Raw genomic sequence first — 105646 nt, 5'->3', positions numbered from 1 at the left:
GGATGCGACATACCAATACTCGGTACTCCCGTTCGGGCTGGCGCTGGCCCCCCGCACGTTCTCGAAATGTGTAGATGCGGCGCTTTCCCCCCTCAGATCGAGCGGAATACGCATCCTAAACTACCTGGACGACTGGTTGATTCTCGCCCACTCGAAAGAGACGTTAATCGACCACGTGGAAGTTTTGCTTTGCCACTTGAAGACGCTTGGAATGCGGGTAAACGTACAGAAAAGTGTGTTCACTCCGAGTCAGACCGCCACATTTCTGGGGGTGTGTTTGGACTCGGTAAAGATGCGAGCCCGTCTTTCCGCGGAGCGGGTAGAGGCTCTAAGATCATCTCTGGATCTCTTCAGGCCAGGCAAGCCCGTCCCGCTGAAGGTTTTTCAGAGGCTATTGGGACGGATGGCGGCGGCTTCCTCAGTGTGTCACCTGGGTCTGCTGCATATGAGACCGCTTCAACTCTGGCTAAAAGCTTGAGCGTGGTCCTCCGGCCACAAGCGCATCATGGTTACCCACAGCTGCATTCGTGCTCTGGTGCCATGGAGAAACCCGGGGTTATTCAGCTCAGGAGTCCCCTTGGGCGTTGTGACTCGACGCATAGAGGTTTTGACGGATGCGTCGACCTCAGGTTGGGGAGCGGTCTGCTTGGGCGAGCCCGCTTCGGGGCGGTGGCTGGAACCGGAGAGGGGATGGCATATAAACCACCTGGAGCTAAAGGCGGTCTCCCTAGCCCTCGAAGCCTTCAAACCCCTGTTGTTACAACGGCATGTGCTGATTCGGACCGACAACACATCCGTGGTTTCATACATAAATCGTCAGGGGGGTGTTCATTCCAGAGCCCTTTTCAAGCAGGCGGAGTCCCTCCTGCTATGGGCGGACAAACACTTTCTCTCCGTGAGAGCAGCGCACATCCCCGGTGTTCTGAACCGCGGGGCGGATATGCTGTCGAGGAACGGGATTCCCCAAGGAGAGTGGAGGCTTCACCCAGGGACGGTTCAGCTGATCTGGAACCGTTTTGGCAGAGCGGATATAGACCTCTTTGCCACGGACGAGAACACGTACTGTCAGGCGTTCTTCTCGCTGACTCGCTCCCCGCTGGGAGGGGACGCGCTGTCTTCGCGCTGGCCGAAAGCCAGACTCTATGCCTTTCCTCCGGTGAAAACTCTGGCCACAGTTTTGTGCAAAATCAGGGAGGAGAAGGCGTCAGTGATCCTCGTAGCTCCCAACTGGCCGAACCAGCCGTGGTTAGCGGACATCAGGGAGCTGCTGGTGGGACAGCCTTGGGAGATTCCTCTCAGGAGGGATCTGTTGTCTCAGGCGAGCGGCACGATCTGGCATCCCAACCCCGCGTTGTGGAACCTCCATGTGTGGCCGCTACAGGGTCGCTGAGCGGGCAAGTCGCGCTGCATTCGCGAGCTCTAAACACCATTACAGAGGCGCGAGCCCCGTCTACCAGACGTTTGTATGCCTTGAAATGGGGAGTTTTCTCTAAATGGTGCAGGGATATTGACATCGACCCGGGGAGCAGTTCGGATGTTTTGCGCTTCCTTCAGCACAGGATGGATAACGGGAGTTTGCCGTCCACTCTGAAGGTTTATGTGGCCGCCATCGCCGCGTTTCATTCCCTGGTCGACGGACAGTCTATTGGTAGACATGCGTCAGTGATCGGCTTCCTCAGGGGAGCTAGGAGATTATGCCCAGCGCGACCGCCGTCGGTGCTGCCGTGGGATTTGGCTCTGGTTTTGAAGGCTTTGTCTCTACCACCATTTGAGCCCCTAGCTTCGATCGCTATAAAGGAGCTTTCCATCAAGACAGCTCTACTTCTCGCTCTCGCGTCCGCGAAGCGGGTCGGGGATCTGCATGCATTCTCGGTAAGCGTAGACTGCATTCGCTTTGGACCGGGAGACTGTAATGTTACTCTCAGACCGAGACCAGGCTATGTCCCTAAGTCGCTCAATACTCCCTTTAGGGCGCAGATTGTTACCTTGCCTGCCTTATCTACTGAGTCGTCAGCCTCGCGGGATTCTGACGCTCAAAGTTCCGTTTGCCCAGTCAGAGCGCTGCGGGAATACATTAATCGCTCGGCCGCTTTTAGACAATCGGACCAGCTGTTTGTGTGCTTTGGCGGGTGCAACAGGGGACGGGGGGTCTCGAAGCAGAGGCTCGCTCACTGGATTGTGGACGCTATCGTTTTGGCTTATGATAGCTTAGGGCAGGAATGCCCTCTTAATATCAGAGCTCATTCGACGAGGGCGGTTGCCTCTTCGTGGGCCTGGACTAAGGGTATGTCTATTCAGGATTTATGTCTTACTGCTGGCTGGTCGTCTCAGAACACGTTTGCCAGATTTTACAGGTTGGATATACCCTCTGTAGCGTCTCAAGTACTTTCGGTGAGTTAAGTCCCTCTGCACTATAACAGTTATCTACTCTGCGCTTTAGCTCATGAGTTGTTCTGTTTGCATGAATGTGTTTGCTTAGTGCACTGTCACCGCTTGCGTTGGCTTGTTCTTACTGTTGTTGTTGCCCTGTCTGTCTTCAGTGCAACTTTCCCCCGGTTATACTGTTTGGTATATGCAAATTTGCGCAGGGTTGGAAAGTCGGGTGATTGGTTCAGCTCGGCCTATCAGGATGAGAGGCTCGCTATTGGCCAGCCTCGGCCTATCGGGCGCGTGTATTCCGGGGGGGCGGAGTTTGTCGTGGGTTCTGTCAGTATGGATGTTTGCGGCGGGATTCTATACAGTTCCCATATATGACATCCGTAATGTCGAAGTTCCGCCTTGAAAGGGAACGTCTCCGGTTACTTTCGTAACCTCGGTTCCCTGAAAGGCAGGAACAAGAGATTACGCTCGCCGCCATGTTCGCTGCTCGATTCGAGCGTTTCGTTTGATTCTGACGAAATTGACGCGACACCTGCATTTATACTGCCAGCGGGCTTGTCAGTATTTGCATATTCGCGTCAATTGGCCAGCTTCAGCTGGCGTTAGCCATAAGATTTCAGCAGAAGTGGAGTAGGGGAGGAGTTCCCATATACGACATCCGTAATGTCTCGTTCCTGCCTTTCAGGGAACCGAGGTTACGAAAGTAACCGGAGACGTTTTCTTCCCACCGGAGCCTCGCTTTTGATTTCAAAATAACGGCTGCGTGAAATCAGCGTATTACACTCAAACTTTTACGTTTTCAAATTTCTTGAACCGTCATTGAGTCGAATGGTCCTCCTTCTTTTTTTGACTCCTCCTCCACATCATCATAATCTGTTATTAAAAACTAAATCTTAATTCATGTTGTAATTAGATTAGTATTTTAAATGAAGTCTATGAATCTGGAAAACAAACAGTAACTTAATAACTTACCTAACAGGTTTCTCACATCTTCACTCACACTCATCACATCATCATAGTCCTCCTGAACTCCCTCTGATCAAGAATGACATAAAAAACATCAGAATATAAAACACTTAAACTGCGTCCCAATTCAGAGGCTGTATCATAAGAAGGCCGATTGCGTCACCGTAGCGCGACGAAGTCTGTCCCAATTCAAAGCCTCCTTCAAATGCGGCCTCCAAATGTGCCTTTGTTTCCCGTGAAATGAAACAGACGGATCCTCCTTGCCTACCCCAGAATTCATTGCGCTCCGGTGACGACAGGATTATTTTATAGAAAATTGCCGAATTACACTTTAAAAATGCAAGTATTGGGTTTCAGCTTACTCAAATATCTAACGATACAAATGTAAAAATAAAAAACTTTAAAGCGGTTCAAATGTTGACTTAGTATATCTTACTAAGATGTGATTATAAATAGTTTATACTCTTTATTATATATAGAAATAGACCATGGTGAACATATTTAGACAGTTTGTGAACCCTGTTTTGGTTTCGGACAGTTTAATAACTTTCAAAAAAGTCCAGTACAAACGTTACTGCCGCTCATCATCGCTGTCACAGTTGCTAGGCGACAAGAACAATCCCCCGTAGACAGTCCCATTTAACAACACTCGTTTTAACCTTCGACCTTCAAAGGATGCAGCCTCTGAATTAGGACACATCTTTATCTTATTTGAATCCCTGAATCCCTTTTCCCTTTAAGTGTATTGATTACACAAAGCTCATGTCTAATACTCATGTAAACATGTAAGGCTGATAATAAAATGTAGTTCTGTTCAACCCACCTATTTGCGAGCTCTGTCCATTTATGATGACATCATCATAATTCTCTAGCGTGTTAACTACATGTGCAAATATAAGCCCAAAATGTTAAATATAAGCCAAAAAAACATTAAGACAGTAATTTTAAAATATTATCAGTTATGAGGTTTATTTTAAAGGAATATTTTTTTTTTTAAAATCAATTAAAAAACACCTTTTTTGATATAAGAGTTCTGTCCACTGGTGATGACGTCATCATAGCTCTCAGGAGTGTCTTCTACAAAATCACACATTCATCAAAAACATTAATGACATTCAAAACTTTTTTTATCCGTTAATATACAGAAATAACTTTAATATACTTAAGTATTTCAATATGCTATTATAGAATAACAGAACGACACCTGTCTCACGATCTGGTTTCAGTCCATCAGTGATGACATCATCATAGTATCCCGGTGTGATTTCCTTCATCTCTTCTGCATCAACACAGAATATGTTTGGATACAAAAGCCAAAATATGTTCTTTTTGCAGGTCATGAGACTATTAAGTTATTAATCATCTGGTAATAAATCATGTGATCAATTAAAAAGGTCACTGACCTTTCAGGACACTGTTGTTGGTGACATCATCATAATATACAGTCTTGAAATCTTTTGCTAAAAAGGAGAACAGAATGTTAATATAGACAAGCAGCAGAATTTAAAATGTATTGTGTCATTAGTCAAATATTTACTAGAATTTGTTAATTACATTTATTTATTTAGGAAATGAAAAATTATTTTGAGTGGAATGAATATGCGGATCTGCTGTCTAACCTGAGAGAAGCTCATCAGCATCTTCATACCCAGAATGCAGTTCTTCAGAGACGAGACTTCCTGTTAAAGGAGAGAAAACAGTCAGGAACATGTTCATCATCACAAACTGAATCCTCATTTCCATTGTATCAAAAAACATTAGAGGCAGAAATCCCATGTTTTTTTTTCTGTTTGTTTTCTGTTAGGCCTATTAGCAAACACACATGTTTCCTCACATGAACCCATTCCTCACTGCCTTCCAGAAATACACACAGGAAGAAACAAACACACACACGTACAAACATATGAACCGCTCCTTATTACCCTCTAAAAATACATACAGGAAGAAACACACACTCACTCACTCACTCACTCACTCACACACACACACACACACACACACACACACACACACACACACACACACACACGTAAACATGCACCTGCAGCTCTGTGGTTTTCTGTGAGGAGGTTTAACAGGAGCCGGAGGTTTAACAGGACTAATAATAGATGAACATCAAGTGTCTGACAGACTCTCTTATTAATCATATTAAATAAGATTCATGTGTCATGTCTCACCTCTCTGAGTGAAGTGATTGTGTCTGTGATGAATCTCCTCATAAACAGCCTCAGTCGTCGTCCTGTGTCTCCTCTTAGAGAGAGCTGTGAGTGTAGACAGACAAACCTGCTGTCAGTTCACAACACATGACTGATCACACACTGAATAACACACAATATGACAGTCTCTGGATCTCTCCTACCTCTCCTCATCACTCTGTTCTGCTGAATCAGTATAAGCAGTGGCACTAAGAGCAGTAAAAGCAAAACTCCCAGTACAACCACAAGCACAGAGAGAGACACTGGAGGAGTTTGTGGAGGAGTGACTGATGTTGAGCGCACTGTCTGAGAAACTGGAGGAGAAGCTGATGTTGTTGTGGCAGGAGTAGTGGACACTGACAAATCTGTCAAAACAGACACAGACAGATTAAAAATCATGCAAATACACAGTTAGTAGCACTAAAATGATGTGAAAATCACTATTATCGGTCAGTGTTTTGCTCTGACTTGCACAGGTGAGTCCAGCGTGCTCTTTGTGGGAGCAGTCAGTGTGCTTCTTCAGGGAGAGAGGACAGTCCCACAGGTGAATCTCATTCCCTCTGCACTCGACTCTGTTCAGCCACACAACACCTTCACCAGCACCAAAGACTGAATTCCCATCAGCCCTCAGTGCTGCTCCACAACCCAGCTGCCTGCAGACCACCTGAGCATCGCTGATGTCCCACAGATCAGCACAGACTGAACCCCACACAGCGTTATGATACACCTCCAGCCTCCCAGAGCACCGGCCCAAACCTCCACTCAGTCTGAGAGGAACACGATCTAAAACACACACAGCAACATCACTGACCAGCTTCAGGACAACATTTACAACAAAACACAGAAACTTAACTAAGATGGCTTTAAATGTATGATTAGTGGATTACATTTATGAATTTGATTATGGTTTTTAAATGCACATTTTAATGGAAAACAGTCTTAAATTAAAAATCTTACTTGAACACTGTCTCTGGTGAGGAGATGGAGAGGTAGAACATGTCAGACGACTCCGAGGAGATTCAGGATTCTCCTCCTCTGAGATTAAATATTAAGAGAACTGAACATTAGGACACAAAAATCATAACTTCTCTCAGTGAAACATGTCAATGTGAAAACATAATTTAAGCCTCATAAATCATTTTATGCTCTGTTCATCAAATTAGTTTAGTGTTTCAGAAACAGTTTATTCACCACATTATATACAAAACATTGTGTTTAAAGAAACATAACTACTGAGACCATCTTACATTATTTAAACATAATCTCACTTGAGCAGGTGATTTTGGCCACTTCATCATTATTGCAGTCGTTCTGTCCCCAGGGTGAAGATGGACACTGCCACAGATTTGAATCATGTGGTCGACATTTCACTTTATCCAGCCAGTTACGAGCTGATTCCAGTCTTGGTGTAGAATCAGACAAAACACCAGATCTTCCACAGTTCAGCTCTTGACAGATCAGACTCACTGTGTCTAATTCCATCTGGTTCCAGCACACATTACCCCAGGATCCATTGTAGAAAACCTCCACATTCCCTTCACAGCCCTCAGTTAACCTGATCTCTTTAAACTCTAGATGGAAAAAGGCAAGAGCAATTCTGGTTGTGCTAAATCTAAAACTGAACCAAAATAACTGGTTAATACAAGGCCAATGCTGCAGGCACTAATAACGTCTATTGAGGCAAAAGGCATTATATATATAGTGTACCTGAGCACACGACTCCTACATCCTCCTTGTGTTGACAGTCATGTTTCCCCCAGCCTGGAGAAGAGCAGTTCCACAGGGACGTCTCATTCCCCTCACACTCCACCTCATCCAGCCATATGGGTCCAGAACCAGGACCAAACCAGGCTGGTACCTGCTGGTTACTGAGGGCCACTCCACACTGCAGCTGTCTGCACACCACATGGGCATCTTTAATATCCCAGGAGTCATCACACACTGTCCCCCATGAGCCGCTGTGAAAAACCTCCAGCCTCCCTGCACAGTCTCCCCCAGAACCCACCAGCCTGATGGACCCGCGACCTGATATTCAGAGAGAGAAAAACACATTATTGATCACTAACAACTGAAGAATCTGCCCAGATGTTGTTGTTCTCACCAAGGCAGGTGATTGACAGCTGTTGTGTGGAGCTGCAGTTGAGAGTTTGTGGAGAGCTGCAGTTCCCCAGATGAGCTTCACTCCCAGAGCACTGGAAGCCCGTCACACACTCATGACTGTGTTCAGGACTGGATGAAGAGGAGCCGGAGAAGTTCAGCACAGAGCCACAGCCCAGCTGTCTGCAGACCACAGAGGATTCAGTGAGACTCCAGGAGTCCAGCAGAACTCTCCTCCAGACCTGATGGATGGAAACTTGCAGCTCCCCCTCACACTGTCTCTCTCCAGACAACCGCACCAGACCATCATGAACAGCCAGAGAAGAACCTAGAGAGGAGAGCTCATGTTTTATTTGCAAGTTTGGTAATATGCTTTACATTAATACATTTTAAGAAAGAAAACTGAAATATTGCATTTATAGGCCTACTAGTTAGTCTTTCAGGAGCATGAAATTAATGAAGTCAGTAAAATGGACTCACCAGAGCAGACGACTCCAACATCTCGTCTATGAGAACATTCAGCTCGACTCCATGAAGAGACGGAACATTCTGAGAGTTTTGTTTCATTCCCGTCACAATCAAACACATCAGCCCAGATTTCACCACTTCCCTCTCCAAACCAGTCTGATCCCACAACAGACACAGCAATCCCACAATTCAGCTGTCTACACAGGACACTGGCAGCTCTCATATCCCAGCATGCATCACACACTGTGCCCCATTTACTGAAGTACTGACGTTCAACTCTTCCAGAACAGGAATCTGAACCATTCATCAGTTTGGCCTCTGTGTAACCTGAATAAAGAACAGAAGTTAAAATAGTGTATAATGCAGCTGACCGAGAAAAATGAGACAGAATATTGATAATTTACCAGAACAGATCAGGCCCACATTATTGCCACTGGTGCAGTTGTGTTGGTGTGATGGTGATGTTGGACAGAAGTGAATCTGAGACTCATCTCCTTTGCACTGAATCTCTTGTGTCCACATCTGAGCGTCTCCTTTTCCAAAAGCATCTTCTCCCAGCACCTGTACAGGAGCCCCACAGTCCAGCTCTCTACACACAACCTCTGCATCCTGCTGGTCAAAGGCAGCGTCACACACTGTGTACCAGGTGTCCCCATGATTCACCTCTAATCTCCCAGAACACAGGTGAAGCCCCTCGGAAAGTCTGGGATGATCTGTTTATATTAAATAAAATCATACAAAATAGATTTATTCAGAGTGGTAGGTTTAAGAGTGTGTTTAATAATAACAACGTTTAGTTTTAAATAAATAATATTTATATGTATAATCTCCCAGAGCACAGGTGAGGTCCATCATCAATTCTTGTAAACCGTCCATAGTTTATGGTTTCTGATTATATTGAGAAGAACACTTTAACTGGATGTGTTATGTCCTGATGAGACATCTGACACTATCATTTTTATACAGACATAAAGCAACAGCAAGTCACTGTCCTTTAATTAATTAAATATTTTTTAGAATGGATGAAAATTAATTAATTCTTAGTTTAGACAATAACACATGTTAATTATTCCACAAATTGTTTATGAATTGCTCTGAAAACAAATTACAAGAAGTTATTTTAATATTTGTGGATGAACATTCAAAAAAAATTATATAGTGCTTTTCACAATAGGCTACATATCGTTTCAGAGCAGCTTTACAGAAAATGTATGAGTCCACATTACAATTTAGAGTGATCTGTTATCAGAGATGAGTGACTGTGTCCAAGTTATGTATTTCAGAAATGTACATATACAAATCACACAGTTAGCTAATAATGTATTAATTTAAGGCAGAAACAGTGAGCTCTTGATGTAATGAATACATGTTGTTAACAAATGATTAGTATATAAAAAGTTGAGTATTGGTGCATGTTGAACCATGATCAGTGATGTATTAACAAGAGTGATGTATGGAGCCGCTCACCTGAGCATCTGACTCCAGCATCTTCATCATGACGACAGCTATGAAAACCAGAACCCCATTTGTTTGCGCTACAGTTCTCCAGTGTTGACTCTGATCCACTACAGCCCACATAACTCATCCAGATTGGTCCTGATCCTTGTCCAAAGCGAGCATTACTCACAGCCTCTAGAGCCTCTCCACATCTTATCTCTCTACACACCACTGCAGCATCAGGCATATCCCAGCTCCTACGACACACTGTTCCCCACTGACCATCATGAAGAACCTCCACTCTACCAGCACAGGGACTGTTACCACCAACTAACCTCACAGTCTCAAAATCTGTACATGAAAGAGAGAAAGGGATCGAATCATGCAAAGTCAAGAAACATAAGATGTAATAAGTTGGTAAATAGAAATATATACATATAAATATAACTGGACAACTAAAGCTGGGCATGAGTGTATAACAAATTGATTTCCTGTAAAAGCTCAAATAATTTATAAAATGTAATTGATAATTAATGATCTAGTGTCACAAGATATTGGTTTCTAGATATTACAAAGGCTTATATTTCTATAAAGGTAATATAATGCCATCATAAACATTTTACATCTTTAAAATGTATTTTGCACTTACCAGATGTGGTTATAGTGACTATAGAGGAGAGTAAAACGAGTGTCAGAAATCCCTCCATCTTCTTCTGCTCGTCACACTGTTTGTTTGACTCTGTTTCTCCTCTGCTCCCTCAAACACACTGAAGAAACTGGCTCCTGTCAGTCCCCTAAAGAGAGAGAGACTCTCACAGCTGCCAATGACACTCACTGTTACCTTATTAGACACAACAGAGGAAATCATCAAACACAATCACTGACAAATCACACAGCAGCATTTTTATTTTCTCCATATATATCAATAAAGTGTGAGCGCTGATGAGCGGGACTCCTCATCCAGTGTGAAGAGACACTTCACTGAGGACAGACTCGTGTCAGTCATATGTCAGCGTGGAGAGAAAGTCACACTAAACTTAAAGGAGATTGATAGAGAAACACTGCAGTTTATATTCAGCATCAAAGCCTGTATCTACACACACAACAAGAGACTGACTGATGACAGACTGCTCACTTACTTTTTTTTTCACACACAAATATGGTTTTGCTATAAATATAGAAGTTAAAAAATTTTGGAGGAAATGTGCATAATATTTAGTGGAATTTATTACATCATGTTCTAACCAGAAAACAATAAACAGTAAATTAATAATATATAAAATGAAATGGACTGATTTGTGTACAACAAACAGAGGCTATTCAGATAATATTTGTAAATAAACATTAGTTTCTGTTCCAAAGTTATTAATTTGGCATCATATCAAGCATTTGTAGCTGTAATGTGTGTTTGATACCGCAATGCTTGATTTATCCACCAGATGGCGACAAAGAACTTGTTATTGTATAGAGGAGCAGACAGGAGACAAATTGTGAACAAATTGACTTTTTTTTTTTTTTTACTGCACATTAATTTTAGTGGAATTTGTATTTTCTTATAATAATCATTAACCTATAAAACTATATATGAAGAGTTCAGATGCAAAAAGCCTCTAAGTGCACTGTTAGACTTTTCTGTAATTTCTACAGTTATTTACTGTAAATCCCCTAGTATTATACTGCTATTTCTCTTTACAGTAAATAACTGTGATTCCCATTGCATCATGGGAATTTTCTGTGACGTCTAACACCACATACAGAGACTTACTGTATTTTTTAAATTTGCTGTATACTACTGTATTTGTCTAACACCACATACAGAGACTTACTGTATTTTTTTAAATGTGCAGTATACTACTGTATTTGAGGTAACAGCCTCTCTGGCTGGCACCATTCCATCGTGCTTTTTATTTCCTAATTGTTGCCTTACACCGCGTGTCTACAACGCTATAATAGCCAGAGGCTGTCTATATTGGACACATTGAAGCGGCAGGACCATTAATACAAAACGCAAACCTGTTTGTCCCTTGTCAGAAATAGCGCGAGCGCTTGGACTCGGAGTAGGCTACCGTACGTCAGAAATATAACGGCCGCGGCGCATAACTGCACTGTCTGGGATTTGTCGTGTCGCGCGGTGCATCCAGTGCAATATCACTGGGTTCAACTTCTGACTGTCTTGACCGTTCGTGTCTGGCCCGGGGAAGAGACGGAATTCACTTCACCGAGAGAGAGAGAGAGAGAGAGACCAGCAAGCAAGGTAAAAAACATTCTGTGTGTGTTGACAGTTTAACCTATGTTATAACGTTACTCGTCGTCATGGCGGTAACGAACTTTACCACGGTAAACTGCGCTAACGTTTCATTTTACAGACTTTATTAGATTATTGAATTGTCCAGTTAAAATATGCCAACGAGCAACGCTTAGTTTACATCAACAATACATTAACAAATGTGAATTTCTGTTTTGGTTGTAGATAATGTTGGCCTACTGACGAGAACCTTTATAGTTTTTGCATTTGTTTGCAAACTATAACATAGGCTATTATAGTTTTTTTAATGAAATGTATTATTTACTTCCATTTTTATATGTGTTTAAAGGCAACTGCAACAAAGCGCCAATTCGCGCCAGTGACTTGTAGCAAGATTCCGGAGGTAACGTTAGGCCATTTGTAATATATATTGTGATAAGTTTGCTGAAATGATTAGCAATATGTTAGCTTTATTAGCTTTGGAGCCACTGGTGCAGTACAATATCTTATAAAATCGCTATAAAATTGGCTAACTTTATATCAAATAAGTGACCTGCATCAGTCTCACCAGATTAAATGTATCCAGGTAAGCACTGCACTAAAACTCTCACTAATTCATTCATACCAAATCTATAATTTTAAACAACTTAAATTAATATTTTTGCATTATTTTGATATTTTATTAGGCAAAAGACTCTCTACCATTGCAGTCCCACCTGACCAGGAAGGTCCTAACATCAGCGCACTGTAGGAAGGAGAGCGATCTTCACACAGTGATTTCTTGCATGTGTCTTACTGTGTATTTGTCTCAAACAGGAATGGGCTAAAATCATCGATTTCAGTCTTTCTCTCTGGATCTCAGCATTTTTGGAGAGAATTTAGGATTTGTAAGTATTAAAATTTAATCTGGCATAATTTAATTTAGTTCTTTTGTATGCTATTTATTGACAAAAGCTGTTTACAAATATATATTCTTAAGTTTTTGTAAAAAAAAGAAAAGAAAAAAAAGGAGGTTAAAAATAATTTGACACTAATATTCTCTCTCTCTCTCTCTCTCTCTCTCTCTCTCTCTCTCTCTCTCTCATATATATAGTGTTGGACCCGGGATCTCCTCTGAAGGACAGAGTACGTTTGTGTTTGTGGACACGCATACAGATCAGGGAACATTCTGATGTTGTCAGTCAAGTTCTGAAAAGAAACCAATCTTTGGAGAAGTTCATTTATTCAAAGGTGGACAAAACCATTGTGTTGGCTTTTTAAAGATTATTTTGATGATGATTTTTTACTCCTATGCTGTAGAAAAGATGGAGGAGTAGACAGTCAGACATTGATAATAAAAAGAAATGTTTCTTGAGCATCAAAGAGACTTCTTTCAAAAACATTAAGGCAGTTGAATACTTCTTTTGGCCACTAGTGTACATGAATCCAACACATTTTTGTAAATAAGTGAAATTATTTTTGAGGTGGGGTTATGTGTCATGTATTGTGAAAAGAACTGTGTTTTGCCCTGTGTTGGACATTTCCTTTTTGACTGCTTAAAAATGTATTTATATTCTGCAATTTTATGAATGTAATGGTTGATATTTCATTATAATAATTGTATAAGCTAAACAACCAATGACTCTATATTCATTTTGTCAAATGCTAATGTTTTGTTTATGATTTTATGTATGTTTTTAACAATGTGTGCAGTGAAGGACAGCACATAATGTGTTAATTTAACACGTTTACACATCTTTGTGCTAACCTTTCTGACATATTTACTTTGTTAAAATCATTAACACAATGAATGAGTTAAAATTAACACAAAAAACGTTATCCCTAAACTCACCCATTAATGTGTAAACATTTCACACATCATTTCCAGCATTGGCATACTGTTTATTTTGTGATATATATGAAATGTTTTAAATAAAAAAAATGTATTGTGTTATAACTGTGTCTAATTGATTTGTATGTCAGTATACTTATGTAGGATAAAAATAAAATTAATCATATATCAAAATTATGAAATTAATTTATATTTAGTACAAATAAAAATAATTACAGTAGTGTACTGATTAGCTTCATTTTTACAGTAATGTACTGTAGTACACAATTACAGTACCATGCTGTAAAACTGAAATACGGTTTGGTACTGTAACTCTTAATTACAGTAACTTACTGGCAACAGTGTTGCCAGTAAGTTACTGTAAAAAACCCTGGAAAAGACAGTGTGCCATCTGAAATTTTCTTCTACACTAAAAAAAATGATTAAATGATAAATGATAAAAATGATTAAAAAAATTATCATAAGTGGTTGCACACAACTTGATTTTAGCTACATTTAAACAAATGCATTAAGTTGAACAATACATTTTTGTTCAACTTAATGCATTTGTTAAAATGTTCAAATCAATTGTGTGCAACCACTTACTATAAAATAATTTAGTAAATTCAACAAATCTTTTTTTTCAGTGTGGAATGATCATTTTTATAAAGCTTGTATATTTAAGTTCAATAATTTCACTTAAATGGTAATGCAAATTACCTATTAATTGTCATTTAAGTGAAATTACTTAACTTAAATATACAAGCTTTATAAAAATGATCATTCTAGAAGAAAATTTCAGATGGCACTTAAGAGGCTTTTGCATCTGATCTCTTCATAACCTTATTGACTTTGTTTTGAAGTGTTTTACCTTCCCCAGGATCAGTGGTTCTTAACCAGGGGGTCAGGGCCCAGTATAGGGGGCCTCAGCAAACTTCCATAGGGGTCCACAGGATGACTTAAAATATTACAATTAACATTTTATTATTATTTACAATTTATTTTATATTAATAATATTAATAACATAAATTATTATTATTAAATGCTTGTTTTTATTTTACGAGAAGTATTATTGCAATAGTAATATATTTATTTGTTGAATTTATAGTTCAAACAATAATAAAATAAATTGTAAATAATAATCATTATTGTAGTTGTTATTGCAGTTATATTGAATATATTTTTTTCCTTAGCTGATCACATGCCTAAATTATAATCCATTTTCCACATGTTCATCTATATATGATCTTAAATAAGTTGAAGGTGCAGTGAACTGTTAAATACTGAGTTGTTCTGTTTTATAGTGATGTTCTGAACTGGTAAGAGGTTCAGTCACAGTCCTGTTGAATCATCATTTTTTACCAATGAGCAAAGTACATAATTTCTCACAAGCCTCTGAAAGATTGTCCAATAATATCACTTTGAATTACAAATAATATAGCAAAATGAATTACAAAGAATATAGCAAATAGAAAGAAAAAGCACACAGATGAAGTTAATAAGCAACAACATGAAAGCAAAGGATATTTTCTTTCCGTTTAAATGTAGAAATTCAGCTAAATGTAATTGATCTGGTACATTTCAAAACTAAGTGTAACATAAAATACTGATGGATTGCAGCTAAAACGTAATAATATGCAGCAATTAAACTCCCCAAATCATAGTCTGCTGTTAAAAAACAATAAATATTAATGTATTAATCAATTTATGTTTATAAAGTAACACATTGAGCTATTTAATGTTTTAAATTATTAGAATATTTAGTTATGAAAATTAAACAGGACCTATTCAGTGAGAGATAAAGCAGCACACAATAACATCTTCACTCACATTATTATACTCCCTCTGATACAAATGTGTCAATCATTATTTTCATAAACAAAACTCACACTGCGCTTTAAGTACACTATTAAATATAATATATCAATTATAATGTAATGATGATTAATTGCTAAAGTTATTTTATATAGCATTAATGTGAAAAGAAAAATACTTTATCATGCTACATCCAAAACATTTTTATTTTAAACACACACCTGCTTTATGTTTCTGATATGTCATCTGCAACAAAATATTACAAAATAAAATGCATGCATGTTTTGGATGGATGTTGAAAATTAAACATATTTAATGAAATCACATAAAATAAACATGCATTTTCAAATAATATTAATAATTATAGAAATAAAACTATAAATAAAACTATAGTGTTGGGCTTTTAATGGTGGTGGTGTCATTATAATAATCAGGCGTGATTCCTACAGCAGATTCTAATAATTAAATTAATAAATAATATGCAACATAAAATTTACATACATTATATTTCTGTCCTCTAAACTGACAGAAACGTATCAGCATCTTCATACCCAGAATGCTGTTCTTCAGAAAGGACACTTCCTGTTTTGAAGGGACGGCGGAACCAGAAACATGTTCACAAAACAGCCAAAATGTATTAAGTCTGAGAGGAACATGATCTAAATCACACACAGCAACATCACTGACCAGCTTCAGGACACCATTCACAACAAAAATACCTAAACAATTTCACAGAAAATTCTGTCATCATAATCTAATCCTCGGTCGTTGTCGTTCTATAAGACATTTCATCTTTGAAACACAAAATAAGATATTTTTAGTGAAATTATCTTTGCAATGTTTTTGTCCCTCTATTGAAAGTCCAAGCCAACTAAATTTAAAAGATCCAAAAAGGTTAAGAAGGTAAGAAGGCATCATAAAATTAATCCATATGATTTGAGAAAGTCTTTTACAGAGATATAGGATTGCTTTATATGATGAACAGATTTAACTTAGCCTTTCATTTTTATCTAAACAATGATCGACACACATACACATTTGGTAAACGCGCTCAAACATTCATGTGTGTTGCACAAGAACAAATGAGGGGCGATAAAGATTTACAAGGGGTCGCCAAGCTCACTTTCTATTGATGTTTTTTATTTATTTATTACATTTTAATATTGTAATCATCATTAAAATGGTTTCATTGCCAGGATTTGAAAAACTCACATTAAATACTGTCCAGTTTTAAGCAAAAGTCTCACACAGACACAGCAGCGAAGGTTTCGTTTTGTTTAAAAAACAAATTTGCAGAATGAGACATTTTACAACCGAGTGCTGAGGGAAATTAAATGAATGAATTCTATGCATGTATCTCTGAAGGAAACTGACTGCCTTGAGAAAAGGCCATTTTCTTTTCATTTTCCCTCCGTGTAATGCGTAGGCTATTGTTTTAAGCTCAGCACTGCTTTGGTTACCGGGAAAACCAATATGGAACCAATATGGTGCTTATGGAACAGAAAGCTTCTGTTCCATAAGCACCTCCTTCTGACAGAGAGTGGATTTACATTTTCATTCGTTTTTTGTTTGTGAAACTCAGACCACATTTTTATGCGCTTTTGTAAATTTAACCATTCACATATTCTAATAGGAGTCACTTATTTGGTTTAAAAAGTCTTTTAAAATGTCAATGACGTCAGAATGCTGACGTCATTAGCAGAATGCTAGCGTGTTATGGGCAACAACAACTCAACCTGTAATGCTGCGTTCACACCAAACGCGAATATGCGTCAAAATAACATAAAATATTGATGGATTGCAACTAAAACTTAATAATATGCAGCAACTAAAGCTGCATATAAAACGTCTCGGGTTACGACTGTAACCCTTGTTCCCCGAGAAGGGAACGAGACACTGCGTCGTCGTCGTGAAGACACTTTGGGGAATGCCCCCAGCGTAGCGCATCTGAAGTATGAATGAAATCTGTCCAATCCTGATTGGTGCTGCGTCATGACGTAGTAGATGACGGCATAACCGGAAGATACAAAGGGACGCCGGCACAAACACACGTTAGCTCCTTTGCGATGAAGCAAGCGCTCTGCCCGTGATAGGTGTGGCGACGAGACGCAGTGTCTCGTTCCCTTCTCGGGGAACAAGGGTTACAGTCGTAACCCGAGACGTTCCCCTTCGAGGGAACTCGCACTGCGTCGTCGTCGTGACGACACTTTGGGGAACATAATGGCCACTATGCCACACCGTAATCACGCCCGCCGTAGTATGAAGCTGGAAGACCAAGCACACTTAGGACGCAAGCACTCTGGCGCCAGGCGTCACAGGGAGTTGCAGACTGTAGAAACGTATGAAGGTGTGCGGGGTGGCCCACCCGGCCGCCTCGCAGATCTCCTGAAGCGAGACGCCAGAAAGGAGGGCCACCGAGGAGGCCATGTCCCTGGTGGAATGTGCCCTCACGGCCATAGGTGAAGGCAAGTTGCGCACCTGATAAGCCGTGGCTATAGCCTGGACAATCCAATTGCTGATTGTCTGTTTAGATGCAGGCAGCCCCTTCTTGGGTGAACCAAAGCACACCAACAACTGGTCTGACTTCCTCCATTGAGAAGACTTCTCCAAATAAACCCTCAGGGCTCTGACTGGGCAGAGCAGGTGAAGTCTCCCCTCTTCCGCCGTCACGTGAGGTGGAGGATGGAAGGCCTGAAAAACCACTGACCGTGGCCACACTAGATGGCACCTTGGGCACATAGCCCGGTCTGGAATGTAAGATGGCCTTAACTCCGCCAGGGGCAAACTCCAGGCAAGTTGGCGATATCGCCAAGGCCTGGAGATCCCCCACTCTCCTCAGAGAAGTGATAGCAAGGAGAAAGGCCACCTTAAGGGTCAAGTTCTTTGCCTCAGCTGACTCCAGTGGCTCGAAGGGGGCCTCAGCCAACCCTTCAAGTACCACTGCCAGGTCCCAAGTTGGGACTCTGGAGCGAGCCGCAGGCCTCATCCTCCGAGCCCCACGGAGGAAACGTACAACCAGATGGTGCTTTCCCAAAGGCCCATCACCTATAGGCGAGTGGAAAGCCGCAATGGCAGCCACATACACCTTAAGTGTGGACGGGGTAAGAGCGGCGGAGAAACGATCTTGGAGGAACTCCAGCACTGAAGCCACTGGGCAGTTAACTGGGTCCACCTCACGCTCTCTACACCAAGTGGAAAACACATTCCACTTCAGGCTGTACAGTCTCCTGGTAGAAGGAGCCCTGGAGCTGAGTAGGGTCTCGACAACATCTGCTGACAGGCCAGCCTCTAGGTACCGAGCCCCCTCAGGGGCCAGACCCAGAGGTTCCACAGCTCTGGCCGGGGGTGAAATATTGTGCCCCCTGCCTGCGACAGCAGATCCCTCCTCAGAGGGACCTGCCACGAAAGGCCGTCCAGCAGTGCTATAATGTCGGAGAACCATACTCGGGTCGGCCAGCGGGGTGCTACTAAAAGTAGGCTGATCCCCTCTCGGCGGACCCGCTCCAAGACTCCCGGGAGCAGAGCGATCGGGGGAAATGCGTACAGACGCAGCCTCGGCCACGTCTGCATCATGGCGTCCAGCCCCAGCGGAGCTGGATGCCTGAAAGAGAACCACAGTGGACAGTGGGACGTCTCTTGAGACGCGAAAAGATCCACTTCCACTGGGCCGAATCTCACGCACATGGCTTCCACCACCTCTGGGTGGAGTCACCACTCCCCGGGCCTCAGCCCCTGCCTCGACAGGACGTCTGCTCCCTGATTTTGGTCCCCGGGGACGTACATCGCTCTGAGAGACGACAGTTTCCTCTGGGACCACAGAAGGATCTGGTGTGCCAGTCTGCATAGAGGGCGCGACCTCAGACCCCCCTGATGATTCAGATACGCGACCACAGAAGTGTTGTCCGAGCGTATCAGGACATGGTGGCCGCGGAGGTCCGGGAAAAAGCTCCTCAGAGCTTTGTAAACCGGCAGCATTTCCAGGCAGTTGATGTGCCAGGAAGAATGCCGGGTCTCCCACAGACCTCTCGCAAAGTGGCCGTCCATGACCGCGCCCCAACCAGTGAGGGAGGCATCTGTTGAACGGTTTTCCGGCAACATGATGCTCCCAGCACCGGTCCCTGGGACAGGAACCAAGGTTTCCTCCATATGATGAAAGAACGAAGGCATTTGCGCGTTACCCTGATCATACAGAACGGATTTCCCCTCGGGGAAAACCCCTTGGCTCTCAACCACCACTGTAGGGGTCTCATGTGTAGCAGGCCAAAAGGTATGACGTTGGACGCTGCTGCCATGAGCCCCAGCAGTCTCTGAAACTGCTTCACAGTGAGGTTGTGGCCTAGCTTTGCTCTGGAGACCATCGCCCGTATGAATTCCACGCGCGCGGGAGACATTTGTGCCCGCATCGTCATGGAGTCCCATACAACTCCCAGGAACGTAGTCCTCTGGGAGGGCGTCAACACACTCTTTTTGTGTTGAGTCTCAACCCCAGGCACCTGATATGGGCCAGAACAACCTCTCGATGTCGAACTGCCATCTCGCGCGACCTGGCTAATATTGGCCAGTCATCGATATAATTGAGTACACGGATGCCCTGGAGTCTCAGCGGAGCCAGTGCTGCATCCATGCACTTGGTGAAGGTGCGAGGGGAGAGAGCTAGGCCAAAGGGAAGAACCCGATATTGGTACGCTTCGCCCCCGAAAGCGAACCTCAGGAACTTCCTGTGACATGGAAGGATGGATATATGGAAGTATGCGTCCTTCAGATCTATCATGACGAACCAGTCCTCAAACTGGATCTGACTCACGATGGATGGAATTGTGAGCATCTTGAACCTGAATCTCCTCAGAGAACGATTCAAGTGCCTGAGATCTATTATTGGACGCAACCCCCCATCCTTCTTGGGAACTATGAAGTACCGGCTGTAGAACCTGGACTCCCTGTCTGGCAGAGGAACACGTTCTATGGCCTCCTTGACCAACAGGGATTGAACTTCCTGTTCCATAACCCGAACCTGCTCTGGGCCGACCACAGTCCAGACCACCCCGTTGAACTTCGGGGGAGGGGAGCTGAACTGCAGTCTGTAACACAGCTCTACAGTACGCAGGGCCCACGCAGATATATTCGGAAGGCATGACCATGCGCCGAGATAATCTACTAAGGGAACCAGCCTCTTGAGGCTGGCCTCGGGTGTCAACCGAGCCTCGTTCCCGATCCCCTGAAGCGGCTGACCGGCAGGGAGCAGTCGAGAATGATTTTCGGTGTGCGAACGCGTTCGCTGCCCAGCCGCAGGTCTTTCTAAAAGGCGGCTGGAGCGGCGTGCGTACGCAGGAAATCAGTGTGGCCTGAAGCGTACTGGACGGCGGGAACACAGCACTGATTTCCCAAGAGCTCCGGTGGGGAGGCGACCTCAATCGCTCCACCCCGGGGGGGACAGCTCTGAGGCGTCGCCTTGGCGGAAGCCTTCTTTGCCTGAAGGACGGTCTTCTTTAGATTGACCTTAGGCTCAGAAGGCTTGCCGCGAGAGCGCTGCCTCCTTTGCCAAGCTTCCTTCGGGATGGGCACAGGAGGCGACACTCTCTTTTTGCACCTGTCGGTGCGAGGCTCAACATTTTAATTACTCAAAATTAAATGCAGCCAAAAACACTGGATAAGTGTAACATGGTCTGGATGGTAGGCTGAATTAAAATATCTTCTCAAAATACTTCTCAAAGTCAGATAATATTCCATCATTTTAATTCCATAGAATTAAATGCAGCCATAATCACCAGACAATACTGTTTAATATTTATTTATACGGTTTCGTAATTTACGCGCTGCCTCGGCAAACGCGAGATTCGAGCCGTCATATATCGGCTTTCATCCCTCGAGAAGAAAGTCAACAGGTGCGAGGTTGAAACATCCGACAGCGCACGGCTTTTTTTTCTATGCACGCGCGCCGAGATATTTCCCAATGAACTCTGCCAGCACCCTCAGGAGCTGACTGTGAATGCCTCGCACCCAAACAGTATTATTTCACAGATCGCGTGTGTCCCTTTTATAGCAGACTCGTAATCTACGCGCTGCCTCGGCAAACGCGAGATTCGAGTCGTTCACAATATATTTGGCTTTCATCTCTTGAGAAGATAAGTCAAATATATGTATAGATATATGTTGCAGGCATATATTGTGTTCTCAGATAAGTCAAATATATGTAGAGATATATGTTGCAGGCATATATTGTGTTCTCAGATATATGTTGCAGGCATATATTGTGTTCTCAGATAAGTCAAATATATGTTTATTAGAGATTCGAGTCGTTCACAATATATTTGGCTTTCATCTCTTGAGAAGATAAGTCAAATATATGTATAGATATATGTTGCAGACATATATTGTGTTCTCAGATAAGTCAAATATATGTATAGATATATGTTGCAGGGATATATTGTGTTCTCAGATAAGTCAAATATATGTATAGATATATGTTGCAGGCATATATTGTGTTCTCAGATAAGTCAAATATATGTATAGATATATGTTGCAGTCATATATTGTGTTCTCAGATAAGTCAAATATATGTAGAGATATACACTCACCTAAAGGATTATTAGGAACACCATACTAATACTGTGTTTGACCCCCTTTCGCCTTCAGAACTGCCTTAATTCTACGTGGCATTGATTCAACAAGGTGCTGAAAGCATTCTTTAGAAATGTTGGCCCATATTGATAGGATAGCATCTTGCAGTTGATAGAGATTTGTGGGATGCACATCCAGGGCACGAAGCTCCCATTCCACCACATCCCAAAGATGCTCTATTGGGTTGAGATCTGGTGACTGTGGGGGCCATTTTAGTACAGTGAACTCATTGTCATGTTCAAGAAACCAATTTGAAATGATTCGAGCTTTGTGACATGGTGCATTATCCTGCTGGAAGTAGCCATCAGAGGATGGGTACATGGTGGTCATAAAGGGATGGACATGGTCAGAAACAATTCTCAGGTAGGCCGTGGCATTTAAACGATGCCCAATTGGCACTAAGGGGCCTAAAGTGTGCCAAGAAAACATCCCCCACACCATTACACCACCACCATCAGCCTGCACAGTGGTAACAAGGCATGATGGATCCATGTTCTCATTCTGTTTACGCCAAATTCTGACTCTCCCATCTGAATGTCTCAACAGAAATCGAGACTCATCAGACCAGGCAACATTTTTCCAGTCTTCAACTGTCCAATTTTGGTGAGCTCGTGCAAATTGTAGCCTCTTTTTCCTATTTGTAGTGGAGATGAGTGGTACCCGTAGGGTCTTCTGCTGTTGTAGCCCATCTGCCTCAAGGTTGTGCGTGTTGTGGCTTCACAAATGCTTTGCTGCATACCTCGGTTGTAACGAGTGGTTATTTCAGTCAAAGTTGCTCTTCTATCAGCTTAAATCAGTCGGCCCATTCTCCTCTGACCTCTAGCATCAACAAGGCATTTCCGCCCACAGGACTGCCGCATACTGGCAAAAGGGATGTTTTTCCCTTTTCACACCATTCTTTGTAAACCCTAGAAATGGTTGTGCGTGAAAATCCCAGTAACTGAGCAGATTGTGAAATACTCAGACCGGCCCGTCTGGCACCAACAACCATGCCATGCTCAAAATTGCTTAAATCACCTTTCTTTCCCATTCTGACATTCAGTTTGGAGTTCAGGAGATTGTCTTGACCAGGACCACACCCCTAAATGCATTGAAGCAACTGCCATGTGATTGGTTGATTAGATAATTGCATTAATGAGAAATTGAACAGGTGTTCCTAATAATCCTTTAGGTGAGTGTATGTTGCAGGCATATATTGTGTTCTCAGATAAGTCAAATATATGTAGAGATATATGTCATGCTATTTAAAATATAAGTACATATATGGCCATATATTACATTTTTGTATGGGCAGTCACAGAATCTTTATTGCAGAGTAGACCCGCAACCTACGCGCTGCCTCGGCAAACGCGAGATCCGAGCCACTAGATTCTATATTGTAATGCAGATGTTATATGGGACAATTCTTATGGGACAAACAACACCAAATAAGACAAACAGTTTCACACAGAGCGCTTGCTGAAGAGCAAAAAGCTAACGTGTGTTTGTGCCGGCGTCCCTTTGTATCTTCCGGTTATGCCGTTATCTACTACGTCATGACGCAGCACCAATCAGGATTGGACAGATTTCATTCATACTTCAGATGCGCTACGCTGGGGGCGTTCCCCAAAGTGTCGTCATGACGACGACGCAGTGCGAGTTCCCTCGAAGGGGAACAATGTGAACTTAAACAGCTCCTCCCTGTTTTCTTGGCTCCTCCCCCAAAATAATCATAGTCTGTTGTTAAAAAACAAGAAAATATTAATGTATCAATTTATGTTTATAAAGTAACACATTGAGCTCATTAATGTTTAATGTTTATTAGAATATTTAGTTATGAAAATTTAACAGGACCTATTCAGTGACAGATAAAGCAGGGCACAATAACTGATACAGGACAGGACAGATAACAAACAGGTCTGTCACATCTTCACTCACATCATTATACTCCCTCTGATACAAATGTGTCGATCATTATTTTCATAAACAAAACTCACACTGCGCTTTAAAGTACACTATTATATATAATATATCAATTATAATGTAATAATGATTAATTGCTAAATTTATTTTATCTCTTAATACTCTGCTCATATAAAAGCTGCATATAAAACAATGTGAACAACTCCTCTCTGTTTTTTGGCTCCTCCCCCAAAAATCATAGTCTTCTGTTAAAAAGAAGAAAATATTAATGTATCAATTTATGTTTACAAAGTAACACATAAGCTCAGCTCTGCTTTGGTTACCGGGAAAACCAATATTATATTTCTTCTGTTCCATAAGCAGCACCTTCTGACAGAGAGTGGATTTACATTTTTATTCAGTCTGTCTGCGTTTTTTTTTTTTTTTTTTTTGTGAAACTCAGACCACATTTTTATACTGTTGTAAATTTAACCATTCATAGAAGAAAAGCTAATGTGCATTTTCAAAATCTAAACAACTAAACGACTTATTCACTGATCTCATAAAATACCTATAATAATTTTGACTCATCCCGTGTCTATGTGGTGTTTTATTTTATTTTAATTGTTTGCCCACAGTTGAAAACTAATATTAACAGTATCATAATAAAGTTCTCTTCATGTTACAGGGTGTACAAAACCTAAAAATAATAATAATAAAACAACAACAACCACAGATAAACAATGCCGTTAATTTAGAGCATCCTTTAAATAGGAAATCAAAGGAAATTAGCAGTGTCACCAGTAGGCTTCTTTGGACTTTCAGTTTGTTTTGATTTTCCACGTGTGTTCCCCTGTCTGAGTTTCCCGCCACCAATCTGTAACCATGGACACTGATCACCTTCCTCACAGCTGCCTGTCATTTGAGTTCATTATCTTTGTGTATTTAGTTCCTGCCTGTATTCAGTTCAGTGTCCGGTATTGTTTGTGTGTTACACTTTGTTTCGTGTTCACACGCTGTCTGCCTGTCTTATATTAAAGTACGTTTGGATTCTACCTTCATCTTCCCTGAACCACCCCGTGACACAGAGATTAAAAGCGGTCTGATATGTTGAGGGAGTTCCTTTATATATTCCCAAAGGGGAGATCATATCGACCAGAATTTTAGATTTTTGATGTTTGTCGTAGGTGAGCTTTTTAAGTGGTAACCATGTAGCGATCTGTGATGTCCACATTTTAAGGGATGGAGCCTGTGATGCAGACCAAAGTAACTAAATGCATTTTTTAGCTGAGTATACCAGGACAACAAATAGCTGTATTGCATCTTTTTTAAACAGAGTGTTCACATTAAGATTCAATTAATACAAAGCTGGGGTCATATCGAAGTGTAGTCTAAGAAGATCTTCCATTACACTGTACTTTCTTCCAGTATGACAACATTTTGTCACAGTACCAAAAACAATACATGAATGTACCTTTATCTTTATTGCACTTGAAGCACAGGCCTGTAGCATTGATAAACATCTTCCTAATACGCATTGGTGTAAGATATATCCTATTCAAGAATTTGAAATTCCCAAGGGAGGTACATTTAGGTTACATGTTATCACGTACAACATCCCAGTCATTCTCTTCAATGGTTTGACCAATGTCCTTCTCCCAGACACCCTTCAGTCCTGGCAAGGCAGAGGCAATTGCTAGACAAGATGTCATATGTCCTTAATATTGATCCCTTTAAGCAGATTGGATTGAGTAAAAGGTATTCAATCTCTGTTATTTCCATTCTTAACTCTCCTTTGTCTATCTTTAGTTTTTTTTAAAAATCGCAACTGAAGATATTTGTAAAATTTTGATTTTGGAACTTTATTTTGCTTCCACAATCTGTTGGAAAGGCTTAGAGTATCCTCTGAAGCTCTAATATCCCAGCATGCATCACACACTGTGCCCCATTTACTGAAGTACTGACGTTCAACTCGACCAGAACAGACGTCAGGACCGTTGACCAGTCTGAGGTCAGTGTAACCTGGACAAAGAACAGAGAGTTTAGTTAAACAGTAAATTAAAATAAATGTTTAAAAATCCTTCTTTGTGATTATCTCAATAAGTTGAAATCTTTTGCTTCATTAGCAAAACATAACATTGTCCAATGTCATTCTCATGGGTACAGCTGTTTTTGAGAGAACATTATGTTGAACAGAAAGAAGACTCATTTCCTCTGCACTGAATCTCTTGTGTCCACATCTGAGTGTCTCCTTTGCCAAAAGCATCTTCTCCCAGCACCTGTACAGGAGCCCCACAGTCCAGCTCTCTACACACAACCTCTGCATCCTGCTGGTCAAAGGCAGCGTCACACACTGTGTGCCAGGTGTTTCCATGAGGCAACTCTAGTCTTCCAGAACAGCGAGAACAACCAGCCTGACTCCTAAAATACAGAAATGTGTTGATTAACCATTTAAAATATCATAACATTTATTCCCCAAAATAAAAAAGCATGAGTATATTTCATTATATGGTAGAGGAGAGCATGGCATGTTGGATATTTCCTTTAATGTTTTTAAGTCAGCTTTCCTTTTTCTTTCCAATATTTGATGCAAAATGTGTCTGCCACAGATTTACAGTTAAAGTTTTGAAATCTGCTACTTATCCCAAAACAGTTTACAATAATGTCAAGTACAAAGAGTTACAGACTTTAGAGGTGTTGCAACTAATATAACAGCAGTTTGTAATATTTGTATTACTTTTTTTTTTTTACTTTTCAGTGAATGTTGAGTTTCACCAATTCTAATTGGTTAAACTGATCTGTCAGTTCAATTCATAGCACATTCATTTTATTCTTTGTCTGCCTTTATAATGTAGGCTATTGTGATACACAGTACACCGAATAACAATGATGTAAACATAAGCTACTGTAGCAGTGAGAGTGATAAGCTTATTTTATTTTCAGCAGGTTATTTTATCATAAGAAGAACCTGATAAGAAGAATCATTTCTAAAGGTAAGTGTTTATTAATGAAACTGTCAAATGAAGCCATAAAAGAAAGGGGGAAATTATAAAACGTCTTGTTTTTTTAAATGGGAAAAATAAAATACTTTTTAACAGTTAATATCTCCCCCTAGACCAACAGAACATCAAATTATTCGTGTGTCAGTGATTTTATTGTAAATACATTTCTAGAACAGCAACATCCATTATTGAACTCAATTTATCGTGCCTGCTCCATTACCGTCTGAACTTCTCGAGATTCCTGCTACATTACTGAGCTGATTTAGCATATCAACAATTCCAACTCAATCCATGTCCACGACTGAAATACAATGTATCCATTCATTACACCGAAACTCACCATGTTTTATAGCGACCTTGGCGTCACATCCATCTATCTTGATGCTGTTCATGTTTGAAGGGTTCAATCCCTTCAGGTGTTCTTGCTTTATTATTGAGAGGTGCTCGATCTCTGCTTCCAGTCTCTCTGAGTTTGGTCAATACTCCTGTTGGCAAATTGTGTTTTGCTTCACCCAATAAAAATAGTAATAGATCAGTCCGTAGCGTAGGCCTACAGGACATAACCACCAGTGACCGCTTACTGGAACAAGTTATAAGGCCTATATCTGTTGAAATAAAAGTGTGGATGCTTAAATCTCTTCCCTTTTTAACAATCACGAAAATGTTTAGGCAAGATGTTTCAGGATTTATTTGGAATGAAATTTATGAATGTCTGTTGTATTGGAAGGATGTGGTATAGGCTTTGTTGATTATGATCAATCTAAAAAAATGCCAATTATATGTAATTAATCTGATTTTGTTACTCGCTAAATTCCACATTCATAAATCTAAATGCTAAACCTCTCTTTCTTGTTTTTATGAAAGAACTTTAAAAAATACCTCTTTTCAATTATACATTGGCTGAGAACAAAAAAGTCTTAAAAAACATTATCTGTTTGCAATTATTTTCCTTTTTTCAGTGTCATGTAATTCTCATTATTTGTAATCGTTTTTTGTATTCTGTTGTTATTTATTACTTTGTTTTGAGAATCAATACAAAAATGTTGTTCGTGTTTCTTTATTTGCATGTCTTGAAGTAATATAGGTATAATAAATAATATTAAAAATTATAATAAATAAAATAATTCAGTATTATCAGTATTTCATGTTGAGGTAACTGGATTATTTTTTTTTTAATACGATTAGATGAGAAGAAACGAAAAGATGGAATATATTTATACGTTTACCTTGTCTTAGTGAATGTACTGTATTTAATATCATGTAAACATATTCAGCACCCTGTCAATTCTTTGACAAATGATTGATGCATGTCTTATGTCTGTCTGTATGAATTTTTGAAAGATGAAATTTTGAAATTATGAAATTAAGATTTTTTTTAAAAGTTGTTGAAAAGAAAAAAACAAGAATGGACAGTACAACATCAACCTGCAGATGAGATAATGCAAAATATTCAGTATCAATCACAAAATAAAACTAAAAAACTTAAAATTATTTAACACATTTTAAATGTAAAATGGATCATCACACAATAAACTGCAGTTGAGATCGGTCTTTATTTAATAACAATAATAGTTTATTTGTTCATAAGTAGTTGTAGTTGCAGTAGTAATTTATTGATGACCAAAATTATTCGTACAATTATCTTTGCATACCTTTTTGTTGTTATCACTAAAATGTATTAAATAAAATTGCACTTGGAATTTTTATGCTCTAAATTGATTTGAAATTTTGTCATTGGATAGTGCTGTCAACTGCCTAATAGGCCTACTGTAACTAAAAATTATTTCCCTACATTTTCTTTTGTCCACTATCCTGTTCTTAAAAAAAACATGTCTTTTGAGTATCCGTTGATATCAATAGAAAAATAACAGTCCAAATACTGAAACAAATTTTGCGGCGCATGTAGCATTTCATACAAAAATATTTGAAATAGCATAAAAACATAAGGCACTGATGCATTAGAAACAACATAAGAATCTCCCAGTAGCTCCAGGAACTGTAATATGATTTGATGAAGAGGCAGTGGGTGTGGTCAATGAGTCATATGGCTCCTCCCTCTTTATTTGACTCCTCCCCTACATCATCATAATCTGTTTTTAAAAACAAAAGCAAACTCATATTTTCATTGTTGTATAATATCAAGAAAATGCAATTACCTGCCTCCTTGTTTATTGTAGATGCCTTTATTGTTACAGCCAATACAGCCAATGTTTAGCCAATATAATGCATATTGCATTGCATTCAATGTTGTTATTTATTTTGTTTGTAAAAGATGGCTTATATTGTTTGGGCATAGATGTACAGTAATTGGTTATGTATGTATATGTGACTGTGCCAACCCATGTTGAGAGGAGCAGAAAAGTGCGATTATGTGTGTGCGCTAGAGGACTCCTAGAACTTTAAATGAACTCAGCCATCTTAGTTGAGTTTACTGGAGTTCAGGGACATGAAGAGGTGGACCGCTTGCACCTGCCTGGAGAAGGATCTGGGAAACTTTGGAGGAGTGTCAACCTAACGCCTGTTGTAAACAACAGAAGTATAAAAGACTGAAGAACTGAGTGCCCCTGGGGATACTGATACGCCAGTGCCCCTGACGCCTAGAAGCCCAGAGCTGAGGACAAGAAACCCCAAGCAGAAGATAAGAAGCCCAGAGCTTACTACACCTTTGATTCAAAACGTGATTATTGTATTGTATACTTAAACGATGAAGTTCTATTTGCCTTTATATTTTTGTTTATTATAAAAAGAAAATTAACCAATTAAAAGAAATTTAATTGATTACAAAATCTGCCTACTGAGATTTATGATGCTGAAAGACTTTTAATGCGAACATACCACAGGGGAGTCTTCTGACCAAATTGTAAGTACCTTTTGAATGCTTATGGTTTAGGTCAGATTTGACTTTCTTTACCTTACCTGAGAATAATAAAAATATAATAAAAAATAAACAGAGCAATTCCAAGAGGGTCCTCACACCATCGGTGCTCGGGCCCTAATAATAAATAGGTAAAAGGTGTTAAGAGTAAAGTACACACCGTAAAACAGTACACATACATTATTTGATCCTCAGAGAATATCATATGAAATTAATTCATAACATTCGCAATGAAAAAAAAAGATTTATCATGATCCAAATGCTTCAAAAAGTATGAAAAACCACAGCTAGTTTTTAGGTTACTAAAATACAAATGCAGCTATATAAGACTCAAAAAGACAAATTCCTTATTTAATAATAATAACAGTTTACTTGTTCATAAGTAGTTGTAGTTGCAGTAGTAATAATTACAATGATAATATAGTTAAATTTTATTTAAATTGACAAATCTACTAAATCAATTATTTACTTAACTAATAATTTATTAATAATAATAATAACAAAACTTATTAAATAATGAAGGAAATAATTAATTTAATAAATGAACAACAATAATTGATCATTCATTATAAAATAATACATTTCATTAATAATAATAATAACTATTATTATTAAATATTGAATTAAATAAACGATTGAATAAGTTTTACAATTGGTAAAACTATAGATTTAATAAATGTAAAAAGTGAATACATTTAATAAATGTAATAATTGTTTAATTTTATTAATATTATTAATTATTATTATACATTTTGTTTTATTTTTAAATGAATAATACATTATTATCATTATTATTGTTGTTGATGTTGTTATTTTATATATTTTTTTTAATTCTCCCTTGGTTGAAACCCCTTTATTAATTCTAAAATCTATTATTATTAGTAGTAGTATTATAGTATAGTGAATTATAAATTATTATTATTATTACACTATTTTTCTCCCTTGGTGGAAACCTAATGATTAACCTAATAAAAAAACCTAATAACCCTTAATAATTCTAAAATGTATAATTCATTATTTTATAGTGAATGATTATTATTACACTATTTTTCTCCCCTGGTTCGTTGAAAGCGTGTGTGTTCTGACATCCACTCACCTCCAGCTCTGTGATCAGCGTCTTGAGTTCAGTTTCTGCAGTGACGTATGAGGTCAGAGGGGAAAACAGGCTGCTGTCGCTGTCGTTCCTCCTCCCTTCTCGAGCTTTCCTCTCCAGATTGTCCCTCTTCCTCCTCTCTCGTTCCTCCAGGCTCAGCTGGCTGGGGTGGACACGAGGAGAAGCGTCCTCTATGACGTCTAGAGACAGCGTGCCGAGGAAGCTGCTTCCTGCATCCCAATCACTGGGCTCTAATGTGGCATTATCTGAAGCGGAGAAATCACTGGAGACTTGTTTTGATAAATCACTGGTTTCCTCTTGAGCCACAAACCTTCCTTTTTCCTTTTTAATAAAGTTTGTGTTGCCATCACTGTTCTCACAGTTTCTGCTGTGTTGTTTACTCCCATCCTCACTGTCCAAAGCTTGATTCCCAGTGGCTCTGTTCTGTTTCTGATAGGCTTTGGAGAACTTCTTCAGTTTCCTGTTCCTCTCCTGAGCTCCATGTGTGTTGGTGCTGGAAGAGTCGATACCGAAAACTTGTAGGTTAAACCGCATGGATAGATAGGAGCACAGGTAGCCTTTCCCAGAACCCACGTCTATCACCTGAGATGAAGAAACTGATGATGAAAAAGATGCAATTCAGAACAAAAAAAATTAACTAAACTACATTTGAAATGCTCTTACCTGTTTGACCCGGCAGCATTCAGCCAAACTAGCCACAACCTCAGACATTGCCTGCACCTCATGGGCTTTCTTACAGTTCATAAACTCATCTGGAACAGGAACTTTGCCTGATGACTCTCCTATGGAAATTACAGACAATGCATGAGATATAACCTTGTAATAACCTGAATGTGACGTGCATAATAATCACAATAAAGATCCAGAGTGGAATTTAAATGTGCTTTTCAGAGCTTCTGATCTGACTGCAGTTACCCGCTATAGTGTCTCCATATATCAGTGTCAGATTCTCCATCAGCTCTTCCAGCTGCATACAGACCCCCAGACCCGGGAAACTGTGGGCTTTCGCTGCCCTTAGCAGGGCTGATATGTCCACCAGCTTCTCTGAGGTATTACAGAAACCAAAGGTGATGTTTTCCTTTTCTAAAAGCAAAAACACTATTACTATGAAATACAGCTGATTAAATAGAGTCCAATGCACTTTAGTTCAATACATATAATATAATATATATATATATATATATATATATATATATATATATATATATATATATATATATATTGTATCATACAAATACAACATACTGGTAGGCTAGATCAGTGGTTCTCAACTCCAGTCCTCGGGACCCACTGCTCTGCACATTTTGTATGTCTCCCTTATTTAACACACCTGAATCAGATCATCAGCTCTTTAAGAGAGACTCCATGAACTGAACTGAGTGTGTCAGATAAGAGAGACATACAAAATGTGCAGAGCAGTGGGTCCCGAGGACTGGAGTTTAGAACCACTGGGCTAGATCAAATTAATAATTTTAAATATTGATGAAATTAAATGATACTGCCGCAGACCATTTTGTAATTTTACTACATACAAAATAATGTACAGTGTTCTGAGTAAATGTTAAAGAAAATTATATTAAAACATATATTAGTCATTATAATTCTGAGCAGTTTCTTATGTTGCGTAGTGTCATAATTAAACCACAACTTATAAATGATATAATTTTTATTTTTTTAAATGTTTTGCATAACAATAAAACGATTTTTTTCTTTTTCCAGATTGAGTCCTTCTTACCTTCAGTGGAACTGATAGACTGCAACACTTCTTCTGGACTCGCACACATGAACGTGCTCCAAACATCAGGCGTGTAAAAGTCCACTGTGTGCGCATTCGAGATGCTTAGCGATATGGAGAGAAAGCGCTTTACTTCATCTATTTTCCTTTTTAAAGTTTTAATAGGCAGGTCATTAAATGCCATTATTCACGGATCGAGAACAGTGAGAATTACATGAGAGCTGCAGCTGTTGACACATTTTCTGTGTGTAAGACATAAGTAGTCAAATAAGGAGATGATTCCTCTGAGCGACCAAATGTGCGGCCATGTTGGGTGTACTCGCCAGCGTTTTGTTCTATGAGCGAATAGAACATATTGCCCTCACACAAATGGCGCTTATTTTGATTAGTAATGCCTTGCGACCATACGCACGTCATTATTGTGCGTCTCTGCACGAGAACCATCCGTGTATTCCACATACTAGCGTCAAACATGGCACCGGTAAAACAAAACTCAAAAAGTCAAGGTCCGTTTAGAGGAAAACACTTCAATAACAAATTTTCACATGGTGGTTTATCACACAACGCCAAAAGAAAAAGAAAATGGGTTCCGGAGAACAAAGTTTTTGATGGTAGTTTAAAAGAGGGTGAGTAGTTGACTTTAAATCCATCAACGTAACGTAAATGCTTAACATTTAAGTAAATGTATTTCGATGTAGAAAACACTCATTAATTGAACACATTTTCAATAAAAATAAAGATTGTCTGATATTAACGTTAACGTTACATCCTTTAAAAATCTAGTGAACTATTCACACCTAGTTCTTTGATATGTAATCTTTGCATTAATGATAAAAAATGTTTATACCATTTTCTAAAGAAAATATATTTAATTTTTGAATTAACTGCAATAATGTATATTTGAATAGCGTAATAGATCCGTAATAATCCATGATAAAGGACTCAAATGTGAATGTATTCTGTTTGAATCTCATCTCTGTCTCATGCTTCATCAGGTCAGGGGTTTGCCTTCAACAGGAAGGAGAAAGTAAGGCATGAATACAACAAACTTCTTTGAAAGGAGAGGAAGAAAAATCAAGCATCAAAAGTTGAGTTAGAGGAGAAATATCCCGAGCATCTGAGGCATCTGTACCTGGCTGAAAAAGAACGAGATGAAGAAGAACAGGAGAAAAAGAAGAAAAGATGTGAAGGAAGAGCACTGGATAAAGAGACAGAGTCAGATGATGAACTAAACATGGGGTCGGATTCTTTAGATTCTCCTGAGAAACACGTCTTAAACACAACGACTGACCAAACTACCGATCCTGATCCTGATTCATCTAATAAACCAGCACAGTCTGACAGGTACAGTAACAGATGAGTGTATATACATACACAGTGCATGTGTGTGTGTATTATATTCAAATAATAGTCCATTTGAATCAGCAAAGCCACATTCCTGTTTGTGTCATCAGCTCCCACAAGGCCCCGTTCATTCAAAGGAAGCATAAAATGTCTTCGTATCAAAAGACAAAGCAAGAATATGAGAGGATGAAGGAGGAACGTGCACGAAAAAGAGAGGTGAGTCAATAGAAACTGGCCAATATAAAATGATTACATCTAACAAATGTATACTCAGTGCTAGAGTCTACAAATGCAGTTCTTTTACTCAGGATGATGGAATTGTGGAAAGCTTCAAAAAGGTCATAAAGAGATTGTAAAACTTTAGTTTGAATTTTCTGAAGAGAAAATTATATGATGAATGGATTTAATTTATTTTATTCACATATAAACATTCAGCAACTCACACATCAGTTGTGGTAAACAGAAGCTCAAGCATGCGAGAAATAAATAATGAGGTTCATTCTCGTGTTATGCAGCACGTTTGAGCTTCAGCAAGAACCAGTGAGGTTTGTTCTCGCGCGTCAAGCAGGATCTGTTGAGCTTCTGTTTATGTTCGATGATCAATGTTTATATGTGACCCTGGACCACAAAACCAGTCACATGGGTTTGTTTTTTTAATTTATACATCATATGAAAGCTGAATAAATAAGCTCTCCATTGATGTATGGTTTGTTATGATATGACAATATTTGGCAGAGAAAATCTGAGGGAGCAAAAAAATCTAAACATTGAGAAAATCGTCTTTAAAGTTGTCCATTTATTTTCGTGATTTTGCTGCATTCACTCACTCAAATGTTTTATATATTTACAGTAGAACATTTTCAGAATATCTTCATGGAACATGATCTTTACTTAATATCCTAATAATTTTTGGCATAAAAGAAAAATCGATAATTTTAACCCATACAATGTATTGTTGGCTTTTGCCACAAATACACTCGTACTACTTGTGACTGGTTTTGTGATCCAGGGTCACATATGTAAATAAAAGCCTAAATTCAATGTGTTCATCATATAAAATGATCGTGTCTCTTGGTAGTTGCGTGGACTGTCAATGGAAGGACAAAAATCTCTAAGATATTTTTAAAAAATATCTTCATTTATATTTCGAAGATTACAGGTTTGGAACGACATGAGGGTAAATAATTGATGACATTTTTTTACATTTTTGGGTGAACTAAGCCTTTAAGGAAGATCCATTATGTCATGTACATATACACATTTTCACCACCCTTACATTCTTTACCTAAATGATTGACACATGTTTAATTATGTGTGTCTCTGTAGGAATTCTTGAAAGACAAATCTCAGTGTGAGGAGGCTCTGAAGAAATACAAGGAAAAGAAAATAGCAACATATCAGCTGTTGAAGAGAAAAACCAAGAAGGGTCAGCCCAACCTCAGCCTGCAGATGGAGCTATTGCTGCAAAAGATTCAAGCGCAGCGCAAATAACTCACATCAGACTTAAAAACTGTTTCAACTTGTTTAAAGCATTTTAAAGTAAAAATGCACCATCACACAATAAAATGTGCAGTTTGGGTGAGTGTTTTTTTCACATAATGTGTATAACTGTGTCTTTACAGTAATCATTTTTTTTAAATAAAAGGTTAAATTATGCTCTACTTAAGTTAATTCAAGCTGACAGTACACAAGAAATACTATTACTAAATACTATGGCAGTAAATGTATGGAAAAATGTGATGCCTAATAATAATCTATTAAGTGGTAAATCCATTTTGATAAATCAAATCCAGCTGAACTGCCTAACCGTTTTTTTTCAACTTCTTTAAACGTTTATAGTGATTTGCATCATTTTCTCATTTCCTCTAACTGCTTTAAAAAAAAAAAAAAAAAAAAAAATATATATATATATATATATATATATATATATATATATATATATATATAATTTGTGACAAAGGTAATGAATAAATGGTATCTTTTGTTTATTAGGCAAAATATTGATATCAAAATAAAAAAATAATAGGCCAAATATTAAAATACAAGCAGCAAAATACAAATTTGTTGCAATACATGTAACCTGTTATACAAAAAAATATTTCAGATAACAAAAACATGAATCTTTAACAGCAGTTTAAGAAACACCCATATCTCCAGTAACTGTAATATGATTTGATGATGAGGCAGTGGGTGTGGTCAATGAGTCATATGGCACCTCCTCCTTTATTTGACTCCTCCACATCATCATAATCTGTTTTTAAAAACAAAAGCAAACTCATATTTTCATTGTTATAAATGCATCAAGATGTAGTTTAAATGAGAAACATAACAAATAAAAGCAGATATAGGTTATAGAAATGTTCAATAACCTACCCAACAGGTTCCTCTCATCTTCACTGCTGTTCTTCACATCATCATACTCCTCCTGATCTCCCTCTGATTCACATGTGAAATAAAAACCTCACATTGTAGTTTGTAAATCAGCTTGTGTCATTAATGATGTCATTGATCTCTTTCCCTCATGACTGTCTGAGATTATTAGATTTACTCCTGATAAAGTCATGATGATTCATTAATGGTAGAAATGTTCAATATTAGTGTGTGAAGGTGATCATGAACTGCAGTTCTGTGTGACTCACCTTTTACTTCTCGAAAGATCTGTCCATTAATGATGACATCATCATAATGCTCTGGTGTGTCCACTACACATGAACATATAGACAGAACAAGCATTGCATTATATCTTACAATGTAATGGGATTAATACATAATATAAATCACTATAAAAGGATTATGAAAAATACACCAATAACAATAAAAAGTAAACACCATTTTTGATAGAGTTCTGTCCAGTTGTCATTACATCATCATAGCTCTCAGGTGTGTATTCTGTAAATTTAACATGAGACAATATATAATATATATATATATATATATATATATATATATACATTTCTATATATACATATATACAGATTTTAATATATTTTAAATATTTCTTCCTATTATAGAATAACCGAACGACACCTGTCTCACGATCTGGTTTCAGTCCATCAGTGATGACATCATCATAGTATCCCGGTGTGATTTCCTTCTTCATCTCTTCTGCAGCAAAACGTATGGTTTGGGCATTTTTTATTATTTTGGGAAACAAAATGAATGTAAAATAGCCTATACTGTTGCAGGTTTTGGGTAATGAATGTTAGCTGTGTCCTCTGGTCGTCGCGTTTGAAGGCTGTATACCTCATCAAGGATGACTTATTTAAGAGAAGTAACCGTAATAAAATTGACTGTTATTCCTCATGAGGTGTAAAATACTGAAATTTCGTTCTTACTTTGCAATCTAACGGTTATTTTTCTTAAATGAGACCGCCTCAGTGACGTATGCAGTCTTCAGATGCGACCTCCGGAGGACACAGCCTCTGATTGGGACACAGCCTCTGATTGGGACACAGCGGGATCACTGACCTTTCAGGACACTGCCATTGGTGACATCATCATAATATGCAGTCTTGAACTCTTTTTCTAATAAGATAAAAGTTTTAGTATTGTGAACAGTTGAATTAGTGTTAAAATGTGTAAATTTAATTTTTTATATATTTGTAAATTAAATTATTGATTTGGATCTACTTCAGCTCTCTAACCTGAGAGAAACTCATCAGCATCTTCATACCCAGAATGCAGTTCTTCAGAGACGAGACTTCCTGTTAAAGGACAGCAGAACAGTCAGAAACATGTTCATAATTCCATACAGACTGAATCCTCATTTCTCCTTTGGAATAAAGCATAAAGCATTGTGTTACAACATAACACACATATTAATTACTTATTTTAAAAGCATTAGAGGCAGAAATCCCATATTTCTATTAGCAAACACACATGTATCCATCCTAACATGAACCCATTCCTCACTGCCTTCCAGAAATATACATAGGAAGACACAAACACATCTGCACCTAGACTTGCAAACATATGAACCCCTCCTTATTACCATCAAAATACACACAGGAAGACACTCTCACACACACACACACACACACACATAAAGATGCACCTGCAGCTCTGTGGTTTTCTGTGAGGAATTCTCTGGTTTAAAGCCGGAGGTTTAACAGGACTAATAATAGATGAACATCAAGTGTCTGACAGACTCTCTTATTAAATACTCATATTAAATAAGTTTCATGTGTCATGTCTCACCTCTCTGAGTGAAGTGATTGTGTCTGTGATGAATCTCCTCATAAACGGCCTCAGTCGTCGTCCTGTGTCTCCTCTTAGAGAGAGCTGTGAGTGTAGACAGACAAACCTGCTGTCAATTCACAACACATGACTGATCACACACTGAATAACACACAATATGACAGTCTCTGGATCTCTCCTACCTCTCCTCATCACTCTGTTCTGCTGAATCAGTATAAGCAGTGGCACTAAGAGCAGTAAGAGCAAAACTCCCAGTACAACCACAAGCACAAGCACAGAGTGAGACACTGGAGGAGTTTGTGGAGGAGTGACTGATGTTGAGCGCACTGTCTGAGAAACTGGAGGAGAAGCTGATGTTGTTGTGGCAGGAGTAGTGGACACTGACAAATCTGGCAAAACAGACACAGACAGATTAAAAATCATGCAAATACAGTTAGTAGCACTAAAATGATGTAAAATTTACTAATATAGCTCAGTGTTTTGCTCTGACTTGCACAGGTGAGTCCAGCGTGCTCTTTGTGGGAGCAGTCAGTGTGGTTCTTCAGGGAGAGAGGACAGTCCCACAGGTGAATCTCATTCCCTCTGCACTCGACTCTGTTCAGCCACACAACACCTTCACCAGCACCAAAGACTGAATTCCCATCAGCCCTCAGTGCTGCTCCACAACCCAGCTGCCTGCAGACCACCTGAGCATCGCTGATGTCCTACAGATCAGCACAGACTGAACCCCACACAGCGTTATGATACACCTCCAGCCTCCCAGAGCACCGGCCCAAACCTCCAATCAATCTGAGAGGAACATGATCTAAATCACACACAGCAACATCACTGACCAGCTTCAGGACACCATTTACAACAAAACACAGAAACTTAAAAAAGTCTTAAATTAAAAAAGTCTTAAATTAAAAATCTTACTTGAACACTGTCTCTGGTGAGGAGATGGAGAGGTAGAACATGTCAGACGACTCCGAGGAGATTCAGGATTCTCCTCCTCTGAGATTAAATATTAAGAAAACTGAACATTAGAACTCAAAAATCATAACTTCTCTCAGTGAAACATATCAATGTGAAAACATAATTTATGCTTCATAAATAATTTTAGGCTCTGTCCATCAAATTAGTTTAGTGTTTCAGAAACAGTTTATTCACCACATTATATACAAACATTGTGTTTAAAGAAACATAACTACTGAGACCATCTTACATTATTTAAACATAATCTCACTTGAGCAGGTGATTTTGGCCACTTCATCTCTATTGCAGTCGTTCTGTCCCCAGGGTGAATCATGTGGTCGACATTTCACTTCATCCAGCCAGTTACGAGCTGATTCCAGTCTTGATGTAGAATCAGACAAAACACCAGATCTTCCACAGTTCAGCTCTTGACAGATCAGACTCACTGTGTCTGGTTCCATCTGGTTCCAGCACACATTACCCCAGGATCCATTGTAGAAAACCTCCACATTCCCTTCACAGCCCTCAGTTAACCTGATCTCTTTAAACTCTATACAGGCAAAAGGATGAGAATCAACTTCAACTATATATAATAAATGCCTTAATTAATTCATCAAATAAAGTGACCATGTCTCTTCATAAAATTTGAACTAAACCGCTCAATTCATATGGATTAGTTTTACGATCTCTTTTATGAACTTTTTGAAGCATCAGTGTTAGATTATTAGTGTTAAGATTATTAAAATGTTTAAAATATTGTCAAGTTGTTATCTTAATTATTGTTTACTGTTCACCTGAGCACACGACTCCTACATCCTCCTTGTGTTGACAGTCATGTTTCCCCCAGCCTGGAGAAGAGCAGTTCCACAGGGACGTCTCATTCCCCTCACACTCCACCTCATCCAGCCATATGGGTCCAGAACCAGGACCAAACCAGGCTGGTACCTGCTGGTTACTGAGGGCCACTCCACACTGCAGCTGTCTGCACACCACATGGGCATCTTTAATATCCCAGGAGTCATCACACACTGTCCCCCATGAGCCGCTGTGAAAAACCTCCAGCCTCCCTGCACAGTCTCCCCCAGAACCCACCAGCCTGATGGACCCGCGACCTGATATTCAGAGAGAGAAAAACACATTATTGATCACTAACAACTGAAGAATCTGCCCAGATGTTGTTGTTCTCACCAAAGTTTTTGATTGACAGCTGTTGTGTGGAGCTGCAGTTGAGAGTTTGTGGAGAGCTGCAGTTCCTCAGATGAGCTTCACTCTCTGGAGAGAGTATTTATTTGTCATTCAGTATTTATCTAAAATATGCTTCATTTATTAAAATTACATTACGGTGTAAATTTGCTCACCAGAGCAGACGACTCCAACATCTCGTCTATGAGAACATTCAGCTCGACTCCATGAAGAGACGGAACATTCTGAGAGTTTTGTTTCATTCCCGACACAATCAAACACATCAGCCCAGATTTCACCACTTCCCTCTCCAAACCAGTCTGATCCCACAACAGACACAGCAATCCCACAATTCAGCTGTCTACAGAGGACACTGGCAGCTCTCATATCCCAGCATGCATCACACACTGTGCCCCATTTACTGAGGAACTGAAGCTCCACTCTTCCAGAACAGGAGTCTGAACCGTTTACCAGTCTGAGATCTGTGTAACCTGGAAGAACAATTGACAGCTTATTTAAACAGTATGAATAATTTATAAATGAGCAATACAACAGAAGTCTATAATGTATGTGATGTATCTAAAGAGAAGCCAAATGTTTATACTCAACCAGAACAAATCACTCCCACATCATTGTCATGTGAACAGTTGTTTTCATCTAACGGTGATGTTGGACAGAGGTGAATCTGAGACTCATTTCCTCTGCACTGAATCTCTTGTGTCCACATCTGAGCGTCTCCTTTGCCAAAAGCATCTTCTCCCAGCACCTGTACAGGAGCCCCACAGTCCAGCTGTCGACACACAACCTCTGCATCCTGCTGGTCAAAGGCAGCGTCACACACTGAAACCCATCGTCCTTCTGTACGAAGCATCTCCACTCTTCCAGAGCACAGGTGAGACCCGTCCACAAATCGAAGTCCTTGCTCCGCGTCTTTTAATTATATGGGCAGCAACAGAATGATACATCAATCTTTTAAAATAATAATTAGTAATAAAATTAACAATTTCTGAGAGTGATAGACCCATCCTGTTTTCATTTGTTCAAAAAATATAAATTTGTTAAAAATAATTAACAACTGTTATTTTTATTTGTCCACACAGTTTATTATTCCAGCACACACCAATCTGGGGTTTCTATTTAAATAGATAGTAAAAACAGTGCACTTATAACAAATATAATTAATAATAGTTTATCATATTTTTTATGCAGTGACTTATGAAGCAGCTCACCTAAGCAAATGACTCCAGCATCTTCTTCATGTTCACAGTTGTGTTTTCCCCATCCATCTGATTTACAATCCTTCAGTGTAGACTCTGATCCAGTACACTTCACTTCATCCATCAAAATTTCGCCTGATCCTTGTCCAAAGTGAGCAAGAATAACTGCACGGAATGCTTCTCCACAGTCCAGCTCTCTACACACCACTGAAGCATCAGCCAAATCCCAACCATCATCACACACTGTTCCCCACTGACCATCATGAAGAACCTCCACTCTACCAGCACAGTTATTCTTGCCATTCACCAACCTTACATTCATTGTGTCTATCCATGCAAGAGAGACCAGACATATTCATTATAACAATTAAAAATCAAAATACAGAGCATTCTTTTTTTTATTTTATTTTTTAAAAAGTATTTTAATTCTAAGTGTATACTTACCAGCTGTAATGAGTGATATCAATGAGGATAGAAAAATACACATTGTATAGCTCTCCATCTTCCTATATTCTACAAATACAGTTAAGAATGTAGCAAACATTTCTCCTCTGCTCCCTCAAACACACTGAAGAAACTGGCTCCTGTCAGTCCCCTAAAGAGAGAGAGACTCTCACAGCTGCCAATGACACTCACTGTTACCTTATTAGACACAACAGAGGAAATCATCAAACACAATCACTGACAAATCACACAGCAGCATTTTTATTTTCTCCATATATATCAATAAAGTGTGAGCGCTGATGAGCGGGACTCCTCCTCCAGTGTGAAGAGACACTTCACTGAGGACAAACTCGTGTCAGTCATATGTCAACGTGGAGAGAAAGTCACACTAAACTTAAAGGAGATTGATAGAGAAACACTGCAGGTTATATTCAGCATCAAAGCCTGTCACTGCACACACAACATACAAGACTGACTGATGACTGACTGCTCACTACTGAAGCTATACTTCACACACAAAATACTTGATCTTTAAATATAGAAATTATAATAAACTGAACATTTTTTAGTTATTTTTGGAACAAACGTGTTGTATAATATTAAATGTATTCTACACTGTATGATGTTTAAACCAAGAGCACAATTAACAGAATGTTGTTAATAAACTAGATGTACCGCATGGCGGTACAAAATATGACCGCCGCTCAGGCCTGCACTGGCTTTCCACAAAAATAAATGACGTGGAGCAATTTGGCTGTATTGCGTGTTTATGTATATAGCCTACCTAAAAAAAGTAGTAGTATGTGCATGTCTGTCTCTGTGTGTGTGTATGTGTGTGTTTGTGTATGTCTGTCTGTGTGTGTGTGTGTCTGTGCGTGTATGTATGCGTGTGTACATGTGTGTGCGCGTGTGTGTTTGTGTGTGTGTGTCTGTGCATGTGGATTTGTATGTGTGTGTATGGGTGTGTGTCTGTGCGTGTGGATGTCAGTGTGTCTGCATGCTTGCGTTTGTTTGTATTCCTGCATGTGTGTGTGTGACAGTTAGGGTTGCCAACTTCAGAAAAGGAAAATGCGGGACAATCGTGGTTATTTATAGGAAAATGAGGGACACTCAAAATATTTGTACTGTATCACACAGTGTACGTCATTTCAGTGTCTGCAGTTAACTTGTGTTTAAAAGGTTATCAGACATAAACACATTTGTATTGCTTAACCCATTTATGTATTTAATTTTAAAAATAATTTTAATGTCATACATGAAAAAAGTCACATTACAAACAAACCATAGTTCAAAATAACAGCATTTATCTAAAATAGAAAGCTTTTTTAACATTATACACTAGGCTTACAGTTCAAAAGTTTGGGGTTGGTAAGATTATTTTTTGGGAAAAAAAATAAAGAAAGTAATTGCCTACTTTTGGATGCATTACATTAATCAAAAGTGACAGTTAAGATAATGTTACAAAAGCTTTCTATGTACTTTCTAAAAGCTTTAAAACATTAATAATAATCAGAAATGTTTTTTGAGCATATTATTCCCTCAGGTAGATTACATGTTTTCTTGCGTGGCTGGATGTTAGACTCATAAATAATAATCACGTTGTTTGCATTCGCCAAAATTGATTAGCCGAAATCAAAACGTGGACAGTGAAAGTAAATTACTGTTAGCGCGAGACGAGTCCGGCTTGAAGCGGAAGCGACCAGACGGCAGAGGATGTTCGCAAATCAAACAATGATTTGTCTCAAAACATTGATTAAAAAAAGCTGTGATTGGATGATGACAGGTGTCGGTGATCATTCTCAAGTGTCGTGGTCAGCACTGCTGCTGTTGCTGTTGTATCAGTCAGCAATCAGCTTGTCAAAAAACGGGACACGGGAGGTCACGCACGGGACAAATAAATTAGGCCCAAAATACGGGTCCCGCCTAATTCGGGACAGTTGGCAACCTTAGTGACAGTATCATCCAGCAACCCTTCGCTCAACACCACCATCTACGGGCCGATGAGTGTACAGTCATTAAATGTGCACATAAATGAATTTATTTTATACCCCCCCCCCATGGATGAAGATCTACGAAACTTAGCATACCCCCAGAGGATGTCAAATTAATCATACACATGAAATATGGTGCAGTTCTGAACATCTCAACTGAAGATAGGGGCGATTAAAGCATAATAATATTGCATTTTCATTTTTTATAGGAGGGGCGCAAATCACAAATGAGTGATTATGGGCTAGGTTGATGTGGGCCAATGTGATACATCTGATCGAGCACTCGGTGCTCGACTGTTTATGACTGCAGCACATCATGTGCGCAGCCTCGGATTAGCCTTCCCTGTGTTATGGTTGTTAACATAGATATCATGTAAAAAAGTCTCCGGCCATTAAAGAACACGAGTCGCCACAGTCCTGTCTCCGTGTGTATCATTCAGTAGCTTAATGTAGAGACCCACAGTCCGAACCAGGGGCCCGTTCTTCGTACGTCGCTAACTCAGTTAGCTGGATTTGATTGTTGGGGATTTGGCATGATCTTGGATTGTTTGGTTCTTCGACGCTCATCCTGGACTTGCTGTCATAGCAACAGGTGCGCAATCTTAAACCTGCTCGGGAGCAGGCTTATTTCATGTAAACAGGATTAGACTGCGGCTTTATAAGCGGAGCTGATACGGGAAGTCCAGCGCAGCGCGATAGTGCACTTTCTGAGATATATATTTTTTTCTCGTGACTCGTGAGATTGTCGTTTACATTATTAATTTGTTGGAAACGCACATTTATTTTCGACTTGTCGGAGTCGGGCTTTAACTAGGCTACAGCACAAACTGTTTGCATTGCCCTAAGATTATTTGCGAGTGGCTCTTTCCTTTACACTATTGGAGATGCGGAGAACTTGATGGAAAGTGCTGTCTGTCGTGTCATTCGGAATTTACCTGGCGCTTTTAGGTTTAAAAAACAGTTTTAGGTTGTTGTTGTTTTTTTGGCATTTCCAAGCCACTTAAGACCCAATGTTGTAAAGCATTTTTTTAAAGCGTTTTTTCTTTTTTTTCTTCTTTTTTTTAGGCTATCATAATGTTTTATGAAGATCATGCAATCATGACCATGCCGATTACACTATATGTCACTCAGGCTTCACTAACGTGATTGGTAGACTATAGGCTATAGACTGCCATCAAGGCCTCAATGAAGGGGATTATGTGAACAGAAAGAGGGTTCACAATGTAAATGTGCAGCCCAGTTACTACTGTGATTCTTAATATTCCAGATTAGTAATAGGCCTATTATATATATATATATAAAAAAAAAAAGGCAATTGACTAAAATCTTCCATATCACAAATGTGAAAGCAAAATGGCCAGGATCTGTGCATGACTTAAGCATTTTCAGAGATTCACATTTATCCACATTATTTGAAAGTGGTGGAAAGTTCCACAATTAAATATCAAGCTCACTGTATTACATACACTTATGCTGATCCTAACAGAACTGCATTTTTTCATAGGTGATTATGACATGTTCCTGCAGACAGGTGTTTTATGACCCCATTCCCTGACCCAAACCAGTTGCAATGCAGCTCTAGCCAGGACAAGGGCACACAATGAAACTAACTTTGGCTAACTAAAGGGAAGATGTCAGTGTCTTAAAACTCTTGAGGGTTGCACACCTGACAGGGCCTGTGACATTGTTGCATGTGCCATATTACACAACATTGCCAAAAAAACACACTTTTCATTAAATGTTTAATAAAATACAAATATGCTTAGTTCCTTGAGTTTTATTTCAGTTGTTCTTTGTAAAGACAAGCCAGTGGTCAAGTGCCTGCAACAAGAGATATTAGACACATGCCTCATGCAACAAATAAAAAGGAAAAGTTGGCTATACACTGGCCACCTGTAGGCCTATGTCTCCTCTGTCTGTGCAGACTCTTCTGTAGGCTTTTCTGTAGATGTGGAATCCTGCAACTTATATTGCAGCCATAAAGCATACAAGTATAAATTAAGTAAAGTTATTTATGCACTTGCAGGTAGGCTAGTTCCTCCATATGACAGTTATCTGAGAGGGTTTATTCACTGTCCAGTGCAATGGAAACAAATGGACATTACAAAGTCTTATACTTTATTTATTTTGGAAAGTTAGAAAATGTCCACTTACTGCACATATTTCAGCCACCACTTTCTTGGGAACAGATACAAGTGTTAATATTTTTACATCAACATAAGTTTATCAGTTTTCACTTTCACAAGTCAAAGCAATTCATCACTCAAGATTTAACAGTTGAAATGACTATACGGCCTTAATTTAATGCAGCAAAAATTATTTTACAGTGTAGGCTACTAAGATCTTTTCTTTTCTTTTCTCAGCCTTTTTCTTGGTTGCTTTTATAATCAGACAACCATTTATTTAACAGTGCCTTTTATAAAAGAGACTATATAACAAAAAAATACCATTATGTAGAATATTTTTGTACTTCACTTTTATTTGTTCCCATGTTCTAGTGTGGTGACTCTGACATTACAATGAACAAAGTAATTATGCAATTATTAAAATACAAAAATTTTGGCTAATAAGTGATAAAAACATCTAACATGGCCACTTCTAACGGATTTAAATTGTCTGCTACTTTTTGCCAGCCCTCTCTCCTGGCTTTTGCAGACTTTGAGGTGTTCCCTGGCGTTTTAATTAAACATTAAAATTCCGAATAAACTTTGACTATTAGTTCTTGCTCTGCTGAGGAGAAAAACTGTGCGCACTCTTTGGCCACGCCCACGCTGAGCAGCCAATAGCAGCGTTGCTGATCAATGTTTCTACTATCGATACATATCCCCTTTTAACCAGCGCATGAACGCGCAATTATCTCAGATGACTCAATCCAGCTATACTAATCATATCCGGCAAGTGTGTTCGAAGAACCGAGTTAGCCAGATCATGATTAGCACAATGATATCATCTTGGATGTCTCATTTGATCTCGGATGTTTTAAGCAACGTACGAAGAACGGGCCCCTGGTTCGGACTGTGGGTCTCTACATTAAGCTACTGAATGATACACACGGAGACAGGACTGTGGCGACTCGTGTTCTTTAATGGCCGGAGACTTTTTTACAACAACCATAACACAGGGAAGGCTAATCCGAGGCTGCGCACATGATGTGCTGCAGTCATAAACAGTCGAGCACCGAGTGCTCGATCAGATGTATCACATCCCCCTTTTCCAAGAACGTGATGTGTAGGCTAACATGCACTTAATCACACCAACTTCATTAACATGAAACTACTGTGTCCAATACTAAATAATATATATATCCTTGAAGACTAGCACTTACCTAGTATTAACAAATCACTTTACAATCTTTATGAGAACGCATCAGATAAACAAGTTTCTTAGGTTTAACTTTAACTCTAACCAATAATACAATAGATTGCCAACACATGTCTGTATTCCTTTTTTGTAGACTAAGCAATCAGCCACAGACCACAAACTAGTCTCTGAACCTGACAGGACGTCTCACTACTCTGCCTCTTCTGGTGATGTACTCTGGTGAACTGTTCACACCCAAAGGAGACAAGACCTGTGGTGGTGGATCTCGGGGTAGCAGGGCAGTAGACTCATGTGTCTCAGAGTGGGTTACATCTGTATCTTCATCAGAGTCAGTGTCTCTAAACAGACTTGGATGTATCTTCCTCAAATGTCTCCTATTCCTCCTTAAAGTCTTTCCTGCTGGAGTCAGCACGTTATACGAGCGTGGCTCCAGTCTCTGTCCTGTCACTACGGCTGGTTCCCAACCACGTCGTGTCTGCATGTGTACAGTGGTACCCAGTGGTGTAGTCTAGTTTTTTGTAGTGAGTATACTGTAATATAACCCCCCCCCCAAACCACCAACCCCCTGCCGCCTCATACTCACCCATCCCAGAGCGTCACCCCATAAGCACCACCACACTCACTAATGCATACAGTATGCATCGACATGTAATTGAGAGCATTATGAAATATTAGGTGGTAACATGTCAATTTATTATAAGCAACACAAGACTTTAACAGCCAATGACATTTACAGCTGGGGAGACTGGACTGATTTTCTACTGTTTAGTGTTAATCACCATCTAATTTAGCCAGTTAAGAGCTACATTTAGCCTTAGATGTTATATGAATATGGTCCCTGAAGCACAGGTTTTATCAGCTGACAATTTTGAAACATTATAGGCAGAAATACAAATTTACTTTTAGAAATGGTGTTTTTGAAGAAAAAAAAAGGTGTTATTGTTTTGGCAAGTTTACTGTTTAAATTAAAACGTATGAAAACTTATTATGATATTCCCTTAAAATAACGGTTTAATAGATTTTATTATTATTATTATTATTATTTTAAAATTCATTTTACTGTGCAATTTCTTTCTAATTTCTTCGAGTTAGAGCGAACTTTTATTTTGGTGGGTTGTAGACATTTGAGTTTCTGTGTGTTTTAATAAACTATTATTATTATTATTATTAGGCCTACTTGAAGTATACTCTACTGTGCAATAGTAATATATTTCTGTTGTAATTTCTTCAAGTTATACCAAACTTTTATTTTGACAGGTTGTCGTGAAGACTTTACAGTTTCTATGTGTAGGCTATCTGAAACGAATGAATGACGATAGTTTTATCAAATGAAATGGTGAAATTCTCTTGCAGTGACTCTCATAGCAACTCTGCGATGAAAGGGCACATGTGTATCCTCAGTGTTGGGGAGTAACGGAATACATGTACCGGCGTTACGTATTTAGAATACAAATTATGAGTAACTGTATTCCGTTACAGTTACAGTTTAAATAGTTGGTATTTAGAATACAGTTACATTGTTGAAATCAATGGATTACATGACGATACTTATCTGTTTCACGAGTTTATTCACTTTCTAAATAAATTAAGGCAACTCCATGCATTTCCCAGAAGCCCCAATATGAAAACGAAAAAATGCGCGGTTTGCGTGATCAGTCACAATGGAGTCGTAAGAGGAGCAACAAGAGCTAGAGATGGAGCTGGAACAACAGAGCCAGGGCAAGAATGTGTTTATATCTTGGAAATTCAAACAGCATTTCACAAGAGAAGGGAGATATAAACGAAATGTTCAGTGCAACTTCTGCTTGCCAGCAACCAACCTCGACCAGCGTCCAAGACTCCACCTCAAACCTGAAGATGCATAAAGCTTAGAAGTACGTTTTTTTTCAAATACGTAGACCTACACCACAAAACTAGTTGAAGATATATATATATATATATATATATATTTTTTTTTAAATTGGTCAATTCCAGCGTTATGGACGTGACATTTGCATGCATTAGTGAAACATCTGTTTATATACTCCCTTAATAAAGGAGTCGAGACATTAGAAAAATATCGGTCTACAAATCTACATGCGTTTTGAATATGAGGGAAATAAGGGCGAGTGAACTGGAGCTGGTCTCATAAATGAACGCCCGTTTCACACTTACTCCGTTTGCAGTGCGTATGCAGTGTGTATTTTTTTCTGTACTTAACAGGCTAGAGCTTTCACACTGCACGCGGTTGCAGTCCGTCGATCCGTCCCAGTTGCAGTGCGTACAGCAGTGCAGAGATCGTTTCCGCACCGAGTCTATTTCTGCTGTGCTGCAAACTCTGAATTAAAGTGACAGCGCATGTTTCATGGTCAAAATGAACACAGATTGAGCTGAAAATGTAGTAATTTCACCATAAATGCATTTAATTAAATAAAATGTAGTAATACCACAATAAATGTAATTAAATACTGCTTTTTTCACAGTAATCTTTTTACTTTAAGACCGGGGTAAAGCAATGAAAACTGCTCTCTGCATATGTAATCCGTATGAAATGTGCATTTCTCTCTGGCGCGTTCACTAGGATCGCGAGTCAACTTAATCTTTGTAGTCGACACTGACAAAGAAAACACTTGTTTATTAATAAACAATTAAAATATCTCCTTTCTATGTTTGACATATTCATAATTATTACTTTTGCCGGTTCTTTGTGACAGCTTTTAGGTGCTTTATTGGCATATACGCGTCACCACCGCATCACCGCACTCCCACCCCACAAGAATAGGCCTGTTTATTAAGCAGGATTTGATGGCCGACACTTATAAAATGCAATTCAATGTGGAAGTAATCCAAGTATTCAGAATACAATACTCAGATTGAGTAACGTAACGGAATACGTTACAAATTACATTTTTGGGAATGCATTCTGTATTCTGTAACGGAATACATTTTGAAAGTATCCTTCCCAACACTGTGTATCCTATCCTACATCATGTCTTGAGTCAATACAGTGAAACGCTGAAAACACCACGAGCGTGAGTCACGCGTGCTTCAGTGTGTGTGTGCGTAGTGGAGCACACATTGAGCGCTCATTCCCAGAGACGCGTAGAACAATTGCAGTCTAACTTTAATATTCACAGACACTAGTCCATATCGAGATTTGATTCATTGTATAGCCCTACTTTTAATTTATTCATTCAAAAATAGCCAAATTCCGTGACGTTCTACTTAGCAAGCTCCATTTGTGACTGGATTCCGCGATTCGGTGTCGCTTCGCAACTGGGCTGCACATTTACATTGTGAACCCTCTTTCTGTTCACATAATCCCCTTCATTGAGGCCTTGATGGCAGTCTATAGCCTATAGTCTACCAATCACGTTAGTGAAGCCTGAGTGACATATAGTGTAATCGGCATGGTCATGATTGCATGATCTTCATAAAAAATTATGATAGCCTAAAAAAAAGAAAAAAAAAAGAAAAAACGCTTTAAAAAAATGCTTTACAACATTGGGTCTTAAGTGGCTTGGAAATGCCAAAAAAACAACAACAACCTAAAACTGTTTTTTAAACCTAAAAGCGCCAGGTAAATTCCGAATGACACGACAGACAGCACTTTCCATCAAGTTCTCCGCATCTCCAATAGTGTAAAGGAAAGAGCCACTCGCAAATAATCTTAGGGCAATGCAAACAGTTTGTGCTGTAGCCTAGTTAAAGCCCGACTCCGACAAGTCGAAAATAAATGTGCGTTTCCAACAAATTAATAATGTAAACGACAATCTCACGAGTCACGAGAAAAAAATATATATCTCAGAAAGTGCACTATCGCGCTGCGCTGGACTTCCCGTATCAGCTCCGCTTATAAAGCCGCAGTCTAATCCTGTTTACATGAAATAAGCCTGCTCCCGAGCAGGTTTAAGATTGCGCACCTGTTGCTATGACAGCAAGTCCAGGATGAGCGTCGAAGAACCAAACAATCCAAGATCATGCCAAATCCCCAACAATCAAATCCAGCTAACTGAGTTAGCGACGTACGAAGAACGGGCCCCTGGTCAGAGAACAAGACCACAACAACCAACATACCATACAAATTTCTTCATCCTCGGTGCCACGGTTCAGGTATAGTTATTTAGGAAAAACTGCATTTTTTGGGTTTGGGGGGGCCCAGCGCGGGGGGGACCGGGGACCAAACGAAATTTTTCCGTAAAAGTCTAGTGGGGCTACATGCCCACCAAATTTCATGTTCCCCGGTGTTTCGGTGTCCCTGGTATCGTTGACGAAAAATTCAGTAGCCTAGATGAGGAAAAAAAAAAAAAAACTTTGACAATCCCTATATGACCGCTTTCGCTAGCTACGCTAGTGGCGGTCATAATTAAATATTATCTAGGCTACATAAATAGGTAAACCTATTAAAAAAAAAAAACAGCAATGAATGTGCGTTTAATGCTGTATTTGTCCAGCAGATGGCAGCAAAACACCTCTTATTGTAAAGACTATAGTGTTGCACATGAGGGAGAGTGAATCAATGGTTTTTCTTCACTAATATCAACATTTATAAGTAACTTGTTTCATGTAGTAGAGCTCATTTCACTGCACATTGATTTTACACTTTATCTGCTGTTGGGCCATTCCACCAAATGGGTGACATTTACTTGTTGTAACTTCAAAATTTTACTTTATTTTTTTAATCTTTTTTTCAACACTGAATCAAATACTACACATATTTAACTCAGGCAACTTTATTTTTCATAAATCTCAGGCAACTTTATTTTTTACAAGGTTTCTAAGCAGAAGATGGACGCATGTTTTCTCAGTCCTGTTACCGAAACTCATGTGCTGTTTAAAAAGCATGTTTAAAAGCATGTCAGTTAATTCCTTTGTTTTCCACACAGTTAAATGTTTATTTTAAAGAAATTGTTTGTTATATGTTCAAATAACTGATATTTGTGACAACAACAACAACAAAAAACACTATATTAAGGCAAGGTGTATTTTAATAAAAACACAAAGCCATTTTTTCATTTTGAAGAAGACTTAAGCCTCAAGTTATAATTTTTTAAATCATTTAATTTATTAAACAATTGTATAAATAATGGAACAAACAAAACTGATAAAAACAGTGGTTTACCTTTATATTTTTAGAAAAAAAAAATGTAACAGAAATGAACACTTGGTAACAGGAATGAGTGTCCATATGTGTGTGCATGTGTGTGTATGAGAGAGAGTGTACATGACTGTGTGTGCATGTGTGTGTATGAGAGAGTGTACATGACTGTGTGTGCATGTGTGTGTATGAGAGAGTGTACATGACTGTGTGTGCATGAGATTTCTATGTGCTAGTAGTACTAGTAGTAGTAGGTGAATAGTATTATATACAGGGGTGTAATTTGTGGGGGGGTTGGGGGGGAGATAACACCCCCAATATTTAAATCTATGCATTACAACCCCCCCCCCCCCCCCCCCCCCCAATATTTATACCATGATCACATGAAAAATATGCAGACCCAAACTTCAACCCCCCCCCCCCCAATGTTCAAACCAAATCTACGCCCTTGATTATATATAAACTTATATTTACAATATTAAATCAACAAAACAGAGGACTCTACTCACTCCTGATACTTTAACTCACTCCTGTTATTTTTCACATGAGTAACAGGACTGAAAGTAACAGGATTGAGTTTTTAAGCAAAAAAGTTATCAAATACATGACATATGGCAACACATGCTAATAGCATGAGGACACTGAACAAATTCTAGTGACTTACCAAATTAAAATAAACAAATAACATCTAAGAAATAATTTAGGTAACAGAACAGTACGTTGAGATTGACCTTCTCGGTCATATTTACAATTTTATAAATTATACAGAAATTTCTTGTGGAATGTTCCAAGTTTTTCAGAGGGGGGAATGTGTTTGGGGTAACAGGAGTGAAAACCAGAGGACACGACTAAAATGTGTATTTTATCTAAAATATTAGATAAAATATTTTTTTCTCATTAAAAAAAAACATTTTAAAGCATAGATTGGATATAAAGTCACACAAAAATGCAAAAAAAAAAGGATTTTAATCATCATATTTCATGGTAAAGTTTAGAGATAGAGAATGGGGACATGCAACAAATGCTATTTATTAGTGTTCTAGGTAGTTTTTATGAATGTTTTTAATTATACATTTTAAATTTGCAGTTAGCTTAATGTGCGGGACACTTTGCTTAATAATAAAATGTATTTTAGAGTTCATTTTCATACATTTTTATACATATAATGTCATGGGGACAGAAATGTGGAAGTTATTATTCGGTGGAATGGCTTAATAGCCTTTAGCCTAGACATATAGAGTGACCGAATGTAGGCCTATTCACTCTCTTTAGTGGGATTTTAATATTAGAATTTTAAAGTTGTCCATTTATTTTCACGATTTTGCTGCATTCACTCACTCACTCAAATGTTTTATATATTTACAGTAGAAAGTTTACAAATTATATTCATGGAACATTATCTTTACTTAATATCTTAATAATTTTTGGCATAAAAGAAAAATCGATAATTTTGACCCATACAATGTATTGTTGGCTTTTGCCACAAATATACCCGTGCACTTGTGACTGGTTTTGTGATCCAGGGTCACATATGTGAATAAAAGCCTAAATTCAATGTGTTCATCATATACAATGATCATGTCTCTCTCTTGGTAGTTGTGTGGACTGTCAATGGAAGGACAAAAATCTCTAAAATTTCTTTTAAAATATCTTCATTTGTATTTCGAAGATTACAGGTTTGGAACGACATGAGGGTGAGTAATTGATGACATTTTTTTTATTTTTGGGTGAACTAAGCCTTCAAGGAAGATCCATTATGTCATGTACATATACACATTTTCACCACCCTTACATTCTTTACCTAAATGATTGACACATGTTTTATTATGTGTGTCTCTGTAGGAATTCTTGAAAGACAAATCTCAGTGTGAGGAGGCTCTCCAGAAATACAAGGAAAAGAAAATAGCAACATATCAGCTGTTGAAGAGAAAAACCAAGAAGGGTCAGCCCAACCTCAACCTGCAGATGGAGCTATTGCTGCAAAAGATTCAAGCGCAGCGCAAATAACTCACATCAGACTTAAAAACTGTTTAAAGGTGTTTAAAGCATTTTAAAGTAAAAATGCAATATCACACAATAAAATGTGCAGTTTGGGTGAGTTTTTTTTTTTTTTGCTCTACTTGCTCTAAATTATGCTCTACTTAAGTTAATTCAAGCCGACAGTACACAAGAAATACTATTACTAAATACTATGGCAGTAAATTTATGGAAAAATGTGATGCCTAATAATAATCTGGTAATATTATAATAATGATAAAAGTGGTAAATAGATTTTCTCATTATATTTAGGTAGATAATGCTGTCAGCAGCTGAACTCCATAACAGTTTTTTCAACTCCTTTAAACATTTAATGTTTTGCGTTTTCTCATTTCCTCTAACTGCTTTTAATATATATATATATATATATATGTATATATATATAATTTGTGACAAATGTAATGAATAAATGGTATCTTTTGTTTATTAGGCAAAATATTGATATCAAAATAAAAAATAATAGGCAAAATATTAAAATACAAATACTACAAAATTTGTTTCAATGCATGTAACCTGTTATACAAAAATATTTCAGATAATAAAAACATGAATCTTTAACCACAGTTTAAGAAACCCCCATATCTCCAGGAACTGTAATATGATTTGATGAAGAGGCAGTGGGTGTGGTCAGTGAGTCATATGGCTCCTCCCTCTTTATTTGACTCCTCCTCCACATCATCATAATCTGTTTTTAAAAACAAAAGCAAACTGATAATTTTCATTGTAATATTTACATCAAGATGTAGTTTAAATGAGAAACATAACAAATAAAAGCAGATATAGGTTATAGAAATGTTACAATAACCTACCCAACAGGTTCCTCTCATCTTCACTGCTGTTCTTCACATCATCATACTCCTCCTGATCTCCCTCTGATCCACATGTGAAATAAAAACCTCACATTGTAGTTTGTAAATCAGCTTGTGTCATTAATGATGTCATTGATCTCTTTCACCTCATGACTGTCTGAGATTATTAGATTTACTCCTGATAAAGTCATGATGATTCATTAATGGTAGAAATGTTCAATATTAGTGGGTGAAGGTGATCATGAACTGCAGTTCTGTGTGACTCACCTTTTACATCTGGAAAGATCTGTTCATTAATGATGACATCATCATAATGCTCTGGTGTGTCCACTACACATGAACAAATAGACAGAACAAACATTGCATTATATCTTACAATGTAATGGGATTAATACATAATATCATAAATCACTATAAAAGGATTATGGAAAATACACCAATAACAATAAAAAGTAAACACCATTTTTGATAGAGTTCTGTCCACTTGTCATTACATCATCATAGCTCTCAGGTGTGTATTCTGTAAATTTAACATGAGAAAATATATTATGTATATATATTTCTATATATACATATATACAGATTTTAATATATTTTAAATGTTTCTTCCTATTATAGAATAACCGAATGACACCTGTCTCACGATCTGGTTTCATTCCATCAGTGATGACATCATCATAGTATCCCGGTGTGATTTCCTTCATCATCTCTTCTGCATCAAAACATGTATAATTTGGGCATTTTTTAATATTTTGGGAAACAAAATAAATGTAAAATATACTGTTGCAGGTTTTGGGTAATGAATGTTAGCTGTGTCCCAATTCGTCGGCTGTGTCCTCCGGTCGTCGCATTTGAAGGCTGTATACCTCATCAAGGATGTCTTATTTAAGAGAAGTAACCATAATAAAATTGACTGTTATTCCTCATGAGGTGTAAAATACTGAAATTTCTTTCTTACTTTGCAATCTAACGGGTATTTTTCTTAAATGAGACCGCCTCAGTGACGTATGCAGTCTTCAGATGCGACCTCCGGAGGACACAGCCTCTGATTGGGACACAGCCTCTGATTGGGACACAGCCTCTGATTGGGACACAGCGGGATCACTGACCTTTCAGGACACTGCCATTGGTGACATCATCATAATATGCAGTCTTGAACTCTTTTTCTAATAAGATAAAAGTTTTAGTATTGTGAACAGTTGAATTAGTGTTAAAATGTGTAAATTTCATTTTTTATATATTTGTAAATCAAATTATTGATTTGGATCTACTTCAGCTCTAACCTGAGAGAAGCTCATCAGCATCTTCATACCCAGAATGCAGTTCTTCAGAGACGAGACTTCCTGTTAAAGGACAGCAGAACAGTCAGAAACATGTTCATAATTCCATACAGACTGAATCCTCATTTCTCATTTGGATCATAAAGCATTGTGTTACTTACAACACAACACAAATATTAATTACTTACACTTTAAAAGCATTAGAGGCAGAAATCCTAAGTTTTAGGCCTATTAGCAAACACACATGTATCCTCACATGAACCCATTCCTCACTGCCTTCCAGAAATACACACAGGAAGAGACAAACACAAATACACACACACAGACACATCTGCACCTAGACTTGCAAACATATGAACCCCTCCTTATTACCCTCAAAATACACACAGGAAGAGACACTCACTGACACACACTCACACACACACACACACACACACACACACACACACACATAAAGATGCACCTGCAGCTCTGTGGTTTTCTGTGAGGAATTCTCTGGTTTAAAGCCGGAGGTTTAACAGGACTAATAATAGATGAACATCAAGTGTCTGACAGACTCTCTTATTAATAATATTAAATAAGATTCACGGCTCATGTCTCACCTCTCTGAGTGAAGTGATTGTGTCTGTGATGAATCTCCTCATAAACGGCCTCAGTCGTCGTCCTGTGTCTCCTCTTAGAGAGAGCTGTGAGTGTAGACAGACAAACCTGCTGTCAGTTCACAACACATGACTGATCACACACTGAATAACACACAATATGACAGTCTCTGGATCTCTCCTACCTCTCCTCATCACTCTGTTCTGCTGAATCAGTATAAGCAGTGGCACTGAGAGCAGTAAGAGCAAAACTCCCAGTACAACCACAAGCACAGAGAGAGACACTGGAGGAGTTTGTGGAGGAGTGACTGATGTTGAGCGCACTGTCTGAGAAACTGGAGGAGAAGCTGATGTTGTTGTGGCAGGAGTAGTGGACACTGACAAATCTGTCAAATCAGACACAGACAGATTAAAAATCATGCAAATACACAGTTAGAAACACTAAAATGATGTGAAAATGACTAATATTGGTCAGTGTGTTGCTCTGACTTGCACAGGTGAGTCCAGCGTGCTCTTTGTGGGAGCAGTCAGTGTGGTTCTTCAGGGAGAGAGGACAGTCCCACAGGTGAATCTCATTCCCTCTGCACTCGACTCTGTTCAGCCACACAACACCTTCACCAGCACCAAAGACTGAATTCCCATCAGCCCTCAGTGCTGCTCCACAACCCAGCTGCCTGCAGACCACCTGAGCATCGCTGATGTCCCACAGATCAGCACAGACTGAACCCCACACAGCGTTATGATACACCTCCAGCCTCCCAGAGCACCGGCCCAAACCTCCACTCAGTCTGAGAGGAACATGATCTAAAACACACACAGCAACATCACTGACCAGCAATACATTTACAATGCATTTTATGACTATTTAAAGTTGTGACAAATTATGAATGTGGAATGTGGATTCAGTGTACAAGTGCTCAGATATTAATAATTCAAGATACTGTGAATAAAGAAAATACATCCTTATAATTATGTTACTTGAACACTGTCTCTGGTGAGGAGATTCTGAGGTGGAACATGTCAGACGACTCCGAGGAGATTCAAGAGTCTGCTCCTCTAAAATTAAAACGTTAAAATTTAACTCAATACTGCAAAAATTATAAATATTAAAAATAATAATAATAATACTGAAACAAACATGACGTATTCCAACTATCTTAAATCAGTTAAGTATCTTCTTACCTGAGCAGGTGATCTTGGCCACTTCATCATCACAGTCATTCTGTCCCCAGGGTGAAGATGGACACTGCCATAGAGTGAAATCATGACGTCGACATTTAAGATTATCAAGCCAATTATGAGACTTCAGTCCCTCTGAAGAAGTGGGTTCACTGCCAGATCTTCCACAGTTCAGCTCTTGACAGATCAGACTCGCTGTGTCTCTGTCCATCTTGTTGTAACACACATTACCCCAGGATCCATTGTAGAAAACCTCCACATTCCCTTCACAGCCCTCAGTTAACCTGATCTCTTTAAACTCTAGATGGAAAAGGATGAGACTGAGAATCAATGCATTTAAAACAATTAACTCTTTAATGTCTTCTCACTGTCTTTTTAGAGGAAACATACAGTGAAATAATTGGTCTCTACTTTACAACTTTTAATTAAACTCAAATTTTAATATAATGGAGGACACTAAAACCAAAAATGTGGAAACATATTTCTTTCATTAATGTATAAATATATAAAACACTACCGTTTTTTTAAATCGTACAAAATTTGCCTTAATTTAAAAAAAATGTTTTAACTCTACACACAAAACCACAAAACATGAACACAAGATGCAAAAAATCACACATCTCTTGCAAAATCAAACACTTCATTTAAATCTATATTACAGGGTTTTTTTTTTTATCGTTTACACATTTTGTACTTGAGGCCCACTTAGCGTAACCATTCACTCATATAACTAATCTTCAGACCAAGTCTGCAAAACTGCAAGCAGTCAATGTGAAAAATGTAGAACACAAAAAACTACTGTATCTTTTGCTTGTTTAGTGCAGTGTACAGGAGTTTATCACACTTACATGTATGTGCACAAATACTGTATATATACATACTCAATCGATAAACTTTACAGTTATTGAACTGAACTGAACTGATATTATATTATATATTTACAAAATAAATGAACTGATTATATTATATTATATATTTACAAAATAAACAGAAATCCAAGGGTTAAAAGTGTATTTTTTTCTCTAAAATTCATTTTTGATTTCTAAGTGATCAAATTAGGTATATTTACACTATAAAAATAAATGCAAGAGGGTAAAAATTATTTCTTTCTTTGTGAAAAACATTGCGTTTTGAAGGAGGAGACGGGGTGGTGGAGGGATGCAGAAAACACTGTCGAGGAACAGAGGTGAGTCGGCTACGTATTTATAGGCCCTGTTTCATGCTGATTGGATAGATCATTTGAATGTTAATAAAACATAATTTAGTGCTGTAGATTCATAGTGTCGTGCTGCAGCTCAAGTAGTTTAGAAAACTGTCAGAGTATTTTAGTAGTATTCTGTCTACATTTGAAAAATGCACTTGTATTAACAGAATAGGTTCATACATTTTTTTTTCTTTCTTGACTTATATTTAACATGTATAAGTACACCTGATATCATCGGTCACATACATAGGTTATTGAAATGTTTAAAATTTCACCTAAAATTTGTTTACTGTTCACCTGAGCACACGACTCCTACATCCTCCTTGTGTTGACAGTCATGTTTCCCCCAGCCTGGAGAAGAGCAGTTCCACAGGGACGTCTCATTCCCCTCACACTCCACCTCATCCAGCCATATGGGTCCAGAACCAGGACCAAACCAGGCTGGTACCTGCTGGTTACTGAGGGCCACTCCACACTGCAGCTGTCTGCACACCACATGGGCATCTTTAATATCCCAGGAGTCATCACACACTGTCCCCCATGAGCCGCTGTGAAAAACCTCCAGCCTCCCTGCACAGTCTCCCCCAGAACCCACCAGCCTGATGGACCCGCGACCTGATATTCAGAGAGAGAAAAACACATTATTGATCACTAACAACTGAAGAATCTGCCCAGATGTTGTTGTTCTCACCAAGGCAGGTGATTGACAGCTGTTGTGTGGAGCTGCAGTTGAGAGTTTGTGGAGAGCTGCAGTTCCCCAGATGAGCTTCACTCCCAGAGCACTGGAAGCCCGTCACACACTCATGACTGTGTTCAGGACTGGATGAAGAGGAGCCGGAGAAGTTCAGCACAGAGCCACAGCCCAGCTGTCTGCAGACCACAGAGGATTCAGTGAGACTCCAGGAGTCCAGCAGAACTCTCCTCCAGACCTGATGGATGGAAACTTTCAGCTCCCCCTCACACTGTCTCTCTCCAGACAACCGCACCAGACCATCATGAACAGCCAGAGAGGAACCTAGAGAGGAGAGTTTGGTAATATGCTTTACATTAATAATACATCAAAATAAATAAAAAAAATAACATAAAGAAAACTGAAATATTGCATTCATAGGCCTACTATTAAGTCTTTCAGGGGCATGAAATCAATGAAGTCAGTAATTCTTCCAGTAATATGGACTCACTAGAGCAGACGACTCCAACATCTCGTCTATGAGAACATTCAGCTCGACTCCATGAAGAGACGGAACATTCTGAGAGTTTTGTTTCATTCCCGTCACAATCAAACACATCAGCCCAGATTTCACCACTTCCCTCTCCAAACCAGTCTGATCCCACAACAGACACAGCAATCCCACAATTCAGCTGTCTACAGAGGACACTGGCAGCTCTCATATCCCAGCATGCATCACACACTGTGCCCCATTTACTGAAGTACTGACGCTCAACTCGACCAGAACAGACGTCAGAACCATTGACCAGTCTGAGATCAGTGTAACCTGGACAAAGAACAGAGATCTTACTGAAATTGATCAAACCAAGAATAATCAAATAATTAGATTTAGTATTTAATAATTAGATTCCTCTATACAGTAGAGAGGCTGAACATTGATATTTTACCAGAACATATCAGTCCCACGTTGTGTTCATGGGTACAGTTTATATTATGTGAGGTTGATGATGGACAGTGTCGAATGTGTGATTCATTTCCTCTGCACTGAATCTCTTGTGTCCACATCTGAGCGTCTCCTTTGCCAAAAGCATCTTCTCCCAGCACCTGTACAGGAGCCCCACAGTCCAGCTCTCTACACACAACCTCTGCATCCTGCTGGTCAAAGGCAGCGTCACACACTGTGCTCCATCGTCCTCCAATATACATCTCCACTCTTCCAGAACACAGGTGAGACCCAGAAACAAGACCAGACCTTCCATAGTTTTTGGTTTCTGATTACATTTACACAACAGAGAAGACCATCTGTCATAATGATTATGATATGGACATAAAACAACACCAGATTTTTTTAATGGATTAAAACCAATGAGAAGTTCAGACCATGAAATGCTTAATAATAATTGATTGTCTATAATTTGCTTTGAAAATAAATTACACACAATTATTTTAAATTGCAAATAAGATTTATCAATACGTATCAATAAAAGTCTGATCAGTGATGCATTAACAGAGTGATGTATGGAGCCGCTCACCTGAGCAAATGACTCCAGCATCTTCATGATGACGACAGTTATGAGCACCCCATCCGTTTGATCTACAGTTCTTCAGTGTTGACTCTGATCCACTACAGCCCACATTATCCATCCAGATTTGTCCTGATCCTGGTCCAAAGCGAGTATTACGCACAGCCTCTAGAGCCTCTCCACATCCTATCTCTCTACACACCACTGCAGCATCAGTCATATCCCAGTCATCACGACACACTGTTCCCCACTGACCATCATGAAGAACCTCCACTCTACCAGCACAGCGACTGTTACCATCAACTAACCTCACAGTCTCAAAATCTGTACATGAAAGAGAGAAAGGGATCGAATCATGCAAAGTCAAGAAACATAAGATGTAAAAAGTTGGTAAATAGAAATATATATAAATATTTTGAACTGGACAACTAAAGCTGGGCATGAGTGTATAACAAATTGGATTCCTGTAAAAGCTCAAATAATTTATAAAATGTAATTGATAATTAATGATCTAGTGTCAAGATCTTAGTTTCTAGATATTACAAAGTCTTCTATTCAGTTTGTAGTGGCATAATGCCATCATAAACAAACTACTTATTTAAAAATCTATTTTGCACTTACCAGATGTGGTTATAGTGACTATAGAGGAGAGTAAAATGAGTGTCAGAAATCCCTCCATCTTCTTCTGCTCGTCACACTGTTTGTTTGACTCTGTTTCTCCTCTGCTCCCTCAAACACACTGAAGAAACTGGCTCCTGTCAGTCCCCTAAAGAGAGAGAGACTCTCACAGCTGCCAATGACACTCACTGTTACCTTATTAGACACAACAGAGGAAATCATCAAACACAATCACTGACAAATCACACAGCAGCATTTTTATTTTCTCCATATCAATAAAGTGTGAGCGCTGATGAGCGGGACTCCTCCTCCAGTGTGAAGAGACACTTCACTGAGGACAGACTCGTGTCAGTCATATGTCAGCGTGGAGAGAAAGTCACACTAAACTTAAAGGAGATTGATAGAGAAACACTGCAGGTTATATTCAGCATCAAAGCCTGTCTCTGCACACACAGCATACAAGACTGACTGATGACTGACTGCTCACTTACTGAAGCTTCATTTCACACACAAAAATAGTTTTGCTGTAAATTAATGTTTTAATAAGTTTATTTTTGTGCATAATATTAAGTGTCGTTTACTATGTTCTAACCAAGAGCACAATAAACAGTGTTTTAATAATATATAAAATGAACTGGACTGGTTTGTGTACAACAAACAGAGGCTATTCAAATAATATTTGTAAATAAACATTAGTTTCTGTTCCAAAGTTATTCATTTGGCATCATATTATGCATTTGTAGCTGTTATGTGTGTTTAGTGTGTTTGATGCTGTAATGCTTGATTCATCCACCAGATGGCGGCAAAGAACTTGTTATTGTGAAGAGAAGCAGACAGGAGTCTTGACCTTGTGGACAAATCTACAGACATTTGGACAGAAATTGATCTTTACTCTTTTTACAGATACTAATCTTTTTTATTATTAAACATAGAGCTTATTTTACTGCACATGTATTTGAGTGATATTTGTATTTTCTTTAGGTTATTATAATAATCATTAACATATGACATATAATAATCATATAAAGCTAATTATATATATATATATATATATATATATATATATATATATATATAAACACTTCCTTTTGAAGTGTTTTACCTTCCCCAAGATCAGTGGTTCTTAACCAGGGGGTCAGGGCCCACTAAAGGGGGCCTCAGCAAACTTCTATATGGGTCCGCAGGATGACTTAAAATATTACAATTAACATTTTATTATTATTTACAATATAATTGATATTAATAATATTATTAATGTGAATCATTTTTATTAAATGCTTGTTTTTATTTTACATTAGAGAAGTATTATTGCAATGGTGATATTTATTTATAGTTCAAACAATAATAAAATAAATTGTGAATAATAATCATTATTATTATTGTTGTAGTTGTTGTTGTTATTGCAGTTATATTGAATGAGGGAGAAAATGGGAGGTTTCCTTTTTTTCCTTAGCTGATATTATACCTGAATTATAATCCATTTTCCTCATGTTCATCTATATATGATCTTAAATAAGTTGAAGGTGCAGTGAATTGTTAAATACTGGGTTGTTCTGTTTAATAGTGATGTTCTGAACTGGTAAGAGGTTCAGTCACAGTCCTGTTGAATCATCATTTTTTTTACCAATTGAGCAAAGTACATCATTTCTCACAAGCCTCTGAAAGATTGTCCAATAATATCACTTTGAATTACAAATAATATATCAAATGAATTACAAAGAATATGGCAAATGGAAAGAAAAAGCACACAGATGAAGTTAATAAGAAACAACATGAAAGCAAATTATATTCTATTTCAGTTTAAATGTAGAAAATCAGCTAAATGTAATTGATCTGATTACAAATAATGAGGATTACATTACACTGAAAAAAGGAAAATAATTGCAAACAGATAATGTTTTTAAGACTTTTTTGTTCTCAGACAATGTATAATTGAAAAGAGGTATTTTTTAAAGTTCTTTCATAAAGAAAGAGAGGTTTAGCATTTAGATTTATGAATGTGGAATTTAGCGAGTAACAAGATCAGATTAATTACTCAGTAATTACTATTAGTAATTATCAGTAATTAATCAGTAATTAATCAGGCGTGATTCCTACACAGATTCTGATAAGTAAATTAATAAATAATATATGCAACATCATGCATGCAAAAATAAAATGCAGATACATACATTATATTTCATGATTCAAATTATGTCCTCATGTGAGGACAGTGGGTCTATGATTTACCATAGTACTAGCAATTATGTGAAGTGTCAGTACAAATGAAGTGATAAACACTGACAAAATCTGATTGTGTTATAATAGTAATGGTAATGGCCAGCAGAGAGCAGTAGAAGACCACTTATTGGCTCACTCTCATTTTAAACTTCTTGATTTTGATCATAGAAAACAAGCTAATGTGCATTCTCAAAATCTACAACTCTGATAATAAGGTATCTAGAATTATTCATTGATCTCATAAAATACCTACAATCATTTTGACTCATCCTGTTTTTTAAAGTCCCCCTGTGAAAATCAAGCTTTTATTGTTGTTTATGTGTCTGGTGTTTTATTTTATTTTATTTTTATTGTTTGCCCACAGTAGAAAACTTACATTAACAGTCTCATAACAAAGTTCTATTCATTTGAAAAGAAGGTTCTCTGCGCTTCTGTAATCCACAAACAATCCGGTGCAACCAGGGCAGGACAAAACAAACCAGACAAAAGGAATCGCCGGTGCAGCACAGATGTCTACTAATTAAAATATTTATTTAAGGTGCATAACAATGAATGACTAACGTTTCGATGTAAAGTTATATCTTCATCAGAGTCCTTGGAGAGAATGAGCAATGAAGCCATTAATAAGGATCATCAACAGGTGTGATTAAGGGGGCGTTGGCCACCCAAAAATACACCCCTCTAAGTTCTATTCATGTTACAGGGTACAAAACCTAAAAATAATAATGATAAAACAACAACCACAGATAAACAATGTCATTAATTTAGAGCATCATTTAAATAGGAAATCAAAGGAAATTATCAGAGATTAAGAGCGGTCTGATATGTTGAGGGAGTTTCTTTATATATTCCCAAAGGGGAGATCATATCAGCCAGAATTTTAGATTTCTGATGTTTGTCGTAGGTGAGCTTTTTAAGTGGTAACCATGTAGCGATCTGTGATGTCCACATTTTAAGGGATGGAGCCTGTGATGCAGACCAAAGTAACTAAATGCATTTTTTAGCTGAGTATACCAGGACAACAAATAGCTGTATTGCATCTTTTTTAAACAGAGTGTTCACATTAAGATTCAATTAATATTGGGATCATATCGAAGTGTAGTCTAAGAAGATCTTCCATTACATTATGTACTTTCTTTCAGTATATGACAAAATTTTGTCACAGTACCAAAAACAATGCATGAATGTACCTTTATCTTTATTGCACTTGAAGCACAGGCCTGTAGCGTTGATAAACATCTTCTTAATATGCATTGTTGTAAGATATATCCTATTAAAGAATTTGAAATTGAGCTCATGGATCCCAAGGGAGGTACATTTAGGTTACACGTTATCACGTACAACATCCCAGTCATTCTCTTCAATGGTTTGACCAATGTCCTTCTCCCAGACACCCTTCAGTCCTGGCAAGGCAGAGGCAATTGCTAGACAAGATGTCATATGTCCTTAATATTGATCCCTTTAAGCAGATTGAATTTAGTAAAAGGTCTTCAATCTCTGTTATGTCCATTCCTAACTCTCATTTGTCTATCTTTAGTTTTAAAAAAAAGTCGCAACTGAAGATATTTGTAAAAAAAAAAAAAAAAAAAGGCTTTAGAGTATCCTCTGAAAATAGACAAGAAGAATAGACAGCCACGTTGAAAGCTCAATATTTTGTAATGTTAAGGGTAAATCAGGGTTAAAAGATAGTGGAGAAGACAGGGAAAGAGAGGCGATTGAGAAGATGGTGAGTTTGAACATGTAAGACGACTTTGAGGGGGCTCACAATTTTCCTCCACTGAGAATAAAATGTTAAAGGTTCAGATCACTGAACAGAATATTACAAATAGACATCATAAATAATACATAAAATAATCATATTTAAACAAACATGACAACTTCAAACCATCTTAAATCAGTTAAATATCATCTTACCAGAACAAGTGATCTTGGCCACTTCATTATCAGTCATTCTGTCCCCAGGGTGAAGATGGACACTGCCATAGAGTGGAATCATGACATCGACATTTTATATAATCAAGCCAATTATGAGACTTCAGTCCCTCTGAATAATTGGATTCAACACCAGATCTTCCACAGTTCAGCTCTTGACAGATCAGACTCGCTGTGTCTCTGTCCATCTGGTTCCAGCACACATTACCCCAGGATCCATTGTAGAAAACCTCCACATTCCCTTCACAGCCCTCAGTTAACCTGATCTCTTTAAACTCTAGATGGAAAAGAATGTGCATTAAAAATATTGATCTGTTTACAGTTTAAAGTTACGGTTAAAGTTTACAGTTTTTTTCAATTGCTGACATCCTTTTGTCCAATCTGTAGTCACATTTTCAAAACTCTAAACACAATTAGCACAACATCTGTCTCTTGTGATCATACCATTAGCACAATTCATGTTCACACAAAATGCAGTCAATTAACACATTTCTAGAATGCCTACATTTTCTTTACATATAAGCATACCCAATGCCAAAATCATGGATCTTTATAGTCTTTTTTTTTTTACAAATGCTTAAACGCAGCATGCCAGAAATTAAGACATAATGTTCCAAACCATAGATACAGTATAACGTCTTCTGCAACAACATCAGCTCAAAAGAACTGAAACAGATTAAAAAAAAAAAAAAAAAAAAACAGCTGATAAGCATTTTTAAATTACTGATCATTACAGTAATAAATAGCTGATTCCAATCTCAATCAGAGACATAGACAGATGTTGAAGACTTTTCATTACATGGACATACACAATAAAAAGGCACTCTTTGGATTAGTTTTGTTCAAAGCAACACAGAACAACACAGAGGAGCAAAAAAAAAAAAAAATGTCTGAGGAAGAGGACTAGTTAGACAAGGGAGAGGACTAGATGGTCGAGGGAGAGGACTAGTTGGACCAGGGCAAGGGAGAAGGAGAGGTAGGGGGAGAGGAGGAAGAATGCGTGCTGCTGTTCAAAGGAGAGTAAGAGCTGTTGTCACGGATGAAATAAGAGCCACTCATCAACAAGAGTCTATCATTGAGAGAGGCTGGTGAAAGAGTCCAGCCTAATCTCAGACGGTCAACCGTTGCTTCCATTATCCGGATTTTTCAACAAACCAACAGGTAAATTGAGGGCTATCAAGTTGCTGTTTGCTGACCACCTATGTTGTGTTTTTGTTGCTCGTCTAAAGGACACAATGACTTCCTCTCTCTGGGGGAAGAAGAAAGCTTCTCAGTGCAAGAACATGCCATTGTAGGATGGGTCATTGCTGACAATGACTGAGAGAAATTCAGACCAGAATTGTAGAGGACAACCTGGTATTCCAGAACGTGGAAAGCATCAGCCTGGCTACCATTGCTCGGACTCAGACTTTGACCCAAAACACAGAATTCGAATGAAACAGTTGTACACGGTTCCCTTTGAGAGAAACAGTCATCAGGTCAAGGAACTCCGGCACCAATACGTCCAGGTATAGTGTCTGTACACCATGTCTGATTCTACAGTGACTATTCCACACGTCTTTTTTTTTTTTTTCACTATTCTCTTGCTACTCTACTCTAAGTAAACATACCCACATAGTGAAAAGCATTTATGTAAAAATTGTGATTTTTCTTTCAGAGAATTATGGAGTTGGAGGCTAATCAGACACTGCATTAATTCATTTATGTAGACGAGGCAGGGTTTAACCTGGCAAAAACACGTAGACGTGGAAAAAATTTAATTGGGAAAAGGGTCACCGTTGATGTGCCGGGTCAGAGAGGAGCAAATATCACAATGTGTGCTGCAATCTCAAGTGCTGGTTTGGTCCTGCAGAAAAGCCAGATTGGTCTCTACAGCACAGAGTGCCTTCTTTTGTTTTTAGATGACCTCCACCAACAACTGGTGCCAGAAGCAGAACAGGTAGGAGGAAACATGAGGACATTTGTGATTACATGGGACAGTGTAGCATTCCACCATTCACATGCAATCACAAACTGGTTTGCAGCAAATCCAAGAATTATTTCCCTTTTTCTTCCTCCGTACTCTCCTTTCCTCAACCCCATTGAGGAATTTCTTTCTGCTTGGAGGTGGAAAGTTTATGATCATCGGTCACATGACCAAATGTCCCTCCTGGATGCCATGGATGCTGGCTGCAGAGACATCTCAGTTGAAGACGGTCAGGGGTGGGTAAGGCATGCCAAGCGTTTCTATCCAAAGTGTATAGCGAGAGACAACATATGATGTGATGTACAGTAGACGAGAACATGTGGCCAAATGCTGAAGATCATATAGATTAGAACAGGACTTTTTTTTCTGTCCCTTTTCATTTTGCACACTTTAAACCAAACGCCATGTATGTTTGTCTTTTTTGTTTCATTTTGTTGATCACTGACAGCAATTTTATATTGCTAATAAAGCCTTTACTGCAGAAATTCTGTCGCTTACTGTTTTTTTTTTTTCTTTTTTCAGGTGTACATTCTATAAAGTATTGATGACTCCTTCACATTTAGATATTATGTTGTACACATACTGTCCAATGCACCATGAATTCACACACACACAGCTGAATAAATAATAATAAAAAAAAAAAATGGATTTTATAGTGTATGTTCTATACAGATAGAACTGAAACATAACAAGTAATACAGTTTTTGTAATGCCACCAACTGTTAGTATTTTGACAGTCATTGCTATGATTGACTATGTGTTCATGTTGGATAGAAAACAAGTGCTAGAATTTTGACTGAATAATTCGATTTTGAAACAGGTTTGCAGTGTTTTGATAGATTTAGTGTATATTGAAAAAGTTTTTTTTTTTTTTTGCATTTTGAAATGTAGAGTTGTGTGATGTAGCTGTGTTGCTGTGTTAAGAGTTTAGAAAAAGTATTTTAAGAATTGGCAAACGCTTCTTAGCAATTAAAAAAAAATCTTGCATCACAATAAGTGTATTGTGATTGTGAAAACATTTTAGTAACTAAGCTGAATTTTATTAGGTTTAGTGACAACATGTTACAATGTTGACATAGTACAATTTCTGGTAAGCTACATTTTTTTATTATTGCTTGACACAAATTTCACGATTTCAATTCAATTCAATTCAATTCTTGTGATTTGATTTAATATTGACTCATTTGGATAAATATTAGGTACACAAGATATGCCTTAATTTTTCTCAAAAAAAAAAAAAAATCTCATGCTAATAATGCTCTAATGCTGTAAACATACAGAGAGCCCTATCAGCTGGTAGTTTTATTTAAGGTTAAAGGTTAAAAACAACTCAAATTAAATACAATGCGTTTTTTATTATAAAATGATTATTTAATGATATAAGTAAAAATATAATAAATATGTAATATAGTACACATATTTAGCAAAATACTCTCTATAGCTCTTTTTTTCTAGCCAACTAACGTGCTATATATAGCCTATATTATGGTCATTATGGCTTTCCTGATAAATGTTTTGTGACATAATTGTTCTCCAGCTGTTTTATTGACCCCTTTCCGTGGTTGAAAAACACTGATTGATCGATATTATGTATGAGGAATATACATTTCGGTAAGTTGTACTGTATCTTTCAACATTGTTCATTCGAGAGAGCTCAAGCTGAGCCTCGGGTTCAAGCCTCTTCCAAGGACAGCAAGCCAAGTTTCACACATTGATTGTACACTTTATCTGCTGTAGTAATCGCCTAGCATGCAACAATAAAGAAAGCAGGGCAGAAAATGTTTTGTGTGGACCAAGATGTGGAATAAACAACACATTCTGGTGCCATTGATTTATGACCAACACTACCAGCTGTTCCTTGTAACAATAATGTTGTTCCACGTAATAGTAACATGTAGGCTTTCCTGTTTATTTTTGTTAAATGTTTATTGAATTTTAAAGTTATTTGTAACAAAATGCTTTCTCTGTATTCAGGTTTGACTGTAATAATAATAATGCAAAAATGTGTACACTTCAAATAAAAAATAAAACATTTTTTTATAAAACCTTGACAAAAAGTAGTATTTGAGAAATTCTAAAAAATACATTCAAATCCACATCTTAAAAGTAAGTAAGTAGAGAATTCACAAGCCTCTCCTTAGAGAGCTATAATACAGACATCTAGTGGTAACACCATGAAAAAATTACATATTTTATTTTATTTTTCTCTCAACTAATCCACCTTCAAAATTTGATTTAAAAGGCCTCGGGCCCTATCATACACCTGACGGAATGCAGCGCCAATCGCGACGCAAATGTTTTTTGCTAGTTTCAGCCCAATGCAATTATCATTTTCACATCCTGCGCCACATTGTTTAAATAGCAAATGCATTAGTACGGTGGCCAAGAAGTGCAAAATAAACCACAATTCTGAAAACAAAACAACAAAATTATAAACGCAATGGAAAGACTAAAACAAATTAACAAGTTAGAAAACACAATAACAATTCCGAAAACAAAATAACAAATTAGAAAACACAACGACAATTCAGACAAAACGGAAAAGGTGGGTATATGTGGTGAATGGAATACTGACCGCTGATTGGAAGAGACATCTGTCAGTCTCGTCTTGAATCCAGAAACTCTGTTGCAGTAGGCCTGTATGTGCTGAGTTTAGACTTCTGAAACCTTGCTATACAGTCGACAAAACTAAAAAGTCGATGCATGTCTCCAGTATTTTAATACGTTGTTTTGATTAACACATTATAAACATTTACTAAGCAGCAACCAAAAGAAAACTAAAAGTACCAAAAAGTAGAATGACATTATCATATGGTTTCATTTATGGCTGCAACACTTGTGTATACTGTAATGAAATTGGAAAAAGTCACTGGGCTTTTTCCGGTCTGTAGTTTTTAACGATGGATATGAGCTGATGGGGTTCTGTTCTGTTGCTGAGCATTATTAACTCATAGCCTAATATAGTGTTAAAGTTATTACAAAGTGATTCATATGGTTTATTCACGTGTTACAGATTGTTGACTTACACATAGCCCAATATAACAAAACAAACAAATGTGTGTGTGTGTCTGTGTGCACTAACTTGGATGGATTAAATGCAGATGGACAAATTCCGACTCCAAATATATGGGTTCCCATATTTTGCCTTCATATGTCACTTTTACTTTGTTTGGCAGTCGTTGCCTAATGGTTAGAGAGTCAGACTGGTAACCCAAAGGTTTGCGGGTTTGATTCTCAATCGCCTACCGGCAGGAAACGAGTGATGTGCCCTTGAGCAAAACACCTAAACACCAATCACTCCCCAGGCATCACAGAAAAATGGCTGCCCACTGCTCCGAGTGTGTGTGTCCACGGTTTGCAGTGTGTGTGTTCATTACTGTTAATGTGTGTGCACTAAATTGGAGAGGAAAAATTCTGAGTATGTGTTACGATACTTCACATTTCAAATTCATCTACAGCCTGAGAATGGATTTAAAAGTAAAATGCCAAACAGACAAGCGATATTATTGGTTAAAATACACCTGACCACAAAATAATAATATTTGATACAGATCAATTAATTAACAGGGTTATTGTAAAAGTTACTTAATCCAAAATAAATGTAAAAATGTCAGCATTATCCACTCATAAAATGTACAGTACATGCTGCCACCATGGTGAGGCTGTTACATCACATTTTTGTTTATTTGGTAATTTAGCAGAAAAGGCACTGTTGTTTGTTTTACTGCTATTAACAAGGCCATAATAAACAATACAAAATCTCACAGAGGCATATACATTTAAATGCAAAAAACAAACAAAAACACATAAAAACCTGAGATTTGATATATCAATAGCAATTTCACTCAAACTTTTAAGCGTATCAAATTTCTTGAACTGGCGCGGTCATTGAGCCGAATGGCCCTTTTCTGACTCATCCTCCACATCATCATAATCTGTTATTAAAACAAAATCTTAATTTATGTTGTAATCAGTTAAATTGAGTCTATGAATCTGGAAAACATACTAACAATAACTTAATAACTTACCTAACAGGTTTCTCACATCTTCACTCACACTCATCACATCATCATAGTCCTCCTGAACTCCCTCTGATCAAGAATGACATAAAAAACATCAGAATATAAAACACTTAAACTGCGTCCCAATTCAGGGACGAAGACTGTCCCAATTCATGGACGAAGACTGTCCCAATTTAAAGGCTCCTTCAAATGCGCCTCCAGATGTGCCTTTGTTTCCCGTGAAATGAAGGATACAACAGACGGATCCTCCGTGGCCTTGCCTACCCAGAATTCATTGTGCTCCGGTGACGACAGGATTATTTTTTAGAAAATTGCCGAATTACACTTTTAAATGCAAGTCTTGGGTTTCAGCTTACTCAAATATCTAACGATACAAATGTAAAAATAAAAAACTTTAAAGCGGTTCAAATGTTGACATATCTTACTAAGATGTGATTATATAGTTTATACTCTTTATTATATATAGAAATGGACCATGGTGAACATATTTAGACAGTTTGTGAACCCTGTTTTGGTATCGGACAGTTTAATATAACTTTCAAAAAAGTCCAGTAAAAACGTTACTGCCGCTCATCATCGCTGTCACAGTTGCTAGGCGACAAGAACAATCTCCCGTAGACCGTCCCATTTAACAACACTCGTTCCGACCTTCGGGCCTTCAAAGGATGCAGCCTCTGAATTGGGACACATCTTTATCTTATTTGAATCCCTTTTCCCTTTAAGTGACTTGATTACACAAAGCTCATGTCTAATACTCATGTAAACATGTTAGGCTGATAATAAAATGTAGTTCTGTTCAACCCACCTATTTGCGAGCTCTGTCCATTAATGATGACATCATCATAATTCTCTAGCGTGTTAACTACACGTGCAAATATAAGCCCAAAAAGTTAAACAGAAAAAACATTAAAACATAAAAACATTAAGATAGTCATTTTTAAGTATTATCAGTTATGAGGTTTATTTTAAAGGAATATATTTTAAAAAAAATCAATTAAAAAAACACCTTTTTTGATATAAGAGTTCTGTCCACTGGTGATGACGTCATCATAGCTCTCAGGAGTGTCTTCTACAAAATCACACATTCATCACAAACACACAAATGAATCACATTCAAAACACTTTTTTATTATCCGTTAATATACAGAAATAACTTTAATATACTGAAGTATTTCAATATACTATTATAGAATAACAGAACGACACCTGTCTCACGATCTGGTTTCAGTCCATCAGTGATGACATCATCATAGTATCCCGGTGTGATTTCCTTCATCTCTTCTGCATCAACACAGAATAATTTTGGATACAAAAGCCAAAATATGTCCTTTTTGCAGGTCATGAGATCATTAAGTTATTAATCATCTGGTAATAAATCATGTGATCAATTAAAAAGGTCACTGACCTTTCAGGCCACTGTTGTTAGTGACATCATCATAATATACAGTCTTGAAATCTTTTGCTAAAAAGGAGAACAGAATGTTAATATATTAATAAACAGCAGTGTTTAAAATGTATTGTGCCATTAGTCAAATATTTATTAGAATTATTAGAATTTGTTAATTACATTTATTTATTTAGGTTGAATTCAATGAAAAATTATTTTGAGTGGAATGAATATGCGCTTCTGCTGTCTAACCTGAGAGAAGCTCATCAGCATCTTCATACCCAGAATGCAGTTCTTCAGAGACGAGACTTCCTGTTAAAGGAGAGAAAAACAGTCAGGAACATGTTCATCATCACAAACAGACTGAATCCTCATTTCCATTGGATCAAAAAACATTTGTTTTCTGTTAGGCCTATTAGCAAACACACATGTATCCTCACATGAACCCATTCCTCACTGCCTTCCAGAAATACACACAGGAAGAGACAAACACACACACACACACATACAAACATATGAACCGCTCCTTATTACCCTCTAAAAATACATACAGCAAGAAACACACACTCACTCACTCACTCACACACACACAAACACACACACACACACACACACACACACACACACGCATAAACATGCACCTGCAGCTCTGTGGTTTTCTGTGAGGAATTCTCTGGTTTAAAGCCGGAGGTTTAACAGGACTAATAATAGATGAACATCAAGTGTCTGACAGACTCTCTTATTAATCATATTAAATAAGATTCACGGCTCATGTCTCACCTCTCTGAGTGAAGTGATTGTGTCTGTGATGAATCTCCTCATAAACGGCCTCAGTCGTCGTCCTGTGTCTCCTCTTAGAGAGAGCTGTGAGTGTAGACAGACAAACCTGCTGTCAGTTCACAACACATGACTGATCACACACTGAATAACACACAATATGACAGTCTCTGGATCTCTCCTACCTCTCCTCATCACTCTGTTCTGCTGAATCAGTATAAGCAGTGGCACTAAGAGCAGTAAGAGCAAAACTCCCAGTACAAGCACAAGCACAGAGAGAGACACTGGAGGAGTTTGTGGAGGAGTGACTGATGTTGAGCGCACTGTCTGAGAAACTGGAGGAGAAGCTGATGTTGTTGTGGCAGGAGTAGTGGACACTGACAAATCTGGCAAAACAGACACAGACAGATTAAAAATCATGCAAATACACAGTTAGTAGCACTAAAATGATGTGAAAATCACTATTATCGGTCAGTGTTTTGCTCTGACTTGCACAGGTGAGTCCAGCGTGCTCTTTGTGGGAGCAGTCAGTGTGGTTCTTCAGGGAGAGAGGACAGTCCCACAGGTGAATCTCATTCCCTCTGCACTCGACTCTGTTCAGCCACACAACACCTTCACCAGCACCAAAGACTGAATTCCCATCAGCCCTCAGTGCTGCTCCACAACCCAGCTGCCTGCAGACCACCTGAGCATCGCTGATGTCCCACAGATCAGCACAGACTGAACCCCACACAGCGTTATGATACACCTCCAGCCTCCCAGAGCACCGGCCCAAACCTCCACTCAGTCTGAGAGGAACATGATCTAAATCACACACAGAAACATCACTGACCAGCTTCAACACATTTACAACAAAACACAGAAGCTTAACTGAGACAGCTTTAAATGTATGATTAGTAGATTACATTTATGAATCTGATTATGATTTTTAAATGCAAATAAATTCTTGTTTAAATGCACATTTTAATGGAAAACTGTCTTAAATTAAAACTCTTACTTGAACACTGTCTCTGGTGAGGAGATGGAGAGGTAGAACATGTCAGACGACTCCGAGGAGACTCACGACTTTCCTCCTCTGAGATTAAATATTAAGAGAACTGAACATTAGGACTCAAAAATCATAGCTCTGCTTTGGTTTCCGGGAAAACCAATATTATATTTCTGTTCCATAAGCATCACCTTCTGACAGAGAGTGGATTTACATTTTCATTCAGTCTGTCTGCGTTTTTTGTTTGTGAAACTCGGATCACATTTTTATGCGCTGTTGTAAATTTAATCATTCATAGAAAAAAGCTAATGTGCATTCTCAAAATCTACAACTCTGATAATAAGGTATCTAGAATTATTCATTGATCTCATAAAATACCTATAATCATTTTGACTCATCCTGTGTCTATGTGGTGTTTTATTTATTTTTTTTTATTTTTTTTATTGTTTGCCCACAGATGAAAACTAATATTAACAGTATCATAATAAAGTTATCTTCATGTTTCAGGGTGTACAAAACCTAAAAATAATAATAATAAAACAACAACAACCACAGATAAACAATGTCATTAATTTAGGAAATCAAAGGAAATTAGCAGAGATTAAAAGCGGTCTGATATGCATGTTAACAGAGTTCCTTTATATATTCCCAAAGGGGAGATCATATCAGCCAGAATTTTAGATTTTTGATGTTTGTCGTAGGTGAGCTTTTTAAGTGGTAACCATGTAGCGATCTGTGATGTCCACATTTTAAGGGATGGAGCCTGTGATGCAGACCAAAGTAACTAAATGCATTTTTTAGCTGAGTATACCAGGACAACAAATAGCTGTATTGCATCTTTTTTTAAACAGAGTGTTCACATTAAGATTCAATAAATACAAAGCTGGGGTCATATTGAAGTGTAGTCTAAGAAGATCTTACATTACACTATGTAATTTCTTCCGGTATGACAAAATTTAGTCACAGTACCAAAAACAATGCATGAATGTACCTTTATCTTTATTGCACTTGAAGCACAGGCCTGTAGCGTTGATAAACATCTTCTTAATACTCATTGGTGTAAGATATATCCTATTAAAGAATTTGAAATTGAGCTCATGGATCCCTTAGTGAATGTACTGTGTTTATCATGTAAACACATTCAGCACACTGTCAATTATTTGGCAAATGATTGATGCATGTCTTATTATGTCTGTCTGTATGAATTTTTGAAAGATGAATTTTTTAAATTATGAAATTAATTATGAAATTTTTAAATTATGAAATTTTGAAAAGTTGTTGAAAAGAAAAACCAAGAATGGACAGTCCAACATCAACCTCCAGATAGAGATAATGCAAAATATTCATTATCAACCATAAAATAAGACTAAAAAACTTACAATTATTTAACGCATTTTAAATTTAAAATGGACCATCACACAATAAACTGCAGTTGAGATCGGTGTTTAAATGTGTGTTATTTATTTATTGATGACCAAAATTATCTTTGCATACCTTTTTGTTGTTATCAATAAAATGTATAAAATAAAATTGCATTGGGAATTGTTATGCTCTAAATTGATTTTAAATTTTGTCATTGGATAGTGCTGTCAACTGCCTAAAATACTGTAACTAAAAATTATTTCCCAACTTTTTCTTTTGTCCACTATCCTGCAAATGCTCTTTAAAAAAAATTAAAAAAAATAAATTCATTAAGTTCATACAAATTAATTAATTGATTAAAAAACATCTCTTTTGAGTATCCGTTGATATCAATAGAAAAAATAACAGGCCAAATACTGAAAACTTATTTTTATTTGTTATCAAATTTTGCGGCGCATGTAGCATTTCATACAAAAAGATTTGAAATAGCATAAAAACATAAGGCACTGATGCATTAGAGACAACATAAGAATCTCCCAGGAGCTCCAGGAACTGTAATATGATTTGATGAAGAGGCAGTGGGTGTGGTCAGTGAGTCATATGGCTCCTCCCTCTTTATTTGACTCCTCCTCCACATCATCATAGTCTGTTTTTAAAAACAAAAGCAAACTCATATTTTCATTGTTATAAATGCATCAAGATGTACTTTAAATACGCAACATAACAAATAAAAGCAGATATAGGCTATAGAAATGTTCAATAACCTACCCAACAGGTTCCTCTCATCTTCACTGCTGTTCTTCACATCATCATACTCCTCCTGATCTCCCTCTGATCCACATGTGAAATAAAAACCTCACATTGTAGTTTGTAAATCAGCTTGTGTCATTAATGATGTCATTGATCTCTTTCACCTCATGACTGTCTGAGATTATTAGATTTACTCCTGATAAAGTCGTGATGATTCATTAATGGTAGAAATGTTCAATATTAGTGGGTGAAGGTGATCATGAACTGCAGTTCTGTGTGACTCACCTTTTACATCTGGAAAGATCTGTCCATTAATGATGACATCATCATAATGCTCTGGTGTGTCCACTACACATGAACATATAGACAGAACAAACATTGCATTATATCTTAATACAATGTAATGGGATTAACCCATAATATCATAAATCACTATAAAAGGATTATGGAAAATACACCAATAACAATAAAAAAGTAAACACCATTTTTGATAGAGTTCTGTCCACTTGTCATTACATCATCATAGCTCTCAGGTGTGTATTCTGTAAATTTAACATGAGACAATATATTATGTATATATATACAGATTTTAATATATTTGAAATATTTCTTCCTATTATAGAATAACCGAACGACACCTGTCTCACGATCTGGTTTCAGTCCATCAGTGATGACATCATCATAGTATCCCGGTGTGATTTCCTTCATCATCTCTTCTGCATCAAAACATGTATAATTTGGGCATTTTTTAATATTTTGGGAAACAAAATAAATGTAAAATATACTGTTGCAGGTTTTGGGTAATGAATGTTTGCTGTGTCCCAATTCGTCGGCTGTGTCCTCCGGTCGTCGCGTTTGAAGGCTGTATACCTCATCAAGGATGTCTTATTTAAGAGAAGTAACCGTAATAAAATTGACTGTTATTCCTCATGAGGTGTAAAATACTGAAATTTCTTTCTTACTTTGCAATCTAACGGTTATTTTTCTTAAATGAGACCGCCTCAGTGACGTATGCAGTCTTCAGATGCGACCTCCGGAGGACACAGCCTCTGATTGGGACACAGCCTCTGATTGGGACACAGCCTCTGATTGGGACACAGCGGGATCACTGACCTTTCAGGACACTGCCATTGGTGACATCATCATAATATGCAGTCTTGAACTCTTTTTCTAATAAGATAAAAGTTTTAGTATTGTGAACAGTTGAATTAGTGTTAAAATGTGTAAATATTTTTTTTATATTTGTAAATCAAATTATTGATTTGGATCTACTTCAGCTCTAACCTGAGAGAAACTCATCAGCATCTTCATACCCAGAATGCAGTTCTTCAGAGACGAGACTTCCTGTTAAAGGACAGCAGAACAGTCAGAAACATGTTCATAATTCCATACAGACTGAATCCTCATTTTTCCTTTGGATCATGAAGCATTGTGTTACTTACAACACAACACAAATATTAATTACTTACATTCTAAAAGCATTAGAGGCAGAAATCCTAAGTTTTAGGCCTATTAGCAAACACACATGTATCCTCACATGAACCCATTCCTCACTGCCTTCCAGAAATACACACAGGAAGAGACAAACACACACACACACACCTGCACCTAAACTTACAAATGTATGAACCTTATTACCTCAAATTACAGACAGGAAGAGACACTCACTGACACACACACACACACACACACACACACACACACACACACACACACACACACACACACACATACACACACATAAACATGCACCTGCAGCTCTGTGGTTTTCTGTGAGGAATTCTCTGGTTTAAAGCCGGAGGTTTAACAGGACTAATAATAGATGAACATCAAGTGTCTGACAGACTCTCTTATTAATAATATTAAATAAGTTTCACGGCTCATGTCTCACCTCTCTGAGTGAAGTGATTGTGTCTGTGATGAATCTCCTCATAAACGGCCTCAGTCGTCGTCCTGTGTCTCCTCTTAGAGAGAGCTGTGAGTGTAGACAGACAAACCTGCTGTCAGTTCACAACACATGACTGATCACACACTGAATAACACACAATATGACAGTCTCTGGATCTCTCCTACCTCTCCTCATCACTCTGTTCTGCTGAATCAGTATAAGCAGTGGCACTAAGAGCAGTAAGAGCAAAACTCCCAGTACAAGCACAAGCACAGAGAGAGACACTGGAGGAGTTTGTGGAGGAGTGACTGATGTTGAGCGCACTGTCTGAGAAACTGGAGGAGAAGCTGATGTTGTTGTGGCAGGAGTAGTGGACACTGACAAATCTGTCAAATCAGACACAGACAGATTAAAAATCATGCAAATACACAGTTAGTAGCACTAAAATGATGTGAAAATCACTATTATCGGTCAGTGTTTAGCTCTGACTTGCACAGGTGAGTACAGCGTGCTCTTTGTGGGAGCAGTCAGTGTGGTTCTTCAGGGAGAGAGGACAGTCCCACAGGTGAATCTCATTCCCTCTGCACTCGACTCTGTTCAGCCACACAACACCTTCACCAGCACCAAAGACTGAATTCCCATCAGCCCTCAGTGCTGCTCCACAACCCAGCTGCCTGCAGACCACCTGAGCATCGCTGATGTCCCACAGATCAGCACAGACTGAACCCCACACAGCGTTATGATACACCTCCAGCCTCCCAGAGCACCGGCCCAAACCTCCACTCAGTCTGAGAGGAACATGATCTAAATCACACACAGAAACATCACTGACCAGCTTCAGGACAACATTTACAACAAAACACAGAAACTTAACTAAGACGGCTTTAAATGTATGATTAGTCGATTACATTTATGAATTTGATTTTGATTTTTAAATGCAAGTAAATTCTTGTTTAAATGCATATTTTAATGGAAAACATCAATTAAAAATCTTACTTGAACACCGTCTCTGGTGAGGAGATGGAGAGGTAGAACATGTCAGACGACTCCGAGGAGACTCATCACTTTCCTCTGAGATTAAATATTAAGAGAACCGAACAATAGGACTCACAAATCATAACTTCTCTCAGTGAAACATATCAATGTGAAAACATAATTTAAGCCTCATAAATAATTTTAGGCTCTGTCCATCAAATTAGTTTAGTGTTTCAGAAACAGTTCATTCACCACATTATATACAAACATTGTGTTTAAAGAAACATAACTAGTTAGACCATCTTACATTATTTAAACATAATCTCACTTGAGCAGTTGATTTTGGCCACTTCATCTTTATTACAGTCGTTCTGTCCCCAGGGTGAAGATGGACACTGCCACAGATTTGAATCATGTGGTCGACATTTCACTTTATCCAGCCAGTTACGAGCTGATTCCAGTCTTGATGTAGAATCAGACAAAACGCCAGATCTTCCACAGTTCAGCTCTTGACAGATCAGACTCGCTGTGTCTGTGTCCATCTGGTTCCAGCACACATTACCCCAGGATCCATTGTAGAAAACCTCCACATTCCCTTCACAGCCCTCAGTTAACCTGATCTCTTTAAACTCTAGATGAAAAAGGATGTGCATTAAAAATATTGGAAATTAGGTTGTAAAATATCACCAAAATAACTGGTTAATACAAGGGTAATGCACACTACTAGCACTGATAGCATCTGAAAAAAGATACTTTTATAATATATTATGAATCTTATGTACTACTTGATTCTGCTTGGTCAATAAAAAAATATTTAAAAAGTAGCGGCATCCATGGCAGCGCTGTCTATCAGACCATCATACAGTAAGATGGTCTTTGTTGTAAAATATTATCCATCCGCTCCTGATTATCCTGGTGTTTATTTTGCAAAAATTTTCCAGCTGCACATTATTCCTTTAAACATTTGAAATTATACATTTAAAAATCAATCACATTACTGTTTACCTGAGCACACGACTCCTACATCCTCCTTGTGTTGACAGTCATGTTTCCCCCAGCCTGGAGAAGAGCAGTTCCACAGGGACGTCTCATTCCCCTCACACTCCACCTCATCCAGCCATATGGGTCCAGAACCAGGACCAAACCAGGCTGGTACCTGCTGGTTACTGAGGGCCACTCCACACTGCAGCTGTCTGCACACCACATGGGCATCTTTAATATCCCAGGAGTCATCACACACTGTCCCCCATGAGCCGCTGTGAAAAACCTCCAGCCTCCCTGCACAGTCTCCCCCAGAACCCACCAGCCTGATGGACCCGCGACCTGATATTCAGAGAGAGAAAAACACATTATTGATCACTAACAACTGAAGAATCTGCCCAGATGTTGTTGTTCTCACCAAGGCAGGTGATTGACAGCTGTTGTGTGGAGCTGCAGTTGAGAGTTTGTGGAGAGCTGCAGTTCCCCAGATGAGCTTCACTCCCAGAGCACTGGAAGCCCGTCACACACTCATGACTGTGTTCAGGACTGGATGAAGAGGAGCCGGAGAAGTTCAGCACAGAGCCACAGCCCAGCTGTCTGCAGACCACAGAGGATTCAGTGAGACTCCAGGAGTCCAGCAGAACTCTCCTCCAGACCTGATGGATGGAAACTTCCAGCTCCCCCTCACACTGTCTCTCTCCAGACAACCGCACCAGACCATCATGAACAGCCAGAGAAGAATCTGAGTGAAAGATGTGGCATTTAATTAAGTCATTGCAAGATTTATATAGGTAATTTATAACTTTTTTTCTTAAATAAAACCCCCTCACCAGAGCAGACGACTCCAACATCTCGTCTATGAGAACATTCAGCTCGACTCCATGAAGAGACGGAACATTCTGAGAGTTTTGTTTCATTCCCGTCACAATCAAACACATCAGCCCAGATTTCACCACTTCCCTCTCCAAACCAGTCTGATCCCACAACAGACACAGCAATCCCACAATTCAGCTGTCTACAGAGGACACTGGCAGCTCTCATATCCCAGCATGCATCACACACTGTGCCCCATTTACTGAAGTACTGATGCTCAACTCGACCAGAACAGGAGTCTGAGCTGTTTACCAGTCGTAGATCTGTGTAACCTGTGCAAAGGTTATTGAGTAAAAAAACACAGTTTGAGGCTACTGAATGTCTTTATGTGTAATATAATGTAAAGAGAGGTATAAAATATTATTAACCAGAGCATATTACTCCTACGGCATTGTCATGGGAACAGTGTGTATTTGAAGAGTTGGATGTAGGACAGAACACAAAGTGTGATTCATTTCCTCTGCACTGAATCTCTTGTGTCCACGTCTGAGCGTCTCCTTTGCCAAAAGCATCTTCTCCCAGCACCTGTACAGGAGCCCCACAGTCCAGCTCTCTACACACAACCTCTGCCCACTGCTGGTCAAAGGCAGCGTCACACATTGTGTACCATGTGTCTCCCTGAAGTATCTCTAATCTTCCAGCACACAGATTAGATCCATTAACGAGACTAGGGAGGCGACCTGTGTGTTTACATTATGTAAATAAACAATGTAACAAAAATGTGTGATGTGTTAATTATTTCATTATTAAGATAAATATAAATTTCATTACATTTCTTTTTCTAACAAGTAAGCAGATTGAACAGACTCACCTGAGCATCTGACTCCAGCATCTTCATGATGACCACAGTTATGATCACCCCATCCTCCTGATCTACAGTTCTTCAGTGTTGACTCTGATCCACTACAGCCCACATCATCCATCCAGATTTGTCCTGATCCTTGTCCAAAGCGAGTATCCTCCACAGCCTCTAGAGCCTCTCCACATCCTATCTCTCTACACACCACTGCAGCATCAGTCATATCCCAGTCATCACGACACACTGTTCCCCACTGACCTCCATGATGAACCTCCACTCTACCAGCACAGCGACTGTTACCACCAACCAATCTAACAGTCTCAAAATCTGTACATGAAAGAGAGAAAGGTTTATCCAGTAGCATCAGAACAGTCTACAATCATCTGTAGAATATTAATAATTTGATTAACATACTGTATATTCATATCTTTTCATCATTAGACTGGTCGACTGTAAATGCTTTAATAAATTATAACATATTAATAATATTTAATATTCTATTGTCTCAAAATCTCGATTTCTATTACACAGGCCTCTACGCCGTTTTCTGTGATATGAGGCCATCATAGACAAATTTAAAAATTATTTAAAAATGTTAAATTTTACATCTTTAAAATCTATTTTGCACTTACCAGATGTGGTTATAGTGACTATAGAGGAGAGTAAAACGAGTGTCAGAAATCCCTCCATCTTCTTCTGCTCGTCACACTGTTTGTTTGACTCTGTTTCTCCTCTGCTCCCTCAAACACACTGAAGAAACTGGCTCCTGTCAGTCCCCTAAAGAGAGAGAGACTCTCACAGCTGCCAATGACACTCACTGTTACCTTATTAGACACAACAGAGGAAATCATCAAACACAATCACTGACAAATCACACAGCAGCATTTTTATTTTCTCCATATATATCAATAAAGTGTGAGCGCTGATGAGCGGGACTCCTCCTCCAGTGTGAAGAGACACTTCACTGAGGACAGACTCGTGTCAGTCATATGTCAGCGTGGAGAGAAAGTCACACTAAACTTACAGGAGATTGATAGAGAAACACTGCAGGTTATATTCAGCATCAAAGCCTGTATCTACACACACAGCATACAAGACTGACTGATGACTGACTGCTCACTTACTGACACTTTATTTCACACACAAAAATACTTGATCTTTGTTATAAATATATAAATCATATTAAAATGAACATTTTAAAGTCATTTTTGGAACAAATGTGTATAATATCAAGTGTATTTTACAATACTGTTATTATGTTCTAACCAAGAGCACAATTAACAGTATGTTAATAAATTATTAAATTAACTGGAATGGTTGTGTACAACAAACAGAAAAGTTTCAGACCACATTTGTATATAAACATTGTTTTCTTTTCCACATATATTCATCATTTGGCATTATATTCAACACATTTGTAGCTGTAATGTGTTTAATATTGCAATGCATAATTCCTCCAGCAGATAGCAGCAAAACACTTTATGTGTCTATGTTAGAGCTTCTCATAGCCTACATTTTTATTGGCAGAAAATGTAAATTACTTTGTTTACAGCTACTTTGTTTATAGCTACAATTTTAATTTATTAGATAGAGTGAAGTCAGCAAAATTTGGACACTTTTTTGGTAAACTGTGTATTAAATACAAATAAATCTATACCTACACTATTATTGTTTTAAACAAATGCTCAAGGTCTCTTGTATCTCCAGCTATGGTTGTTTGAAGGAATATGTTTTTTTTTTAAGATATACAAAGACTCAAAAATGAGAAGAACCCATTTTTATTCTATAGTCTTCGGGTAAATTTGGGACACACAATTGAATCAAGTTTGTGATTGGATAATTGCTTGCAACAGGATATTGTACAAATTCTTTTTTAATAGAAATTTTTCAAAAAGTAAAACAATAACTTTATTAAAACATACAACTCTATAACGGATTGTGTTGATGATGTTTCATGCACAGCTCTAGGCTCCTTTTTAAAACATTTTGGAACCAGTAATAACCTTTGACCTTTCAGTAAAAAGCTTTGTTTTTGTTTTCAAAAAACAATTTCATTTCTAGTAATTTTGTTTTCTAGTTCCTTCTCACAGTCTGAGAAATAAGGTTATCGTTCATTGGTGTGGATGCAAATACAGTATAGTTATCATTATAGTTATCTATATAGGCCTAGTTATCGTGCTTGGAGTGAACGGGCCTTTACCCTACTCAGTGTTGATCCTTTCATTATTTCTTCACTCCACTGATAGGCTTTACCTCTCTTGTTTGACTCACATGTTTTTTTCCTTTTTGTGACATTTTCTGTAAAACAAAACAACTTTTCACATTAAGCAATGAATTATCTTTTATTTTATTGGATGTCCCACTTCCCATTTTATCTAACATTTTAAGGTAAATTGGGACAGACCACCCACCATTATCGCAAATTATTTTTTAAAGAGCACTAGCCTACACCAAAAAGCTTTTTTTGTCCCATTTTAGCTGATGTCCCGCTTTTGCTGACTTCACCCTAGTTCAGTTCATATCACATTAATTTTACTCTTTGTCTGCCTTTATGAAATAGGCTATTGCACTAATACAGTACACAGAATGACAATGATGTAAATATAAGCTAGCCTACTGTAGTGAGAGTGAAAAGCTTATTTATTGTATTTTCAGCAGGGTCTCATAATAAGAACCTCATAAGAATCGTTTCTAAAGGTAAGTGTTTATTAAAAATCAAATGAAACTCAAATAAAGCCATAAAAGAAAGAGGCAATTTATAATTTAAAAAAATATGGAAAAAATAAAACATTAGTTGGATTCCTTTTTAACTGTAATGTCTCCCCCTACAACAACAGAACGTCTAACAGGGTTCTCAAGTCTCACGCATTGGCCGTGAGACACACGCAATTCAACCAGTTCACACGCCACACCGTGTATTTCTCACGCTGAAAAGGCAATGCCAACCAAGTTGTCCTGCAAGCTTTATATATAACGTTGTATACGAGGCGCAGGCACACAGAGTGAAGTTTCCTGCAGCCAGCATCTCGTCCAGGTTGCGTTAGATGCGCGAACACACGGAACATTCTCGGCCACCGTACGTTCGTTACTAGGTAACCAACAACATCGCGCGAACACACGTCGTGATGGAGAAGGTAAGTTGGAAGAAAGCTCGTCTAACATTTTTAGGCTAGAACATTTAATATATAGCCCATCGTATACATTATTATTAATGCAGTCAAAAACTCTACAACTACTTTGCAACCAGGCCAGAAGCTTTGGCTCAGTTTGGCTAGCTTACGTTATCTGAAACTAAGGGAAATGTTAGTGGGTATGGGAAGGAATGAAAATGTATTTCTTAATTTTATTTTAAATGATATATTATACTGTATTAATAGTCTTTCTAGTTACATTAAGGCTACATGTATTAAAGCAGAGTGCTCTGGGTAATATTTTATATACTGTCAAAACATACATTAATCATTGCCATTGCATTTGTATTTTTCAAAAATGTCAGGGAAAAAGCAAAAATATATTTTACCATTTGAGATAATAATTAGCATTGTACCAGAGTTTTTATAAGTTGGAGAAAATGATAATATTATTCATGACTCAAAAATGTATATTAGAAAAAAAAAACACTATAATAAAATATATACTACAACAAACATTTTTTAAAAAAAAGTATGTTTAAACTAGGGCTGTCAAATCGATTAATCGCATCGAACATAAAAGTTTGTGTTTATAATATGTTTTAATACATTTGTTTTTCCAATCTGTTTGGAGCAATTTGTTATATTTTTGTAATTTTTGTATATTTGTAATTTTGAAATATAGCCTAACACTAAAGAGTATATTTGATGTGATGAATTGCTTTGTCATTTATCAGATTGACTAATTGTTATAATTTCAATTTGTGCTGGTTAATTATGAACAATGGGTAAAATTGGGGGGCGGGGCTCCATTAGGGCTCCTCCCCTAACCGCATGTGATCTCACTCCAAGCTTTTGATAAAACTTGAGAAACCCTGCGTCTAGTTATACGTTCACTGTGTGCTCTGTGCTGGTCAGTGATTTTATTGTAATAGCTTAAATGTTGAACAGCAACATCCATTTATCGAACTCCATTTCGCACCCGCTCCGTTCTCCCGTTCCGTCTGAACTTTTCCCGAGATTGCAGCTACAGTAGGCCTAGCCTACTTGCTTTAGCGTATCAACAATTTAATTAACTCAACTCAATCCATGACCACGACTGAAGTACAATGTATCCATTAATTGCACAAAAACTCACCGGTTATACCGGGCGCGTCCACAACGACTCTGAACGCGAAACGAAGCGAACTTGGCGTCACATTAATCTATCTTGATGCTGTTCATGTTTGATGGGTTCAATCCTACCAGGTGTACTTGCTACTGTAGCCTTACCGAAAGTTACACTGTAAAATCGCTTTAATTAGGCAGTACTTTCCGGGCTGTAATCTAAAGCGTTACCAGTTTTTCTTCAGTTATAGCAACATTTATAGGCTAACTTGTTTCATGTAGTAGAGCTCATTTCACTGCACAGTGATTTTACACTTTATCTGCTGTTGTAGCCTTATAGCCTATGCACAGAGTGACAGAATGTATGTAGGCCTAATCTATTGACACTCTTTAGGGGGTTTTAATATAAGGGTTTTCACTGACAATTTTTTTCATTTGCCATGTAATATTGGATATTTTTGCCTTTGAGTCAGGTCAGCATGTACATGATGAGGCTTTATTCTAGAAGAAAATGGAAACATTTAGTAGGCTATAGCCTACTATCATATATATATTAGGCTATAAGTTTCCTTTTATAAATTTGACTCGAGAAGATAGATGCAGGTTTTTCACGCCATCTTAGGCGACGTCTGACGGCCTGATTTAGGCCTACAGTGCATTTCGGGGTGGTGGCTGTTTGCTATTTTAACATAAGTAGCCTACATGTTTACATGTTTTGCCAATTGCTTGATCAACTTACTATATAAACCTATATAGAAGTAATGCATTGTACATTGTTTTTGTATTGTTTAAACGTGAATATGAAATAAAAATAGTGAATAGGCCTACATGTTGTGTTTGTGGTATAGGCCTACAGCCGCGGATCAGTTGCACACTGCAAACGCATTAGGCTATGTGAAAGCACAATAGCGCGTTTCTAACCATTTTCTAAAGAAAATATATTTAATTTTTGAATAAATGGCAATAATGTATATTTTAATAACGTTATAGATCCTTAATAATCCATAATAAAGGACTAAAATGTGAATGGATTCAGTTTGAATCTCATCTCTGTCTCATGCTTCATCAGGTCAGGGGTTTGCCTTCAAAAGGAAGGAGAAAGTAAGGCATGAATACAACAAACTTCTTCGAAAGGAGAGGAAGAAAGACCAAGCATCAAAAGTTCAGTTAGAGGAGAAATATCCCGAGCATCTGAGACATCTGTACCTGGCTGAAAAAGAACGACTAGATGAAGAAGAGCAGGAGAAAAAGAAGAAAAGATGTGAAGGAAGAGCACTGGATAAAGAGACAGAGTCAGATGATGAACTAAACATGGGGTCGGATTCTTCAGATTCTCCTGAGAAACACGTCTTAAACACAACGACTGACCAAACTACCGACCCTGATCCTGATTCATCTAATAAACCAGCACAGCCACAGTCTGACAGGTACAGTAACAGATAAGTGTATGTTCCTGTGTGTGTATTATATTCAAATAATAGTCCATTTGCATCAGCAAAGCCACATTCCTGTTTGTGTCATCAGCTCCCACAAGGCCCTGTTCATCCAAAGGAAGCATAAAATGTCTTCGTATCAAAAGACAAAGCAAGAATATGAGAGGATGAAGGAGGAATGTGCACGAAAAAGAGAGGTGAGGCAATAGAAACTGGCCAATAATAAATTATTACTTCTAACAAATGTATACTCAGTGCTAGAGTCTACAAATGCAGTTCTTTTACTCAGGATGATGGAATTGTTGTACAGTTTTCCATTTCTTAATGAATGTCCGAGTCCTATGTGATGATGTCAATAAAGGGATAGTTCACCCAATAATGAAAATTCTGTCATGATTTACTCATCCTCATGTTGTTCCAAACCCACAAGACTTTCGTTCATCTTCGTAACACAAATGGAGATATTTTAATGAAATCTGAGAGATTTCTGTCCTTCCATTGACACGCAATTACCACTTTGAGCTTCAAAAAGGTCATAAAGAGATTGTAAAACTTTAGTTTGAATTTTCTGAAGAGAAAATTATATGATGAATGGATTTAATTTAGGATTTTATTCACATATAAACATTCAGCAACTCACACATCAGTTGCTGAAGCTCAAGCTTGCGAGAAATAAATAATGAGGTTCATTCTCGTGTTACGCAGCACGTTTGAGCTTCAGCAAGAACCAATGAGGTTTGTTCTCGCGCGCCAAGCAGGATCTGTTGAGCTTCTGTTTATGTTCGCTGATCAATGTTTATATGTGACCCTGGACCACAAAACCAGTCACATGGGTACATTTTTTAAATTGAGATTTATACATTATCTGAAAGCTGAATAAATAAGCTTTCCATTGATGTATGGTTTGTTAGGAATATTTGGTCGAGAGACAACTATTTGAAAATCTGGAATCTGAGGGTGCTCAAAACATTGAGAAAGTCGTCTTTAAAGTTGTCCATTTATGTTGCCAATTTTGCTGCATTCACTCACAAAAATAAATGTTTTATATATTTACAGTAGGAAATTTACAAAATATCTTCATGGAACATGATCTTTACTTAATATTCAAATAATTTTTGCGCAGTGGATAAGACACATGCCTTTGGTGTGAGAGACTCCGGTTCGAATCCACTGTGAGACACCAATGTGTCCCTGAGCAAGACACTTAACCCCTAGTTGCTCCAGAGGCGTGCGACCTCTGACATGTATAGCAATTGTAAGTCACTTTGGATAAAAGCGTCAGCTAAATGAATAAATGTAAATGTAAATAAAAGAAAAATCAATAATTTTGACCCACGCAATGTATTGTTGGCTATTGCCACAAATATACCCGTGCTACTTGTGACTGGTTTTGTGATCAGGGTCACATATGTGAATCATATAAATAATATAAAATGATCGTGTCTCTTGGTAGTTGCGTGGACTGTCAATGGAAGGACAAAAATCTCTCAGATTTCTTTTAAAATATTTTCATTTGAATTTCGAAGATGAACGAAAGTCTTGCAGGTTTGGAATGACATGAGGGTGAGTAATTGATGTCTTTTTGTACATTTTTGGGTGAACTAAGCCTTTAAGTAAGATCCATTATGTCATGTACATACACACATTTTCACCACCCTTACATTCTTTACCTAAATGATTGATACATGTTTTATTATGTGTGTCTCTGTAGGAATTCTTGAAAGACAAATCTCAGCATGAGGAGGCTCTCCAGAAATACAAGGAAAAGAAAACAGCAACATATCAGCTGTTGAAGAGAAAAACCAAGAAGGGTCAGCCCAACCTCAACCTGCAGATGGAGCTATTGCTGCAAAAGATTCAAGCGCAGCGCAAATAACTCACATCAGACTTAAAAACTGTTTCAACTTGTTTAAAGCATTTTAAAGTAAAAATGCACCATCACACAATAAAATGTGCAGTTTGGGTGAGTGTTTTTTTTACATAATGTGTATAACTGTGTCTTTACAGTAATCGGGTGATTCTATAATTTAGAGTACACTGCATGTCCACTGATGTTAAATATACTTATACAATCAAATTTCTTCAAACAAATTGCATTTTATGTGTAAATTTGCTTCATGAAATAACATCACACAGACAATATGTGCAATATATTCTTCATTAGGTTGGAGTTTACTATAACATCTTTTTTAATGATCAAAAATAACTTTAATGGAGATTTATGATGAAAAACATCCTTGTCCATAAGGACAGTTATAAATGCATTGCATGTTCATCTTTAAAAAAAGGTTCATTATGAAAATCATTTTAAATAACAATTGTATGTGTGGCAGAAATAGACTCAGGAGCCTTCTAAATTGCATTTCATTTCAAGTGCAAGACTGAATTGAATGGTTTTTATAACACCCTGTTTGTCCGTAACATAGTTGACAAACTCTGAAGTAAAAACATGTTTTTAATTTAAAAAATGTAAAAACAGTTAATGTTTAAGCTCTGCAGATAACAGATATGTAACACTGAATTAATATACTATATTGAGACACTTAATGTTCCACTGAAAAAGGACAGTGCTCTTGTGCTTTGCTGACATGAAATGTACCCTAAATTAGAGAATGAGCCAATCATTTTTTTAAATAAAGGTTAAATTATGCTCTACTTAAGTTAATTCAAGCTGACAGTACACAATAAATACTATTACTAAATAATATGGCAGTAAATTTGTTGCCTTTGGCTTGCTCAGTTGGGAATATTTTGGGGATATTTAATTTTATTCTATCAATCAATAAATTCCACTAGAAACAAACTTTGTTGTATTATTGTATTTTAATACTGTGAAGCTGCTTTGATACAATCTGTATTGTGAAAAGCGCTATACAAATATACTTGATTTGATTTGATTTGATTTAAATTTATGGAAAAATGTGATTCCTAATAATAATCTGGTAATATTATAATAATAATAATAAAAGTGGTAAACAGATTTTCTGATTCAACTCCTTTAAACATTTAATGTTTTGTGTTTTCTCATTTCCTCTAACTGCTTTTTAAAAATATATATATATATAATTTGTGACAATGTAATGAATAAATGGTATCTTTTGTTTATTAGCCAAAATATTGATATCAAAATAAAAAAGAATAGCCAAAATATTAACATACAAATACTACAAAATTTGTTGCAATGCATGTAACCTGTTATACAAAAATATTTCAGATATCAAAAACATGAATCTTTAACAGTAGTTTAAGAAACCCCCATATCTCCAGGAACTGTAATATGATTTGATGAAGAGGCAGTGGGTGTGGCCAATGAGTCATATGGCACCTCCCTCTTTATTTGACTCCTCCCCCACATCATCATCATAGCCTGTTATTAAAAACAAAAGCAAATTTACATTCTCTGTTGTTTTAATTGCATTTAGGCTTAGTTTAGTTGAGCAACATAAAAATGAAATGTATCTGGTTATGTAAACAGATGATAGTATCTTACCTAACCGTTTTTTCACATCTTCATTGCTGTTCTTCACATCATCATCCTCCTCCTGATCTCCCTCTGATACACATGTAAAATAAAACCACATTATAACTTGTAATACACTTTTAATACCATAGATCCCTCAGATTCTCCTCATGACAGTCTGGGTCTATTAGATTATGATGCAGTGAGATCCAGGCAGACGAGATTATGTCTTTAATTATTAAGGAATAACATATTTTATTAAAATGTAACAAATAAGTTTCAATATAAGATAGAAAAGTAAATACAAGTATTAATATCCAAAAGAATTGTATCTAAAAGATAAGATCAGAGTATAGAGAAAGAAGGACCCAAAAGAAGTATAATATTTGCAGAATGAAAGGAGAAAAAAGAAAGCTCAGGAGAGAAAAGAAAGAGGCAGAAGAAGAAGCCCAGAGTCTTCTGAAACGAAACATTTTATTTGCAGTGCCTACGTAACAGGAAAGGACTAGGGAAAGTACCTATTGAAGTTCTTCTCTTGAAACCATTTAATGATGGACTTAAGACAAAATGTACCCTAGCAGGTCTGATTAGGTCATGGTCTAAGGGACATGGAATAATTTAATAAGCAATTGTGGTTTTGCACCTTTAAGACCTTTAAGAGAATATTGCAGATTTTGCATTATCTCATGCAGACAGAGATGGAAAGAGACTTATTTTGATACCATGTTACATCACGTAATCAATCCTGATGGAAAATACAGACGGTCAACAGGATGAGCCAATCAATTGACGAATATGAAAATCAATGAACATGTAAAATAATAATCATGCAACACAAGGCATATAACAATTAGGCTAATAATGGTTAAATTAATATAGAAATCAATGACTAGAACTCATAAAGAAAAGATTATTAAGATGCATAGAAAGGAAACATTTATTTAAAAAAATAAAATAAAAGACATAAGTAAAAATCTTTGATCTCGGTGCATCATTTTTTTTTTTTTTACAACACTGAAAACACATCTCGAGACCATGTTTTTTTTTTTCTTTTTTTTTTATCATTTTACTGCTCTGCAACTTGTTTTGTTTTTAAAGCACAACTCAGTTCTGTGTGAACGGCACTGTTGCTCACAGCATTTTCAGGGCTAATTCACACCGCAGTGACAGATGCATGAGACAATCATCAGATCACAGTTTTTTGAGAAATCATACCACACTGCTCAGACATTCCACGACCCGACAAACGCAGATGGAAGATGTTCAGTCCATGGGAAAAAACAGTGACCAGCGGCATCAGACAGTGACAATAACACACTGATCCAGTATGTACACTGAAGTATGTCTGTTGCTCAGCATCTGTCAGTAGCCAAATGTTTGAACTAAACTATTTCTGTTTCAATAAACTATCATTTATTCAAAGAGCTGATGTGATCAATCATATCATATTTTGGGAAGCTAAGTAAGCTCTTTATCTCTTCCAACTCTACAAATGCACCAAATATAACCCCCTGCTTAGTGCTTAACACTCTCTAAAAATTCACACAAGATCTTCACTGACACACAGACATAAACATGCAGCTTTGAGGTTTGGTGGTTGGTAAAGTCTTATCTACAGATTCATCTGATTACGCATCAAAAACCCAGAAACAAAAATAGTCACACCGATCTGACATTCTCAGTGGAGAGACTTTCATGAATATAGAAAACTTTTCATATGATTAAAATTGATAAGGCAAATGTGAATGAAAGAAAAAGCTTTAGTTCTAGAGTGGATCAGATCTGGATCACTGATGTCTCCCCTTATTTCAGGATAAATTTTCATCAGTTCACACTTACATATAATCAAATAGAGTAAAGTGTATTTGTCATTCTGTCCGAGGGGAGGCTACAGGGGATCTCTAAACATAAATTGTAACATAATTAAAGCTTTTAACATTTTCCCATGATGACTCACCCCTCTGAGTGAAGTGATATTGTCTGTGATGAATCTCTTGATAAACGCCCTCAGTCGGAGTCCTGTTAAGTCCTGTGTACCAGTCAGAGAGAGCTGTGAGTGTAGACAGACAAACCTGCTGTCAGTTCACAACACATGACTAATCACACACTGAATAAGACACAATATGACAGTCTCTGGATCTCTCCTACCTCTCCTCATCACTCTTTTCCGTTGAATCAGTATAAGCAGTGGCACTAAGAGCAGTAAGAGCAAAACTCCCAGTACAACCACAAGCACAGAGAGAGACACTGGAGGAGTTTGTGGAGGAGTGGACACAGTTAAATCTGTCCTTGTAAAAACAGACAGACACAAACATTAAAAATAATGCAAATTATATTTTAAATAAAAATATTATTAGCTCTAAATGTCAAAAAAATAAAACTAAATAATTCTCAGTGTGTTGCTCTGACTTGCACAGGTGAGTCCAGCGTGCTCTTTGTGGGAGCAGTCAGTGTGGTTCTTCAGGGAGAGAGGACAGTCCCACAGGTGAATCTCATTCCCTCTGCACTCGACTCTGTTCAGCCACACAACACCTTCACCAGCACCAAAGACTGAATTCCCATCAGCCCTCAGTGCTGCTCCACAACCCAGCTGCCTGCAGACCACCTGAGCATCGCTGATGTCCCACAGATCAGCACAGACTGAACCCCACACAGCGTTATGATACACCTCCAGCCTCCCAGAGCACCGGCCCAAACCTCCCCTCAGTCTGAGAGGAACATGATCTAAATCACACACAGCAACATCACTGACCAGCTTCAGGACACCATTCACAACAAAACACAGAAACTGAACTAAGAGGGCTTTAAATGTATGATTAGTCGATTACATTTATGAATTTGATTATGATTTTTAAATGCAAATAAATTCTTTTTTAATGGAAAACAGTCTTAAATTAAAAATCTTACTTGAACACTGTCTCTGGTGAGGAGATGGAGAGGTAGAACATGTCAGACGACTGAGAGGAGACTCAGGACTTTCCTCCTCTGAGATTAAATATTAAGAGAACTGAACATTAGGACACAAAAATCATAACTTCTCTCAGTGAAACATATCAATGTGAAAACATAATTTAAGCCTCATAAATCATTTTAGGCTCTGTCCACAAGCTCAGTTTAGTGTTTCAGAAACAGTTTATTCACCACATTATATGTGACCCTGGACCACAAAACCAGTCTTATGTGTAATAATTTTTTTTTTGTTGAGATTTATACATCATCTGAAAGCTGAATACATAATCTTTCCATTGATGTATGGTTTGTTAGGATAGGACAATATTTGACCGAGACACAACTATTGAAAATCTGGAATCTGAGGGTACAGAAAAATCAAAATATTGAGAAAATCGCCTTTAAAGTTGTCCATTTCTATTGGTGATTGTGCTGCATCCATTCACAAAAATAAATGTTTTATATATTTAAGGTGGGACATTTACAAAATATCTTCATGGAACATGATCTTTACTTAATATCCTAATGATTTTTGGCATAAAAGAAAAATCTATAATTTTGACCCATACAATGTTTTGTTGACTTTTGCCACAAATATACCCATGCAACACAAGACTGGTTTTGTGATCCAGGGTCACATATACAAACATTGTGTTTAAAGAAACATAACTACTGAGACCATTATTTAAAGATAATCTCACTTGAGCAGGTGATTTTGGCCACTTCATCATTATTACAGTAGTTCTGTCCCCAGGGTGAAGATGGACACTGCCACAGATTTGAATCATGTGGTCGACATTTCACTTCATCCAGCCAGTTACGAGCTGATTCCAGTCTTGGTGTAGAATCAGACAAAACATCAGATCTTCCACAGTTCAGCTCTTGACAGATCAGACTCGCTGTGTCTGTGTTCATCTGGTTCCAGCACACATTACCCCAGGATCCATTGTAGAAAACCTCCACATTCCCTTCACAGCCCTCAGTTAACCTGATCTCTTTAAACTCTAGATGGAAAAGGATGTGCATTAAAAATATTGGAGTTTAAGTTGTGCTCAACCTAAAATATCACCAAATTAACTGGTTAATACAAGGCTAATGCACACTGGTAGCATCTGAAAAAGATACTTAAATATATTTTTATAATATATTATGAATCTTATGTATTACTTGATTCTGCTTGGTCAATAAAAAAATATTTAAAAAGTAGCGGCATCCATGGCAGCGCTGTCTATCAGACCATCATACAGTAAGATGGACTTTGTTGTAAAATATGATCCATCCGCTCCTGATGATCCTGGTTTTTATTTTGCAGAAATTACCAGCTGTACATTATTCCTTTAAACATTTGAATAATATATTTAAAAATGAATCACATTATTTTACTGTTTACCTGAGCACACGACTCCTACATCATCCTTGTGTTGACAGTCATGTTTCCCCCAGCCTGGAGAAGAGCAGTTCCACAGGGACGTCTCATTCCCCTCACACTCCACCTCATCCAGCCATATGGGTCCAGAACCAGGACCAAACCAGGCTGGTACCTGCTGGTTACTGAGGGCCACTCCACACTGCAGCTGTCTGCACACCACATGGGCATCTTTAATATCCCAGGAGTCATCACACACTGTCCCCCATGAGCCGCTGTGAAAAACCTCCAGCCTCCCTGCACAGTCTCCCCCAGAACCCACCAGCCTGATGGACCCGCGACCTGATATTCAGAGAGAGAAAAACAGTGCTTGTACATGAACATTATTTATCATTAACAACTAAAGAATCTGATGATGATTTTCTCACCAAAGTGTTTGATTGACAGCTGTTGTGTGGAGCTGCAGTTGAGAGTTTGTGGAGAGCTGCAGTTCCTCAGATGAGCTTCACTCTCTGGAGAGAGTATTTATTTGTAATTCAGTATTTATCAAATATGTATACAACATTTTAATCTGAAACCAATGACTTCATCACAGTGTGAATCTGCTCACTAGAGCAGACGACTCCAACATCTCGTCTATGAGAACATTCAGCTCGACTCCATGAAGAGACGGAACATTCTGAGAGTTTTGTTTCATTCCCGTCACAATCAAACACATCAGCCCAGATTTCACCATTTCCCTCTCCAAACCAGTCTGATCCCACAACAGACACAGCAATCCCACAATTCAGCTGTCTACAGAGGACACTGGCAGCTCTCATATCCCAGCATGCATCACACACTGTGCCCCATTTACTGAAGTACTGATGCTCAACTCGACCAGAACAGACGTCAGGACCGTTGACCAGTCTGAGGTCAGTGTAACCTGGACAAAGAACACAGAGTTTACTGAAACTGATCAAACCAAGAAGAAACCAATCAAATAATTACGTTTTAGTTAACAATTTGATTTCTCTATTGAAAGGCTGAACATTGACATTTTACCAGAACATATCAGTCCCACGTCGTTGTCATGGGTGCAGTTTATATTATGTGAGGTTGATGATGGACAGCGACGAATGTGTGATTCATTTCCTCTGCACTGAATCTCTTTTGATCCAATCTGACCCTTTCCTTTTCCAAAAGCATCTTCTCCCAGCACCTGTACAGGAGCCCCACAGTCCAGCTCTCTACACACAACCTCTGCATCCTGCTGGTCAAAGGCAGCGTCACACACTGAACCCCAGCCGCCTACAAGAAGCATCTCCACTCTCCCAGAACACAGGTGAGACCCGTCCACAAGTCTTGACCTTCCGTAGTTTAAGGTTTCTGAATATATTTACACAAAAGAGAAGACCATCTGTCACAATGATATATTTATATTTATATTATGATATGAAAATAAAACAATATTCCTTCATTAATAATAGATTTTAAATAGATAAATTGAGTTGTTAAGACAATAAAATATACTTTTCATCAACTAGCTGCTTATGATTTGCTCTGATAACAATTACATTAAATTGCTTATAAGATGTTTATCAATGAAAGTCTGATCAGTGATGTATATTAACAGAGTGATGTATGGAGCCGCTCACCTGAGCATCTGACTCCAGCATCTTGATGATGACCACAGTTATGAACACCCCATCCTCTTGATCTACAGTTCTTCAGTGTTGACTCTGATCCACTGCAGCCCACATCAAACATCCAGATTGGTCCTGATCCTTCTCCAAAACGAGCATTACTCACAGCCTCTAGAGCCTCTCCACATCCTATCTCTCTACACACCACTGCAGCATCAGGCATATCCCAGTTATAATAACACACTGTTCCCCACTGACCATCATGATGAACCTCCACTCTACCAGCACAGGGACTGTTACCATCAACTAACCTCACAGTCTCAAAATCTGTACATGAAAGAGAGAAAGGGATCGAATCATGCAAAGTCAAGAAACATAAGATGTAATAAGTTGGCAAAATGAAATAGAAATATATATATATATATATATATATATATATATATATATATATATATATATATATATATATTTAACTGGACAACTAAAGCTAGGCATGAGTGTATAACAAATTGATTTCCTGTAAAAACTCAAATAATTTTAAAATGTATCTGATAATTAATGATCTAGTGTCAAGATCTTAGTTTCTAGATATTACAAAGGCTTCTATTCATTTTCTAGTGGTCTAATGCCATTATAAACAACTACTTATTTAAATTTTTTACATTTTACATCTTTAAAATCTATTTTGCACTTACCAGATGTGGTTATAGTGACTATAGAGGAGAGTAAAACGAGTGTCAGAAATCCCTCCATCTTCTTCTGCTCGTCACACTGTTTGTTTGACTCTGTTTCTCCTCTGCTCCCTCAAACACACTGAAGAAACTGGCTCCTGTCAGTCCCCTAAAGAGAGAGAGACTCTCACAGCTGCCAATGACACTCACTGTTACCTTATTAGACACAACAGAGGAAATCATCAAACACAATCACTGACAAATGACACAGCAGCATTTTTATTTTCTCCATATATATCAATAAAGTGTGAGCGCTGATGAGCGGGACTCCTCCTCCAGTGTGAAGAGACACTTCACTGAGGACAGACTCGTGTCAGTCATATGTCAGCGTGGAGAGAAAGTCACACTAAACTTACAGGAGATTGATAGAGAAACACTGCAGGTTATATTCAGCATCAAAGCCTGTATCTACACACACAACATACAAGACTGATGACTGACTGACTGCTCACTTACTGAAGCTTCATTTCACATACAAAAATAGTTTTTCTGTAAATAAATATTTGATTATGTTTATTTTTGTGCATAATATTAAGTGTATTTTACTATGTTCTAAACAAGAGCACAATAAACAGTGTGTTAATAATATATAACATGAACTGGACTGGTTTGTGTACAACAAACAGAGGCTATTCAGATAATATTTGTAAATAAACATTGGTTTCTGTTCCAAAGTTATTCATTTGGCATCATATTATGCATTTGTAACTGTTATGTGTGTTTAGTGTGTTTGATGCTGTAATGCTTGATTCATCCACCAGATGGCGACAAAGAACTTGTTATTGTGAAGAGGAGCAGACAGGAGTCTTGACCTTGTGGACAAATCGACAGACATTTGGACAGAAATTGATCATTACTCTTTTTACAGCTACTAATCTTTTTTATTATTAAACATAGAGCTTATTTTACTGCACATGTATTTGAGTGATATTTGTATTTTCTTTAGGTTATTATAATTATCATTAACATATTACAATAATCATTATAAAGCTAATTATATATATATATATATATATAGGTGTTGACTCCCTTAGTGGACTTCCTTTTGAAGTGTTTTACCTTCCCCAGGATCAGTGGTTCTTAACCAGGGGGTCAGGGCCCACTATAGAGGGCCTCAGCAAACTTCCATATAGGGGTCTGCAGGATGACTTAAAATATTACAATTAAAATTGTATTATTATTCACAATATAATTGATATTAATAATATTATTAATGTGAAATATTTTTATTAAATGCTTGTTTTTATTTTACATTAGAGAAGTATTATTGCAATGGTAACATATTTATTGATTTGTTTGAATTTATAGTTCAAACTATAATAAAATAAATTGTGAATAATAATCATTATTATTATTGTTGTTGTTGTTATTGCAGTTATATTGAATGCGGGAGAAAATGGGAGGTTTCCTTTTTTTCCTTAGCTGATCACATGCCTGAATCATAATCCATTTTCCACATGTTCATCTATATTGAAGAGTTTGGTTCCAAAACGCGATAAACGCCATTTTTAAAAAAATTGAGTTCCTGCAAAAATCTGTATTGTATAGGGTCGGTATTGAAAAGTCCATTTTAAATTTTACGTAAAATGCGATATCCGCCGTGTTATTGTGTCATGTTTTCTCCCTTTCTTTCCAAACCGCGACAAACGCCAGTCTCCTTTCTCTGCAGAATGCGATAGATCCGCTCTCAACCAATCACAGCGCATCATTCCACGCACTGTAAACAGTAACGGCGGCGCTTTGAATACACCCGGCATCCTAGTTTTCCTGATCTACTTTGTACTTTTTGATCAACAAACAAACAAAAAAAGCATTGATGAACCTGTGGTGGTTTCTGCGTAGGGAAGAAACGTAAGCCATCGAAATCTAATCATTTACGTGAGGAGATTAAGAAGATGAGGCACGCGGGAGCCCAACATTATGAAGCTGCAGACTCGGAGCCTGCATCTACAGTCCCGCACCCAGAGTCCCGCATTCTCAGACCCCTCGTTTTTCGAGACAGCGCCTCCTACTGTTTCGAAGATCGTATAACACCCTTAAATGCCATTGAAAACAATAGGATGCAATATTACTGTCTCGTTTTATTTAAAGTGATCCAAATAAATATTTGCGTTCCCTGCTTTAATGCATGTGCCAGAAAAACTTATTGTGTTCTCTGACTAACAAATTACCCAGTAGTTATTTTTTGAGCATGGGTGTAATTGAAAGAAAATTACTAATGGAAGGGATACAATTACAGATTGAACTATCTTCTGAAAAATATTGTGATATTATATTGCTACAATGTTTTTTTTATTCAAATTCCAATTTTCTTTCAGTTCAAATGGTCTAATTAACATTATACCATGCTAACATTACAAAACCTGTTTTTTGATATTTTAAATGCAAAGCAAAACTCAAATAAGAGTAGACAAAACACCAATAATAAACAATTCTGTACTTTATTTAACGATCACCTAAACATCATCTTGCTGTAAACAGGACAAAGCAAAAAAAAAAGGAAGAAAGAATTGTGTTAGTGACTTTACTTTTCATCTTCAATTGCATTAAAAAAAACTCCTCATTTATAAGTCGCTTTGGATAAAAGCGTCTGCTAAATGAATAAATGTAAAATGTAATGTAAATGCATAAGCTAAAATAATTACTTTCTGGTAGGCGAATGTTTCTTCTTTTTTCATTCTTTTTGCAATCGCTCTGTCAAATTCCTCGACTTCACTAAAATAAAAGATGAATGCCATTGTCAAAAATATTGTGTAATATATATATATATATATATTTTTTTTTTTTTTTTTTTTTTTTGCAAATGCAAATTACAAGCATACCAAGGGTGATAAGTAGGGCCACAGAGGAACACCTCCTCAGCCTCCTGCCAGAATAATGCCTGCATCTCACATAGGCCATGAATGATGGCCTGTCCATATAAATAAATAAATTAATATATAAAACATTTCAGTCAATACAAATTAAAAGAAGGAACCCAAACAAAAGGCCAAATGACACATTCTAGCTCACATGTTAATATAGACTGGTTAATATATAGTGAAGGCATAGTAAATTTGATTATTAGGCAATTGTATGAGTTGTAAATGGCTGGCAACAACTTCATATCACAGTTAAATTAATATTGATAAATTTTAATACTTACGTTTTATAAGAACTAATTTAAGTAGGCCTAGTCTACATAAATTATATAAAGTAAAATAATTACTCCGGCATTACTTAATTCAATTTATAGTTTTTGGAGAAAAGGTCCGGTAATTAAAAAAAGGTCAAAAGGTAAATCTGATTAAATAATTAATGATGACATTCTTTGATATTAACACACTTAATGTATTTAATTGGTCTACTTTAATGTAAACTAATTTTAATACAATTTTTACAATGGCTTGTCTACAAAAAGTCCAAGGTTAAAGGCTAACAGCTATCAAAATATTTTTTTATATTTTGATATTTTTTAAAAAAAGGCGAAAAAACATACATTAACGGCTCAAATTTTGTTACAAACTATCTTTACAAATATTAAATGGACTATTCATATGTTGGTGTATCGATGAGATATAAAGTAGTTTGATTAAAAAAGAAATCGAATGAGTATGATTCGCTAAATAAAATTGACGATAGGCCTACTCGCGTTTCGGCTTAAGTTCTTCAAATGTTTATCCGATTGATAGGAGGCGCTGTCTCGAAAAACGAGGGGTCTGAGAATGCGGGACTCTGGGTGCGGGACTGTAGATGCGAGTCTCATACTACTCCGCGGGAGGAAGAGAAATGCCGACTGTTGCTTGTTCTCACACGACAGCATCAAACTTCTGTCACGCTGACACGTTGACCCCAGGGGATCTTTTAAAAAACTTTCAATTGTTTTACTCAAAGTCAACGAAATCCGAGCACGACATTTTACAGATGATCGCCGTCAAAAAAGTTCAGGAGGTATTTCCTAGCCATGGCTGATTGAATGTATCTTTAGTGCCTGTATTATAAGATATTGACCGAGTTCAGAGGCTGTCATATGTGGATCAACTTACTTTGTTGTGTATTTTCAACAGTTTCAATATGAAAAATAACTTTCATATTGATTCAATGGATTAATTGCATTTTGGAAAAAAAAGTGTCATGAATTTATTGCATTTTGGGGGAAAGATTACCCGTTTTTATAATAAATCTTTGAAAATCAAAATCTGGATTTGAATTTTTAATGTTATTATAACCTACAGATGCTATGTGAAAGTTTGAAACAGAAAATAGTGGTTTTCATCTTGCCACTTTCTTGGTAAAGAAAACACATTTTTACTCAAATTAATCAAAATGGATTTATCGCGTTTTGGAACCAAACTCTATGATCTTAAATAAGATGAAGGTGCAGTGAATTGTTAAATACTGGGTTGTTCTGTTAAATAGTGATGTTCTGAACTGGTAAGAGGTTCAATCACAGTCCTGTTGCATCATCATTTTTTGCCAATTGAGCAAAGTACATAATTTCTCACAAGCCTCTGAAAGATTGTCCAATAATATCACTTTGAATTACAAATAATACAGCAAAATGAATTACAAAGAATATGGCAAATAAAAAGAAAAAGCACACAGATGAAGTTAATAAGAAACAACATGAAAGCAAATTATATTCTATTTCAGTTTAAATGTAGAAAATCAGCTAAATGTAATTGATCTGGTACATTTCAAAACTAAGTGCAACATAAAATATTGATGTATTGCAACTAAAACTTAATAATATGCAGCAATTAAAATCATATTCATATATGATCATATATATACCCAAATAATCATATTCTGTTGTTAAAAAAACAAAACAATAAATATGAATGTATTAATCAATTTATGTTTATAACACATTGACATAACACAATGAGCTCATTAATGTTTTAAATTCATTAGAATATTTAGTTATGGAGATTAAACAGGACTTATTCAGTGAGAGATAAAGCAGGACACAATAACTTATCAAACAGGTCTGTCACATCTTCACTCACTTTATTACTCCCTCTGATACAAAAGTGTCAATCATTATTTTCAAAAACAAAAACTCACACTGTGCTTTAAAGTACACTATTATATATAATATATCAATTAATAATGATTAATTGTTAAGTTATTTTAAATAACACTAATTTGAAAAGAAAAATACTTTATCAGGCTACATCCAAAAAAAATAAAATAAATTTAAACGCTCACCTTTATTATTGGATAACATTCGTATGATGACGACATCATCATGGGTTTCTGATATGTCATCTGCAACAAAATATTACAAAATAAAATGCATCTATTTATGTAAATGTTGGATTTTGAAAATTAAACATATTTAATGAAATCACATCAAATACACATGCATTTTCAAATAATATTAATAATTACAGAAATAAATCTATAGCACGATGTGTTGGGCTTTTAATGTGTCATTATAATAATCAGGCGTTATTTCTTATACCGCAGATTTTGATAATTAAATTAATAAATAATATATGCAACATCATGTATGCAAAAATAAAATGCAGATACATACATTATATTTCAGTCCTCTAACCTGACAGAAACTTATCAGCATCATCATACCCAGAATGCTGTTATTCAGGAAGGACACTTCCTGTTCTGGAGGGACGGCAGAACCATAGAAACATGTTCACAAAACAGCCAAAATGTATCAAGTCTGAGAGGAACATGATCTAAATCACTCACAGCAACATCACTGACCAGCTTCAGGACAACATTCACAACAAAAAGACCATCATAATCTAACCCTCAGGTCGTTGTCGTTCTATAGACAAGTAATCTTTGAAACACAAACTAAGATATTTTTAGTGAAATTATCTTTGCAATGTTTTTGTCCCTCTATTGAAAGTCCAAGTCAACAAAATTTAAAAGATCCAAAAATGTTAAGAAGTCATCATAAAATTAATCCATATGATTTGAGAAAGTCTTTTAAATAGATTGAATTTAGCTTTTAATTTTTATCTAAACACACATAAAGGTTTAAAGGTTTACAAGAGGTCGCAAAGCTCACTTTCGTTTGATGTTTTTTTATCCATCCATCCATCCATCTTCTACCGCTTATCCGGGACCGGGTCGCGGGGGCAGCAGTCTAAGCAGGGATGCCCAGACTTCCCTCTCCCTAGACACTTCCTCCAGCTCTTCCGGGGGGACACCGAGGCGTTCCCAGGCCAGCCGGGAGACATAGTCTCTCCAGCGTGTCCTAGGTCTTCCCCGGGGTCTCCTCCCGGTGGGATATGCCCGGAACACCTTCCCGGGAAGGCGTCCAGGAGGCATCCGGAAAAGATGCCCGAGCCACCTCAACTGACCCCTCTCGATGTGGAGGAGCAGCGGCTCTACTCTGAGCTCCTCCCGAGTGACCGAGCTTCTCACCCTATCTCTAAGGGATCGCCCAGCCACCCTACGGAGAAAGCTCATTTCGGCCGCTTGTATCCGGGATCTTGTCCTTTCGGTCATGACCCACAGCTCATGACCATAGGTGAGAGTAGGAACGTAGATTGACCGGTAAATCGAGAGCTTCGCCTTGCGGCTCAGCTCCTTCTTCACCACGACAGACTGGTACAGGGACCGCATTACTGCAGAAGCTGCACCGATCCGCCTGTCAATCTCCCGTTCCATCCTTCCCTCACTCGTG

General features: G+C 37.7%; 4 protein-coding genes and 1 pseudogene across 9 annotated transcripts; 2 read left to right on the top strand and 3 right to left on the bottom strand.

Moving 5' to 3' along the window:
- Positions 1–24511: 24511 nt before the first annotated feature.
- On the bottom strand, positions 24512–32937 carry LOC311080714 (putative methyltransferase-like protein 25). Of its 5 annotated transcripts, XR_014605690.1 has the most exons (6): positions 32639–32937; positions 31819–31986; positions 31567–31685; positions 30886–31485; positions 27255–27399; positions 24512–26333 (listed from the first exon to the last, which is right to left on the bottom strand). XR_014605690.1 is itself a non-coding variant. In XM_084110814.1 (5 exons), the coding sequence occupies exons 1-5, from the start codon at positions 32820–32822 to the stop codon at positions 26259–26261; spliced, it is 1146 nt and encodes a 381-aa protein (XP_083966940.1). In that variant the 5' UTR covers positions 32823–32937; the 3' UTR covers positions 24512–26258. The 5 variants fall into 5 exon arrangements, 4 of the variants coding, with proteins under 4 accessions (XP_083966940.1, XP_083966941.1, XP_083966942.1 ...); XM_084110814.1 differs by lacking the exon at positions 27255–27399; XM_084110815.1 differs by lacking the exons at positions 24512–26333; positions 27255–27399 and adding an exon at positions 27409–29004.
- A 92-nt stretch (positions 32938–33029) lies between these two features.
- LOC311080722 (thyroid transcription factor 1-associated protein 26 homolog) lies at positions 33030–35616 on the top strand (annotated as a pseudogene). The gene is made up of 4 exons (XR_014609587.1): positions 33030–33264; positions 33634–33982; positions 34093–34198; positions 35309–35616. The product of XR_014609587.1 is annotated as a thyroid transcription factor 1-associated protein 26 homolog (transcript).
- Positions 35617–54473: 18857 nt separating this feature from the next.
- On the bottom strand, positions 54474–62407 carry LOC311082242 (scavenger receptor cysteine-rich type 1 protein M130-like). Its single transcript, XM_084112974.1, has 18 exons — positions 62288–62407; positions 61676–61990; positions 61091–61414; positions 60655–60969; positions 60165–60488; positions 59771–60088; positions 58273–58569; positions 58069–58146; positions 57580–57894; positions 57276–57476; positions 57094–57177; positions 56495–56554; positions 56321–56377; positions 55846–55923; positions 55672–55731; positions 55479–55541; positions 55212–55274; positions 54474–55087 (listed from the first exon to the last, which is right to left on the bottom strand). Exons 1-18 carry the CDS (start codon positions 62343–62345, stop codon positions 55038–55040), a joined length of 3060 nt encoding a protein of 1019 aa, XP_083969100.1. The 5' UTR covers positions 62346–62407; the 3' UTR covers positions 54474–55037.
- Positions 62408–72287: 9880 nt separating this feature from the next.
- On the bottom strand, positions 72288–99028 carry LOC311082240 (scavenger receptor cysteine-rich type 1 protein M130-like; the record flags this gene model as incomplete). Its single annotated transcript, XM_084112972.1, has 28 exons — positions 72288–72337; positions 72431–72493; positions 73230–73286; positions 73431–73493; positions 73640–73705; positions 73830–73886; positions 74064–74123; positions 74592–74675; positions 74774–74974; positions 75078–75392; positions 75586–75663; positions 77707–77769; positions 77974–78036; positions 78336–78404; positions 78802–78858; positions 78973–79032; positions 79580–79663; positions 79762–79962; positions 80066–80380; positions 80573–80647; positions 80880–81182; positions 81557–81874; positions 81951–82274; positions 82363–82677; positions 82774–83085; positions 83217–83375; positions 98438–98602; positions 98971–99028. 28 exons carry the CDS (start codon positions 99026–99028, stop codon positions 72288–72290), a joined length of 4035 nt encoding a protein of 1344 aa, XP_083969098.1.
- Positions 86330–90867, top strand: LOC311081441 (thyroid transcription factor 1-associated protein 26 homolog; the record flags this gene model as incomplete). Its single annotated transcript, XM_084111978.1, has 4 exons — positions 86330–86338; positions 88517–88869; positions 88967–89072; positions 90587–90867. 4 exons carry the CDS (start codon positions 86330–86332, stop codon positions 90749–90751), a joined length of 633 nt encoding a protein of 210 aa, XP_083968104.1. The 3' UTR covers positions 90752–90867.
- Positions 99029–105646: the final 6618 nt, after the last annotated feature.

The sequence above is a fragment of the Abramis brama genome (assembly GCF_963993115.1).
Source record: "Abramis brama genome assembly, chromosome: 4".
Taxonomy (NCBI): Eukaryota; Metazoa; Chordata; class Actinopteri; order Cypriniformes; family Leuciscidae; genus Abramis; species Abramis brama.
Note: the sequence above shows the minus strand (reverse complement) of the source record. Positions and strands in the feature narration are given on the sequence as shown.

Coding starts and splice junctions, on each gene's coding strand:
- LOC311082242 (XM_084112974.1), bottom strand. CDS start 62,345: ATGGAGGGATTTCTGACACTCATTTTACTCTCCTCTATAGTCACTATA. Junction 58,570..59,770: donor TGTAGGAGTCGTGTGCTCAG/GTGAACAGTAAA, acceptor TTTTCCATCTAG/AGTTTAAAGAGATCAGGTTA. Junction 57,178..57,275: donor GAACAGAGTGATGAGGAGAG/GTAGGAGAGATC, acceptor CTACACTCACAG/CTCTCTCTAAGAGGAGACAC.
- LOC311080714 (XM_084110813.1), bottom strand. CDS start 32,822: ATGGCATTTAATGACCTGCCTATTAAAACTTTAAAAAGGAAAATAGAT. Junction 31,987..32,638: donor GTCTATCAGTTCCACTGAAG/GTAAGAAGGACT, acceptor TTTTGCTTTTAG/AAAAGGAAAACATCACCTTT. Junction 31,486..31,566: donor AATGCTGCCGGGTCAAACAG/GTAAGAGCATTT, acceptor TCTTCATCTCAG/GTGATAGACGTGGGTTCTGG.